The 121,525-nt window shown below is 38.3% G+C and overlaps 9 protein-coding genes and 2 long non-coding RNA genes across 14 annotated transcripts; 3 read left to right on the forward strand and 8 right to left on the reverse strand.

The window, feature by feature from the left end:
- Positions 1-933: 933 nt before the first annotated feature.
- Positions 934-22,635, reverse strand: rbm25a (RNA binding motif protein 25a). The gene is made up of 18 exons (XM_039671952.2): positions 22,463-22,635; positions 21,983-22,094; positions 21,842-21,891; positions 21,109-21,282; positions 20,382-20,439; positions 19,920-20,080; positions 17,541-17,729; positions 16,971-17,054; positions 12,126-12,373; positions 8,360-8,471; positions 7,962-8,051; positions 7,261-7,334; positions 6,909-7,059; positions 6,444-6,822; positions 2,550-2,857; positions 2,340-2,438; positions 2,212-2,259; positions 934-1,805 (listed from the first exon to the last, which is right to left on the reverse strand). The coding sequence occupies exons 2-18, from the start codon at positions 22,074-22,076 to the stop codon at positions 1,713-1,715; spliced, it is 2,412 nt and encodes an 803-aa protein (XP_039527886.2). The 5' UTR covers positions 22,077-22,094; positions 22,463-22,635; the 3' UTR covers positions 934-1,712.
- A 1,262-nt stretch (positions 22,636-23,897) lies between these two features.
- arg2 (arginase 2) lies at positions 23,898-30,819 on the forward strand. The gene is made up of 8 exons (XM_039672161.2): positions 23,898-24,332; positions 24,416-24,488; positions 27,670-27,844; positions 28,268-28,427; positions 28,608-28,702; positions 28,928-29,032; positions 29,630-29,766; positions 29,845-30,819. Exons 1-8 carry the CDS (start codon positions 24,222-24,224, stop codon positions 30,030-30,032), a joined length of 1,044 nt encoding a protein of 347 aa, XP_039528095.2. The 5' UTR covers positions 23,898-24,221; the 3' UTR covers positions 30,033-30,819.
- On the reverse strand, positions 30,412-37,819 carry LOC148977162 (uncharacterized). Of its 2 annotated transcripts, XR_016145543.1 has the most exons (3): positions 35,622-37,819; positions 35,302-35,471; positions 30,412-34,736 (listed from the first exon to the last, which is right to left on the reverse strand). It is a non-coding gene; the product is annotated as an uncharacterized LOC148977162 (long non-coding RNA). The 2 variants fall into 2 exon arrangements; XR_016145542.1 differs by having other exon boundaries at positions 30,412-35,471.
- A 310-nt stretch (positions 37,820-38,129) lies between these two features.
- Positions 38,130-42,732, reverse strand: vti1b (vesicle transport through interaction with t-SNAREs 1B). Its single transcript, XM_039671625.2, has 6 exons — positions 42,446-42,732; positions 42,126-42,184; positions 40,326-40,517; positions 38,712-38,885; positions 38,499-38,560; positions 38,130-38,392 (listed from the first exon to the last, which is right to left on the reverse strand). Exons 1-6 carry the CDS (start codon positions 42,540-42,542, stop codon positions 38,299-38,301), a joined length of 678 nt encoding a protein of 225 aa, XP_039527559.2. The 5' UTR covers positions 42,543-42,732; the 3' UTR covers positions 38,130-38,298.
- A 588-nt stretch (positions 42,733-43,320) lies between these two features.
- rdh12 (retinol dehydrogenase 12) lies at positions 43,321-47,213 on the forward strand. The gene is made up of 7 exons (XM_039671624.2): positions 43,321-43,479; positions 44,904-45,022; positions 45,149-45,304; positions 45,440-45,544; positions 45,774-45,983; positions 46,063-46,252; positions 46,717-47,213. The coding sequence occupies exons 1-7, from the start codon at positions 43,400-43,402 to the stop codon at positions 46,817-46,819; spliced, it is 963 nt and encodes a 320-aa protein (XP_039527558.2). The 5' UTR covers positions 43,321-43,399; the 3' UTR covers positions 46,820-47,213.
- Positions 47,214-47,512: 299 nt separating this feature from the next.
- zfyve26 (zinc finger, FYVE domain containing 26) lies at positions 47,513-74,904 on the reverse strand. 3 transcript variants are annotated; one of them, XM_089117139.1, is made up of 41 exons: positions 74,775-74,904; positions 74,025-74,297; positions 73,690-73,765; positions 73,496-73,576; positions 72,066-72,543; positions 71,115-71,239; positions 69,700-69,864; positions 68,983-69,071; positions 67,775-67,908; positions 67,499-67,690; positions 66,305-66,889; positions 65,866-66,030; positions 65,632-65,783; positions 64,879-65,122; positions 63,926-64,189; positions 63,681-63,791; positions 63,414-63,584; positions 62,948-63,184; positions 62,748-62,853; positions 61,818-62,659; positions 60,737-60,933; positions 60,347-60,451; positions 59,224-59,346; positions 58,384-58,557; positions 58,054-58,303; positions 57,813-57,905; positions 56,751-56,920; positions 56,500-56,633; positions 55,683-55,711; positions 55,403-55,536; positions 55,078-55,298; positions 53,363-53,510; positions 52,947-53,156; positions 52,634-52,849; positions 52,002-52,199; positions 51,682-51,878; positions 51,421-51,580; positions 50,040-50,099; positions 49,758-49,940; positions 49,206-49,256; positions 47,513-49,109 (listed from the first exon to the last, which is right to left on the reverse strand). In XM_089117139.1, exons 2-41 carry the CDS (start codon positions 74,213-74,215, stop codon positions 48,906-48,908), a joined length of 7,665 nt encoding a protein of 2,554 aa, XP_088973265.1. In that variant the 5' UTR covers positions 74,216-74,297; positions 74,775-74,904; the 3' UTR covers positions 47,513-48,905. The 3 variants fall into 3 exon arrangements, 2 of the variants coding, with proteins under 2 accessions (XP_088973265.1, XP_039527555.2); XM_039671621.2 differs by having other exon boundaries at positions 63,672-63,791; XR_016145541.1 differs by lacking the exons at positions 47,513-49,109; positions 49,206-49,256; positions 49,758-49,940 and having other exon boundaries at positions 51,421-51,596; positions 63,672-63,791.
- A 1,504-nt stretch (positions 74,905-76,408) lies between these two features.
- Positions 76,409-79,513, forward strand: LOC120479311 (galectin-related protein B). The gene is made up of 4 exons (XM_039671616.2): positions 76,409-76,560; positions 76,896-76,984; positions 78,032-78,221; positions 78,331-79,513. Exons 1-4 carry the CDS (start codon positions 76,534-76,536, stop codon positions 78,472-78,474), a joined length of 450 nt encoding a protein of 149 aa, XP_039527550.1. The 5' UTR covers positions 76,409-76,533; the 3' UTR covers positions 78,475-79,513.
- Positions 79,514-79,651: 138 nt separating this feature from the next.
- Positions 79,652-84,154, reverse strand: plek2 (pleckstrin 2). Its single transcript, XM_039671615.2, has 9 exons — positions 84,039-84,154; positions 83,784-83,948; positions 82,425-82,615; positions 82,255-82,346; positions 81,385-81,572; positions 81,187-81,288; positions 81,020-81,103; positions 80,817-80,895; positions 79,652-80,609 (listed from the first exon to the last, which is right to left on the reverse strand). Exons 1-9 carry the CDS (start codon positions 84,090-84,092, stop codon positions 80,482-80,484), a joined length of 1,083 nt encoding a protein of 360 aa, XP_039527549.2. The 5' UTR covers positions 84,093-84,154; the 3' UTR covers positions 79,652-80,481.
- Positions 84,155-92,869: 8,715 nt separating this feature from the next.
- Positions 92,870-107,566, reverse strand: tc2n (tandem C2 domains, nuclear). The gene is made up of 12 exons (XM_039671751.2): positions 107,515-107,566; positions 106,038-106,113; positions 105,655-105,852; positions 102,434-102,604; positions 101,915-101,988; positions 100,790-100,865; positions 98,807-98,913; positions 98,222-98,338; positions 97,162-97,353; positions 95,757-95,871; positions 95,314-95,513; positions 92,870-94,885 (listed from the first exon to the last, which is right to left on the reverse strand). The coding sequence occupies exons 2-12, from the start codon at positions 106,102-106,104 to the stop codon at positions 94,775-94,777; spliced, it is 1,428 nt and encodes a 475-aa protein (XP_039527685.2). The 5' UTR covers positions 106,105-106,113; positions 107,515-107,566; the 3' UTR covers positions 92,870-94,774.
- Positions 103,014-105,633, reverse strand: LOC148977163 (uncharacterized). Its single transcript, XR_016145544.1, has 2 exons — positions 104,888-105,633; positions 103,014-103,880 (listed from the first exon to the last, which is right to left on the reverse strand). It is a non-coding gene; the product is annotated as an uncharacterized LOC148977163 (long non-coding RNA).
- Positions 107,567-108,859: 1,293 nt separating the features above from the next.
- fbln5 (fibulin 5) lies at positions 108,860-121,022 on the reverse strand. The gene is made up of 11 exons (XM_039672600.2): positions 120,558-121,022; positions 119,596-119,650; positions 119,297-119,345; positions 118,874-119,194; positions 113,749-113,871; positions 112,182-112,298; positions 111,958-112,074; positions 111,673-111,795; positions 111,067-111,193; positions 110,747-110,942; positions 108,860-109,726 (listed from the first exon to the last, which is right to left on the reverse strand). Exons 1-11 carry the CDS (start codon positions 120,599-120,601, stop codon positions 109,565-109,567), a joined length of 1,434 nt encoding a protein of 477 aa, XP_039528534.1. The 5' UTR covers positions 120,602-121,022; the 3' UTR covers positions 108,860-109,564.
- Positions 121,023-121,525: the final 503 nt, after the last annotated feature.

Genomic DNA, 121,525 nt, shown 5'->3' on the forward strand with positions numbered 1-121,525 from the left:
GTTCAAGTTGATTCGTACATCACAGAAATAACGTATGTGCTAAATAAAACACAGAATAGAGCATTTCTGAATTTGTATTAGTCAATCAATTTAATTCTCGTTTCTCAGAGAGGCGACAACCTACATCCCGAGTAATTGCGCCACCCTTAGACATTTTAGTAGAATTACAATAACAGACAGTATAGATTTAGTCATATTTGTTTTGACCAAGAACGTAAAGCGACAGTTCTCCCAAAAATGAAAATGTTATTTACACACCTTAATGTTGTTCCAAACCAGTACGAATTTCTTTCTTCTGTTGAACACAAAATACATTTCAAAGAAAGTTGGTAACCAGACAGTTAACAGTAGCCATTGAATTTTATAGTATCGTTTTTTTCAATGGCTGCCATCAACTGTTGGTTGGTTACCAACATTCTTTAAAATATCTTAATTTGAAGATGACATTTCAGAAGAAAGAAACGCATAAAGGTTTGGAACAACTTAAGAGTAAATGATGTTTTTAAGTGAACTATCCCTTTAAATGCTTTTGAACACTTCCACCATTTCCACCCAGGGAATGAAGTTATTTGGACATGCTTTTATATGAATCAGTTGTCACAATGGGAGGCTACTATTAAATTCCATATTATGAATTTGCTAAATGTAAACTGTAAAAAAAAAAAAATTATGAAGGCCAAAACAATTGATAAAACTAATGACCAAAAAAGATGAACAATTAATGACATTAATACTATTAATTACAAATGCCATTTGTGAAAAATACTCTGTCTGAATAGAGAACACAATTAGAGAAAAAAAAAACTTATCTGTTGTCAACATTGCAGTGTGAAATCTCAAAACAACTTGTATCTGCATGATTTTAGATCTGAGAACTACAAACAAAAAGAGAGAGAGAGAATGAGATAAGTAGCAAAAAAGTACTGGTTCCAGTTTAGAAAATCAAACATTTTAATATTTCAAATTCAAAGCAATCACCATGGAAACAAACCTTCAAATGGGCTGGTATGTGCATAATACACCACATTCAAAACCAGTGCTGCAAAACCAGACAAACTTGGAGAAAATCCCATTTCTCCACATGTATGGCTTCATTCAGCACATTTACAATTAGATATTTAATCCCCATTTAAACATTATTTTTTGTTGATACAGCACACACACAAGATAAATCATCATACTTTTCTGTAATGAGGAAAGTAGACAGTAAACCAACTGAGTTCACGTAAATAAAAAAGGGGGGGGGGGGGGGGGGCGTAAGCTGATTGAACTTGGTTGTGCTAAATTTGAGACTTAAGAGAATTAAATAAAACCTACAACTAAGTCAATGGAAAACAGTCAGCCGAAATAAACTCCATTTAATCTGGGCATTAAAGAAAGTTTCAACTTTAAACAGTTTTGGCAATGCTTTCAGACCAACTGGCACATGCTATTATACACACACACATACACACACTCTCTCTCACACCAGTGTATACATACACACATTCGTGTACACTTACACACACACACACACACACACACACACTACCTCACACCAGTGTACACATGCACACAGGTCCACACATAACTGTCCTCTAGAGTATATAGGAAGAGTTGAAGTGCATCAGTCTGTGGCGTTCATCCACCATACTTTAATTTAAAGACTCTAAAAGCAGGAGAAGCCAGGCTTCCTTCACCCTCTCTCCTGCTCGTTTCTCTCTCAGTTTATGTTATTTTACAAGGCCGATTTTCTTGGCTTCTGTTTCGTAGATCAGAAGTCTCCACATTTTTACTATAAACACTTCCGCTTCTTCATCCAGTACCTGTAGAAAACACATCCCTGATTATCCACACAGTAAAACTATTACTATAAAAACTCTATTACTTTAAAAATCTGATTTCATTCAAAAAAATGTAAATACTTCATAGTTTTTGTGGTTACTTACTGGTACTGGTATGAGAATAATAATAATTTGATGGGATTCAATAAGATTTTTTGGCACTGTGATAATGATAAATGTGCTTAAGTGTCATAAATCATTTCACAATGCAAACAACCTTAATGGTTCTACTATAATAAAATAAAATATAATGCGACATAAGGAATTGGGAGAAATTTGATTACTGACTTTACAAGTTTTGAGTGATTTATTATAGTATATATTAGGTGTGTATTTATTAGGTGTGTGTGTGTGTGTGTGTGTAGACACTTTTCCGTGTGCTATTTACCATGGCAACATCATCCAGAATTCCCTCTGGTGTGCTGTGAGCCATGACCTGCAATAAGACAAAAAACAAAGTAATGCCAAGAAAGGAGAACACACAACATTATCACCCAGATAGAAACACAAACATACCTTGGAACAGACAAAGTCAACTAGTGTGGCCTCCTCCTCTCCAATGTATTCTATGATTTTCTTATTGATCCAGGGGCGGATCCTCCTATCCATCAATGTCTGAGTGAGAAAAAGTGTAATTGATACATAGCATCTACACACATCATTGTTCAATATCTTGGAGTAATTACAGGCCACATTGTAGGCTTATCTAATAGTGTTTTCTCTCACCGTGTCCACCATGTTCCAGTCCAGTGGATAATTAAACAGCTCTTGTTTGACTGTGGGAATTTTCTCAATCAGACTCTTGATATGTTTTCGTTTCTCTTCTGTGTTTACACCAGGTCGTGTCCCCGTGACCTCTGCTCCATCTAGGCTAAGACCTCCCCTCTCATCCTCACTGTAATCGAGAGGTACTAGCTTCCTCTTCTTGGGAGCTTCCTCTGTCTCCTCATCATCAAACTTGTTAAAGACGCTGTCCACCACAGCAAGAGCCTTTCGTCTTACTGCCTGTGGCATTTTAGGACTTCCTGCAGCACCTGAGAGAAAAAAGTTGAATGCGGAAAAGAAGAAAACATTTTGTGATATAAAGATGATGTGCACGTGGCCATAGATGGTTAAATAGAAACATGGAAGACAAGGCCAATTACAGCTCTGTATGTAAATGTAAAACAAAAGACCAAATGCAGTTCAGTATGGAAATACAATGATGTCACCTGTCAGTTAGATATTAAATGCTGAGCATCGTATCAATGCAAGCCAGAAGATAAAAAAAATAAAAATAACTTATCACATCTTTTTGAATCAAGTTGCTAAGTGGTTCAGGTTGAAGTAACTACTGAAGTTTTCACTAAATCTTAATTTTAATATAAAACACTGTCCGAAAGATTAGGGTCAATATTTATTTTAATAAATTAATACTTTTATTCAGCAAGGACACATTCAATTAATAATTATAAAGGTTTCTTGAGCAGCAAATCATCATATTCAAATGATTTTTCAAAGTGGTGGCGCACACAGGTCCACTGGCTAAGTGCTTTCCCAGTGGGTGCCTTGGCTGGTTAGGTATTTGTCTATTTTTTTGTTTATTTTATGTACATTATGTTGGGCAAATAACACCTATGCATGTCTTTCAGACATGAGCCCTTGAAAATTGGACTAGGCCACGGACGCAGCGTTACAACAGAGTTTCTGTATATACACAAGATTCCAGCTGAAGTAGCGAGGAGCACCGGCTCTCTATGGATTACCATCCTGGTGGGGAGGAGGCGAAGGCGGCGCAGAGAAAGGAGGCAAAAACGAGGCTGTAGGGACTGCGCTAGCTAGGCTATGGAGGCAACCATTCAAAACACCGCTCCCCTGTCTGTTCCTCACAAACGACAAATAAAATGGATGAATTGCGCCAACAGATTGCAGTGAGCACCACTGTGAAAAACAGTTGCATTCTGCTGATTACGGAGACCTGGCTTCGTTCATCCTATTGAGATAGCAGGCTATTCAACCCAGTGTCATGACAAAACAGCAGATTCCAGTAAGAGCAGAGGTGGAGGACTGTGTGTATAAGTGAAATAAGTGTGTATTTATTAACAGCTGGTGTACAAACACAGTAATTGTAGACAGCTATTGTTCCCCAGACTTGGAGTATGAGACTGTTAAATGCAGGCCCTTTTACCTCCCAAGAGAGTTCAGTGTGGTCATGATAACTGCTGTTTACATCTCACCGGATGCTAACGCTAAATCAGCTATCGGACTTCTTTATGAGAACATTAGCAGTCAACAGAGCACATTTACCGTCCGACGCTCTGCAGATCATAGCAGGGGACTTTAATCATACAGACCTAAAGGCAGTACACCCTAAATTGTATCAGCATGTAAAGTGTGACACCAGAGGAGCAAATAGACTGGTCCAACATCAAATCCCACATCAGGCTACAGGGCTAGACCATTACCACATCTGGGTTAGTCAGACCATTTGTTCCTACATATGCCCCATGCAGGAAAACAAGACCCCATTATCAATAAGACTGTTGCAACATGGCCTGAGGTAGCCTCTCAGCACCTGCAGGACTGCTTTGATACAACCAACTAGGGGGTCTTTGAACATAAGGACCTGGAGGTGTTCATGGACAGTGTATTACGCGACATTAGGAATTGCATAGACACTGTCGCAGTGGACAAACGGATCCGGTTCTAACCCAACCAGAAGCCATGGATGACCCGGGAGGTCCAGCAGCTGGTAAAGGAGAGGAACAGGTCACCTTCAGGTCCAGGGCTCGAGCGAACCTAAAGAGAGGCATCAGAGAGGCCAAATCGCACTACAGGAGGGCGATTTAGGAACTCCTGGGCAGTAATAACAGCAGGCATCTGTGGCAAGGAGTCCAGCATCTGACCAACTACAGGGCCAACCTCGGAGCTGCTGAAGGTGACATCTGGTTGGCAGAGGAGTTGAACCTATTTTTTGCCTGTTTTGAGGTGACATCACCAGAGACAGTCCACAGCAGGTTACGTTTCACAGTGGAGGAGCATGAGGTTAGGCGCACACTGCGGGCCATCAACCTGAGGAAGGCTACAGGGCCTGATGGCATTCCGGGACGAGTGCTGAGGGACTGCGCAGACCAGCTGGCTGGAGTCTTCACCAGGATTTTCAACCAGTCCCTGGCCCAATCCACTGTCCCACCCTGTTCGAAGTCCTCCACCATAGTCCCCCTACCCAAGAAACCCCATATTTCCAGCCCCAACGACTACCGGACAGTTGCACTCACACCTGTGGTGATGAAGTGCTTTGAAAAACTTGTCTGGAGGCACATCACAGCACTCCTGCCCCGAGGCCTTGACCCCCACCAGTTTGCCTACTGAGCGAACAGATCCACAGAGGATGCCGTAACCACAGCCCTAAATACTGTACTGTCCCATCTGGAGCAGCAGGGGAGCTATGTGCGGAAGCTCTTTGTGGATTACAGCTCAATATTTAATACCATCCTCCAACACAAAGTAGTGTCCAAATTAAGGGACCGGGGGCTGTACCTGCACATGGATCAACAGCTTCCTCTCTGGGCGTAGACAGAGGGTCAGAGTGGGCCATCACACATCTAAGGCCTTAAGACTCAGCACCAGCTCCCCCCAGGGCAGTGTGCTGAGCCCATTGCTCTATTCCCTTTATACATATGACTGTACCCCCACCCACCACGGCCGAGGTGGAGCGTCTGACAATGTGGTGCAGCGATAACAACCCGTTTCTGAACACCGCAAAGACCAAAAAGTTTATTATAGATTACATGAAAAAGAAAACAATCATTCAACCACTAATCATAAACGGAGACTGTGTGGAGCGGGTGGCAGACTTCCGCTTCATGGGAGTCCACATTGAGGAGAGTTTAACCTGGAGCAAGAACACCTCTGAGCTGTTAAAAAAGGCACAGCAGAGACTTTATTTCCTGAGAGTACTGAGGAAGAACAACATCACACAGAGGTTGCTGGTCTCCTACTACCAAGCCTCCATAGAGAGCGTGCTGACATACTGCATGTGTGTGTGGTGGACCAGCTGCACAGTGGCTCACAGGAAAGCCCTCCAGAGGGTCATCAACACCGCACAGAAGATCGTTGACTGTCCACTCTTCACACTGGAAGAACTACACAGTCCCCACTGCCTCAAAAAAATCCAGAACATTCTAAAAGGAAAATTTCTAATCCAGGCCACCTCCTGTACGAACTGTGACAAAAACAAATAAATAGACTCATAAACAGCTTTTACCCATCTGCAATAACTGTAATTAACGCTGCTAAAGTGAACTGAACTGATTGCAGGTCTGGACTGTATGTATATATGAATGCCTGTCTGTTTTTTTTTAGATGCTATTTCTTTTTTCTATTATCTATTTCTGAAGGATCATGTGACTGAAGTAATGATACTGAAAATTCAGCTTTGCCATCACAGGAATACATAAAAAATATATATTAAATCAGAAAACAATTCTTTTAAACTGTAAAATGTTCCCAAAATTACTGTTTTGACTATTTTTGAAAAAAAAAAAAAAAAAAAAAAAAATCTTGCTGACCCAAACTTTTCAGCAGCACTGTACATCAGCTCAAATGCTGTTGTGACTGTAATTTAAATAACACACAGACCTAGTTTGAGACTGAGGCCTATCTTCGGCCGTGGCTCTTCTGTGGGTGGGGCCTCATGTGAAGAGTTCTCATGTGGAGCGATGTTGTCCCGAGGTGATTCGCTGATGGGTGTGAGGGGTGAGGCGTTCCCACTGGCTGAAGAGACAGAGGGTGCCGTGGTAATAGGTCTAAGTGTGGGCTTCAGGCATGGCTTGGCCTCTCGGTCATCATCATCCTCCTCCTCTTCATCTTCCTCTTGGTCAGTGATGTTGTTGTCCGAGCACGCCTCCTTCTCCACACCTCCTTTTCTCTGATGCTCCACACGGGAGACTGGCAGCACCTCCTCACTCTGCTCTTGCTTCAGAGGAGGCTGCTGCTGCTTCTCGGCCTCCTGCTCTATCTTTAAAGCAAAAAAACACACACAGTTACACATACACACATACACACAGATAAATGCAGACATAAAACACTCACACAAATACGTACCCTCTGAAGTTCAGCATCAGGATCTGGGTGTCCTTCTGCTAGGAGTCTCTTTCTGATCTCCTCCAACTCATCTTTCTCTCTTTTTCGGTCTCTCTCATCTAATTCCAGCTCTTTCTCCCTATCTCTCAATCGCTTCTGCAATGCACTGCCCCTGAGAGAGACAAACAGAGAGCAAGACAAGTAAAAAAGACAGGGTGAAAGAAGTCATTTTGGTAGGTTTTCTTAAACTATGGTCAGCTAAGATATTAAATAACAAGTCAATAATATTTTCACACTTTTTGTGTATTCTTACAAAAAATTACCCTGACAAGTAAAAAAAAAAAAAAGTACAATAATTTATATAGGTTTGTACCTGTAGTATTTGGGATCATCTCTATCATCATCATAATCCTCCAGGAACTCTTTCAGGCGCTTGGCTTCTTTAGTCTGAAGAAAAATAATGGGCTTTACTTGGGCATCATTTTCTCTGCCCACTAGAGTGATATATTGAATACTCGCACAATATAAGATGATTTTATGTGGCCGTTAAGTTTCCTGTGTGTGCTAGACTAATTTACTCAGGCAAGATGTGGCAAACATTTTTTTTGTAAAAATATGAACACTACAGTTCAAAACTTTGCATACAGTAAATAATTTATTACTTTTATTTATAACATGATATATAAATGTAATATTACAAATAAATGCATCATTACAAATAAGCATGCATCACCATATGTTCAACATTGATAAGAAATGTTTCTTAAGCACCAAAGCAGCATATTATAAAGATTTCTGAAAGATCATGCGACACTGAAGACTGGCGTAATGATTCAGAAAATTCAGCTTTGCCAAAAACTCGTAATAAATTACATTTTTAAATATATAATTACTGTATTTTTGTATTTGTACTGTATTTTTGATCAAATAAATGCAGTCCTAGTAAGCAAGACATTGTAAAAAAAAAAAAAAAATCTTGGCAACCTCCGCCATGATGTTTTACTTGAATCATTATGTAAAATACAATAATAATAGTTATTGTATTTATAATAGTTTTCATCCATTTATTCTTACCATCTCTTTGTGTCTTTCCTCCTCTCGCTCGGTTTCTTTACTGTAGTCCCTTGCTTTTTTCCTCTCTCTGATCTCCCAGTTCTTCAGGCGCTGTGAAAGACAAACATTACAGTATTTTCTGTGTTCGGTTTCAAGCACAATTCTGTTTGTCCTGTTTGGCATTTGAGAATAAAGGAGGTCAGATGATTTAGAAGCAGGACACAACAGAGCTCCAGAGACAGAAGCAGTGCTCTGGAAACGGCACAGATATTCTCTCACCACTTTATGGAGCCAAAACCTAATTATTTAATTTCAACATATATTTAAAGTAGATAAAATTCTTAATTTACAAAGAGCAAGGAAATCATGTTATCTGTGATGTTTCTTTATGGTGTTCTAGAAAGATAAAGATTTCAAACCTCCTGATAGGCTGCCTCCTTTTCACGAAGCTTCCTCTCCAGCTTCCGTCGTTCGTACGCCTCCTCCTCATCTTCCTCTCGCTCCCTTTTCTTCTCTTCTCGACTCTTCTCCCTTCAAAACAAAATCGCGCCCACACACATTTATTCTGTACATTAGAAACTAGCAATTACATTACTTACAGAAGATAAACAACACTTACAAAGGATATAGAGACAAAGCTTTTACATGATGGAACCACTCTTCGAAAAAAAAAAGTACTCTAAAAACACCATTAAAATGGGTTTACAAATATAAGAAGGTATTTTATATTCTTTTTACTTTATTATTTATATTTGTTTTTTGATGGACTGTGTTTTTGTTTTATTTACCTATATTGTATGTTCTTTTTATATTTTAGTGAATTACTGCTTTTTCATTTGTCCTACTTTACTTATAAACTATAGTTGCTTATGTTGTCTATATTCTGTCATGTGAAGCACTACGAGAAAAACTGTTTGAAAGGTGCTTTACAAATAAAGTAATTAAGGTTTGTTTGCTTCAGTTTTCCCTGAAGATAAAAACTATACATTTTAATGTGTATCATCTGAACTTTTAGGAGAACATTGTCTGTTTTCTAATCTCTTTGACATTGATAGAGATGAAATAATCCACTACATTAGAAAGAAAATTTGGTAAATGAGCAGTTGAGATCATGTGTTACCCCATTACCTCTCCTATCTTACGGCGGGGGAACTAAACGATCTTTGTGTTATCTGTTTGGGAAATTGGGCTCCTACCCCCATCACCTTCTGTGTTTTGGGGCACAGCAGTTTCCTGCGAGCCCATTGCTCAGTGTCCACTCAAACACATTGTGCTACTGGAAGACTCACCATCTGCGAGGTAGGCTATAGTGTGTTTGGATGTTCCCTGCCAGTCTTATGCTTCAAGGCATCGGACTCAATACTAAGAATGCACCAGAGGCCAGTCACGCGAGACTGGTCCACTTGGCAGATTTTTTTGGCAGCATGGAAGTTTCTGCAAAACGTGTCTCAATGGGTCCTACAGATTATAGAGAAAGGGTACAGAATTCTCATCCACCTTGAGTCAAGGGAGTACTATCCCCGATAGTCAGCCCATAGCAGGATCAGGCTGCTTTGGGGTTCAAGGCGTACCAGTATTGTGTTCTTTATTTCGGCCTATATTATCAAACCACACCTCTACAAAGTGCATGGATGAAGCTCTGGCTCTGTAGCGACTCAAGGTTATCTGTATTCTCAACTACATAGTCGACTGGCTAATTCTAGCAGTTGGAGGAGATGGTGGTACGGCAAAGAGATGTTACCCTCACCCACATGCTTGGCCTTAAGACGGCGCTCCAAGAAGAGTGTGCTTTCTCCACTACAGAGGACCACTTTTCTATAAGTAGTTTAGGACTTGACTACCACGAAAGCATATCGAGTCAATCCTTTTAGCCATAGACAAAATCAAATGATGGCAAGCCATCACTGTGAAACCGTTTCAGACTGTTGGGTTTCATGGCAGCTGCGTCCAACGTAATTCTTTTTGGCCATTTGGACATGTAGAGGTCATAATCTCTTGTGTCAAATAAATTGCCTAGAGAGGATGTCTGTATTTCTGAGGTCCTTCCTCCCAGACCTTAGAGGCTATCGTGTTCTTGTTCGCTCAGACAACACATCGGTAGTCTCGTACATAAATCATCAGGGGGTCTGCGGTTGCACCCTCTTTGCAGACTGGCACACCAGATCCTCCCGTCATCCCAGGACAAGCAGCTCTCCTTGAGAGCAATATACATCCCTGGGCACCTGAATCAGAGAGCAGACATCCTGTTGAGGGAAGGGCTGAGGCCCGGGCATTGGAGACTGCACCCTGAGGGGGTGGAGTTGATTTGGAAGGAGTCTTGTTTCGTTCCCTTCTCAGGGAACCATGGTTACAGTCGTAACCTAAGGCAATTTCATGACGCCTTTTAAAACAAGATGGAATGGGATTTCGCCTCACGTTAAGTAATGTGATGTATTTCCAAGCGAAATGGAATATAGGAAATGTCAATATACAGTGCCCTCCACAATTATTGGCACCCCTGTTTAAGATGTGGTCGAGGACTTTTAAAAATTCTCCCTTTTTTTTAAACAACATAGAATCCAAATGCAAAAAAAGAGAAAAATCCAACCTTTTATTTAAGTACATTACTTTGGTGGTAAATTTTTTTTTTAAAATTTAAAAAAATAAAAACTTCAAATCATGTGTCCCACAATTATTGGCACCCCTGATGTTAATACTTTGTACAACCCCCTTTTGCCAACAAGACAGCACTTAATCTCCTCCTATAACATTTCACAAGATTGGAGAACACAGAGAGAGGGATCTTTGACCATTCTTCTTTGCAAAATCTTTCTAGATCATCCAGTATCCTGGGCCCTCTCTTGTGCACTCTCCTCTTTAGCTCACCCCACAGGTTTTCGATTGGATTGAGGTCTGGGGACTGAGATGGCCATGGGAGGACCTTGAGTTTGTGACTGAACCATTTTTGTGTAGATTTTGCCACACGTTTTGGATCATTATCCTGCTGAAAGACCCAATGACGACCCATCTTCAGCTTTCTGGCAGAGGCCATCAGGTTTTTATTTAAAATGTCCTGGTAGTTCAAAGCGTTCATAATGCCATGCACCCTAACAAGGTTCCCAGGGCCTTTGGAAGAGAAACAGGCCCACAGCATCACAGATCCTCCACCATACTTCACGGTGGGCATGAGGTACTTTTCGGCATACACATCTTTTGTTTTACACCAGATCCACTTAGAGTGTTTGTTGCCAAAAAGCTCAATCTTAGTCTCATCCGACCAAAGCACACGATCCCAGATGAAGTCCCAGTGCCGCTTGGCAAACTCCAGACGTTTACGTTTGTCAGTGTTAGTGAGAAAAGGCTTTTTCCTAGCATGCCTCCCAAACATCTTGTTGGCATGTAGAGAGCGTCTGATGGTTGTTTTGGAGATTTTGTGACCCCAAGATGCCACTATTTGATGCAATTCTGTGACAGTGAGCTTAGGACTTTTTTTTACTTTTCTTAGCATCCTCCTCACAGTGCGTTGTGGCAAGATAAACTTGGGACCTCTTTCAGCCTTGTTTGTCACTGTTCCTGTTGTTTTAAACTTCTTAATGATTCCTCTAACTTTAGATATGGGCAATATAAGGTGAGTGGCTATTTTCTTGTAGCCATTGCCTGACTTATAAAGGTCATCACACATCTGCCTTACTTGAATGGTGTGTTCTCTTGTCTTTGCCATGTTGACAAATGGGTAAGAGAATTAGGCCTCTGTGTCATGTCATATTTATACCCCAGGGAAATAGGAAGTCATGAATTACTAATTAAAAGTTCCTAGATATCCTGACCAACATTAGCAACTACAGAAAATATATATTTTTTTAAAAATCAATTACATTTTTCAGCGGAATTGTTAGGGGTGCCAATAATTGTGGGACACAGGATTAGAAGTTTTTATTTTTCTAAATTTTTACATTTTTTTTACCACCAAAGTAATGTACTTGAATAAAAGGTTGGATTTTTCTCTTTTTTTGCATTTGGGTTCTATGTTGTTTAAAAAAAAGGGAGAATTTTTAAAAGTCCTCAACCACATCTTAAACAGGGGTGCCAATAATTGTGGAGGGCACTGTATATATATATTAATGTGGCAAACTGCACACTTTTATTAAGTAACGTGTCAGTCAAATTTTAAATACAGATGTTTGTAAAGATTCTAGTAATACACACCTTGATCTGCTTCTGTCTTTACTGCGATCACGACTTCTCTCTTTCTCCCGCTCTTTCTCCTTTGTTCTTTCACGTTCGCGGTCTCGTTCTCTTTCTCGCTCCTTTTCTCTCTCCTTCTGTCGCTCTCTCTCCCGCTCCTTCTCTCTCTCTCGGTCACGTCGTTCTTTCTCTCGCTCTCTCTCTTTATCTCTTTCTCTCCTCTCTTTCTCAATTTGCTGTTTTTCTTTCTCCTTCTCCTCCTCTAGTTTCTGCAGTTTTCCAGTGGGGAAAGAGAGAAATTAGTTAATGTAAGTGTGAGAACGCATATATAGAAAAAGAGCAAAGTTCCAGAATCTCCCTGGAAACAGAATGAGGTTTAACATAATCAAGCCAGATGAAAATCTCATGATTTCAGCACTTACACTCAACAGATGCAAACACAGTATTCCTCTTCCATAAAAAGTTTCATATATAAAGTTTCATTGTACACATTTTATTGGATAATTCATTAAAAATATCATCCTACATGATTATGGACTATTTTCAATATTTGAAATATAGAGTAATATTTTTTTTTTTCATTTTCCACTAAAGATACGTTCTCTCTGATCAACCTAAAACGATTTCAGTTGTCTGTGGCAGACATTTCTCTCTGTGGTCAGAGATTGCTTCATTGCCAGAAATTACATTAAAACTATACCTTAAGGAGGAAAGGTGGGTTCGTTCACATACACACAAATATACAGTGCCTAGAATAAGTGAACACACCCATGCTAAGGTTGACTAAAAAGTGGAACAAAAAATATATTTTGGAAATTGATCTTAATGCCTCAATTTTAAAAAAATGAGGAAAACTGCAACCTTTAGGGACACCAATTTTCTTTGTGAATGAATAATGTATCAGAAAAAAAAAATGTTCTTCCTTAAAATACAAGGTGCATACGTCTGAACACCCCTATGTTAAATTCCCAAACAGGCAGACAGATTTTTATTTTTGAAGGCCAGTTATTTCATGGATCTAGGATAATATCCATCCTGACAAAGATCCCTTGGCCTATCATAAATAAATAAATGTTCTTACTTAAAATACAGGGTGCATAAGATTTTTATTGGAATTAAAATAGCCTCACATCATCACACACCCTTCACCACACCTAGAGATTGGCTTGGGGTACTTTCCATAAGATCTAAATGCAAATCAAACCAGCTATTAGGCTAAATGAAATAAAACCATGTCAATCTCTAGGTATGGTGAATGGTGTGTGATGATGTGAGGCTATTTTAATTCCAATAAAAATCTTATGCACCCTGTATTTTAAGTAAGAGCATTTATCTATTTATGATACATTATTCATTCACAAAGAAAATTGGTGTCCTTAAAGGTTGGAGTTTTCCTCATTTTTTTTAAATTAACGCAAGACATTATGGTCAATTTCCAAAAGCGGATTTTTAATGAATCTTTTTAGTATAACTAACGTAAACCCTTTATTAGTATAATTAACTTTAGCATGGGTGTGTTCACTTATTCTAGGCACTGTATTTAACCATTCTCCCTACCAGGGTTGCTGTAATAACATTTATGTAGTCTGTACCAATAAGAGTTGAATTCTCAATATTAATTTCATTACCACAGCAAAACAATTATGCTTAATAAATACACTAGATTCAAAAGTCTGGGGTCAGTAAGATTATATTTTATGCCCTCCAAGGATGCATTGATTTTATTTTTTTAAATGATAAGTGAAATATTATTCAGTTTCTGTTGTAAAATCCAGTTCATTCCTGTGATGCCAAAGTAGAATTTTAGCAGCCATTACTCCAGTCTCACACGATCCTTCAGAAATCATTCTAATATGCTGATCTTTCCATTTTTTTTCTGGAAACCATGACACCTTTTTTAAGATTATTTGATGAAAAGAACGTTTTTATTTATATTTACGGTCGCCTTTTTACCTTAATTCATTATTGCTGAATAAATTAATTTATTTCAAAACATAAATACAAATCTTGTTGACCCAAAACTTTTAAACGGTAGTGTATATGTACATACACATTTATATACAAACATAAATATAAACACATTTATTTAAACAGTGAAAATATTAATATGAATATAAAATTACAATAAAACAATGGAAAGCATTTTATCCCAATTATTGGAGTAATCATAAGTGTTTGATTAATAAAATAATACACAGCAACATGGCTTACACAAAGATGTTTTTGTCCATTACTATAAAACTGACCCTTTTAATGAATACCTCTCCAAAACGTCCATTTTGACCAAGAAGTGACTGTTCATTCATACGCACCTTTCAGTCAGACAGCCCTTGGGTACCAATTTGACTTGCATTATTACACTTTTTGATGTTTGTATCAACCTGGTACACACCCTGTGTATTTCTCTCAGTGCAACAGTGGATTTTAAAGCAGTGTTCATTATTTCCATTCACTGATTTATCTTTAAATCAGTTTTGAAAAGATCTGTAATACACTGTACCATCCAAATACATTCACTTTGGCAAAATGAATGAAATCAGAGAGGTGGAGTCTCACCCAAGGGTCGTCTTCTGTTGTCCTTCAGGCCTCAGTCGACCAACAAATATAAACAAACACGAAAACAGATGCTGACCATCCAGAGACAGAGAGGTTACAAAAAAACTAAACGTTTCAAATAGCTGTGACAATAGAAAAGATATTGAATTACTACTATGGAGAGTGACTCTCTGCTCTGAATGGTGAACGCTGAGCAAAGAGGAAAGGTAAGGAGAAACAAAGAGAGATGAAAAGATGTGCACTAAAGAAGTGGGATTGTATGGAACGGACTTTACTTTCGATGAATTTTAACGAGCCAAAAATTTATTTTGATTAACTTAATAAAATAAAAGGTATTGTCTCAACCCGTTATCATTTGTTTATTCAGTTATTTTTATATCTCTTAATCTAAGGTGGGTCATAGACCATACTTTTTATTAGTTGAATTAAGTTTTGTTCAACTTTTAAATGTAAAACACGTCTTTATGCTAAAAAAAATCTGTCCATGCTCACTTTCTATCCTCTCACTGACCCTTAGGCCGTGTGTCCACCAAAGCGATTTCTCACCCAGCTGGCGTATTTTTTTCCCCAATTGTTTTCAATGAGAGAGCCGCATTTTTAAAACACCATGAGCGACGAGGAACTGAGAGTTTTTTTCACACTGATGTTCTGAGCGTTCTGCGTTTTTTTACAGGTCGCCGAGAGTTGAAGAATGTTCAACTTTGGGTAAAACGCAGCGCTGATCACTGCCGTCCAATCACAGTAGAGGAGGGGCGGGACAAATACCACACCGACCAACTGTCACAACATGCTTTCTGTATAAATGACAACAATCAGTAGAGCTAAATGAACAAAACGGATGAAAAATACATTTAGTATGAAACAAATTATCTGCAAAATCAGTTACAAATAAACCCTGCTGCGGATATTTTGTATCATAACAACGAAGCGTCTCAATTGAAAAAACGCTGCGCTCCAAGGCGTTTTCATCAGAGAAGTGGATAAAAACGCTGGATAAAAACGCTTTGGTGAACACATGGCCTTAGGGCCTTTTTTCCCTCCTGTGACTTTAAGACTTGTATGTAAAGGCCCTCTTCATATGTTCTGCTTACCTTATTAAGTTATTTTCTTTAAAAAAATTCAGCATTACATCTGTTTCCATCCTACAATGAGCTTTTATCTCAAAGTTGAAGGAAAATTTGATTTATTGTGATATGATTGTCTTAAATATACAGATTTAGACAAATTCATATATGTATAACTGTATCAAATGTAATGTAACAACAGAAAACACACAAAAGCAAGACGGGAACGGAGAGAAAGAGGGAATGAAAAAAGGCAATCTTACCTGAGCAATCTTCAGCTTTGTGTGTGCTGTGAAATGGCGCCCCCCTCAGACTACAGTGAAAAATACTGCAGTGGTTATTCAGTACTGCATTTCTCACCAAAACCACTCTTTTACACAGAGGAATAACAAAAGTTCACTGAGCTCTGCCCACACAACAACTTCCAAAAATACGGTTTATCGAGCAACTTCCGCTGAACACACACACACACACACACTCAGGATTACTGTTTTGTCTTCTGAGGTCAAGATATGAAAGTGTGTTACATTCCAGCGGGTCATTTTAACATTACAGCATCCTCAGTGCAGCATCTGAGGCCCAGAGCCAGTTGCGCCTTTGTTTATCCTCCAGAAGGGGGCGCCCAAGATATGAAGAATAGAAGAGGAGGCTCATACTTACATCCTCTATTCCAGCAACTTTTTCCAAAGCTCTGAGTTTCATCTTGCTTTAGTCACCATATGACCTCTACCGTAATGGTGGGGTTTAATGAACAGATTAGCTTTAGAGGGAGGTAACAAGTCGTTCATGCACTTTTTTTGTGTGGTAAAACTAGCCTGAACTGGTCCTGCCCATCTGCAGCCACTGTGGGAACAATCTAAGAGGCTTCTGTTCTGCCCTATCTTTTCTATAACCATTCTAGAGAACAGCTTCTAATGCTGTCATCTAACATTTTAAGCAACGATTTTGTTAGAGCTTATGCTTATTAGATGCTGCTAGATGGAAAAAAAAACACAACAAAAGTGGCATTATTTGTAATAAATGTCAATAATGATGTTTCTCGGATTAGAAAATTGCCCAGGACAGCTGTCTAAAATGGGCAGGTTATATCATAGTGGCACTACGGATTTATTGGGTGAATTTACTCTATTCAGGTGTCGTTTCAGTTATAATGTGGGTTTAGAGTACTCTAGATGTGGCCGTCTTCAGTCCACAGATTAGGTTAAGAAAAGAACAGAGAGAAAGGAGGACAAAAGGATTGTGTTACCTTGTGTGTGTCTCTGAATTTGCTTATCTCTCTGGAAATCAGGTCTCGCTTGTCATCCTCCAGCTCCATGGCATTTATATCATCCTGGGGAAAAGTATTATAGTAAAACCTATTAGTCCATCTTAGCAGAAGCAGATAGATAAAACCTTTTAAAAACATGACCTTTAAGAGCAATTTCAAGACCTTTCTAAAGGTCTTTCTAGCTCTCATATTAAGACAGATACGACTTTCTTTCATCTGTGTAACACAAAATTAGAAATTTTTAATAATCTACCATTTGACCCTTCTCATACAATTATAATAAAGGGAGACTGGCGCTTTCAAGCTTCAAACACAATCATAAATGCAGTTCATATGATTTAAGTGCTATATTCCAAGTCTTCTGAAGTCACATCATAACTTTTGAGAAAGTAAGTAAGTGTTACAGGTTTGGGACAACATGTGAGTCAATAAATGATGTCAAAATATTTGAAGCGAAACCATCTGCCAAATGTCCTAGTATTTCAGTGATGTCATTATGACAGGCCTGCCAGGTCAGTATGGTTAAACACATAGTGAGAGGCTAAATACCTCCTTCTTCTCTCTCCGTTTCTTGCGTTGATGGGCATCAGCATCCTGTGAGGAAGCTGAGAGCTCGCTGGAGTATTCCCGGATAAGACCGTCAATGGCACCCTTCACCATCTGATCACGTCGCTTCGTCTCCTCGTCCAGAACCTCTTCCTCCTCTTCGTCTTTAGGCTCTTCTCCAGTCTGAGGAGTCTGTATAGGAGATATGCATTTCTGTTACATGTGATACTTATCACTTTTCACAACAAACTCCTCCTAAACAGGGAAATTCTCTGGACAACTTTAGACTGACATGATCCAAAAAAGCTCTTTCAATCAATGAACCAGGTGAGGAGCATTCATATCACTCTTTAATACCAGTAATTAATATCTTTACTAAAATATATAGATATGAAATGGTGGCCATAAAATATTTAAGAGATTTCAGTTGTTTTCCAAGAGGACAATGACCCTAAACATTCTACTAACTATTCCCGAAACTACTTGCAACGGATGGAAACTGCTGGAACATTGGAAATAATGGATTGACCCCATCAAAGTCTGGACCTCAACCCCATCGAACAAATTTGGGGCGAGTTGGAAAATAAACTGGACCGATCTATTGTACATTCAAAGGAAAGCCTTTGGCTTCAGTTGCACAAAGCATGGTATAACATTAGTGTTGAAGTTCTGAGGATATAGACACTATGTCAGAGATTTTTGCTGCTATGATTACTGCAAATGGTGGACACACCAAATATTAAAGTTAAAAGTGGATAAAACAGTACAACTCAATTCATCTGATATTTGTTATGCTCAGAGCAACCATATCCATTTTTTATGAACATTATAAAATGACATCATGTTTTGAATTTGGAAGCAAGAAAATTCAATAATAATTTTGGCCACCACTGTGTGTTTATGTCTGTGTGTGTGTTAGTCAAGGGGGTAATCCATCAGCCGGAAGTTAAAGCCTCGCGGGAGCCGCCATTGTAGCAGAACTTCACCTGCTGTTAGCATCCCATTGACTCCCATTCATTTTGGCATTACCTTGACAGCGAATAACTTTACATCTGAGGCGTCCAAAGACTCCATTTGTCCATTATTTATTTCTAAAGAAACACGATAATGTATAAAAGGCTCCATTACCTTGTATCTTACATTATGGCCCCATAGAAGCAGTTTTTGTAAAAATAGGCTAACAACTGCATCATAACAAATCGACTCTCCGTCGCACAATTAAGAAATTACGGTATAGACAGGAGGAGAAGCTTGCAGGCAATCAGGGGGAAGTCACATAATATGATAACGAAAACGGTTAGTGAACTAAACTGAACAGTTTCAGTGCATCAGTAAGATCGTAGGAAGTAACAATACTGTACTGAACGAGTGATGTACAGTAGTATTGTAGTAGTGGGATGAGTGACGTTAGTCAGTAGATCAAATAAGTTGCATCCTAAAGCACCGACTATTTGTTATCCTGGAACATTCTTTTGTATTCATGTCATGTTTCATGTAGTTTAACTTGCTATTTCACTAGAGTTTACTATGTTGATCCGCGTTTTCGTCCGGAGTCGATCAGATTCACGTTTTGCCTGACGAGCTTGGGCAGATAAAACTTTTTTGTTTTTTATATTTATGTGGAGTTTGTGTTTGAGTCTGTGTTGTGCTGGAGGCAGGACGATTTGGGCTGTTATCAGACTCCATGTCGTCAGCTGAAGTGCCGTTGGTCGCATGGTTGATTGTATAGACCATTTCACAAGATGTAAACAACACTGGTCCAGAAACACTTCCTGTTTCAGTTTGTAACTGTTTTCTTTATTTCACATGTAAAGAAAACATCTTAAAGATGTTTGTTTAACTTTTTGATTCAGTTTTAAATGTTCTGTTGGTTGTATTTTATCCCAGCTTTTATGTAGTGTTAAAAAACTGAAACAGGAAGTGCTTCTGGACCAGTGTTGTTTACATCTTGTGAAATGGTCTATAGAGACTGGATAGAGACATGGTTGACTGGATAGAGAGGCTCGGGAGCGCGCATGCATGTCACATCTGATGGATTTCGACTTATAAATATGAATATTGGCCTTCAGAGGTAATAGCAAAACCCGAAAAGTGGATCATTGCAATGTGTGATTACAACCCCTTCAAACACAGGCAATAAAAAAAAGGATTCATTTTATAAAAAAAGTTACATATAGAACCTTTAAATATATAATATATATAAAATATATAAAATGTATTCCTGATGGCAAAGCAGCCATTATGTCAGTCTTCAGTGTCACATGATTCTTCAGAAATCATTCTAATATGCTGATTTGGTATTTTAGAAACATTTCTTAGCATTATCGTATGAATTTAGCGTTATTGTATCAATTTAGCAGTTAGTCCAGGAGGACATCTCACCCCGTTTCGTCTTCTCTGACTGGCCTTCCAGGTTTCCAGTTGAGCTTTGGTCTTTGCATCCACCTTCACAAGTAATTTCTTATCACCCACTTGAAGCTCATGAAGCAGTCGGAGAGCTCTTAGCGTGGACTCTGGCTCTTTGTACTCACAGAAACCAAATGCTACAAACAAGTAAAAATTGAATAAGTTCACAACATCAGGTGATACAGATGACACAAATTTAGATTTGTGACCTAGCTAAAAGTGTGACCTAGCGTTAGCAATGTTGCTTTATAGGATAGAAATACAGATCAGAAGACTCTTCAGAAGAATTCTTCAGAAAATGTATTCAATACATTTAAAAATAACCAAGTCTGTAAAAAATGGCATGGCTAGAGCTCCCCAAAAAGATGTTTCTTGATAATGGTGGACTAAACTACTGACAGGCTATATGCTGAGGGTTATTATAGTATTACTTTATACCTTGCAGTTTTCCAGAAGCCCCCTGAACTCTTTTCCAGCTGAGGACCAAACCACATTTCTGCAGAAGAGAAGACAAAAAATATGTAGAGAAAAGCTGACTTATGAAAATATCCTCAGCTACATGAGGAAGACATTCCAAAGAACATCAGGTCAAGTAATGGATGTGTCAATCAAACTTAAAGGGATAGTTCACCCAAAAATGTAAAACTTTGTCATGATTAGCCTTCCCGTGTCATCCCTTTCCAAAGTTTTTCATTCATCTTCGAAACACAAATTAAGATTTTTTGATCAATGCACATACTATATACAGATCACATCAAATATTGTAAATCTCTACAGTACGTGCTTGATGCTTGCTTGCGCATCAAGCAAGCACGATTGAGCTTCCATTCACCATATTTGATGTGCTCTATTTATGTGCACTGATCAATGGTTACAGTATATATTAATAAAAGCATAAATTAAGTCTGTTCATGATATAAAGCTTGTTTCTTATGAACTGCTTTTATGTCTTCATGAATTATTGAAGCATCTAAGGTTTTGGGTGAATGGGCTTTAAATGGAGGGATATCTTCATTTGAGTTTCAAAGAGGAGTTTGGAATGGCATGAAGGTGACTAAATGATGACAGAATCTTCATTTCTCGGGAGAACTAACCATTTAAAGGGGTCTAAAATATTTAATATAACTGTGCAGACAAAGTTTGTGAATAAAGTCCCCACACTTACCGCCAACAACTGCCGCACCAACATATCTGAGGCCTTTTCTGAGATGTTTCCCACAAACACTGTAGTGGTCGGCCCTGTGCTGGTTCCCGTACCTTCCTCTGGGACCTTGTTACGGGTGGCAATGGCTTCCTGAGTCAGCTTCTGAACCACTGGCACTGCAGTTTGAATGAACACCTGAGAGACATTTAAGAAACAATTATTAGCGAGCAATTTATAGCACGTAATGATTATACCTCGCTCACAGATCCATGCATCTGAATTTGAAACCATTAGAAAATGTAAGCATACTGCACCATGAGATCCTATGGTCTCTCTGTAATTAGAGCCCATGAACTATATAGTCTCTATTATTAAGATAACATCCAAATTTCTTTTCTGTCTTTTTTAAAAAGATTCATTTATTGGGAATATACATTCAAGTGTGAAATATGCAAATGCACAAGAAATAACAGTACGTTCCTTTTTTAATCATAACAATTAACAAGAAAAGGAAGAGAAAAACAAATAAACAAAATAAAATTAACATGTAAATTAGTCATTAGGGTACCCCATTTCTTGAATATAAATTAACAGGATGTTACACAGTACAGCACAATATAACAGAATATAAGAAAAGGTTACACCAACGTGTTCTCTCATCCTGGTAACAGGGTTAATATTCAAAACAGATATTTTGACTAAATGTTCGTTCTCAGGAACCCAAAACAAACATTTCAGCAGTCTCGGTACATACCGCTGGAGATGGAGTCATCATTCCTACAGGGACTGGCATTATTGGACTTGCTGAGGGAATAAATAAATAAATAAAGATTGAGAAAGTCATAAGCACTCCATATGGCTATATGAATATACATATCTCAACTCCATGACGTACCTGTAGGCACAGTGGTGGAAAAGCCAGAAAACTGTGTGGGGGAAATGCCAGGGGGTAACTGGGATATTTGGTTCAGGTGAGGAGGGAATGACATCTCTGCTGATACACTGATCTGTCAGAGAAAAGAAGTGTTTGAACATCCAAAGTCATATATTAACTGGGATTTCACTCCAAAATAAATACAAACCAATACATGTAACGTAGTAAACATAGATGCAAAGCACATTCTATATCAAAACTGCCTGCTTGATAACTAATGCATGTTTTATCTCTGTCCTGCATGAAAGCCAATTGCCTTTCCACCCAAGAGATTGTGCGGAAGAAACACAATATTTGCATCAACAGCCATTGCATCCACATTTATTTTGAGAGCAAAATAAAATCACTATACTCCATTATATCATAATTAAACTAGGAGGCCGGCTGGAAATTAAATTTAAAAAAAGCTCTGTATTAACAATATTGTTGATTAAGACTCACCAAATTCGGTTTTAGTATCTACTCCGCTGGAAATAACGTGACCTCCTATCTGCCACAGGAATGGATGTACAACTCGTTCAAAAAAATAACTAATGTTTCTCTTTTGATTTGGTCATGCGTTCCTCTGATAATAACGAGCATCCATTGAAAACACAAAGAAATACTGTCAGCGTCAGGAAAGGCAATTTAGCATGAAACTGGTGTTACAGACGGGCGGGGCTTAGTGACCTGGTATAGTTAGTTAAAATGATTATAATCATGTTTTAAGTCTTCACTAGAAATTTTCAAATCAGTTGTTATTAAAGGTTGTGAGTGTAATTTTAATTATTCCAAGAATGCATCGGAAAGAGCAAGATGACTGCTTTGGCGTTGAATTATTCTACATTAAGGTCACGGTATTTATTATTTTTTCCGAGACAGATTATGTTTATTAGTAGACTATGTCAGATGTAAATCGTTGAAATTAATTAATTTATTTAAATATAATTTTTAGATGAATAATACGCTCAGTAGGATACAGCCATTCTGGGATACTTTTTGAGCCCACAAGCGCCTCTAGAGGAAAACAGCTTTTGTGTATTTGAATAAACTAATAACATTCCGCCCAATGAGAAAAATATCCCGGAACTGCTTTGACATGCAGCGCAAAATATCACATCAATGTTACAGCGCCATCAAACGTCCAGCGGACTTTCTTTTATGCAGAAATAGTCAACTATTATAATAAGAAGCAATAATATCTCACAAATGCATTCTGGCATTCTGATATAAACACAGTCGAATTCAACATGATATTAAATGCCACAGAACTCTGCAATATGATTTTAATAATAGGAGTGTAGTAGAGACATGTTTAAAACATACAGTATCTTAAAAAAAACACCAGATGGAGCCAAAGTGCAGAGAATGTGAACTACATCCACTGATCTCTATATTCCCTTTTACAGTATCAGTGACATGAGCTAACCAACTAACCAAACAATAAATCAACTATCTAAATGAACAGTATTTGTTCATGTATTTGAGTCAACATTGGTACATTTGCTCTTGGTTGATATCACACTGAAATTAGGCCAAATGGTCATGTATGTTGTCAACAACTTGGATTTCCCCTTAACACTGGTATTCCAGACGTTTCTATAGAACATAAATCTTCAGTCATGCAGTCATGCTATGGACACTGGATCTGTTTTTCAATGAGCAAGATGGGAATTTGTTGACGAGACAGTAGGCGAGAAAAAAAAAACATGCAGTTGATAGTGAGATGGAAATTTCCAACACCACAAAAAACGCACCCCATCTCTCACGCCACTCATTTGACCAAGCCACGCCCATCAAAACAAACCCACACTGGGGCGCTTTTCTGATTGGCTGGGATGAAGGTGTGTCATCGGGTGTGACGTAGGTTCGTTGGCCGCTCTATGAATAGAAAAACGTGGTTCGCGCCGCAACGAGCGGAATCAGCGGATGTGTAGCGAAGCTGTATTTTAAACAACTGGATGCTGGACGACTGTTGGATATTTGGGGGTGAGATTTCACTCTAAACTTAGCTTCAACTTTCGTTATTCATTAACTCATGAATATGAATTAAGTGGAAGACTTAAAGAAAAACGTCGTGGCAGTTATTAGAGACTCAACAGCCAATTCCGAGAGAGAGGATTAAAAAGCCACACGGGTCCACAGACTATTTGCTTGAGACAAACCTTCCGTTGCGTTTTGTTTTGTTTATTTAATTTCATAACTCTCCGGTTGAGTCAGTATGGCATCTAGAGGACCACTGACCAGATTATTGAGATCCACGTTGAGTTCCTGCCAGCAGAACCGATCGCATTCTGTTGCCATTTTGGGAGCTCCGTTTTCCAAAGGACAGGTAATATATAATTAATATATTTATTTAAGGACAACTCTCATAAACTCACTGATGTATAACATTAATGTGACTACATTCTCCAGAAAAGGAGAGGGGTGGAACATGGGCCCAAAGCCATCCGGGATGCGGGTTTGTTGGAGAGACTTTCAAATCTTGGTAAGTACCTTAACGTGACATCATTAGTAGCCTATTTGTTTAATCTATCTAGCTGTCTCCCTATTTAGATGAAAACTGGAATATATAAAATTCTCATGTATGTAGGTTACCCTTTGAATCTCCAGGCTAGGGACTGACATCTTAGTTACCATAATCTTTATTGCATCATCATTTTTTCTGTTCAATAAAAGTGAATGTATTATGATGGTCATTCTGCCTCATCAAATAATTAAAGACATTCAGCTTTGTTTGAAGTAACACAGGTTGACGTTTGTTGGTGAACTATCTCTTTAAATAAATTCGTCGCGAGCTCTGCCGAGAATCAGAAAGGCACTGGATTAGCGGTTACATCATCCAACCGGTTGATTAGTTACCATAAAAAACCTGAATGAATTTACAACGACGCGTCTGTTTGTAGCAATACTAGTTCAATTGTATGTGTTTAAAACTTGAAAACTTAAAATGAAAACGTTTTGGTCAATAAAGGAGTTTTGGATGTTATCTGGTCGCAGAGAAGGAGAGAGCGAGGGGTTAAGTTAGATTTACTGTAATTACGTGCGTCACTGCCGTTCAACACCGATGCCATGAGACAACCAGCTTCCGTATCACATAACAATAGGGTATTATGTCATAAACAAAAGCCTATGGATGGCTCAGTAGGGAGCTTTCATTTACATGCATTCATTCAGCAGAAGCAACTTTTTCAAACAGAACACGTTTTTGCATTCACAAAACAAAAAGAGGAACGTTACGTGCTTGTAAAGGGATGCAGGCCAGACCGCAGCAAGAGTTTTAAATATAGTTTAATGGCCTAATCAGTCTTTTTGCTATTAGGTTTGTTGTAAGGATAACGTTTCAGATGAGCTGACGCATGCTGCATGCAAAAACGATGCGGACCTGAATGTTTTTTTTTTTTTTTACGGAATGTGATGCAGGCTGATATAGTTTCAGTTCTTTCCCGGGAAAGTCAGAAATGAACCTGATGAGGTCATCTATCGTGAATTAACCAATGCCAGTAAAATATTAAAGCGGTTCCCGTCAGGACTCTGCACAAGAAGCTCTGGGACTGCTGGCTTCAGATTACAGGGGGATATTCGTGGTTTTTAATTTAAAGTTTCCATAATTAATTATTCCTTATAAGCTAAATAAACAATGAATGTCGCATTAAGTATTTCTCCATGTCTGGAAATAATGAGGTGGAAAGGGAAAAAAAGTGTCACTGTCTACCCTCCCATAAAATTCCCCTTTTTTTTTTTTATACCCAAGCAAAAACCAATAATTTTAAAGTAAATGTTAAAGCCGAGCAGAAAGTTTCTGCCCTTCTGCTTGCTACCAAAGTATTACTTTTGACGTGAATATCAGGTCCTACTCTGTACAGTCAATTGCTTCTGAGTCATCCTGAAATTCCAAAGTTGCTCATCGGAATGTACAAGTCACTTTTCGAGTCTCGCCTACTGTCAGTCAGCTGTTAATTACATAAACATTGTGCCAAGCTCAGGGCTGCTCTACGTGCATGTTCTCCATGTAATGTGATAGTTCCTGCTATCTTAAGCCAAGCTATCTTAAACCGTTTTTTCCATCGGGGGTTATGAACAAGCGGCATACTTATGAGACCGATTCAACGACCCTGTTTCACCTTAGCTGTGGAGGTTTTCCTCTTGTTAATGCTGTAAAATTTGTATATAATGCGCTGTACATATTTTTGTATGTACTGGCACACCAGCTCTAATAACAGATGGATTTTTCAACATCATATAAACAACCAATACCTTAATATCCTTAAAGTTATATACTCTTTAACGATAGGACCTCCGTTCCTATTTTTTGTTTTTTGTTATTATTTACCAAAAATATATGTATTATTAGAATTTTTAAGCATAATTTTATTTAATCATAAATATTTATTAAATAAATATATTTATAATCTATAGATGCAAAAAGGGCTTTGTTGCATCACTTTTAGTCTCATGGCATCACGTGTTTGGAGCTGTGGAAATAACCAAACACCCTATATGGCAAGCATTCTTGACTAAACTATATCAGCGCTTATCCAATGCAACAAATATAGATGCTCGCTCCAGTTAGTATCTGTTGGATGTGTTTGTCATATCCATATGGCAAGATGTTTTACTAATTACATATGAGAAGTAAGCTAACTGTTTGAAATACTACATGCTCCCTGCTTACAGAAACACAAAATATGATGGAGCAAGAACTGCAAATGAACCTGAAGTTTTCAAATGCAGTTACGAACTTAACGATCAACTCCCTAATTCCCTTGTAGATTTCTTATGCTGCGTTCACGTGCTATGGAAAATAGGATAGTTTCCACTTGTGTACTGGTATTTACCAGTGTGTTGCGTTCAAGTGCTTTTGTTGTCGTAATGTGGTACAAAGATAGAGATCCAGACCTGTTATTTAGCTAAAACTATTTTAGATTGCTTAAGTCATCTGCACCAGCAAAAAAAAAAAGATTTATCAAAACTCAAAAGGTAAATAATATGCTGTATATTTTCTAGATCATGAATAGTATATATTTTATTTACCATTCACGACTCTCGCGGTGCTCTCCGCCATTTTGAAATGGTCAAAGGTTATCTCATCTCGGCAACTCGTCCATCAAAATATTTTATGAGTTGCCCAGTGGTAAATACCACATGAGGGGGTGTTCATGTGCATTTTCCACGTCGGCTTTTGGTATTTACCATAATTACCATAGCACCTGAACGCAGCATTATTTTCAAGCAGAAAACACATCTTGTATTTTAGGTATACTTATTTAAACCTTAACTGGTAAATCTATTCCTGTTAAGAGGCCACTGGATGGTACACCTGTCCATCATTGGTCACTTTAAAATCTGACGAGTAATTCAACACTCTCATTGAGGCTGATCTGCTTATGTCATGCTGGGCCCCATCAGCTGTTTAGACCTTCACTACTGTCCTCCAATAGGAGTTTAAACCTAAATTTCTATATTTCCATACACTTCAAGCTTTGGGCAGATTCTTGCTGGGGTTGAGGAACATAACTGTCACCTGCCAGCTTCGACCTGCCAATCAAATAATGTTTGAGTGTTTCGTCAGAGTTGGCAGACACTGTGGAAGTTTTAATGCCTGTGTTAATAGTAATTGTCAAGTGACGCATCAGTTTATTTCTATGTCTTGTATTCTCTTGTTGAAGACTACCCTGTGCATGATTTTGGAGACCTGACCTTCAAGCATCTGGAAAAAGATGAACACTTTATGCGCGTGCCATTCCCACGCACAGTTGGCTGTGCCAATCAGCTGCTATCGGGAGCTGTAAGCGGTGCAGTTGGGGCGGGACATACCTGCATCATGCTGGGGGGAGACCACAGGTACACACCATTTTACTGTGTATTTTTCTCATTTATCGCTTTAAAAAAAATCTGTTTCATGTAGGATGGTCTTTGTGTTGGTATGTGTAGTTATGAGTCATTGCCAATGGAAAATTGCCTATTCCACAATTCTTTACAGTTTTTCCTTTTTGGCACTAGCACGAAGTAACGTTGTAACACTTTGGCTAAGCTGAAGCCCGTTTTCTCACTTCGCTTCTAAAAGGTCAAGGTTTTTCCTTATGTCGCGGGAAGCTGTTTGTATTTCCAGCTAGCTGAATCCCAAATTTTCCGATCAAAACTAGTCTGATAAATAAATAAATTCGATGTAATCTCAGACTGTGTTGAACTTGTTCTATAAAGGCCAAAATCATCAAAGAAAAGGCTGTGTTTGTGTTCACATTTGTAATGCTTTAATTCCCACAGCCTAGCGATTGGTTCAGTGGAAGGCCATGCCCAGCAGTGCCCTGACCTGTGTCTGATTTGGGTGGATGCTCATGCGGATATCAACACTCCTCTGACTTCACCTTCTGGAAACATCCACGGCCAGTCTGTAGCATTCTTACTTAAGGACCTGCAAAACAAGGTGATTAGCACAAAAGATATTTTGATGTTATGCTATCTCTGACATGACTTGAATTTCTGTATTTCAAAGAAGGTAACACTTGCAGCTGACTTTTCCAATTAAAATTAATTTGTCTCCAGAAAATATCTGATAATCTTTACTTAAGCTTAAAGCCGTTATATTCTGCTTTGTAAATTGCAGATGCCAGAGGTTCCTGGATTTTCCTGGGTAAAACCCTTCCTGTCTGCCAGAGATCTGGTCTACATCGGCCTCAGAGATGTGGATCCAGGCGAGCAGTAAGCACACTATGTTCTTTCCCAAAATGACATCCTGGATTTTACACCTGTAGCCTCTTCGAAAGCCTATGCTACTAAAAAAAAAAATATTGAAAAAAAAAAACTATAGACTTCAATCGTTTAAATGAGAGGGAGACAAAGCAAACATACACAATTCAAAAATGCATTGAATCGTGCATCAAATATGCATCAAATATGTTACTAATTTGATTTTAATCATCTCAGTATAATCCTGAAGACCCTGGGAATTCAGTACTTCTCTATGCGGGACATTGACAGAATGGGCATTCAGAGAGTAATGGAGGTCACGCTGGATCACCTCTTGGCAAGGTATAGTGATATTGTGAAAAACATACACGCTTATTTAACTAGGAGTGGTACTTCTGTAAACAACCTGTGTACTATAAAACTCTTTAAATGGGGGTGGAATAGTTTTCTGGGTGAACCAATGTCATTCAAGATCATAAGCTGCTTTATTTAACCTGAATTGGGCCGGATTCACATATAGCGCCTAAAAACGCGTAGAAAACGCTGGGCGCTCCGCATTCTCCATTTTGCAAAGCGCAAGGCGGTTGCGCTTCAGTTGGTTCTTGTCACATGACCTATTGTGTGGGTATGGTGCGCTTGTGGTATTCTGAAAAGTTGAGATGTTTTTATCTCGACGCGGTGCGGACGCGCATGGAAAAAACGAGCGCGTCGCACCGCGACCGCACCGCTTCCATTATGAGCGCGCATACCACGCGCCTACATTTGAAATAACGAACTTGAGCGCGCAAAAGACGCGATATGTGAACCGGCCCTTGTATGTCACCTTTGATACTATGTGGCACTGTATCTCTGTTGAATCTGAGACTGAGTCTACGCTATCTCTCACAATCAGAAAATGTAACCTATGTCATTTGTCACTTTTACTTGTTTTAATATCAGGAAACAAAGGCCGATCCACCTGAGTTTTGACATTGATGCTTTTGACCCATCCCTGGCTCCCGCCACTGGAACTCCTGTTAACGGAGGACTGACCTATAGGGAGGGCATCTATGTAACAGAGGAAATCCACAACACAGGTACAGATCTACAATTTACAATTGAAATCAAATATGTCCTAAAACTGCTGCTAATACTACCTTTTCCGGACTACGCAGGTTTACTCTCTGTGATGGACGTGGTTGAAGTGAACCCAACACTAGGAGCCACGCCTGAGGCTGTGGAGGCCACATCCAGCCTAGCCGTTGACGTCATTGCATCTGCTCTCGGTCAGACGCGCGAAGGTGCACATGTCGCCTTCCCGAAGATTCCAGAACCAAAAGAAGACACTGAATTGCGGATATAAAGCACCAGCTAATCAAGGACTTTGACAAACGAACCACTTCGCATTCCAAAGTCTAAAAGAAAAACATTGAAGTATTTGCCAAGACTGAGCACCAGACTTAAGACTTAGTTTGAAGCTTACTGTAGTCTCTTGGTCAGAAAAAATGGTTCAGTCACTGGTAAAGTGGTGACGCATGGGTGAGATTTATTATGTACCTGCCACTAATTTCAGCTTGGCTAAAAATGAAAACAAAAAAGGCTGAGATCTGGATTCTCTATATTTTAGGACTAATTTGTCTGAAAATTAAATGTTTTTAATGTGTGTCAGCTGTCATGGTATTTGTAGGTAACCCCTTATCACACTCTGGGATTTACTGCAGGAAAAAGGGACATTTTAGACCTTTTTAAGGCTGAGTTGACTTTACTGTGGTGGACTGATTGAATTTACTTTTAATTTGAAACCTGTTTGCACTTTTGGACCAGAACTGGTTTTGTTGTATTTCTATGTTTGTTTGTTTCTTTTGTATAGTAGAGGATTGGTTTTAATGGCAAATCTAACCCTACGGGTTTGGTTGGGTTGAGACTGAGTTGATTTTTTTTTTTAAATAGTGGATTTGAAATAAGTTATTTTAGTAATTTTCATACATATTTAATTAAACCTTTGAAAAGTCATTTATGAATGCATTTCGTACAACTTTTCAGATATGTGTTTGCCACTAGTACCAGTATCTTCAGGAGTGAAGGGTTAATTTGTTGCATTTCTCTGTTTCATCAAAAAAAAAAATGTTGCAATAAACTTGTGTACTGGAGACAGACTGTGACTTTTCCTTGACTGAGTGGTTTGAAACTCCTGATGACCATTAATAACTACATTAATTGAGATAATCTTCTTGTAGGGCTGGGCGGTATGATGGTATATCGTTGTCATCCGTTATGTATACCTGAACATTGTAAATAAGTGGGCGTAAACACATGTTACGTGAGTAAAACTGACATTTGTCAAAGAACCATGGAGAAAGACGAACGAGCAGGTCAGAAGAATCAACAGTGACACAGTAATTTTATTTTTATAAAGGATGTTAATAACGTGCTTTTTGTCGGAACAAAGGCGGCAGCAGTCAAGAGCAGTTCAGCACCCAGACAGTTAGAAGAGCTCACATGCTCGCAATGGGAAAATCAGTATAAACCGTTAATATGTCGATATCCATACGAATAGAAACTCTTAAATAATGTATTTCGTCATCTATCCGTCTTTTATCTGTACAATACTTTTTACACACAATTGGCATTTAGCATTATGCCTGGTTCAGATTACACAATTTTAGCCTGATTTTGGCACGATCCGTTTGACGTGGGGATTCGTAAACGACAACGGGCGTCGGGACACAAGATTCGATCTTGTCATCTCGTACAGTGTGTCATAGTGGGCGACAACCTACGTCGCGTCTGCGATGCTTCACGACAAAAAGACTAACGTTAGCATGTTTAATTTTTTTAACGGTCCTCCACGACGGTTCCGTCACATGTATGAGGTTGACCAATAGGAGCAAAGAAGCTTTTCTGTACATAACTTTCAAAAATGGCGAAACGAAAGAGAGACTATGGTGCTATAATGTTAAAACTAAAAGTAAAAATACACAAGAAAACAATATTTTACCTCAAGTTCTCGTTGGAGGATTGACAACCCATACTGTCCTTTTCGAGCAATCCAGGAACGTGTACATTGTCGGGTTTTCTTTCTTTTTTTACTTTTTTCTGAACACAGCCAATACAACACTCACCGCTTCATCCCTTGTTTGTTTACGTTCGTTTGCGGAAGTCACTCGCTACTAGTTTCGCCTTCTCGATGACATCATGCGTGCCGTTAAATACGACATGCGCTGACTGGTCAGGATGGAAGCAACGTGTAGTCTGACATGCGTTTTGTCCACGACAATCTGACACAGTGACTATCGTAACAGACAAAAAAAATTGTGTAATCTGAACCAAGCATTAGGGTTGCAATGCTAACTGCCCTGATTTAGCCGGGGCGTCCCGTATTTTGGGCCTACTTTATTTGTTCCGTTCGGCCCGAGACCTAACTTGTCCTAATTAAATAGATTGCTACGCTGATCTAACTGACTGATCCAATAACAACACGGCACTTGACAATGATCACGATACCGATCTTCTTTCAATCACACCCCACACTCAAGCGCATCAGACCATACGAACAACAAACTCTAAATTGAGAATTAATTATTCTCTTGGGACAAATCATTGTTTGATTTGCGAACAGAATCTTCTGGTCGCTACCGGTTCGATCCGGACTAGCGCTAACGGCAAAACCCTTTCACTTTCCAGCCGAGTTTTGATTTCGGCAAATCAGTTTTAGTGAATTCAAACTACGTGATTATTGTTCATGAGTCCAACATCCAGCTACGCAAGAAAACATGAAATCTTCCTGGGGGAATAATGCTGACGTGATTTGCCAAGAAATATTGCTGATTATTATGGGTTTTTTTTTTTTTTTTGTTTTTTTTTTTTTTTTTATAGGTTCAAAGTAAATTTATCCGAAATAAAGCTTTTGTAACATTATAAATGTCTGTCAATTTAGATTATTTTAATGCGTCTTGCTGAATAAAAGTAGGTTATTACTTATTTCTTTAATTTCTTTAAAATGTAGTGTATAATGTTACAAAGCTTTTTATTTAAGATCAATGCTATTATTTTGAACTATTAAAAATTGTTTTAGAATTAAATTGTACATAAATAGGTTAAGCAAAACAAATTTGTTTATGTCTGAGTACCTTTTAAACAGAGGCTACAGTACAGTGAAAATTACAGGTAGATGGACCACCAGCTAGGCATTGCTGCCGGTCGCACCTCCTCCGTTGCCCAGCTGCAGGGTCATCAGCCAAGAACCACCATTCACCAACGTTTCACTCCTTTAATCCTAGAGCATCTCCTGGTGGCAGAGCAGTGACAGGGACGTCTCCCTGTCACCCCCTGCAGCTGATAGATATTACACTCTGCGGCAGTCTGCGGGGTTAGTTGTTTTCTCTCCAGCTCTTGTCTTTCCTCCTCAGCCAAAGCCAAAAGCTCCCCTTCTCTGCATCCTCTGCTAGCTCTTTGGTTGCTTTCTTTAGGTTCCCTCCGGTCACTCCTATGTCCCTCAGAAGCCTCCCGGCACTCAGCAGTCAGCTCTGAGTACTTGGCCTTCTAACGTTCATAGGCAGCCTCCGTCCTCTCCTCCGCTGGTTTTGTGAGCTCAATGAGGAGCAAGGATTTTACCTTGGTAGACCACATCACTATGTTGGGGCAGAGAGATGTAGCAGTAATCTCGACCAGGAAACAGAGCAGCCTGTTGAGATCAACTCTCATACACCACTCCTGGTCAGGGGAAAACGGCCTAGCTGTTTCTCTTGGCCTGAGGTTTCTTCTTCCCTCATCTTCCGTGACAAATGTGATGTGGTTGTGGTTCTCTGCTGGTGGTACCCCTTTGCTGCCCTGTGAAAGCCTCTCTATCACCTCGGCTAGCTTTCTCAGGACCTGGTCGTGATGCCATCTATAGCTTCCTTAGGAAAGCACAATCTTACAGCCTGACAAGATGTGCTGGAGGCTTGCGTTAGTGGTATTGCAGAGTGTACAGCCTTCCTCCCTCCCAAACCACTGGTGAAGGTTCCGAGGACAGGGAAGGTTGCACGGATGAGGAAGCTGAGCCTTGCCTGCAGAATTTTCCACAGGTCTGCCCACCGGGCCTGCGACACCACCTTGATCTTGTAGCGCTCTTTCTCCATTCTTGTCACCTCCGCCACCACCATCTCCTTCCTTTCTTTGTGGTTGTCCTTGGACCAGAACCGTGTCGCTTCTCCCAACCCTAGCCCTGCTCTTCCCATCTGGACTCTGCCGACAATCTCTTGATGTTGCAGACGACTGACGGCTTGGTCAACCTCAGTTTGGGCGTTCCACTTTAGGCCTGTCCAAACCTTAGGGTTTGCATTCCTAACACCCTGGTCAGTGGACTCTCTCAACTCGACAAGCATCTACTTTCAACTACTTTCGGATGAATGTGTTGGCTTTTCCATCCATCTTGCTTGCGGTGGATGAGGGGATCTCACTCATTTTCAGTAGCCACATCACCCTCCTGTAGAGTGTAAATTGGTAGCACCAGACCATGTACTTTCCTGGGAGTTGGCTTTGATCGATCTTTGCCAGTCCTTCTCAGACCTGTTTCATCACGGTTCTCCCCATCTGTTTATCCGTAAGCTCTACCGTGTACTGCCTCCCCAGACTTTTAATGGTTTGCTCAGAGAGGAGTGGGATTTTCTCTCTCCCTACGACGAAACAGGTGCTGTCATTTTTGACTCCTCTTCTAAGAGACAGGCTCCGTGATTTTGATGGCTTGATCCTCATTCACGCCCACGACATCAACTCGTCCATCAGATTCTGCAATGCTGCTGATTGATGTGCATGCTGCTGTCTGAAGGAGGCTGGTGACGTCGTCCATGGGGGTAGTCTCTACCCAGATGGTAGTTTGATCCCCCCAACCATTTGTCTTGCTCCGATGAGGATTACCTCAAAGGCTGACATGAACAAGATGGAAGAGATGGCACAACCCATGGCGATTCCTACTTCCTTCCATGGTGAGAACTACTAAAATCGGAGGGCAAAGCACATCTGCAGGTCATTGAAGTAGGATGCAGCCATGTTCTTTATACAAATATTCTGAGTGTCCCTTATTTTCCTGTAAAGAATCACAATTGTCCCGCATTTTTCTTTTCTGAAGTTGGCGACCTCTGACATAGTTAGGGTTGGGTATCGAGAATCGAGTATCAATTGGAACCGAGACTAACTTTTCGTTTTTCCCGGAATCGTTCAAAAGTTAAAATTTCGATTCCTAGTTTCGATATTCACAGTCCGCCGAGCGGAAGAAGAAACCGCTGAACAACACCAACGAAGAAGCGTCTACCGGAAGTGTTGGCATAACCACGCGAGTCGAACATGAGTACCTTACGTCGGCGATCCAAAGTGTGGCTTCACTTTTCTAAAAATAACGAAATCTCGGCAAAATGCAAAATTGGTGACAAAAGGAGTATTTTTACAGAAGGAGTATTTCCTTCAGAAAGGCCGTTGGTTAGCAAGGTTAGCTAAACTTTTTTGACCCTGCCTCTTAAAAGAATCGGAATCAAGAATCGTTTGAAACCGGAATCGAAACAAGGAATCGGAATCAGAATCGTTCAAATTCAAACGATACCCAACCCTAGACATAGTGTCTATATATTTTCTCAGAACTTCAACACTAATATTACCATGCCTTCTGCAACTGAAGCCAAAGGCTTTCCTTTGAATGTACAATAGATCGGTCCAGTTTATTTTCCAACTCGCCCCAAATTTGTTCGATGGGGTTGAGGTCCAGACTTTGATGGGGTCAATCCATTATTTCCAATGTTCCAGCAGTTTCCATCCCTTGCAAGTAGTTCTGGAAATAGTTAGAAGAATGTTTAGGGTCATTGTCCTCTCGGAAAACAACTTAAACCTCTTAAATATTTTATGGCCACCATTTCATATCTATATATTTTAGTAAAGATATTAATTACTGGTATTAAAGAGTGATATGAATGCTCCTCACCTGGTTCATTGATTGAAAGAGCTTTTGTGGATCATGTCAGTCTAAAGTTGTCCAGAGAATTTCCCTGTTTAGGAGGAGTTTGTTGTGAAAAGTGATAAGTATCACATGTAACAGAAATACATATCTCCTATACAGGCTCCTCAGATTGGAGAAGAGCCTAAAGACGAAGAGGAGGAAGACGTGATAAAATCTTCCTTAGATTCGATAAGTCTCTCAACTCATCAAAATAATGACGTGGTTACAAGGTGTGTATAATTTAAATGAACATTACTAGTCAACACTAACAGTAGCTGCTATTCAGTTTGCATACTTCCTTCTGAACTCTTCCCTCTCTTGACTAAAGCTCCAGGTGAAGAGTTGCCAGTTATCACAAAAAGAGCAAAACCCCTTAAAAACGCATTACACATGGCAAAACATTTAATTAACCAATATAAATAGTTTTAGTAATATACTACAAAATTAAAAGGAAGTTACTGTAATTAATTATGAATAGAATAGTTTGATATAAAATATTTAGATATTATAAACTGATTGATGAATTAAACAATAAGATAATTCAGCAACACTTTATTTAAAGTTATATACGTTATAAAGTTATATACGGTAAAATACACTGTTACCGTGAAATAGAATTAGTCATTTATACCATGAAACAGAACTGTTGATCATACCGCCCACCCCTATTCTTAAGCATAACATGATATTGAATACTCTGCCTGTAATCCAGAATGCATCCAAAATAACAATAGGCCCAATATGCTCAGAACCCCCTGAACCTCAGCAAGAGAATAAAGAAACTGCAGCCTTTCTTAAAATAAGACAAAGGGTTAATTAAGGAAACACCTTAAATTTATAATAAACAGTTTTGCTTTGTTTTTCTTAGATGGATGCTGAATAATACCAAATAGTAGAACTAAATTTGGAAAATATGATCAGCAGGCTGTGCAATCAAACATAGTTCATCTAAATTTTTATTTACATTAAAACACAAAAGTATCTGGAACATAATCACACTCGCGACTTTTAATTTTAGCGTTTTTTTTTTTTTTTATTAATCAATTTTGTCACTCTATGACAAAACATGAGAGTTTCGATAAGGGATTAATCTTAATTTAATATTCATTTAACTGGAAGGCTATTCAAGTTAAGTTAGGTGTACTAATTTGATCAATATAACTAGAGTAATTTTTTTGGGTTTGTGATTGGTTTGAAGCTATAATCAGTTGATTCACAGGCACTGCCTCATTTATACAACACATAATAACATCTGCTTATGATTGAGGAATGTGATGGGGATTATAGATGCCGATCATAAACAACGTAAAAGTGTGAATGACCTGCTCACACCTCAAATCTCCACTGATACCTCTGCTGTTTTCCAACAGTCAGCTGGAAAAAAGTCAGTATGTCAAGGTGACCTGATAGCCATGGACACTGGTCTTTCTACTTTAACAGGTGTTCGTGTCACCTTATTTTCAGTCATGTTTACAGTAATGTCTACCCCCATATCTGAAAGGCTAAACACACCCCTTTCTCCACCAACCACAGCTTATGAAGGAAGTTACGTGCATGTTTATAGCTGTCATTCTCATTCCCTTGGCCTGGAGTACACTCAGCTTTGTTTTGAATGATTGGAGGAAAAACACAAGCTGTTACCTTTAATGCCACGTTAACATTTGTACACAATGTAATTCAGATCAGTTAAAAGTTCAGTAGTAGTTAGAGGTATAGTTCTCTCAAAAATAAAAATTCTGTCATAAGTTTTTTCAAACCTGTACGACTTTCTTTCTTCACTAAAATACAAAAGATATTTTGAAGAATATTCCAACCTTTTTTTGTCCATACAATGAAACTCAATTGGACCCAAGTCATATTTTTTAGGGACACAAAAATAAGGTTCGGAATAACACGAGGGTGATTAAATGATGACAGAATTTTTTTTTAATGTACTATCCCTGTAAAGTCATTGATAAATATAAGAATGTAGATTGCATATATATATATATATATATATATATATATATATATATATATATATATATATATACTGTATATATATATACTGTATATATATATATATATATATACACACACACACACTTTTTCCACTCTTCACTGGTTGCTTCATTTACACCATCCATCTGTCCATTCATCTTCTAGATCAGGGGTTCTCAACTCCAGTCCTCGCGACCCACTGCTCTGCATATTGTGTATGTCTCCCTTATTTAACACACCTGATTCAGATCCTCAGCTCGTTAGGATAGCCGTAGAGTCTATCTTAACGAGCTGAGGATCTGAATCAGGTGTGTTAAGTAAGGGAGACATACACAATATGCAGAGCAGTGGGTCGTGAGGACTGGAGTTGAGAACCCCTGTTCTAGATCACCTTGGCACCTTGATTAAGACAGCTAAGGAGGGAGTAAGGCCCTCTCTCCTCTTTATACATGTCCTGATCCTCCAGCAGTCTCAATGCACCATGGTCACCATCCTCTTTTTACCCTCAGAGCACTACTTATGCTAATACAGTTTAGCGCTTAAAATAACCACATATACATGTCAATGTGACACTCACAGTCACGAAAGCTTCCAGTACTTTGTCACCGGGACAAACACCAGTGAACGCCAGGAAGAAGAAAGGGGAGAGGTGGAGTCTCTATACAGTCTTATGTGCCTCTGCCTACTTGCGAAAGAACTTCAAGTAGACCACCGCCCCCAAGATGGCCATCTCCATGATGATAATGACTGATAGCAGCAGCTTGTTCGTCACCAGTCTGAAATGACAGGAAAGGAAGAGGCTCGATTGAGTATATTCTTAGAAAGACATTTGGAAATAATTCTAGTGATGTAAAATGTGTTTTGTAAGAGTGCAAGCCTCACCTTCTGGACATTGCGCGCAGGATTTTCCTGCTGCGGCTCAGGTTCTCTCCAGTGTGAACCAACTGATGTAGTAATATGATGTATAATAGATGTAGTAATAGAAGAGAAAGAGAGAAGAAGTGAATTCATTCTAGGCATTTGACTTGTGTAATTTATAATCGGCTTGTTCAACAGTAAAAATAATGGGGAATGGTTTAGATATCTCTTGCTCACTCTGTCTCTTGTGCGGTTCAGTTGATCTCTCTGTTCTCCAAGCTCCTCAATGATGTCTGTGCCAATCATGTCAGTCTCTGCTGCAATCTGCTGACTTCGCTCAATACTTTTTGACGCATTATTTAGAGACTCTGTCCCCTGGATGAGCAAAGCACGCTGGGACTGAAGATGAGTCTGCAAAAACAAACATAACAATTAGTAACTCTTTAACTGATCTGGTCAACAAATACAGATAATACATTTTTAAGACGCCGTATAATCAACATGGATCCTTCAGAAATCATTCTATGCCAATTTGATGCACAAAAAACATTCATAGTTTTTCCCGGATTCTCTGATGCATAGACAGTTCTATTTCATTTATTTAAAATAGAATCTTATATAATATTTTAAATGTCTTTAAGGATCATGTGACACGGTAAGACTAGAGTAATGATGCTAAAAATTCAGCTTTGCATCACAGAAATAAATTTCATTTTAAAATATATTCAAATAGAAAACATTTATTCTAAATTGTAATTAATATTTCACAATATTACCGTTTTTTTTTTATTAAATAAATGCAGCTTTGGTGAGCATAAGAGACTTCTTTAAAAACCCAAAACTCCCAAACTTTTGAACGGCAGCGTACGTGTTACTGGTTTAATTGCTTGATTCATGGGATGAGTTTAACTTTTTTAACTTAAATTTTGTAATGTTGTAATTGATCTCAGTGCTGGATGGTTTGGTTCTAGGCTAAGAACGACTGAAGCCAGAAAAAAAAATGAATGGGGAAAATATGTATGAAGCTGAAGACTGATAAAAAAGTGAGCAGTAACTGTTCCCTCACTGAATCAAAGTGCCTCATAAATCCCTACCATATGCTATTCTTTTCAGGTCTTTCAAATGACCTTCACTTCCTCAGTTTTAGAGAGTTCAGGAACAGGACTCTTGGGACATACTGCATGACCTTGCTCAAGGTAACTTCCTGTGTGCGCAATAGAAAAAAAAATGTCATTCCACTCCAGCGCAACAGGCATCTTTGTTTGTACAGTGGTAGGGAGTTAACCTGCATTTCATACTATTAACTAGTGTGAGTATGGAATGACGCATTGTTTTAATAACATGATAAATAAAATCAATAATTTTGAATGCATTATTAAGACTCGCCTCACTCACTCAATCAATCAAATGAATCAAACCGAGAACCTTTTTTTTTTTGTTAAAGAACACACTATGTCTTATACATTAGCTTACATAACACTTGTGGAATGCTGGCAAAGGGTATCATTAAAAAACACACAGGGAACATAGAGATCTCTGGTGTTCAAAATATTTATGTTCTATGAATTTCTTGGGTTACACATTTGTGGTGATGTGTTGTAACCAGTTCTATCCTGTTGAAAACCAGATCTGACTGGAGAGATGTAGAAATTCTCTATCATCAATTGTACCCTCGAGCAAGACTTGAATGTAAGCAAGGAAGAGTAGCTTGAACTTAAACAACATTAGCTAACTGTACCTTTCTAATCCAAAACCCTTCCATTTGCGATGTGAATGTGTGTAATTCATGATGACAGAATCTTCATTATTATGCAAACTACTCCTTACTAATGAAGGACTGGCAAGACTTACACTCTGGTCATTCTGTGCCGCATATATCCCTTGTCTGCTGTCTCCAAGGTGACTTGAAAACCCTGGTGTTGCTGAGAGGCGTATGTCTCTCTGCAGTTTGGCCAGATCTCGCCGGTACAGTCGAATCTTTGTTGACATGGGGGTTCGGAAGGATGATGGAGCACCAAACAGCTCCTGTTCCATGCCCTGAAGCTAGGAGAGACATCACACTTTCAGTTAGTTAGTGTTCATGTTACTGAGTATTTACATACATTATCATTCAAAAGTTTGGTGTCGGTAAGATTTTTTATTTTATTTGAGACTACGCCTCATGCTCACCAAGGCTGCATTTCATTTGATGAAAAATACAGTAAAAACACTGATTGTGAAATAATTTCTACAATTTAAAATAATTAATTTAACATAAAAATAACTTCTATTTTCATATATGGTAAAGTGTAATTTATTCATGTAATGGCAAAGCTGATCTTTTTAGAAATCATTCTAATATGACAATTTGGTGCTCAAGAAACATCTATTATTACTATCAATGTTGAAAACAGCAAACAAAACAAAAGCAGGATTATTTGATGAACAGAAAGAACAACATTTCATTGAAATAGAAATACTTTGTAACATTAGAATGGTGTCATGACAACCAAAGTTAAAACCAACCATAACATTTAACAGGGACAGGGTAATGTAATGTTAACACAAAGCTAAATAACTTCTTTAAGTTTGATAATTAGACCTGTTATGACATATTTGTGACAGGCTATGATTTCTTGGTTAATGTCAAGTTGTCATAACTAAGACATTTTTGTCTTGGTTAATGTCAAGTTGTCATAACAAAGACATTTTAAACAATGTCCACTTTGCATTTAAAGTGTCATAATTTACTGAATGACACTTAAGGACAACAGTCATAAACATTCATAAATACTTATTCATGTTCATGACAGGTGTTATGTCATGTTTATGACAGTGTCATGTCAGTCTTATGCACACCCCTTCAAATAAAGTGTTACCAATCTGTTTAAAGTGAACTTGATGAATAAAAGTATACATTTCTTTAAAAAATAAAATAAAAAAAATCTTACTGACCCCAAACTTCAACAGTTAAGTATTGGGTGGGTTAATAAGCTAGTGTACTGTGTATTGTTATTACTACAGCAGTAAATAATATTAATGTGTTAAAAGCAATAGTACCAACAATATAAGCTTGTCAACACATTATGTAATTGATTCAGAACACGTAACACTGGTTTGTATGGTCTAACTAAGGCAGATAATCACTGGTTGTCTGAAGCACTACTGCCACCTGGTGCCTCAAACTGTTTCAAACAAACTGAGCAACGCAAAACAAAGCTTTCATGATGACCCTCTCTAGTGGAATGAGCTTCCAACTTCCACCCTATCTGCTGACACCATTCTAAATTTCTAATAAACCTTGCATGGTTTGCATAGGGGTTCCTATATTTTATGCAACAGTAATGAGTGACAATGCCCAAAATTTTAAATATCAAAATATCATAAAACTTTCCCATCGTTAATTATTGTTTGAGGTCAATGACAGCTCCCAAATCAAATGTAATTTGTTTTTTAATGAGATTGATATTTTATAGAGATTGCACTCTAAAAAATAATTAATTTCTAGCCTATTATTTAATATTATAAATTGTAGAAGAGGTTTAGGATTCACTACAGAAACTCTTTAATGACTTTTCTAGGACTAGTAATCACAGTTTTAAAATAGTGGGCAAACTTTCATCTATAATGTCAAGCAAGAAGACTGACATCCAAGTTAGCATTGTAACATACCACTTCTTCAGCCTCTGAAACACGCTCATCAAAGTCCCTGACAATCCTCTTCCTTTCCTCTGGAAAACAAGAAGAGTGAAAAAGATGCAGGTTTAGGCCAGAAAGACACCTTAACAACACAAGGGGGACATCAGGGGATGACTGACATCTTACTGTTTCCATCTCCAGCCTCCTGAGTACTCAAACAATTTTGAGTAAAATAAGAATGAAAAGCAAAAACGTATGTTTACAAAATACCCAAACCAAATTTCTGTCCTGCACTAAACTGTCTGAATACTCTCTAGTCATGATTCAGTTGTAGATATAAAGAGTTTATTCACCTCCCTGGCACCTCTGCACCCGTTCAGGCATCAACTTCACTTCTTCATATAGAGATTTATACATCTCATCCAGCTTTTCAAACTCCTCAGAAGACATATTGCGAGCGATTTTAACGAAGCCTAAAGAAAATAAACTTTACTTTTCGAAAGCAATATGAATGTAATAAAATAACATATAATTTGGCATTTGCTGTGAACTGAAAACAAGAAAGAGAATAAAATCGGCTTGTCGGGCAATAACAAGATCCTCGGGACAGCAGCTGAGCTGATACTTCCGTGTCGGACCTCGTGATTATAGGTGGTTTTGATTTCGCCTGAAAACAAAAAGGGAGCGAAATACCCAAGCCGCTATTAAAAAAAAAAAAATCTTAACACCCAAAAAGCAGTGATTTACTAATATGTACGTGTATGACTTACACTTTAAGATGCGTTATATTGCAAAACCAAACAAAAATGTGCAACAGTTCAGCAGGGCAAACATATAGACAGCTTGTGTCAGAAATGCATTGTGGGATCTGTAGTTTACATTTTCCATAAAACACAAATAAACTGGTTTTGAAAATGTGATCGGCCAGTCGAAACACCAGCAGACTGAAAAAGCGCACACATATCCGTAATAAACTTGCATAAACGACTTATTAAGATTGTTAATAACCCTTTAAATAACCCTTTAAATAAACAAGAATCAGGTGTTCACATTCCTTTCTCTTACACACGCGCGCGAGAGAGGTATATCAAATAATTATATAGCCTAGTAATAAAAATTGAGGTACAAGTAAATAAAATAAAATTTTAAAATAAAACAGCAAGACATTAATGAATATTCAGAATAAATTGTCCATACAATGGAAACTACAATCCCATCATTCCCTGGGACCACAGCTGTAGATGTGAGTGGGAGGCTGAACACATTCACACCGACAGAGACAGACGCGAGTTAAAGCACACAGTGTCATGATGCTTATGCTCTTAGTTTTTGCGGCTGGTTTAGGGCTGGTAGCGTTGATTTTAAGGCTGCTGTCCCCTCGAATCAGGTAAGCCTCTCATTTTTTTTTCTTTTTCTTTTTTTCTTTTTTGGAGAGAAAGATTTGATAATGCTATTCAGTCTTATTTATTATAAAAGGACTATACATGGAAACATTCATTCTTTCTGTAAAACAACAGCACAATGTTCATAAGGGATGAGAACATTATGATGTGGGAGACTAAGACAGAAACAGTCTATGAATATAAAGAAAGCCTTGTAGCCACTGAAGCGTAGAGCCCAGTGTAAGATAGTCCAGTCTTAAAATTATATTAAATAGCATATCACAACTGTTCATCTAACCGAATTCGACCTTTTAATAGCGGATAACACATTGTACGTTACACGATTTTAGTAATCGATTATAAAATGAGCGCAGCAATCAGCACTGTTGATGAAGGTTCAGGTTGCCTCTTGGTGGACCCGCCTCCTCTTGACATGTTCTGCTCTGGAAACCAACCAATAGAATGATAGCATGGGCGGATCGCCCCGCCCCTTTACGTAACCGCGCTGCTTCATTGGTGGGACGGATAAATGCATATCATAGGACTGCCTCTTGTATGTAATATATAATTTATATTATAATTCTTATATAATTTATATTATTATACAAGTAATAGGCTAGAAATAGCTTTTGTGCAATCTATATAATTAAAAAAAATACATTTGATTTAGCAGCTCTCATTAACTTCAGGCAATAGTTAACAATAGGGAAGTTTTATGATATTCTGATATTTACATTTTGGGGAATTTTTTGGGGGGGAAAAACATAATAAATTAAAAGATCCATTTCCAATTATGAATCAAGATTTTCCCTTATTATGTGTGGATAGCTGTTATCAGACATAACGCACACATAAACACTCAACCGGCTACTGTATTATTCACACCTTGCTATAACCAGATTCGACTCCCTCTTTTGCCATTAAAACTGCCTTAATTCTTTGTGGAGTAGATTCAACAAGGTGCTGTTAACATTCCTCAGAGATGTTGGTCCATATTGACATGATGGCATCGCGCAGTTGCTGCTGATTTGTTGGCTTCACATTCATGATGCTATTCTCTCATTCCACCACATCCCAAATGAGCTCTAGTGGATCTGGTGACTGCGGAGCCCATTTGAGTTTTTGAACTCATTGTCATGTTCAAGAAACCAGTTTGAGATGATTTGAGCTTTGTGATGTGACGTTATCCTGCTAGAAGTAGCCATCAGAAGATAAAATGTGGTCATAAAGGGGATGGACATGGTCAGCAACAATACTCGGGTAGACGTGGCATTTAAACAATGTTCAATTGGTACTAATGGCCCAAATTGTGCCAAGAAAAACATCCATCACACCACCACAAGCCTAAAATGTTGATACAAGACAGGATAAATAATTGATTTAAATAGATAAATAAATCTATTTGTATTAACTTTCCATGTTTGTGCAGGAAATATGCAGCAGGAGGAATGTGTCGATCCACCGCACGGTTAGATGGAAAAGTTGCCTTGATCACAGGAGCAAACTCAGGAATTGGGAAGGAAACAGCTTTGGATTTAGCTTTCCGAGGTCCTTCCAACTCCCCAACACATTTACAAAATACCTTATATTTTATGAAATAATTTAATTAATTCAGTTTAAATAAACAGGCTTACTGTACAGCTGAAGTTACAGTTCAGACCTGTTTGCCAACAGGTGCACGTGTGATTCTGGCATGTCGTGATGTGGAGAAAGGTGAAGAGGCGGCGACAGAAATCCGTACACGAGTGGGTGGAGCTAAAGTGGAGGTGAGGGAACTGGACCTGGCCGACACCTGCTCCATCCGAGCCTTCGCTCAGAGATTCCTGCGAGGTACTGCCTTATCATGTCTGATGCAGTTCAACCACCTTCACTTCAAAGCAAATTAATACAGTGTATCAACAATCTCAGTCTTCCAAGCCCCAGATATTTAAGTTTACAGTTAATTTGTTTTGTCTCTTCATTTAGAGGTAAATCATCTGCACATCCTCATCAATAATGCTGGCGTCATGATGTGTCCTTATATGAAAACGGCCGACGGCTTTGAGATGCAGATTGGGGTCAATCATCTGGGTGAGTGTGAATAATACTTAGAAATATTACAAAATGTGACATTAAAAAGCGTATGATTCACTCATTTTTTTAAAAAAAAAGGAACATTGTCCAACAGCGACACTAGCAGGTCAAATTACAACGGGAGGTCTGTCTCTCTTGCCTCACCTGAGACCATTGAGTTTTACCAGACCCCTTAAGTATACGGTGGGTTTAGTGAGGGTACTCACGCCTGCACCTCTTCATTCAGGTCACTTCCTGCTGACATATCTCCTCATTGGTCTGCTGAAGCGTAGCGCGCCTTCACGAATAGTGGTTGTTTCTTCCCTGGCACATAATTTCGGCTGGATTCGTTTCCACGACCTGCACAGTCAGGGCAGCTACAACAGCGGGCTTGCCTACTGCCAGAGCAAGCTGGCTAACGTGCTTTTTACACGCGAGCTAGCGCGCAGACTCCACGGTGAGTGCTGTTGTGGATCAAACAAGGATCTAAGATGAAAAAAGAAATAGGAATCTCAGTTTGACTTGTATTTTATCAGGGTCAAATGTGACCGTGAACTCTCTGCACCCGGGGACGGTGAGGTCAGAGCTGGTGCGTCATTCTACTGCAATGTCGCTGCTGTTTGCCGTCTTCTCCATGTTCCTCAAGACCCCGAAGGAAGGAGCTCAAACGTCTGTCTATTGTGCCGTCGCTGAGGAGCTCCAGTCAATCTCAGGCAAACATTTCAGGTACAGCACACTTTAGAACGGTTGCTTGATGCTGGAGGTTCATTTTTCAAGATATCCTGAACATTGTTAAAGGGATCGTTCACCTTTAATAATTTATCATTATTCCCAAACCTGTGTGTCTTCTATGGAACACAAAAAAACTATATATTTTGAAGACTTTTTGTTCTCAAAGTATTATTTTTTGTTTTCTATGGAAAATCATACAGGATTGGAACGACACGAGAGTGAGTGAATGACAGAATTTTCATTTTTGGGTGAATTATCCTTTTTAAGGAGTCCATGCAATGCATTCACTATATTCCAACTCATCTGAAGTCATATAATAGCCTTTTATGTTTAATATTACAGAATAATATTTAAATTATTATTGACTAAAAAGCTCTTAAATCATGCAGTTAATTTGGTATTGGCATTTTATTAAACCTCTCTCTTTTTCTCTCCCTCTCCTTGTGTCTTTCACACAGTGATTGTGTCCCAGCTTTTGTGGCCCCTCAGGGAAGGAGTGAGGAGACGGCTCGGAAACTGTGGGATGTAAGCTGTGAATTGTTAGGCATAGAGTGGGACTGAAACGTTCATTTGACCCGCTTAATTTCTCTTCCATCCTTTATTCTTAGATATTTTCAGTGATCACTTCTTATGTTTTGCTTGGTTTTGTTTAAAACACGTGTGTACATTTTTTCTAATCTATGCTTTCAATAGCACAATCCATCTTATGCTTTTTTTTTTGCCAAATTTCTTTCATGCCCTTGTGACACGCAAGTATGAGTTTTTTTTCTACTCTAGAACAAATATGTGCAGAATTTTGATTCCACCGTTTGTATTTTGAACGCTGCTTTAATCACCATCTCAGTATTCTCACATGAAGCTGCATACTGAAGTCTTTTATACAGATGTGCTTTTAACTACTGTGGAACAATCATGACCAGAGACAAATATTTAAATATATACAGTGAAAAATGTGTCATTTTTGTATTTTCCTTTCTTTATTTACTAAAAGATACAACTAATGTTAGCAGACATTTGATACTATGATCAAGAGGTTCATTATTAAAACAAGTATTTAAAAAATTAACTCAAAATAAATAACTGAGATTTAGTATTTCATCTCTGTTTCACAGACAAGGCTTAAGCCTAGTCTCAGACTAAAATGCATGAGTTGTTTTAACCGAAAGCAACTTGCACTGGCATATCTTAAAATATGTCAATGTCATTGTTTTGTCTCAAGATGCACACCAGTAATGTTTTTATTTCTAAGGCACGTTAATAAATGTAAGCCCTGTCTGTGAAACCAGAAAATTCAGTATTGTTTATTTTATTATAAAACTAAATGCATATTTATTAACTCATTTTAAATTACTATCCCCCTTCAGGAGACATTCTTTGTCACTCTAATTGGATTCAGACAGAAGTACATCTGTCTCTTTGGCAACATCTCTGTAACAGTTTTATTCATTTTAATATGCGCATAGGTTCTGTAAAACAAATTTGTTCTGATTTTTTTTTTTCTTCTATTCTCTAAAGAAAAAAAACAGTCCCTTTAAAAGGATAGTTCACCAAAAAAGGAAATCTGTCATGATTCACTCACCCTCGTTTCATTCCAAACCTGTATGACGCATCCTTTCTTTTGTGGAATATAAAAATATATGATATTTTGAGAAATGTCAGTGTTTTATTTGTCCATAAAATTGAAATCAATGAGCTCCAGTGTTTTTTAGTTGCTAGTTTTCTTCAAAATACATATAGTCATGGTCATAGGTTCGGAATGACATGAAGTGAATGATGATGTTTTTCATTTTTGGGTAGACTTGAGTAACATAAAAAAAAGAGTTGGGTAACCTAAAAAGAGATTTACTTCACACAATAACATTTATACACATTATATAACAAATTACAGGAGGGTCAGTGATAGTTTAATCTGATTAACATACAGTATATACACACACTCTCTCTCACATTCATAAAGAGTGCACATTATTTATGGGTGTGAATTGTAGGGTAATTTGTATTATAGACAAACACGTAAGCAATGTTTTACTGATACAGTATATTTCAAATTGCCATGTTATACCCAGACTCCCTTATTTTCCCATTGCAACTGCAATATCAAAGATACTGCTTATGTTTGTTCACAGAGCTCACACATCATAATGTCTGTGAATCACCTTCCCTTTTAATAATGTGTTTTTGTAGTTCAACCACATCTGAGGACAATCTCTCAGTGAGGACCAGAATAAACAGCCTTTTGTTTTTAGACCTAAATTTATAGAGAAGCCATTGTAAACTTGCCATGAACTCAAATAAGAATTAATTTCATGCCAGATGCAGAGTAATTTCAGTACCACATGACCTTGTTCCATCAGGATGATATTTACACACAGTGATTAGTCTTTTTGACTTGAAAGAAAAGAAAAAAACTTGTCCTGAGGTAGGAGAATAAGCCCAGTCAAATACTGAAGTAGTAAACAGATGTGAATGTTGTTTTATCTCTAGAAGTTTATCTCTGGCCCTGTGAAAGATAACCTGGGATTTTCTTTCTAATAGAGACCAGCAAAAGTGGCACAGTGGTGATTCATTTCCTGGCAAAATTATTATTTCACTAACCAATCAAAGCAAAGCCGGATAACTTGTTCACAATGGGGATTGGTAGTGGTTATCAGTTGTTGCCGTGTCGTTGCCGTGATGATTGTTCCTGATGCTCCGAAAGCCATTGGCGGCAGATGTTGTGCATGACAGAGTCACCTGAGCTTTCAGCGGCCCGCATCACATCCTGTACTAAAGGAGTCGCCTTTACAAGCTCAAGCTTCACGGCCTGGAGATAAGCTGCCCGCAGCTTACTGCACTGGAGATATGCCTTTATCTACAGAGAGAGAGAGAGACAGAAAAGAATGTGAAAGAGAGTAAGGAAGTGTGTGAAAGGAAAACAAATATAGACTGAGAAAAAGAGAAACCTAACCTTGTTTTCTGAACTCTTACACTCCAGAATCAGGGTCTCTAGTTCTTTAGCCTGAGCCAAAAATAAATCACTAAATTATATAGGCTAATACTTTCATATTTAATTTTTTTTTTTTTTTTATAAAATCATTAGGGCTGTCAAACGATTAATCGCATCCAAAATAAAAGTTTGTGTTTACATAATATATGTGGGTGCACTGTGTGTATTTATTTTTTATATATAAAAATACACACGCTTGTATATATATATATAAGAAATATTTTCATGTATGTACTGTATATAGATTTATATATCATTTATATTTTCTATAAATATAAATATTTTATATATAAATAATATTTTTTCTTAAATATATACAAGCATGTGTGTATTTATATATATATAAAATAAATATACACAGTGCACCCACATATATTATGTAAACACAAACTTTTATTTTGGATGCGATTAATCACGATTAATCGTTTGACAGCCCTAAAAATGATATATGCAAATATATACAAAGCAGTAACACAATCTGAGTAGAACGAGATCGTTAGGTTGGGGACTCACATCTGCAGGACTCTTATCAGCCACAGAGACACAGCTGAGCACAATGGCGTCACAGTCGTGTTTAGAGGCCGTTCCAGACTCCCCTACACACTTCAGCAGCTGCCGCACAGACGGGTACTGGCGCTGCCGGACCAGGCGCTGACCGACCCTAATGTACACTGCCAGTGCTTCCAGCTGGAAGTCCTGCACCACGTGAAAGAAAACAAGAATGGTGTGTCCTTTTCTCAGTCAGATGTGAAGGAGAAAAGGACTCAAACCAGCAGAGGTGTCATAACTGCTTACCTGTATTACTCGATATGCGATGCCAAAACCTTCCTCAATGTTCTTGCCTCCCAGCATCACCTGTGTGAAATGCAGCCAGATTTGATTATACTGTAGTTTTTTTTTCAATCCGATTTCATCTACAGTCTGTTAGATTTATGCCAACCAGTTTCGATTATTGTATGTACACCACTTCAAAAGTTTGCGGTCAGTAAGATTTTTTTTCTGAAGGAAACTAATACTTTTCATTGACTAATTCAGACTTTTACGGTGTTCAAAAATCTCAATAAATGCTGTGAACTTTATATTCAGCAAAGAATCCTGTATTCAACATCTAATATTATTAAGAAATGTTTCTTGAGCATCAAATCGGAATGATATGGTCACTGAAGACTGGAGGTAATGATGCTGAAAATTCAGATTTGCATCACAGGAATCACAGAAAATGTCAAATATTTAACACAAAAGAAATCTAAAAATAAAAAAAAATCTAACCGACCAAAAACTTTTAAAAGGTAGTATAGATATTTGGCACAGACTGTATCTTTTTACATGCGTGTAAACAGCAAAAACATGAATTTTTGGAATCTGATTATCTGAAACATTATATCTCAGCCAAATCAGTCAAATCATGCCAATAGAAAATACAGCATTTTAAGCATGATGTGCATTTTATATGTTAGGAAATAGGATAATTCTCCAGTTAATGTATATAACACTGCTTCTAGTTCAACATTCTGTAAAGTTAATGCTGTTAACTACATGCATACAATATCTCTTTCCCTACAAAATGCATTACGCACACACTCTTAGTCTTGCATGATTTAAAACAAGCAATCATCTCAAACTGAAATGTGTGAAATCCATTCAGGGAAATACTTACAGTTAAACACTTACAAACAGAATATACACACACAATACAGACCAGAAAAGAACAAAAAAAATATTGATTTATTTTAATAAGCTTATTGAATCTTTTTTTTCTTTTGAATAGATATGCACCATTAATGCTTTCCACTCAGAATGATTCTACCTTATAAATTAAGATGTCAAAAACTCTCAAATGCAACCTACAAAATGAAGGTGTGCTTTACCACTGAACATTTACTGTTGTTCTGAGAATTTTCATGGGTGAAATCCAGTCATTTCAATTGGAAAGATTTTACCACACAGATTTCACAATGGGTTCCATTTGGTCACAAGGATTTGTCGTGTTGACAAGCAGAAAGAATCGTGTGAGCAGGATTCATACATCGCTACACTACTGATATTAGACAATGCCCCTTTCTTGCATTTACATTTTTTCCGAAATTTCACTCACGTAACCGCACCATTAGGAACAGAGATATGGAAGGGGATGCAACAAAAACTGTGTGTACAGAAGCATATTTTCCTAGCTCACCTTGAAGGCCACGTCCACCTTCATGGGGCTGTTTCCAAACAGAGTGGGTGGGCCACTGTTCCCTGTGGGGGCGGGGCCTACAGCTGTCTTGGATGGTGAACTTTCACAGCGGTGTAAGAAGCGTGTCACTTCCAACTGCAGCTCGATTGTGTGTACGTGTCTGCAACATACATGTTCTGTTACCACAGCCAAAATAATGAGGAACATCAGTATCTGACTATATAATATTTTGAATAACATGCATGTTATAACATGCATTACCTTGAGACATCAGTGGAGCTCATTTTCTTCCTGAAAGAGGAGCTGTGTGATTTCCTCCGGCTCTGTTGTTCCTGTAAGTAAGTTCTCAGGTGCTCTTTGGCTCGGATCAGCCAGCGCTGCTGTTCTCCCAGCTGCAGGTAGGACTGAGCACCGTGAGAAAAGAAGCGAATGCACGTCATAGCGGCACGAACGTGATCCTACAAAGAGACAGAAGTAGACATTTAATAACAGTATGCTGATGCAGACCTTACAGAGAGAGAGAGAGAGAGAGAGAGAGAGAGAGAGAGAGAGAGAGAGAGAGAATGTGTGCGTTTTGGTACCATCATGAACTGTTGGAGTTGGTACAGAGAGTGGTAGTGCCCCCTGCGCTGCAGCGACTGACAGGCTGAAAGCAGGTAACAGCCCCAGGTCTCCAGTGTGGGGTCCAGAGTTTCTAACAGACCCTGCAAAGTCCCCAACCGCCCACGTTCAAGACAGGGCTGAAAGATGCCCTCCAGAAACACATCCTCTGTACACTTCTAGAAACAAACAGACAGCGAGAGAGAGAAACTTTATAAACATAAACGTACATGTTTCTCTGTCATATTTAGTACCTGTAAAAAGGATTTGGTTCATTTGGAAACATAAAAAAAAAAGAAAAAAAAGTGAATTTTTCTTCACGAAAAGTGATCCTTCAGAAATCATTATAATAGGCTGATTTGGTGCTAAAAAACCCCATTTCTTATTATAATCAAAATTGAAAAAAAGTTTTTATATTTATAATTCTGTGGAAAATATGTGTGATGCATACATATATTTTTTTTGATTATTTGATAGAGAATTTTCAAATCTGTAATAAATGTCTTTATTGACAAACGCTTTCAAATGAATGCATCCCTGCTGAAAAAAAAAAAAAACATCTTACTAATTATAAATGTACAATTGTGTAAAGTGCTCTGTAACTTTCCAGAACCTTGTTGTTTATGTGGGTAAGTGCATCTCTCAGGCAGTCGTGGCGCATGTAAAAGCTGATGAGGCTCAAGTGTGTGCCGTAAGTGAGCAGGTAAAACAAACACTCCTGATAGTATCCAGACCGCTGTACTTTGCTCTCTGCGCCGTCTACAGGAGCAGAATCAGAGAGAGCCTCTTCCAATTCACGTAAAGAAGCCAAGATGTCCTCATCCACCACCTATATCAAACAAAAACACACAAGAAAGTGTTTAGAAACATCCTGTAAGGAAAGTCAAGATGCCCATCCAGTCTTAAGGGTCTGGGTGTAGCATTACCGTGCTTAGAGTAGGTTTGACAGTGGACTCCAGGTGCTGAACGATCTCCTGCAAAAGTCTCACTCCATTGTTGAGCTGGTTCCGATCTACTGGTGGTTTGAGACAACGGGCAAACTTCTCTCTGGCCCCGCTCAGATTTCCAGCCTTCAAAGACGCCATACCCCACGCCTGCCAAACTCCGTTCGGGTCCAGTCCACTCTTAGTCGACACCTGACAATTATAAACAATAACAGATTTCAGAAAAACAGCTGAACCCAAAATCATGACACGTGACTAGATTAGTACTTTCACTTGTTGGAAAAGACAGGCATGAAAAATTCTGCATTTGTGTTCCAATGAGGCAAAAAAAAAAAATCATGAGTGTGAGTTTGTCTTTGATTGAACTATTACTTTGAATCTTGAGTGAATAGTCTCACCTCCACCGCCAGCTGGTAGTACTCGGCCTCTAGAAGCTGGTTGCGCAGGCGCATCACTGCAGCCGTTTCCTGAATATCGTCCAGAGATGGAATGTATTTGTAGTTTGCACTGACAAGGATTTTCAACACATCCACCTTACTGATGTAGCTATGAATGAAGAGAGAAGAATGAATTAAAGTTAAGTGAAATAAAGTTACATAACCATTCAAAAGTTTAAGGTCAGTGAAATTTAAAACAAAATTCATACAAAATAAGGATGCATTAAACGGATAAAAAAAATTGAGTATTAAGAGTGCTGTTCATTTCAACTTCCCATTCATTAATGAAATCCTGAAAAAAAGTATGATCGTTTCTTTCCACAAAAAAATTAAAAAGCACATTTTAAATGCATGTTTTCAACATCTATCTATCTATCCATCTATCTATCAATAAATTACAGGAACATCTGCCTGTCTCTGTGACTTTTATTCGCATATCTCTCGAACTGTTAGTCCGATGGATTTTAAACTTGACGGGTGTCTTGCTACGGGCACGAGTAAGTACAGTGCCAAGATTGACGCTGATTGGATTAGAAATGCAAAAGATATTGTTAAATATATCAGTAAAAGAAGCACACTTTGAAGATATTTAGAAGGTTGTGGTTTAAAAATAAACTTTCTGACAAACACACAGTCAGCTAAACATTAAGTCTGCTACACCTTTTTACTTCTGAATATTATATTTTATTCACGGCCATCATTTGTAGTAGCCTATTCACAAAATGTTTGCTGCTTCGATCATGACGGCAAATCCCCATCTTTCCAGTGTAAGCCATCCTTACTTTTCATCATTGAAACAACCAAGTTAGCAGTTTGCTGTTTGTGTGTTCTCCTTTGTTGTGCTTAAAGTTGTTTTATCAGTTGTTAACTGTATAGTAGTAATAAACAAGACAAACATAGCCTAATCTCAATGCTAAAAATACTGGCTATTATGCCGACAATCTGTTCAATTAAAAAGTTGAGTTAAAAAACTTTAGCACATGTTGAATGCTGTATCTCCTAAAACATTGTGCTTATTCATTTGTGGATGTTAACTGAATCTGTTGATGTTACACCATACCACATCATTAACCTTATACTACCGTGACCGTCTACACGGTACTATGTCATATACTGTTTATACTGCACTACCAGTCTCTACTGTTAACATTGCACTTTTCTGCATTTTCGCACTTCTGGTTAGACGCTAACTGCCTTTCATTGTCTCTATAATTGTGTCTATAACTCATGTCAATCTAATCTAAATGCTACCTGTACTACACAGATGCCCAAATACATGTCACCTAATATCACCATTATAAATTGTTATGCAACCATGTAGTTCAATTTTCCATATTTAGTGTATGTCAGTTCCAGTATTTGCTTTCTACCATGCACAAATAAAAATGTCACTGAACTTTTGTTGTGTAATTGTACCAATATCAGCACTCAAACATATCAAACCAACAATTATTACACACACAAAAACTGATTTTGCACAGGCACTGCACTTGTTGATGATAATAATACTTTTTAAATATATTAAAATAGAAAATAGTTAATTTTTCCTGTATTTTAGATCAAATAAATGCAGCCTGGTTGAGCAAGAGACTTTTTTATCAATTCTATGCTTTATGCTTTTAAAATAAAACGGATATTACATTCGGATTACACAAGTAAAGGTGTAAGTATCTCACCTGTCGCAGAGTGCCGGCTCTTGGGTGCATCCTGCGTTTACAAACATCAGTTTGGCACTAAACAGCAGCTGCCGCATCACATCCGTCAGCAGGCGCGCATCCACCTCAGGATTGGTCAGTTTACGGGACAGTAAGCGGCAGTGGCTAATAAGCTGCTTCCCGCAGGCTGCGTGATCACTGTGTAACGTCAGTATAGCGACACACAGGGATGCGCTGGGTGCCTTCAACACATAGATTGACCATTGTTAAGAAATGTAAATGAAAATACAAAGATTACTTAAAAAACAACCAATTGTTCAGCTCCAGTATGAATAGAGAATCGCACCTGTTCATAGTAGAACTCGCTCTTCAGCTGCTGGTTCTCTGCTGGGTTTGGACTCAGGTGATACTGCTTTCGTGGAACCTCGGGCAGACTGAGAACCCCATTCAGGACTCCGTCAATGGATGCAGGGCTGCCAGCTACCAAGAAAAGTTTAGTTTAAAATCTTGTAATCGTCATCTAAATAAAGGCACCAACATTTTGCCATTCAACCAGAAGTAAATATATGTAAAACTCATTATTTGTGTGTGTGTGTGTGTGTGTGTGTGTGTGTGTGACAAGTTACCTTCCCCCTGATCAAGCTCCTCATCTGAGCTGCAATAAACACAACATAAGATAAAAGGTCAGTAAAAATCGTCTTCATGATTTCCTTTAAAAATTTGAATTTGCTGATTTGGTGCTCAAAAGAGCAGAAAAAGAACAGAATATATCTGAATTAGAAATGTACTGTGACTTTTAACTTTAAACATAAACAACTTTGCAACTACATGTCAATTAACTCTCATTAGAGTATTAGTACAGTAGACTGTCTGGTTAATATCTACTAACACTTTTGATGGTCCCACAACAGACACTAGTGGAACTTACTAGCGTAACTTTGCAACACTTAAACCTAGCTTATACTCTAATGAGAGTTAGTTATGTAGTTGCAAATGTAGTTCTAGTTGGTAAAGTGTCTAAAATGGAGCATCTAAATAAAGTGTAACCAACAATTTTGTAATGTATTTGTAAAAAATAGAAATGTAACTATTGTCAAATGATGAGCTCATTTAGATAATACATTTAAAACAATTCTTGTTTCCACTGACTTTATAATGACTTTTCAGTCCATTTAAAAGGTGACATAAATGCAATTGTATAATTGGAATACACATTCCTAAATACACATTGTCATATGCATGCACCAGACAGTAACTACACTGGTTTAAATAAATTGTAAAATGTATGTTTGAGTCACTAAAAAGCTCACTGAGTCATGCAATTGGGAATTGTCCTAGTCTTGAATAATTGGTTTTCAGTTGCCAACCCTACTAACATCTACAAGTTCTGTAGCCCTTGGGCACTTGTGAAATGTGCTATAGGCATGTGTCCATCTGTCTTACTCCATGTGGAAGAAACTGTAGCATTGGTCGCAGACTCTGACGGGCTCTTCAGAGCCCTCTATAGCCATCTTCCTGCTGGAGCAGGAATGACACACCAGCCTGCCACAGCGTCTGCAGTGGTGCCGTCTGTTAAACTGACACAGGATAAGGTTTGCGTTAAGACTCAAATTCTTATAGAGATGTCTAACTAACAGAACAAGCAATCACAGCAGGACCCTTAGTCACAACCCATCTCACACTGTCTCTCTCACCATGGTGAATCTCTCCCTCTGGCAGACCATACAGATGTGCTGTTTGTGGTCTGGGATCCAGTCCTTGCGGTCAGGCGTTTTCTCCGGAGGGGTGAAAGGTGTGGTCAGCTGCCGGATCCTCTTCTCACTGGGACGCCTCTCACTGGACGGTGTGTGTATGGGTGTGCTGCCTGAAAAATAAATGTGAGTAAACATGACTTCAAAACTAAACTATGGGGTCATCATAGAATAATGATAACAATAAACATCTCCAGGGTATTGAGTCAGTAATTAGCAAGAATATTATGGATTAAATATTCTTATAAATGTGCTTTCTATGTGAACGGCCGCTTAAAGGAATAGTTCACTTTAAAACAAAAATTCTGTCATCAACTACTCACCCTCAAGTTGTTTCAAACCTTTATGAATTTCTTTCCTTTGCTGAACACAAAAGATGATATTTTGAAGAATGTTGACCAAACACTTGATGGGCCCTATTGACTTACATAGTATTTTCTTCTCTACTATGGAAGTCAATGGGGTTGACCAACTTTTTGGTTTTCATGTTTCATTGGTTCATTTTGGGTTTCATTGGTTTTTCTGACATTCTTCAAAATATCTTCTTGTGTGTTCAGCAGAACATTCCAGATTCCATCCAGTCAGAGGATATCAAATGTGTTATATTGATATTTTGTGATAATTTGAGCCGATTTTAGAACACAAACTGCATCCAAAATAGAATACTTCCCTACTACATAGTGTGGAAAAAACAGTTCACTAACAGAGGGGAAATGGCGAAAATAGGCGAAAAATGATTACTTCCGCAGAACGTTTACGTTTGTTAGTGTGATGCTCAGTTGTTAAAGGGGTGGGAGAGGGGGTGGTTGGGGTTCCCAGTCTAAAATGGTGCCAACAATCTGTCACAATTTTAAATGGTGTGTGGTATTCCAGCCTTTAATGCCACATACTGAACTATTTTACTATTACCAGTAATTAAAAGCCAGATGTCCCTTCAGTGCTGTTACATGTTAAACGGGGTGTTGCAAAAAAAGGTGTGGTCAATCAAAGAGGTGTGGCTTATACCTGTTGATGAAGGAGGGGTGTGGCTTGGAGAAGATGGGCAGCTCTCCTGGGCTGGGCACTGCAGAAATGCATCCTGTAGACTAATGACAGAGTCTGAGACAAAAGAAGACAGGGAGAGAAATAGATTAGTGAAAACAGAGGTGCAATGCTTCATATAATGATCTCAAATCTCAAGTAACACAAAGAATGGACATAAATGTTTGTTTTCAGCTAGCAATATAGATCCATTGCTCCAACTCACCAGAACGCGACCACTCTCTGGGTGCATAAGGAAAATCAAGGGCCTTCCTGGCATAATCTGCCAGTAGGGTGTCAATGTGTTCGTTTGTGATGCCAGCGTCCTGAGCCGGAAGAAGGCTCCGTAGAGTGCTGATGGCAATGGTGGCCCAGTCTACCTTCAGATTCATCAGTAGCTGCTCCAGCATGAGGAGCGGATCAGACAGCAGGGAAAAATAATCCTGACGAGATGCTTGCGGCAGAGTCAGCAGAACCTGCGACAGGTACGTGTTATTGTGTCGAGAGTATTTCTTTTGGAAACTAAATCTTATTTGATTAGGTCAAATATTGTTACCTTTGAGCCAAGGTGCAGGGCATGGATGTGGCGTCTACGAGCAAGGGTCATCTGACTCTGGAAGTGTAGGGTGAGGTAATCTGACAGGAAATGACAGGCAGCCAATCCAGGTCTTCGATCGAGGGCTCGCTCACTGACTTCCAAACCCATCGAATCAGAAAGAGCTTCCAAAAGCTGGGTACAGAGAGTCTTTTTTTCACAATCTATTTTGTTTGGATAAAGCTTTACAAAGCAAATCACAGAGTCAAATTGCATTTAGCAGCAAAATATTCAACTTCACAGACAATTTTATACCTATTCATATGGAATATACACTACCGTTCAAAAGTTTGTGTCAGTACGTTTTTTTGATTTTTTTAAGAAATCTAAAGTGACTATTAACTACTAAAATATTTCCATTTCAGAGAGATGCAGTTCTTTTAGACGTTCTATTTGTCAAAGAATCCAAAAAAAGCATCACAGTTTCAACAAAAATTGTTTAAACACTGATAATAAGAAATGTTTATTGAGGACCAAATCATGTAACACTGTAAATTCAGCTTTGCCATCAAAGGAATAAATTACATTTAAAAAATACATTAAAATAGAAAACAGTTACAGTAATAATACATTTAATATATTCTTGTTTTACTGTATTTTTGATCAAATAAATGCAGCCTTGATGTGCATAAGAGACTGCTTTTGAAAACATTAAAAAAGCAAATAGACCCCAAATTCAAATTCAATGTGGGTGGTTTGAATGGTGGGTCCAAGTCACTGACAGAGTAAAAACAGTTTTGACACATTTTTTCAACTTAATACAGATATAGTTTATTCATATGTTTCTGATTTGAATCATACCTGAAAAGCATCTTCTGTGTAATTCTGTTCTAGGAGGAATAGCAGGTGTTCGGTCTGTAGCTGCATTCGAGACTGATCAGAAACTGAATACAGCAGCACCCACTGGCCACACAACTCAAACTCCTAAGAAAACAAATTGATCATTCACATTATAGGCATTTTTTTTTTTTACAAGAATCAGAAATTATGTCACTGCACAGGGTACAAGTTAGTTCCGCTCTGGGTCTGTACCTATTATTAGCATGCTATTTTCAAAATAACACTTTTGATTTGATGTAAAGAGTGGCATATATACAGCAGGGACATTGTATCTGACCAGTAAGCATAACAGGTTACTGAAATCTCACACAAATTACTGAAATTTCACACAAAATTACTTGATTATTACACAAATTCACTCTAATCTCCTCTGTTTTATATCCTGGAAAGCATTTTGGTCAGCAGGGTCACCAAAGCTAGATGTACGGAGCCCCCCTAGTCCCACTTAGGCAAAAAAATTAATTATAACTATCTCGTGGCCTCAAGATAGTATCTCGTGGCCTCAAGATAGTAACTCGTGTTATAATTATTATAATTTTTTGTTTTTGTTTTTGCCAAAGTGGGATTAGGGGGGCTCTGTATTTATGCTCCATTTGTTGAATTCATTGACCAGATTCGAGAAGTATTCACAAAGAGAACAAAAATGCAGTCGCCCCAAAAACACACATAGAATGACATCAATAAGTTAATATTAGAGCCACTATTTAGAATTAAACAAACTAGCATTTGTGATGGCCTGAAGCCGACTCAAAAAGTGAATATACTCCTGGGTCTATGTCACAGTAGGGGGATTTGGGATTTTCAGCAGTTCAAACATTTCAAAATATTTAATTCGAACAAAGATGCCCAAACTTATACTTGTTAGGCTTGGCCAATTGTTGTTATTTGAAAAAGGTTTACTCTGTGAGCACCAATCTTGAAGCCAGAAACACAAAACTGTGGAAAGGCTAATTAATGTCCACGTTTTGCTGATACAGTTGAGTCAATATACTACAATGTAAGCATACAACCAGGTATCTCATTCGTAGTTTTGAGTTATGCCCAAATCAAAGACTGTTTTATTTGAATGGTACAATAATCTCACCCTGGCCTCCAGCATTAAACTGAAGACAGATTCAGGATTGTTTGTAGACTTCTCCCTCAACTCCTGCCACGTCTCACATTGCAACGGTAGCTCCAAACTCAGCATCTAAACAACAAAACGATGTCATCAGCCAACTTCTAAAATATGATTGCAACCTGAAAATAAATCAGTAATTTACTGTAAGCTTCTGTCTGGAGCTTATAAACGCAGACAGATGATGATATGGTATAAAAGTTTTTTCTTGCTGACATCAAAGCGTCAAAGATTTTCTTTAGTAATGGCAACCTATTAACACCTAAAATATAAGCATAAGCAAACTGCAAAACCGGGAATTCCTTTTGCCACAAGAGTAAATAAGGTTTCAGTAGAGAATTGCTGTGTCAGACTGACCCGCTGGTACATGTCCAGCTCCTGCTTCCTCTGCTGAAGCTGCTCTCGGAGAGGATCCTGGGTGTCCTGGTCACTGAGACAGAATTGCAGCAACTCTAAACAGTGTTGTAAAGGCCATCGGTCCAAACCCTGCAGAACCACACGTCCACGCAGCTCCCAGTCCCTTACACGAAACAACTGCTCCACACTGTTGTTTTCTTTACAAAAAGACATAGTTACTAGTTAAACTTAATCTTTTATGGTCTTGTCAAAGACTGAACTTTTTTTAGTATTGTTTCTGGGACAATGCCCACCAGAAATATATTTTCAGGGGAATTTTGTACCTTAATGGAATATTTTTAACACAACATAATTGTCAAATACTGAATCAACTGATTTAAATGAATTCTCAATCTGAACAATTGCCTACAAAATAAAAGATGTTGCCAATAATGCCATTCATAACAATCAAGGTGTAATCACTGAGATGGTGTAAACACTTGAGAATTTTCTATTTGAGAATTTTCTATTTTTCCCCAATCAAAAAGACACTTTTTATTAGCTGCAAATTTAAAGTATATTTTCTAAACATATTTTATAGATCTTATTTTGAAAAATTAATGTGTGCAATTGCTTTTTTTTTTTACACCTCGTAGTATTTAATCAAAATCCCAAAACTGAAAAAAAGACTTCTCTCTGGTAATGTATGCAGGCCTTCTCCTATCATTTAGTCTAGGTAAACCCTCCCCCTTGCAAGCACGTCTCCATACGAGTGCCAGACCCACATCTCAACATCCAATCAACAACAAGTGCGTTATAGAACCAAGTCCTCGCTCTATAGATTTTCTTTTTTGAAAATCCATTTACATCCCAATATGGATGAAAAGATGTCCCTACTTCAGTTTTATAGCGGCTTTAACAACACCCAACCTAAAAGATATTGAATAAAGACAATGCAGACAAAAACAATAAAGATCCCTTGCACTTGCAGGTCACTAAAATGTCACAAAACCCAGAATAGAATAGACTAGGCATTTTTTGTCTGAGGTATTTTGTCACATTTAACCCAAGATTCTTACTGTAAATCTGAGAGGGATCTTACCTTGCAGAGCAGTGCATGCCAGTAGTTTGTCCCGGAGGGCCCCCTCCTGGCTGCAGGGTTGTGCATAAAGCTCTAGGAGCTCTAAGGCTCTGTTTAGATCGCCAACATTTAGGGATTGCTGGAATGCTTCAGCAGCCATTGCTTGCGCTACATTGCCCTGCAGGCCAGAAAACAGCATTCCTACCACAGGCTTCCCACAGAGAGCTAGCCCAAGACCCTCTTCTGCTTCCAATGAGACCCCCAGAACAGGCTCAGCCATGGACCGGAGGTACATTCTCAGGATAGGGAAGTTTTTAAGCAGGGCTTCCCCTTCTCTTGAGATCTGCTCTCCATCCAAAACTGCTTCTTTACGCCCAGATCCGCGAAAATATGAAGGCAAGCCTGACCAGCCAGAGGAAGTTGCCCGGATCACTCCACCCCGACTGGCGCTGAGGCAGGCCAGCGCAGCAACAAGGGGGGAACGGGACTTCAGAAAAGACAGCGCAGATGGAGTGAGGAGAAAAGAAGAAGGAGTACTTGATGGTGAGGGCGGAGAGGTGGAGAGGATTAAGGATGTAGCAGATGTGTCCTCCAGTGAGATCTCAGACTCAGAACTAGGGTCAGAGGATGTGGCAAGGTCAGAGAGGTCAAGGGAAGGGGCGCACTCCTGAGCGTGCTGCTGGAAGATTGAGGCAATGCTGGCTGGGCAGAACGCCCCACCGTTGAACCCTGCAATCTTCGGTTGCCCCTGAGAAAAGGTCATAGCCCTAGAATCCCAGAGAGGGAGAGATTCACAGCAGCGCTGAACTATAACCTGTTGCACACTCAAATGCAACTGCTCCTGCTGCAAGAGAGAAAGAACCCTGCAAAGAGAAAAGAATATGACTGATGATACATATTTGTACATCTGTAAAGTCCCGCAACTTTCAGAAAAGACAGATCCTTTCTTACCTGTCAGGTGACACCTGTCTGTCAAACAGAAGGAGAGAGAGGAGCTGGGTAGGCGACTGAAGCAATAGTAAAAGAGGATTTCCCAATTTCACCTCCATGGATTGATCTGAGATCAGATCCCAAATATCAGACTCAGAGCTCCTAATACTTTATAGACATTACATTTTATTAATTCTGTTTATTAGAATCATTGGTCTTACCCTCGGACCATAAACTGCGCACCAGTACTGAAGCCAACAGGTTGACGTAATCAAGGAAGTTGCGCATGTAATCTGGTCTGCCAGGGGCGCTGTCAGGCTCAAACGGGCAGAGCTGGTCCAGATATTGCAGGAGTTGTTTCATAGCAGTTCGTACCGGGTGGGAATCCAGTTCAGACTGCTTGAGACCAGCCTGTTCGGCCAGCGCTGTCAGGAGAGAGCTCCCCGCCAGAGCGTCTACTACATGGGAACAAAAGATGACAAAATAAATAAATTAAATTCAAAGGGGACATGCCATAGAAAACAAACAATTAAAAAGCCCCTCTCGTTTACTGAAAATAAATCTAATTTTTTGAGTCAATGTAAATCTGACAGATAAAAACATTTAGGAGAGTTTTCAGTGTGCTATAAAGTTTCAGGGTATGCTGAAACATGCACAAAATCAATAGCTAGCTCACTTTGCTAGTACCTGAGGTGTTGGTGGCAGAGGTCAGGGTTTGAAGTGTGACCTCTAAGCGCTGATTCAGGTTTAGATGAGAGGCGATACTCTCTTCCGTTAATGTTAAATGACAAGACAGCAGCACTTCCTGGGCACTACAGCCAAAGGGGCAGTAAACAGCATTCTCCTCTCCATTACAATCTAGAGAAAGAAAGACGTTAAAATAAAGATGTTACTTAAGGTATGACTAAAAATATACATGTTCGCATGAGTGTGAATACTTCAGACCTGTTTTACTTGTGCCTTTGCTGACGGAGGTTCTGTTAAGGACCTTGCTGATTTGTTGCAGTACTGAAAGGAAGCCTCTAATTCCGTTGGCATGAGGAACCTTTGCGTCTACGCGTACACCTGCAGTAGGAAACATGAATGTAAAATAAGTCAGGGCTCAGCAACAAGGATGGCCCAAATCAGCTGGAATTACAGATTCATCCGGAAAAATCACACCCCTGTATAATAAAGCTGATTGATACAATCAATCTCACCTCTAGTCTCCAGAAAGATGTTGAGTCTTCTCTCTGCAGCCTCAAGCAGCTGCCGTGAAGTTTTCCACAGTTGGCACTGACAGCAGGCGAGGTCAAAGGCCGCCATAGCTGCAGGGCTCAACTCTTCAACCAGGAGTTGTACGAGGTCAGGGGTGTCTATAGAGCACTGGGACAACCAGTAGCTGTCCTCTAGACAGGGTATCAGCCGGCTCGGGGTACTAAGTAAACGTTCAGCCACATCAGAAATGGAATAAAAAGCCATGCCTGAGGAAAGAAAAATAGCAAGGTCTACAGACATCCTTAATTCACAATAACATGGCACACTTTATTCTTGAAGGGGGTCGCACACCGGACGAGTCGCGCAGCGCCACATCTTTAAAATTCGAACACACTATTCTCAATGAGTGTACACACACCGGCGGCGCCAGCAACGGCTCAGGACCGTGTTCAAAATCCTGCTGTGCCACAGAGCGCCAGTTACATAGTTTAAAATAAAATTTTAATTATTTTTGTCTCAAATCATTGCTAATGTATCCTAAATTCACCCTATGCTGCAATATACCTTCAGTTTTGCATTCATTTACAGAAATCAGCTGCTTGAATGACAGTTGCTGATGTTATTGGATTTTTCAGCTGAGATTCTCAATTCATTCAGTTAACGGACGCTCTGAGGTAAAGTTTTCAGAATGCAGACTCAGCAACGATTGTATTTAATTGTACAGTACAATTATAACATTGAACAGACATTATCTTCATTTCATGTCATTAAACATAACAATATTGCTGGCCATACACTGATGAGAAAGTGCACGTCTGGTGTGCGATACCTGGAGTTGTCCTAGTCGTCCGGTGTGCGACCCCCTTAAGGGGTTAGTCTTAAGAAATGATAGCGTTTTAGCAAAATATAAGTATGTGGTATTTTCTCTTTAGATTCATAAATGTGTGTGTAATACCTGCAGCTGCTGCGCTCCCAATAGACTTAAGTGTGAATCTGCTGCTGCTGCCCATTCTGGTCCTGCCCACTGGAGCAACAACCACTGTGCTTATACCCTCTGAAGATGAGGATGATGAAGAAAGTGACTGGCTCTCTATCTTCTGTTCCACCTGAGCCAGCTCGTTCAGAACCTCCCGGTACCGGTCCATAAAGACCAGTTCACCAGCACACTCAGAGTTCTCCAAACCATACATCACAATCACCTAAAAAAACACAACACATACACACAGCATTTAAAAAGCCCTAAAACATGGAACAGAATAAGCTTGTGCTAAAAATGTATTTGGACTGTGTCAATAGACAGTGACTTCAACATAATTGGAATGACCTCATTACTGTAGTTAGTTACTTAGTTAGTTTATCATTTATTTTCTCCCTTAGGAGAATTTTCTCTTGGGCAATCGAGAGAGCAGGTCAACACACAATAATTCAGCATGCAGTCAAACTTCATCCATACAACCCAAAACATAAAATTTCCAAATTAAATTTCCAATTCTAATATTACACTATACCTACATCTAAGACATTATACAATAACCAACACATTCAACGTCATCATTCAACACATTCACCCACAAACACCAATAACTACTTTTTGTTCTAGAATTTAATTGATAATGGAATTAGAGAGAATTTCCTCCTTATAAAGAATATGGCTTTGATCACCAAAAATTTTAAGGCTCTGCTTCTTTAGACTTCTCAAAAATCTCACCTGCTGGGCCTCTATGTTGTTGCCTCTGCGTATGCATGCGATGAGGAGAGACTCAGGAGGGGAGAGCATCGCAGGAACCAGCCAGCTGTGGGGTCCACCACACGGACACACTTCACTCCCACCGCAAGTGGCTCCAACACACACACCACCGTCTGCAAGGCATCGTGACAACATGACAACATTCGCATTTAGCCATGATGTGGGAAGGAAGCTTTTGTAGGTGTGCGTGTTCACCTGAGGTGCTGGCCTCCCCGTTCTGTCGTTCAGATGAGACGGGACGTTCAGAGCGATGCCGGTGGTTTTTTCTCCTCCTCCGTACACCTGAACTGCTGCTGCCACTGCCCTCGCGTTTCAGAGGAAGTGCCGGACTGGGGAGTGGAGATGGGAGGTACAAGCCATCTATAGACAGAAACACACACAGACGCAAATACAAAGACAACTGCTCAAAAGGGTTTTTTTATGGTTTTGAAAGAAATCAGAAATCATTCTAATATGTTTATTTGGTGCTCAAGAAACATCATCAATGTTGAAAACACTTGTGCAGCTTAATACTGTGATGCATTAACCATTATTCATGTTTTCAAAAGATCAGCATTTATTTGAAACATATTAACATTATAAATGTCTTTACCGTCACTGTATGAATATTAAAATCCTACATAATATTGCTCACCATTCCCTTTGCCATGGTTACTAGTAACAATCTGCAGTCTCCATTGGGCCTCTGCTGTGTATTTAGACAATCTCTGTAACCGGGCGCTGAATGTTTCCGCAGTAACAGAACATCCCAGACTCTCTGCCAACTCCACATCGGCCGCAAGCGCCCTGCCATCCTCCTGCCCGACCCCACACACACCCTCCAAGCCCTCCCTCACCAGCCGTAGAATCCGCTCCATCACACTCAAATCCACCAGAAACCCCCGACACCCTGATGTCAGGTGGCCCAGTTCAGGGTTTATATGATCAGACTGTCCATCCCGGACCTCTTCCTTCAATCCCTCCATCTTTTCAACATTTTTTACTTTTAAGATGCTCTCAGCCATACTCACACCTTTGGTATTGTCTGATTTTATTCTCTCTGTGTCTGGTTGGGCTTCTGGGCCGGTGCTCACCAGATCTGCTTGTGGGCTGAAGTCAGTGTCAGACAAGAAGAGGAGGGAGAAAATGTTCTCCAAGAGCTCCAAACGGAATAATGCCGGAACAGCTTCTAGGTACAGCTGACATTCTGATAGGTAGTGTTGTAACAAATCAGAGCATCCTGGGAAGAAATTACAGGGAAGAGCAAGGATGATGAAACATCACGTTTGTCCATTTGTTTTGTTTTTTGTTTATATCCATCACATTTTGTTTGTCCAAAAAGTGGTACAATGACTGAAAAGTGGTACTGAATAATTACCAAATCCCTGCCTTATGGCATTTAGTAAAGCATTGAAACCATAATAAATAAATAAAAATAATGCCATGAAATGTTTTTGTTAACGTATTTAAAAAATAATTACAAAATTAATAACATAAAAATAAATAAAGCTATAAATAAAAAAATAAACACAATACCAGTCAAAGTTTGGACACACCTATTCAATCTTTCACTATTGCCCACATTTTAGAACAATAAATTCATCAAAACTATGAAATAACACAAATAAGAGTATGGGGAAGTATATGTAGTTAGCAAAATTTTGGTGATAAACAAAAAAATTTGCTCACTTAATGTGAAGGTTAAACGGAAAGATCATATTAAATTCACTCTAATGAATTAAATTTTTTAAACTGGTATAGTGTTTATTATGAAGAGCTTAATAAGGTTGATATAACAATGGGAAGAGTTTTGGTTTTTGTTTTACTATAGGAAAAAAGCAGTGTTCACCTCCATCTGGCTCCTCCACCTGCCCCGCCTCTGTGTGCTGCTGATGCCGAGGCACACAGTCCAGGCAGCCGGTATGCATGTGTGCATTCACACAGATGGCATACAAGGCATACTTCATGGCACAGAAGCCTTGAAACAGAGTGATGTTTCGCTGGACCGAGCAGTTGGGTGAGTCCACTAATGAAGGATCTCCTACAAATAAGAAACAAAGATTTTAATGTTCAGCAGATATGTGTAAATTTAAATGAACCCCCTGTTACAGCATGATTCTCATACCTGTTCTTTGCAGTAGTTCAAGCACCTTGTGCTCCTCATACTTGGCAAGGGGTGTCAGGCAGTGCAGAACATACAGGGCAGAGTGATGGTCCAGCATGTGTAAGTGACTCAGCAAGGATTCATGGGATATTCCTCTGTGTAAGTATGTATACCAGTGAACAAAAAAAGAATATACTCCACCATTCAAGTTTGGGGTCAGTAAGGATTTTATATTCCGCAAAGAAGCGTTTAAATTGATCAAAAGTGACAGTTAAAGGGTTAGTTCACCCAAAAATGAAAATTCTGTCAGTAATTACTCACCCTCAAGTTGTTCCAACCCCGCAAGACTTTCGGTAAGCCATTCATTTTAAGTTTTCTTGTTGATTTTTCACAATTCGGACATTCAGGAAATGCACACTTTAGAACCATTATAAAACGAGACCCATCTGCGTCATCTTCTCAATTGTAGCGCATGCATCTGACGCTCTTTTAAACTCACGAAATAGGCCCACACAGAAGAAAATTAATAGTTTAATAAAGTTGTTATTCTTGTTTGTTTTTGTGCACAAAAATTGTTCTCGTTGCTTAATAAACTTAAGGTTGAGCCACTGTAGTCACTCGGACTATTTTAACACTATCTTTACTAACTTTTCTTTGCAGGCAGATGCAGCAGCCAATGAAGGAGTAATACAGTTCTCAGATTTCATCAAAAATATCTTAATTTGTGTTCCAATGAAAGTCTTACGGGGTTGGAACAACATGAGGGCGAGTAATTTTCATTTTTGGGTGAACGAACCCTTTAAGGCAATTATAATGTTACAAAAGATTTCTGAAATAAATGCTCTTTTGAACATTCTATACCTAAAACAAAATCCTGAAAAAAAAAAAAATAGAAAATGTTTTCAACATTAATAACATCAATAAATTAAATCCTATCAGAATATTAAAATGATTTATTAGATAAATCATATTAAAATGATTCCTAAAGGATCAGGTGACACTTACCGGTATTTTGAATTGTAAGAATATTTCACAATATTTCTGTATTTTTGATCAACTAAATTTGACCTTGGTGAGCATAAGAGACTTCTTTAAAAACATTTAAAAAACTTACCGACCCCCAACTTTTAAACGGTAGTGAAGGTGAACAAATAGCTCTTTTAAATTAATCTATAAGGGGAAATTATTTATATGTGAAAAATAAATGTATAAACAGTGTTTTAACTCACGGATTGTTCTGATCACACCATTCCAGTACAGCAAGTTGAGATGACAGAGTGCAGGCTAACTCACTCAATACTGAATCAGTGGTCTGGGGCTACAAAGAGAAAGAAAGGCTTATTAACTCATTTACATACACGTTTACATAAACAAATGAGTCATCATTCACATATGACATAAATAAACAGATATAAGAAAAAAGAGAAAAAAATCCAATATCTCCAGGCCACAGCTTTGAAAACTAAAAACTAAATGCTCACAATCACGAGTGTTTCATGCGCAAACATGACATATTTTAGAAGTGCATGTCATGATCACACCTTAGCTGGAGGGGATTTTTGAAGTATATGTTCTTGTAACTTAAGGATTACTATATAAAACAATTACAGGAATTGAAAGCCTTTAAAGAGGGTTATTTTAAACAAAAACTGACTAAATCAAGCTGACATTGCCACTTTCAGGCAGTTTTTTTTAAATTATTATTTACAATGTTGTGTTACAAAGATAATGGGTTGCTGATATGAATGATTTTTTTAGTCTTTACTGTGTAGCTGGTCAGACGCCAACATTTCAACTATTTTTGCCACACCAGTCTATTATTGTTCTATCAACTCGTACAGTACTACATATCAATGAAATATCTGTCTTAGTGAGTAGATCTTGGCCAGAATGAGTAGCAGAATGGACCAGACTTTGTACTGACAGTCAAATATCTGGCAACTCACCTGTTGGTGATGCAGGACTCTAAGAAGGTTCTTGGCAGAATCCATGCTTTGACAATGCATCCATCCCAGCAACAACAAGAGACGGGACAAAGGCTGAAACTCAGTCTGCAACAGTGTTTCCAGTTTGGAGAATTCCTCCCTTTTTATGAGATCTAAACCAGTAAGCTGCAAACAACAGATGATGGATCATTGCAATTATACGACTAAAGGAAACTGAGTTGCTTTCACCTATACACTTTTATACATGTCTTTTTTTTTTTTTTAAGAAAGAAACTTTTTTCTTTGTTTTAAGTAAAGAAACTTGACTCTCGTTGACTAACTATAAGACAGTTGCTATGTTTCCATCCAAAGTTGCTAATTTAGCTTAGCGAAAAATTGGAATACCGCAAAAATCATTTGCAAATAAAGCACTATTTCAATCCAGTGAGTCGAAGAGAACAAATCATCACTTCCTGATAAACTGGCAATAAAAAAATCTTGATGCAGAAGCCACAGTATATAATATAGAGCTAAAATACACTCACCTAAAGGATTATTAGGAACACCATACTAATACTGTGTTTGACCCACTTTCACCTTCAGAACTGCCTTAATTCTATGTGGTATTGATTCAACAAGGTGCTGAAAGCATTCTTTAGAAATGTTGGCCCATATTGATAGGATAGCATCTTGCAGTTGATGGAGATTTGTGAGATGCACATTCAGGGCACGAAGCGCCCGTTCCGCCACATCTCAAAGATGCTCTATTGGGTTGAGATCTGGTGACTGTGGGGGCCATTTTAGTACAGTGAACTCATTGTCATGTTCAAGAAACTAATTTGAAATGATTCGACCTTTGTGACATGGTGCTTTATCCTGCTGGAAGTAGCCATCAGAGGATGGGTAAATGGTGGCCATAAAGGGATGGACATGGTCAGAAACAATGCTCAGGTAGGCCGTGGCATTTAAACGATGCCCAATTGGCACTAAGGGGCCTAAAGTGAGCCAAGAAAATCAATAATAAAAAACACACCAGCCTGCACCGTGGTAACAAGGCATGATGGATACATGTTCTCATTCTGTTTACGCCAAATTCTGACTCTACCATCTGAATGTCTCAATAGAAATTGAGACTCATCAGACCAGGCAACATTTTTCCAGTCCCAAAATGTCATGTTTTTTTTTTGTTTTTTTTATGAGCATGGTGGAATTTATTCGGTAAATGTGTTTCCATCGTAATTTATGTGCTATCGAAAAATTCTTTTTTCAAGTTTAATAAGTGATAACGCATAAGTGCGATATTCCAAAATGCATTTAAAAACAGGTGGATGGAAACATAGCTAGTGGTGATGGTGCAGAAAAAGAATGACAAATTGCATTTCAATGATATACACATTTATTTGCAGGCTACTGTTTGCCTGATTGTGTACACCTACCAAGACCTGCTCTAGAAAGTGTTTTCCACTGCTCAAACACTCAAAGTAAATGGCTTTCCACACCAAACGCTTGTCACCATGACAGCACAGGCCAAGCATGACCCTTTCCAGATCAGGCAAGTCAACTAGAAGGGAATAGAGATGAATTTCAGACATGCATCAAGAACACAAAAAATCATGTCTTTAAAAAAAACAAAAAACAATCACATGCAAATGGTGTGACAACTGAGAACATTTTAGGAAGGAACTAGGACTACATGAGCAGAAGTGTGAAGTCAACAGTTAAGGAGATGGCAAACACACCACATAAAGTCTGTTTCCTTCCCTTCACTTCCTTAAAACATGGCACGATGCTGAAACCAATACCAGAATTTTTGGTGGTTTAGAATTACCTTTTAATACTACTTTGCTTCCAGATAAAATGATGTTCAAAATGATGATAAAATGATGTTTATTTTTTAAGAAACAAATACTCAAATCAACACTTTTACACCTGGTATAAAAGATGAAGCATTTTGGTAGATCAGATCACAAGTGGACAACGCTAAATACAGGTGTAAAAGGGGTCTTTTGAGCTTATAAAAATAATTCGACCGGATTGCTTTCATAGTGTAGACGCTCATGTGGTCGAATGTGTTCGAATATCTACAAAAGATCGCCTACTCTCTGTCTACTGACCTAATGCATAAACATTATGGGAAGCGCGCTAGCCAGACGGGATTTAAAAATTTGTCGACTGAAGATCCAAGTTTGGTTTGAAGATTAAAAAAAAACTTACTAAACACAATGTTCTCTTTCATTCAGCATGGTCTTGTGGCTATCAGAGCAGAAACGAAAGCTGCTGCTCTCCCTATGTTTTTAATGTGTCTCCTTTTGAGACATTTTTAAGGCTACAAAATGTGATTCTTTACCTGGTTGTTTGCATGACTACAGTAAACTTATCTGACTCACCCTGTGTGTGTGGAGCCTCTCCCAGGAGTTTCTCTTTGAGCAATCTGAGTGCTGTGGAGCTATATGCAGTCAACAGAGCTTGGCCCTGTGGCCTCAGTAGACATCCCAGAATCCTCTCCTCCGTCAGGAGCCCTTCTCTGGCCGACCACAATCCCTTCCACAGGGTCTCTAGCTCAGCACCTGACCTTTCGGACCCCCATGGTGCTAAGGCCAGCACTGCACATACCTGCTCCACCCATTTCTCGTTCCTCTCTTCCACAGGCACATTCACTTTCATGGTGAGGTGCTGGATGAAGACGTCCTGTAAGGCATGGTCCGCGTGCTGAAGGAAGCTGATGAGAGAGTGGCAGAGCCGCGGCTGCTGGCGGGTTAAAAGAGATCGGAAGCAGGATAGGACAGCAGCACTCAGTGGAGGAGTAGAATGACCTGGAATCTTTCCTTTTACTTCCTCAGAGTACAGGAAGGCTTCATGCAGCTCCTATGGAAGATATAGGACAAAGTGGAAGAACAAAATGAAAGGCAGATTTCAATGGCAGTTTACGTTCAGTCTGAGAGACAGTGCACCAATAGCCAAACCCTCATCGGCTCTGGCCGCACCCTTTCGCCATGGCACATGAGCGAAAGAGAAGAGAGGTCGTTTCGAGAGGGGAGGAAAGGATAATGTATTTGATTAAAGATTATAAGGATACATGAATGTAAAAAAAATAATGAAGTACACAGATAAATCATTTATAATAAACACTACAATATTACATATAAAAAGAAGATTAGTCAAATTTGATTTCGTGCCGACTTTTTCAAGGTGTAGTCACATTTGTCATTGTTAAATTTACTAGGATTTCACACAGCCTGAAATTTCACTTGAGAGTGAAAGATTTTGTAACGGGTTCAAGTTGGTTATGCAGATTTGGAGTGCTGACCAATAGAAAGCTGCATGGTTTGAAACAGAACAAGATTTCTCTGTGATACGTGCTTCATACATCACTACACCATTAACAACAGCCAAAAAGTTTTACTTTAGAATTTTAGCCAAAAATAAGAATTTGTATGTTGTTTCATTTGCAATTTGGGAATTTTCCAATGAAAGTGAGATTAGTAGATTTTTGCCTCACAAAACTTTATTTTTATTTTATTTTTTTCATCTAATTATGATTTACATCTCAAATGTGGTTGGTTTGGGTCAAGGATTATAACTCTTTAACATGGAAATGGTATTCAATATTTGTTGGATTGGAAGAAGGAGAGCAAAAACAAAGCATTATTACATGTCTTGCTCAACTGTGCACACATGCACAACAGCAACTGATAAGAGTAGGACCTTATTAGAGTTCAAAGAAAATAATCAGTGCTTTGTCAATATAAAGCCATAAAGTTGTTACAACAGTGTCAGGGCTGTGAAAGCAACATACAGTAGTTGGAGATAGTCCTACCTTAAGTACAGACTGTGGGACATCTTCAAGTTCCTCTAAGAGCAACAGGAACTCCAGTTCTGTCTTCACAGACCCATCCACCTGCAGAGAAATGCCCATACTCTGAATTAGAAAAAGGAAGAACTGATAATAGTGATGAGTGCTTCCTGCTTGAAGCATCAATGGTAAAATTATATCCAGCAGAAAATACACACCTTTATTTTAGTCCGTTTCTCCAGGACTTGAAGCCAATACCAGGCCAATTTGTGGGGGCTGCCTACTGTTTCCCACCTGTGTATAAACAGAAAAATAACATATGTGTCTCTTAAAATCTCTCAACTTTAGCTTCTTGAACTCTCTCGATAATGAGGTTGAGTACCACTTATAAACATTTACCAATGCAACCACAGTTTCCGCCAAAATACCATAGATACTGTAAGCACCATGAAAGACAATGTATTTGTTTACATTGTTTTGACATAACGTGCTCACGTGGTTAATTACGACTTTAATACCCATTCCTGTAGATGTCTGTCAGGGTTTCACTGACCTAAGCAGATATGGGTGAGTAACGATGGCTTTGACGATGTCCTGCGGGCTTTGAGGATCATCTCCGCGCTCGTCGCCGAGCTGACGCACGCAGGCTGCCGCGAGCTCCCACTCTCCGCGCCGCAAACACCGCGTGAAGAAACCGAACAGCTCCCGCCTTGACGTCTCTTCTTCACGGCCAAACGGATGCATGATAGACAGATAGTTCAGCAGCTGTTGAGGTCCACGGAAAGATTACTGGACTCGGGTGTGTTATGGAGGATTCGACATCTGACTGAGGGGATAGAAAATGAAAGAAAATCATCAACGGTTTTGTAACCATCATAACTGAGATCAAATCAAAAGCAAAATACATGCACACTTTTTTAATAAGACGTTTCCCTTTGCTGCAACACATGTTGAAATGTTCATGTATTCAATAACATTCCAAAATCAACAAAATTGTATTGACTTAGCACTTGTGAAAAGAAGAGCAAAACATGTTTCTAAAGTTAAAGAAGACATGTCAGCATTTCGGCTTTTGACGACTTCCATAATGTGTTTACATTGCGATCAATGTGATTCAAACTTTCATTTATGTAACTGTTATACCAGCTGTTAAAAGTGAAATACTGACAACAAAACAACCGACACAGTGCCGACCTAATCAATGTAGTTTAGGAAAAGGGGGGAATCGATTACACTATCAAAATGTTGTACATCGTTTTACGCTGGAGTACAAAAATAAGTATTTAGTTAAATTAGCACTTACGATTTGGGTTTGTCCTTCTTTATCTCACACTAAAGACCAGCGCGTTCAAATGCGCTTCCTTCCCATCATCAGCTGTGTGTGGCCATGAGCGAGGCGAGTCATGTGACTCAATCAGCTGATCCAGGAGCTGTCAGTTCAAGGGTCAAAGCAATAGAAATTAAATATTGGGCGTAGATGAAATTGCATGTATCACAACAGGCTGGAGTTCTAATTAAATAATAATTCTCGTTACATTATATTCTGTACAAACAATTTGACAGATTATGCGCCTATTTTCTGATCCGCTCGAGCGACCTCTGGCGGAAGACATAGGATGGCTTTGTTTTAATATTTGAATCCCAGTGGCTCCCAAAGTTATCTCTCACTTTTTCTTTTTGTTTTGGTGGATAGTTGTTGTAAAACAATTATGGGTAAATACCATATTAATAAATGTAAATAGCAAAACAAAAATCCATCCATTAAAATTGAACTGAGGGGATACTTTCCTTCTTTGAAACTTCTGAAAGACTCCAGTGATAGCCTAACATTTACTCTCTAAGCGAAGACGTCTCAAAATATTTGTCATTATAATTTGTAAAGCTTCCATGTAACTTTAGAATATGAAGACTGAGGACAATATATTTGCTTCTATTTGCCTTTGCTTAATTTATTTTATTTTATATTTATTTGTAGGCTATTTATTTTCTTTATCGAATTTTGTTCTATTTAATTGTGTTCAATTCTGTTCTGCACATGAGTCTCCCATCAAGAGATTTTGTAAATTGTGCTTTGTAAATAAGTGTGTTTCATAAAAATAAAATAAAAACAGGTGCTTAAACATTACATTGTGATGGCCGCAGTAAGCAAAGTTTTTGATACATGTCTTTAGCTCATATATTTTTCTTGTTTCTGTCTTGCTGCCCTGGCAAGATGAATTTGGTATTAATTGAATTTGAATTTAGAAAGCAATGAGAAATAGTACTTACAGACAGAATTAACCTTGTGTAGCCTACTACAAAACAACCTAGACTGACACAGGGAAATGTGATCAGTAATACGGAGCTTATAAGCCCTGGAAACTCTCTCTAGGTGGTAAAAACATATTGCAGAAACAAAGTGCCAGACTGGTTAGATGGGAATGTGAAACAATAGTGACATCTCATTTGACGGAGTTAACTAGTGTGTTGTCCATGTTTGTGATTAGTTACACCATTAAATGAACTTATTCCCATGTTTATCTTGAGAGAAGTTCACTTTAATGTATGAGGTTAAGCATTGTAATTATTCAAATGCAGAATTCAAAATTAATTATTTTGTAATTAATAAACTAAATTAATATATACATTGTTGGTTTAACTTAACAAAGTAAGTTAGCCTAGTTGGTAAGTTAATGAGTTAATTCAATGAAGGAGATTGGTTTATTACATAGAAATTCAAAATAGGCATTTGTTATCTGAACCACATTAATTAGCCTGGCTTTAGTATATTTAATATATGTATGTATGTATGTATACAATATGTGTATATATATATATATATATTGTATGTATATGTATAAACAGAATTAGTAGACTATTACTGAAGTCACTGCTGTATTTTTGTCATCATCATCACTCCTTGTCTGTGATGGTTTCTATGGAAACGCGGTGGCGCGAGGCGGGGTTCGCGAATTCAACACCGGTCTCGCGCTCTGCCATGATCAATCTCGTGCATGACAGCTATTGTCCTCGCGCATGAAACGCAACACCTGCACGACTAAACTAAAGCGACAGAAGAAAGCATGACAGATAAGGGTAACATCCGAAACGTAAGTATGATGACGATTATTTTATAGTTTCTCAGCCACTAAGACTGTAAATTGTGTTGAAACAGTGACGTATAGGGTGAGCTGAAATATATTAGACCACGCTGATTACTGTGATATAATCGACTAAAACGATAAATGATGCGACTCTGTAATCTGCATAAATAAACTGTAAACTGAGAAAGGGTTGAAGAATGGTCTGAGAACCTTTTCTTTTCCTTGTCTCGCAGCACTGGTTTTAAGAAATCGTGTTGATTTTAAATCAGTACATTATTCTGATTTTGCCTGGCCTGAATAGCATCAAATGTTTGAATGACTGTAAAACACTATTCCTGCAGGAGGAGGACTATGTTGGAGAGATCAAAGGGGGTCTACGGCCGACCATGAGGCTGATAGTGATGGGTATTGTTCACAAGCAGCCAAAAAGGTTGGTATATCAGACACACCTGTCTGTCTGTCTGTCTGTCTGTCTCTCTCTCTCTCTCTCTCTCTCTGTGTGTGTGTGTGTGTGTGTGTGTGTGTGTGTGTGTGTGTGTGTGTTTCTTGTGTTTATTTATTAACTGTCACATCGCGCATCCCGAATGACTCGGTTCATTGAGAACGAGACGCGCCTTCAGTGCGTTTACACAATGAGCCAGTTGTATCGGGGATTCAACCAGAAGAAAACATGGGTGCCAACCGTGAATACACAAGGAATCAAGTGTTTTGTATTACATGGCTGTGTGTTATGTTGCATTTTATGCAATATATTATACTTTACTGTATAGAATATAATAATAATTATGTAGGCCTATATATATATATATATATATATATATATATATATAAAACATTTTAAATAAAACATGTCATGAGAAGGGAATTATGGCAGGAAAAAAATTTCTCCACAAATTAAGGTAATTTATACTTTTTACTTATACTTATCATCTATGATATGATGTTTAAGGAACCTTATAATGGTTAGAACCTTATAACGGTAATTACATATCAATTATAAAAAAAAAAATTCAATCTTAACTTTTTTATATATAGTGCAATACATGTGGTTTTACATATAGTGCAATACATGTGGTTTTCCAGCTGTTGTTGTCCACTTCTGTTTTGCCAGTGTGGGAAAGGTTCAATTCCCATGAAGGCTTAGCTGCCCAGATCTAGAAAAAAAAAAAAAAAAGATTTCTGAGAATTCTGGCCATATTTGGCAAGGGTTCTTTCTCTTCTTTTCTATTTACAAAAAAAAAAAAACTGCACTAAAATTAAACTGTGACGGCACTTACGTATTGTTGTCCTACTGTTAGTACTGCTTCTATTGTTCTGATTTGTAAGTTGCTTTGGATAAAAGCGTCTGCTAAATGAATAAATGTAAATGCAATTGACTCGGTCTGTTAAAATGATGTTTGTTCTTAAACCTGCAAAATCCAATGTTAAAAATCCCCAAATGTTTTTTTGTTTTGTTTTTTTTCAACTGTCTCTTTAGTATGATGGTGTTAGTGTCATGCCAGCCTAAAGGAGAGGGGGATGAGGAAATCGAGGGTGATGTGGGTCTGGAGTTAAAGGTGAACTTTTCAGAAAAGGCTGTGCATCGTAACGCTCGCCTCTCAGGACAGTGGGGCACTTCAGAGACGGCCCTGTCTTTCTTTCCCTTTGCTCCAGGAGAGCCTTTTAAGGTAGAGACTAGAGTGTGTGTTTGGAGGGTGTGATCACATCTGATGAAGCCTTTGGTAATGTCATACCTTTCTGTCACAATAATGTTATTTCCTTCTCTATCTCTCCCAGATGGAGATTGTGTGCGAGCACCAGCAGTTCCGTATTCTGGTGGATGGGCAACCGTTATGTGGTTTTTCTCACAGATTGACTCAGCTAGCATCTCTCACTGCTCTTAGAGTTCACGGAGACCTACAGCTCACCAAAGTGGCTTGAAAAAGAGAGGAATTGTCTGCCATTATGACAGACTAATCAATGAAGCAACTAAACTAAGGTTTTATAACCCAGAGCGTACTGTACACGATTGTTGTAAAGTTCCAGAACTCCATCAGATCATTTGAAATCTTTACAACTCATTTCAGTTGGATCTGTGTTTGTTTTGGTAAAGGCTAATTAGCGATTTTCTTTTTACATTTTCTCTAGTTATTTTTATTTGCAGTGGAAAATGAGCCTGTTCATTTTAAAAGATGATTGTGTGTTTGTTTGGACATATTTGTAGATGTGCAACCAGCTGTAGTCTACAAAACAGTGGCGTTCTAAATTAAAATTAAGAATTAAATAACTAGCTCAGAACGAAGATAGTTTTTAAAACACATAATGTACTACCTTTTTTGTTTGCTTTGTGATTAGATATATTAGTTAGCTTATTTGGCTCTTTGATACAGAAGCGAAAGTGCCTTCATTTGTTCCATTAGATGCACTTATACGTATAGAAGACTTTAGGTGTGCTGTAGCAGTTATTGGTGTTCAAATTAATTTGTATTTACATTTACACATTTGGAAGATGCTTGTATCCAAAGCAACTTGCATTGCATTCAAATTATACATTTGATCAGTTCATGCATTCCCTGGGAATTGAACTCTTTGAGCTGCAGGAATGTATCAACAACAACATGCTTTTGTTTGACTGTCTGAAAAATTAGTTAACAACAGAATAACTAAGATAATAGTTTTTCTGTTAATCTTTTCCTCATGTGAATGTACCGCATAACAGTTTAAAGCATTCATAACTGACACCTGAATGTTCACTTTAAAATGCAGTTCGCTGCAATTTAATTGGTTTGAGGAAAAAGGACTCAAAGTCCATCTGAAGCCTGTACTTGGTGCTGTCAATCTAAACACTTAATGCTGCAAATGAAGCATATATAAAAAACTTGAATGATTAGGTTCATAGCAAGGTTTACTTGAATATCTGTTAACACCTAATAATTGCAATATGTACTGTAAACACAGTAAACTTTTCTTAAAGAACTTTTAAGAACATCTGATTATTGGATTTATGTGTGTGTCCTTGTATGGTTTATGAGGACAGAAATGTGCATTATGACATGGGTATTACAATGTAAACGTGGTTTACGAGGATACTTTCTCAAACCAAATGGCTAATTAAAAAAACATGGAAAAAATGCTGAAAGTTTTCGGTGATGTGTAGACTTATTGTAGCCTGAGGGGATACAATATACAGTTTTTACTGTATAAAAATCATTATATCTATGGAATGCCCTCATAACACATGAAAACACGTGTTTTTCGGCATTTGAGAGAGAAACATTCACAGGCACAGTGTGTGTGTGTGTGTTTAAACCATAGCAACAAATCAACAGGCTTATGCAAGACATGAAGTCAGTTCTGTTAACTAACAACGTTTTAGACAAACGGAAGGCAGGTAAAAACATGTTAACGGTTCACAACAAAACTGCAGGCATGACAATTATTCAAATACATTTTTTTTGGACAAAATCTGACCTAAAAAACAAATTCACTTATCATCATTTACACTTTCATAGTACATTCACTGAATGTATAAGCTTTACCACATTCAAATATATCAAACATTAACTCATGCACGAAATGTAGACTTTATCAGGGGCACTGAAATCTTGGAAAATCTGAATTATATTAAAATATTCTATGCTAATTAGAATTAGGTCTCATGCTGTGCCCCAATTATATTATTAATTGTATAATTATTGATTAATAATTATTATAATAATTATTATATTATAATTATAATATAATAATTATTTGTATTATTCATATTTTTTATCAGCTGTATAACACTTGTATTTTATTTAGTTTGCACTTTGCACATACTCAACATTAAAATATATAATTAGCTAACAATACCAATACTAACACTGTTAACAATAGCAATGAAGATAATACCAAAAATGACCTATAAGTGTTACTGTGATGTAACACTTAGTGCGATGTGTAGCATAATTAAGTCACTTTTCTAATAGCTTGTATCCAGTCCATCCTCTCCTCGTGTGTTGGAGACTGGATGTAATAGTGTGTCTCCATCTGAGTGATGATTTTAAAGAGGTTCCCCTGGACTTTACCTTTAACACCTGCAGATTACAAGAAAGTGGCCATTAGTTTCTGTGTTTACAGTATTTATCTGTAAATATTGCTGCTACCAAGTCAACAAGACCTTACAGAGAGTCTTCCCTTAATTCTAATTAATATGTGTGATTATTTTGTAAATATTAATTTGTGGTATCAGGCAATCATCACACCTTAGAGACTTTCATAGAAGAGGCAAAAGTCTGACTCACCTGGCGGTGTGCCGTTATCATCGAGGGCAGACACCAGACAGCCACGCAAAGATATACTGCCAACCGGAGTGATGTCATCCTGAGAAAGGTGGCCATCAGGAAGTAAACAAGTCAGTACAAAAATAAACATCACATGATTTCTTTAGACTCTAGCATCTATGTACTTGTAAGTCTGTAAAACTGCACATCAGTGTTCTTCTCACCTTGCTGGGGTCATAGTAGTGCAGGAAACCAGGCTCCGCCCTCAGAATAAACAATCTTACTTTCCAGTTCTTCACCTTGTGCCCCTGACACACAGATAAACAGGTGAGTGAACACGCAGACCGCTAGCATCACAAATAAGTAGCCTAGTTCACTTCAAAACCTCCACCTGTTTGAGCAGGTAACCTCTCTTCACCACCTTTCCACTCAGCTCCACCGCAGACCGAGACTTTTCTGATTTCACACTGCCTCGCTTCTGGAAGCTTTGGGACTGTTTGAGAAATCAACTTATATTTATATCTAGTATCTAATATGATAACAAAAAAGTTGAGTAAGAATAAATCAAAAAGAAAGATTTGGAACTTACAAAGCAGTAGAGTGCAGTGGAGTCATCGAGGAACTGTTCTCCTAGAGCAGCGTTACGGAGAGCGTCCGCACTCCTGATCCCGACGGGCCGTAGGGAGGCTTCCTCAAGCAGCGCAGAGGCTAATGTTACTGACTCGACACGGGTCAAAGCCAGCCTATTAAACACAAGCCAATCCACCACTGCTGAGCCTGCACACACAAACATTCAAATATGAAACACTTCCGATCTTTGATATCAGAGCAACAGCACTGGATCGTGTTTGCATGTTCCAGGCAGACTGACAGTACTATGTGTTAGTGACAAATGACTTTTTCTGCAACGGTATCGCTGGTAGGTTGCGACAAGTGACTGTTTTCAAGAGAATCATTTACACAACGTATTTGTTCAAAGAGTGATTTTTTCAGGAACGGAAACAAAACAAAGAAACTGTCGATATTATGTCTAAAAGGTAGGTGAACCTGATTTCACCTAGTAAAATGTTCCTGGAACAACATTCCAATCATTCAATCAGATGTGAAAGATAGGTTTAGGGATAATGTCAAGTTTAGTCTTATAACCATATTTTAGAGGTTTCTACACATCATGTGACACTGAAGATTGGAGTAATGGCTTTAAAGATTGCCATCACAGCAATAAGTAACATTTTAAAAGATATTAAGATAAAAAAAAAAAAGTTATTCAGCTGAAAATATTGCTGTTTTACTGAATTTATGATCACACAAATGCAGGTGAGCATGAAAGTGTTCTTTCAAAAACATTCTTACCAACTCTTGAGCAGCAGTGTAAATAAACATTAACATTAGCGAGAGAGATTGTAATTATTTGAATAATGCACATTCATGCTTTAATGTGTGCTTTTGATTGCCTGACCTGAGAAACAGTTGGTGTAAGAGCTGGCCTGCTCAACATGACTGCTTAGCCGGATACCAGTGTGCACATCATACATGGAGTCCACCACCTGACTGATAAACAGATATACGTTTAGACATGGAGTTGCACACACATATTCACATATATTGACATAATGCACACATATTTACCTGAGGTTGACATTGTGAAGCTGGAGTGACGTAGATCCTTTAATATGTGATGGGGAGGGGGTCTGTGCATCACGTGGGTTAAGCTTCTGTACTGCTCCACCAATCGCTGATGCCCATTCGTCACGTTCCTCCCTCATGCAAGCCTCCAGAAAGTGCTCATCTGCAGTGTTGGTCAGCAGCTTCATCACCAACTACAGGGTGTAAAATGTGGTTAATATGACAACAGTTTTCAGTCACGCCCTAAACAAACATTTTAAATTGTTGGTGATAAATGCAGAACTTTTTGTATCAGAAGAATGTAAAGGAAATCGCCACAAACATGACAAACTCCATCACTCTGAAGCTGGCATTGACTGCAGCTCTTGAATATAAATCAAAGACATTGCAAAGATCTACTGGGGAAAATAAAATCTGTGTTCCTGACATGCCAGTGCTTGTGAGCAATGCAAAAAGAAATAATGAAAGGCTGTGAACATTTAAAGCACTGAGACACTCCCAGTGTTTGGTTTAGTGTTCAAGGTGTAATTTGAACTAGACCACTGATAAGCCAGGATAATTCCTGCATATTAGACTGCATATTACCAAATTAATGCTGAAATTAAATAATAATGTTAATAATGTCTGTAGAATAGTTGAGAGCAGAGTTGGGGGTAGCGCATTACAAGTAGTTCGGAGTATATCTGGAGTTATGTAATCGGAGTTATGTAATCCGATTAGTAAATGCAAACTCAAAATATTACGCAAACCAAAAATGTAAATGTGTTAAATAAACACAAATATACTTTATATATTTAATCTCACTTTATTAACCAATGTCTTTGCTGCTGACCTTCAATGATCCAATTCAACCATACTAATAAGCAAAAATAGTTCACATTTGTTTATTTATTATTATTATTATTATTTTATTTTATTTATTTATTTTTTGCTAAGAAAGCATGTTAAAATTTCTGCTGCTTCATATTCTTCTGCAATCCAGAATGGCAGCACAAAAAGCTTTATTTGAGCTGCGGCTGGTAGGCTATTCTGTAGTTAGGTGTGAATTTGAATTTCTTTCAGCCAGCTTTTGTTGTGTAACGGCCTTTACATTTTCCAAAAATATATCTTTTTTTTTGTTATTATTAACAGAAAAAAGCCCAGATAAGACTAACTAACTAACTTAGGCTAACTTTATTTTACAAGTTACTTTAAAAATTAACTTTCCCAAACACTGCTTGAGAGTAGCAGCTAGAATTCTGTGTGCAAACAATCTTTAAAACACAAAATATCGCTTTGTTGTAAAATTGAACTACAGTAGCCTACACACTACACACAAAATAAATAAAAACAAAGTCGAATACTTTAACTGTTCTCACTTACCGGTCTGTTTTCGTACTCCAGGCAAGGACAGGTGATTTTGCAGTTACTCAAATGTATCGTCCCTCGATGGCAGGAATCCCGTTTGCCGCCTTCATACTTATAATACATAAGTTTGTCCGATTTAAGAACAAACCAACGAACTTTCCAATTCTGAACCACGTGGCCCTAAAAACGAAAATCATTTGTTAATAATCCAGTAAAGTAGCCTAGCAATTAATTTGACATATGGATAAAAAGTCCAAAAGAGTCGCTCACCCTTTTCACCAAAAAACCTTCTTTAAGGATGCCGTTATCTGACTCAGTGCCCATGTTAACTCCACCAGAGTAGATTCACTAAGTCTAAGCAAGCGCTTCAGGTGTTTTATAGCTGCCGCAGAAATTCCTTGTGATGTGAGTCATTGGGCGCAATCCCATTCCCTATCGGCGCCCCCTGATCACTGAGCAAGGAAACTTTACCTGGGTGTGTTATTAGTGAGAATTAAATTCATTAAACATTAGATAGGCCTACATTATTAAATAATGCGGACTTGTAAAGTTTGATGAAAGCACTATAGAATCAAATCAGTATGATTATTTTAGATCATACAATTTACAGACAATTCTACACAAACAGGAAATTCATAGCCACAGGGCAGAGTTTCCACGACTGACGCAGTCAGACTGAGTCATTTCTCAGGTAAGATTCAATTCAGTGACCGGATGTTTGTTGCTATGGTAGTGCAATTTTGAGATGGAAATAACTGAAAATGTAATCTTAGCGTATTTATCTTATGGGGGCATATTGCATTACACGGACTGTAAAGAAAACTAGGCTATCACTGACTATTATACAGGGGCTACACTTAAAAGCAAACGTTCTTTATTTGGCATATGATAGCTTTAACGTTCATGGAACCTTAATTTCCATTTCACAAAAGGGCTCTTTAATTTGGAAAAATGTTGTTAGATTTTAAAATGTTCTTCAAAAACTGTTAATTTAAAGTTTTTTTGGGGAACCAAAAATGTAGACATCTCTTTCGATCTGTGATAGCCTACTTTTGGAACCTTTATTTTTGTGTATACAAAAATTGAGAGTGTATACAAAACAAACTAAACACATTCTTTATTTACAAAAATAAACTGTCAGGGCCTATTTCGACATGGCTAAAACTGGAATTTGCCAGCTGGCAGACTGAGCCGAGACAATCTTACACAATTATGTGTGTTGATCATATAAAAAATCACCGGCCATGTTCCTACATGAACTGTGGAAAGTTGGTAAACTAATGACGGGAACACGGCCAAACTTTTATGTTCACTCACTTCTACTGCAGAGCACTAGATGGTGATCTCGCACCGCAATTGTGTAGGACTAGTAGACTTGTGTGGTGCTGTGTATGGTTGTTTTCTGTTGTTTGTGGGAGAATGATCTGAAAATGAAATCGTCTCATGAAGTAGGCTAGCCTAAAATAAATTATATGGCAATTTCACTAAATTTTATTTTAGATGTCTCAGAACACATGGCTATACCAGAAAGTGGTGTATCTATCCCCTTACACTAACCGTATCCCTAGAAAACTTTCTGCATTTTTACATTTTCAAAAAACATGACAGTATATGATTTATAAGCTGTTTTCCACTTGGGGACCAAAATATTTCCACACAAGGACAAGGATTTCGGATATTGCCATCTGTGTGTGGTCATTTTGTCTCCATAATGTGGGTTTTACCACTGAGGCCACACACACACACAAACACACACAGACACACGTTGGGGTTCCATATTTTATGTGGACTTTCCATAGATATAATGCTTTTTATACTGTACAACTGTATTCTATCCCCATCATAGAAAACATTCTGCATCTTTACATTTAACAACAACAACAACAACAAAAGTAACATGTCAGAAAAGAGCTGTGGTGATGTCATCAATATCATGCACCCACATCACCTTTTTGAGCTCACGGGAGAAGTGGCATGTTACAGTGAGCAAAATTGTACATTTTATGTCCAATGAAAATTTTCTGAAAAGTAATTTTTAGAAGTAAAACCATTTTTATTAGGATAATTTTTTCCTAGCAATCATTGTATAGTACATACAGTTATTTGTCTTGCATAATATAAAGTACAAACCCAAAACAGTTAGCTAAGTTATGGCTGTTATCCCTGGGCTGGGGATAGTTGTAACAGTTCATTAAAAATGTTACAACCAACCCCTTATGATAATTCCAGTGATCAATCACCAGTTAAGACAAAATAGAGACTCGAGTTTTTGTGGCACATTGAGGGATTTATGTGGTATATGTTTCCATCATAGTTTATGCACATGTCTTCTTATCGGATAAACATTTTGTGCACATATGATTTTTTGGGGGCACATTTTAAGAATATGCGCATCTTGGTGTTTCCATACTGCATTTTTTTATGTGGTATCCCAAAATCCACATAAAATAGATGGATGGCAACATAGCCAAACTGTTATGTGACAGGTATACAGCATGCGTACACAAAAACACAATTGTTTTGGGCAAATTTTTAAGTCCTTAAAAAAATACAATAAAATGTTTTTTGTTACCTTTACTTACTCAGAACCGCAGAATTTAGATTGTGTGCACTGTGCATCCTATTTCCGAAAATTACCTCTCTCAGTGTTACATTATCCCCAAATAGTGTTACAACTCACTAGTGGGGTAGGTTGTAACAGCAGAGTAATATTTGTAGAAGACAAATGTGGCTACCATGTATCAAATTTTGAGAGATATAGCAAACAACCACTAAGTTTCCGATGCTCAAACAAAAGGTGTTTACTTTCATCCCAGGTCTCCCCCTATATGTTGATTAGGGTACTAATACTATGATTACTTCAGAAAATGTTGAACATATCAACCTATCAATTTATAATTTTTTTAATAAGCGCAGCTCATATTTTATTGTCATTGTTAAAGAGTTTGTTGGAGAGGTATTAATGCAGATGTGTACATTTGTAATTTGAAGAAGTTTGTGAGGATTTAAGATCCTAGAAACTGAACTAAAATCCCGGAGCTGCTGATCCAGTTTTAATTGAAACACACTGGACACTCATAGGCACACAGCTCTCGTGGTCACAGCTGTTTGCGTGTGAGTGCCAAAGAGAAGGAAATAACATTCCTGCCATATTGACTTTCTTCTATTGATTTTAATTTTATTTTTATTTATTTTGTTTGACTTTTGCAGCTAAGGGTGTTTTATGTTCTCTATTGCATGGACCATTTTTAGTAATTGATTGTATGGTTGCTATGATACGAAACTTAACATAAATACCTTCACACACAAAGATCAGCTGCAGGGTGCGGGGGGTGTGTCTTCAGAAATATCCATTAACACTGTTCAAACAGCCATCCCAAAAGTTATGACGTAAATGAAATCACACCCGGATGTAGAAGAACCTGTTAAAAACCTTTAAAAGAGCCGCACAATCAGAGAAGTAAAGGAGCGCAAACACTCAGACCCACACAAACATCCTTTTTCTGTTTATAGTGTTTCCTCTGGGTTTGGAGAACAATGCCAATAAATTACCATATACTGTAATCAAGTCATAGTACAGTTGTCAAATCATATAAAACATAAATGAAAGTGTCTTTTATGAACTACTCACACAAAGTCCCATGGCAATTTCATACAACGGATTCTTTACAAGCAATTTTATCTCTTTTTTTATTTCTGTAACATCAGGATGCCAGACTGCGATCAAACAATATTTGTGTATGCGGCTATGCGCACAAAATTACAGTCGAGAAAAACAAAACATATGCTTTTTAAAATATCTGCCTTACATAATATCACTTGTCCACTAAACTACAGCATTACTGTTACAGTGGAGGCTCCCGCTCCGCCTCCTCTCCGCCACCAGAGGGAGCCTTCACCGGAGTATTGATCATTGGACATAAACTCAAATTCCCATCATACCTCTTACCTGGGACTGATTGCGTCACACACCTGCACCGCATTAGCACACACACATAAAAGCCACCTTCATACACACACTGTTGCGAAGTCTTGATTTGCCCCGGTGATCATTTCTGAGCGTTATTCCCTGTTTCTGGTTTTCTGGTTTTGACTTTGGACTGTTGGATTATTCTACGAGTGTTATCTGCCTGGCCTGATCTTGGACTGTCTTTGGATTGTGATTCTTGCTGCCTGTCCCGAACTCTGCCTGTTATCTGGATTATCCCTTTGCTCTGCCTGTATTGCTCTGTCTGCCTCGTCTTGACCCTGCCTGTACGACTCTGTTTATAATAAAGCTGCAAATGGATTCTTCCGTGTCCCGTGAGTCCTTACAGAAGACTTCGCCACCAACTAATCCAGCAGCCGTCATGCAACTGACCTCCGAACTCACCTCTCAAGCTTCACGCCTAGATCTACACCATCAACAGCTCAGCCATCTGACTACTCTCACCGAGCAGCTCGTACAGGGAATGCAGGAGCTTCGTATCGCTGTGGGTACCGCGCCTCAAACGCCAACTACACCACCACCACCACCGAGTGCGCTTCCCACTACTGTGAGTACTACAGTCAATCCACGACTCGCTTTCCCTGACAAATTTGATGGTTCTCCAACCAAATGCAAAGGGTTCCTGTTACAGTGTACACTCTTTGTGGAGCAACAACCCGCATTATACTCCAGTCATGGGAGTCGCATCGCATTTGTTTGCTCTCTCCTTACCGGCAGAGCACTAGAATGGGCCACGGCTGTCTGGAAACCAGAGGGCAACACGTTTTCTTCATTCCAAGAGTTTATCAATCAGTTTCGTCAAGTATTTGAACATACCACGGAGAAGGGTGATGCAGGCGATCAACTTTTAAACCTCACTCAGGGAAAAGAAACTGCTGCGGATTACGCCCTCACTTTTCGCACGCTAGCTGCTCAAACGAACTGGGTGGAGGATACTTTGAAGACCCTTTTCAGGAGAGGACTTACCAATGAACTGCAATCTGAATTAGCCTGTCGAGATGAGGGGAGAACTTTGAATGAATATATCACTCTGGCCATTCAAGTCGATAATCTGATGCGATCCAGACGTAAGCCCCGGTTACCAGTTCAATCCTCACTCGTAGCCACTAACCATCCCGAACCCATGCAACTGGGACTCACTCACATCTCGCCAGAGGAACGCGAACGTCGAATTCAACATCGGCTTTGTATGTACTGCGGTCAATCTGGACACATGAAGCTCTCCTGTCCTGTTCGACCCTCCAATCATAACCAGTCGGTGAGTGCCCGAGATAAATCCCACAATCCTGTTACCAGTTTCACACTGCCAGTCCGTTTAACCATTTATGATCAATCCATTGACACTTCTGCTTTCATTGACTCTGGAGCTGCGGGAAATTTCATATCACAAACATTTGCTGAACAACACAACATCCAACTAAAACCGTGTCCTTCTTCATTGACAGTGGAGGCGCTAGATGGACATCCCATCGGAGAGGGGAAAATTCAGCGCGTCACGGAGAATGTTCAATTGCACATTGGATCTCTTCACTCTGAAAATATCCAGTTCTATGTCATTCACGCTCCACATCACTCCATCATTCTGGGTCATCCTTGGCTACAAACTCACAACCCTCACATTTCTTGGAAGGAAGGTCAAATCATTCGCTGGGGTGAAGCATGTAATAACCGCTGTCTATCCAAAGTCATTCGTGTCTGCAATCCCGAATCAGAATCTGACACTTCAACACCCGAGCCGAAAGATTTGCCTTCTGTTTATGTGGATTTGAAGGAAGCCTTCAGCAAGGAAAAAGCCGCACAACTCCCCGAACACAGATCAACGGATTGTGCCATAGAGTTAATTCCCGGTGCCACACCTCCCAGAGGAAGAATTTTCCCTTTGTCAAAACCAGAATCTGAGTCTATGAAACAGTATATAGAAGAGGAACTCGGAAAGGGCTTCATTCGACCCTCCACCTCACCAGCAGCCGCTGGGTTTTTCTTTGTAAAGAAAAAAGATGGGGGACTCAGACCCTGCATTGATTACAGAGGCTTGAATGAAATCACTGTCAAATATCGATATCCACTACCGCTGGTCCCTGCCGCCTTAGAACAACTCCGTCAGGCCAAATATTACACCAAACTCGATCTACGCAATGCCTACAACTTGATTCGCATACGAGAGGGTGATGAGTGGAAAACTGCCTTTTCCACCACTAGTGGGCACTATGAATATCTCGTCATGCCTTTCGGATTGTCCAACAGTCCTTCTGTCTTCCAGGCCTTCATGAATGATGTGTTCCGTGATATGCTGGACAAGTGGGTGATTGTATACATTGACGACATTCTGATCTACTCCAATTCACTAGAAGAGCATATTCAACATGTCCGGTCTGTACTTCAACGTCTGATTCAGTTTCACCTCTATGCTAAAATGGAAAAATGTGAATTCCACCAAACCAGCATCTCTTTCCTCGGATACGTCATCAGTCAAGAAGGGGTCGCCATGGATGAAAAGAAGGTGAGGGGTGTAGTAGACTGGCCATTACCACAAACCATAAAAGAACTACAAAGATTCCTGGGATTTGCAAATTTCTACCGGAGATTTATCAGAAACTTCAGCCTCATAGCCGCCCCTTTAACAGCCTTAACCAAACGTCACAACCATCGCATATCCTGGAACCCCGAAGCCCAACAAGCTTTTCACGACTTGAAGAGTCGTTTCACTACCGCACCTATCCTGCATCATCCGGATCCTGAACGACAATTCATTGTTGAAGTCGATGCTTCAAATACAGGGGTGGGGGCTATACTATCACAACGCCAGGGAGACCCAGCCAAGATGTACCCATGTGCGTTCTTCTCTCGCAAACTCTCTCCAGCTGAACGTAATTACGATGTGGGAAACCGGGAATTGTTGGCCATGAAGTTGGCCTTGGAAGAGTGGCGTCATTGGTTGGAGGGAGCAGCAGAACCGTTTGTCATTCTTACAGACCACAAAAATCTGGAATACCTCAGATCGGCTAAACGTCTCAACCCACGTCAGGCCAGATGGGCACTGTTCTTCACCAGATTCAATTTCACGGTTACCTACCGCCCAGGAACCAAAAACACCAAAGCCGACGCTCTCTCTCGACAATCTGAAGAAGCTGCCCAGAACCACAATCCCGAGAATATACTGGATGAGAAATTGTTAGTTGCTCCTGTCCAATGGGATATTATGACCGAGATCCAGCAGACCAATCGTCAAACTCCCATTCCTGCAGAATGTCCAGCCAACCTCCTCTATGTACCAGAAACCTTTCGAGCCCGTCTCCTAGATCAAGTTCATTCAAGTCCCAGCTCGGGTCATCCAGGTATCACTGCCACGGTTCAGCTTCTACAAAATCGTTTCTGGTGGCCCACACTTACCCCAGATACCATTAACCACATTCACAACTGTTCTCTCTGTCAGACCTCAAAATCACCACGAAAACTCCCTGCTGGTCTACTATGTCCTCTTCCAACCCCACAACGACCATGGTCCCACATCGCAGTAGATTTCATCACCGATCTTCCCAACTCACAAGGTTACACCACCATTCTCACCATAGTGGATCGATTTTCAAAAGCTTGTCGACTAGTTCCTCTCACCAAGCTCCCCACAGCCTTCGAAACTGCCGAACTCCTATGTAATCAAGTCTTCAGATTCTATGGGTTACCTGAAGACATCGTGTCCGATAGGGGACCGCAGTTCACGTCCCGAGTTTGGACCGCGTTCTTCAAGAATCTTAACGTGAACATTAGCCTCACCTCCGGGTACCATCCACAGTCCAACGGACAAACTGAACGTTTAAATCAAGATGTAATCCGCTTTCTACGAACCTACTGTCAACAGCATCAACAGGATTGGAGCAGATACCTGTTCTGGGCTGAATATGCTCAAAATTCTCTGGTAAAACCTGCAACTGGCATCACACCCTTCAAATGTATCCTCGGTTTCCAACCTCCTCTCTTCCCCTGGTCCGGCGAACCCACAGAACTACCATCTGTCACCGAATGGCTACACAAGAGCGAAGAGGTCTGGGATCAGGCACATACTCACCTAAGGCACGCCGTCAGACGTCAAGAACATCAGGCCAATCGTCACCGTCGCCCCGCTCCAGAATACCAGATCGGCCAATGGGTTTGGCTGTCCACCAGAGACCTAAGACTCAGACTTCCATGTCGCAAACTCAGTCCCAGGTATGTTGGTCCCTTCCAAATTATTAGACAGATTTCACCAGTTTCATTCCGATTAGACCTGCCCGCTAACTACCGTATTTCCCCTACTTTTCATGTTTCTCTGCTGAAACCTGCTGGTGGTCCGAGGGGAGAAGCGGAGGGAGGGACCGCTTCTCAGAGCCCTCCACCCATTCTGGTCGATGGCGAGGAGGCGTACCGGGTACATAAGTTACTGGACTCCAGGCGTCGGGGTAACAATCTTCAGTATCTGGTCGACTGGGAGGGGTACGGTCCGGAGGAGCAGTCCTGGGTCAGTTCAAGAGATATCCTGGACCCCACTCTCACGGAAGAGTTCCATAGGACTTACCCGGAGAAACCGGCCCCTCGACCCCGTGGTAGACCCCGACGACAATTGCCTCCTCGCGTCAGGAGCCGCTCGCAGGGGGGGGGCTCTGTTACAGTGGAGGCTCCCGCTCCGCCTCCTCTCCGCCACCAGAGGGAGCCTTCACCGGAGTATTGATCATTGGACATAAACTCAAATTCCCATCATACCTCTTACCTGGGACTGATTGCGTCACACACCTGCACCGCATTAGCACACACACATAAAAGCCACCTTCATACACACACTGTTGCGAAGTCTTGATTTGCCCCGGTGATCATTTCTGAGCGTTATTCCCTGTTTCTGGTTTTCTGGTTTTGACTTTGGACTGTTGGATTATTCTACGAGTGTTATCTGCCTGGCCTGATCTTGGACTGTCTTTGGATTGTGATTCTTGCTGCCTGTCCCGAACTCTGCCTGTTATCTGGATTATCCCTTTGCTCTGCCTGTATTGCTCTGTCTGCCTCGTCTTGACCCTGCCTGTACGACTCTGTTTATAATAAAGCTGCAAATGGATTCTTCCGTGTCCCGTGAGTCCTTACAATTACCAAACACAATATACTTAAACATGAATACAATGAACACTCTTAGACAAGCTATAGTGTCACCTGTGCAAAAATGAATTCATAGAAATGGCAAGGCCTAAGTTAGGTCACCTTGAATAAAAGAAAGCACAAAGGATGCAGGGAAGTAAAATGTGTTAACAAAAGTCTCTTTGTTGCACTCTTACGGCCTTTCCCTTTTTCTTGTGCTTGTGAAAGGAAATAGGGGAACAAATTGAAGGATTGAATTCCATTTGAATGGGGCATGTAATACAAACCGTTTTAAACATCCTAAAAATAAAAAGCTTTTTTCCCAAACAACAGTTTTTACTGCACTTTAAAACAAGTTTGTCTATTTCTGAGAGCTAGCGAAAGTAAAATAACCATCACCAAACTGCTCAGAAAATGCAAATATCTGTTTCTATACACAGAGAACAGATTGGCATTAACTCAGCAGTGCTGCAGTTTTATAGAGATGATGGAGAAGAATACTGAACATAATACTTGATTAATGAATTCTGTATTTAAAAAGTTGACCAAATAAAGGCTTCTCTTTATTTGGCCATGTTATACTGGAAAATGTATAACACGTTTTATTGCACATAATGGTATTTTGTATGTTTCCTGTTCCTGAATCTGTGCTACTTAAGTTGTACATAGACAATTGCATGTTCTCCAAGTTACACAATGAAGAACAGAGCATGTTAAATCTACAAACAGCTTTAATACATGATAAGCTACACTAGGATCTGCAGAGGGTGCGACTCATTTGGACTCACTTAGTTTAGACATTTAAAGGGTCACTCCACCTCTGGAAAGATGAATGTGTATTTATGTAGAAGAAATGTGAAATTATTTTTGAATTTGAAGCTTTCTAGACTGAGGAAATCCAGAAAATGTATTTGTGGCTTGTGTGGATGAAAGACAACAACTCCCAGAATGCACTTGCTTCGTTGCCCTCGGAGGCCACGCCTACTGATAACAGCGCAGTTAGTAGATAAACAACAAGTAGTGTACTAGTGAGTCTCCGTGATGTGTCTGCCCGAAAACGTGTTTCGAGATCGAGTTACTGGTCTCGTATCTCTCATGGAGGAGCGGGAATTTTCTTTGCAATGTTAAAACGCAAATCAATCGATCACTTTTTTAGCGTGCATGTAAACACTACATTCAGATTCACCAATCAGAATGAATTCAGTTAAATTTAAACAAAAGCTGTACATGTAAACAATGCATGGCGACTGCAGAAAGCAGAAAGCATCGATGGGCGGACTTGTCCGGGAAAAAGAGGACAGTAACCCCTAAAGTTACTACTCGGCTTTCTCCACAGAACAAGAGCCTGCTAGCTTAGCTTCCAAAAAAGATGTCTGACACTATGTGTAATCCCAATCCTCCATAATATATCCGTCTGCCTATTCAGTACCTTCACCCTTATTTTCAAAAAGTTTCTGCCGGTGAACTTAAACGCACTGGCACTGATCTGTGATAGGTCTGTTAGTGCATTAGGCCCAACCCCCCATGGGCGGGTTTGAAAGGGTGGGATCTAGTGCTTGTAGTCTTTTCAGAAATCCCCCCCCCCTCTTACACTTCCTTCTACAATGACGTAAAAAGACGATTTTTGCGTCATTGTAGGAGTAAGTGAAAAAGGTAAATAGCAGATTTCTCTCGTCTCAGGGGAAAATGAGAGTGTTGCACGACCATTCAATAGTATAACTGTGTTTCTAACAATGGAAAGCTTAATGCAAATGGGTGGAGTGTCCCTTTAAATTGGGGATTTCTTCCCCAGCATTTAAGATAAACTTTTTTTAACCTAAAATAAACATATTTATTTAATCAAAGATAAAAGAGGGGCTTTTTTTGGAAGTTGCGTTTTAAACCCATGAATCACAAATCTATTTTCTTCATCCTCTCTCTTTTAGAGTCGACTAACTCTGTGCCATGACGTCACCACTTTTTCAGGATTAGTCATGGAATCCCTCCATTGTTCCACTGCCTCAGGTGAACTGCCGTCAAATCCCAAAAGGACCTAAAAAGGAAGGAATACATTCTTATGGAATATACACTTCTGTTCAAACGATGGGGTTGATAAAATTGAGAAAATGAGTTAATACTTATATGTTCAGAAAAAGAAATTGTTAATATCTATGATTAAATGCTGTTATTTTGAACTAAAAATACAAAAATAATACTGTGATAAATGTTTCTTGTGCAACAAATCATCATTTTAGAATTATTAAATGATCATGTGACACTGAAGCTTTGCTATAATAGGAATAAATTACATTTTTACAATAGAAAAGTACCTTTTCAACAGTTTTCATTACTTTGTTTTCAATTATTTGTAATATATAATATATATTTCACAATATTAGTGTCTTTATTGTATTTTTAACAAATGTTGATATGCATACTAAACGTAGTGTGTTGTTGTAATGTATTCTGCTCCAAACTGACCTGTCCCAGCAGGTGTTTTCTCCGGACAGAGCTACGGCTGTAGAGTTTGACTGCCAGCTGCAGATTCTGGTCCTGATTGGTGATGGGCAAGTGAAGCACCTCTTCCCATTGAACATGCCTCCCTGATGACTTCATCACCTTCGTCTTCCTCTTCAGTAAGACCTTACCCTCACTCAGAAAGTCAACCTTCACAAAGAAACCTAAAGAGACCGTCCATCAACTTATTCATCTTATTCAGTTTTCCACAACAATTAACTGAGGAAAATTAATAAATGAATAAAAAAATGTGCGTATGCTTTGGGAAGGAATTATTTAAATGAGGAATATGGAGACGTGTACAGTATGTTCCCAGAAGAAAACTCAAGACTACAAATGGGAAAAGTGGACTTTGTAGCTCTTTTTTATGTTCAAATAGACAGGCAAAGAAGCATAATAGGACTCACTCTGTGTGAGCGGTGAGGAAGATGACGGAAGGTTCTGAGCACAATGGATCTGGAGTTGAATTCGACTGCTCACTGGCTGGAAGCACAAGGCCAGCTGAAGCTCCGCGTGACACACCTACAGAAACACGTCAATACACACACACACACACAATAATCCCTATTAGGTTTAGGTGCTGTGTATGGATGATTGTGTGGTGTATGTGTGTTTTAGGGCAGACTATACCTGCTGCGACTGATTCACTGCTTCATAAGTGAGATAAACCAATTCCTGACCCAGTAACACACAAACAGCTGTGACTGATTTGAAGAAAAAAAAAACATCCTCTATACCAGGTGCCACTGACCTTCATTCTGAAAAAAACCCAACTATTTTCCCTGATACATTTTGATTCCAGTCACATGCACACAAGCAAAACACAAATCAAACTGTGCCAAATCTGATACCTGTTTGTGTGTATGGCAGTGTTCTGTAGGCTGAACAATGTTTTACAGGGCCTAACCTACATACAATGACTATAAAGTACTGTGTGAAGTATAAGATGACAATGTGACACATTCTGTTATATCTGTTTATTCTGTTTTATATATATATATATTATTCATATATATATAAATTATTCAGGTATTTAGATTATACTAATACTAGATACTAATGATCAATTTATGAAATTTTACCTACCATATATATATATATATATATATATATATATATATGTGTGTGTGTGTGTATATATATATATATATATATATATGAAGTGTATGTGCATACTAATGTTCAAAAGTTTGGGGTCAATAACATTCATTTTTAATGTTTTTTTCTCACTCAGGCAGCATTTATTTGATCAAAAATACAGTAAAAAGCAATATTAGTAAATATTACAATTTAAAATAACTGTTTAATATTTTAATATATTTTAACTGTTTGGCAGCATTAATGTCTCTACTGTCACTCTTGATCAATCTGAATGCGTGCTTGCTTGCTTAAATCCTACTGTGTGTGTACACACACATTCTAAATCAAAGAAGGAATCTAAAAGGGGTTCTCAATTAAATTCTGAATTGCCCACAATACTTGAAAAATGATAGTAAACATTTTGTTTCTGTGTGTGTTAACAGGAAGCTTTGGAAATATCAGCTTTTTAAGGGTCTATAGATAATTCCTTCAAAAAGGGCTTTCAGCAGAATTGAAATAGCTGGTATATTGATTTCTTCCTCTCTGAGAGCTCTGTCTGTCTAACCCCCAGTGACCTAAATATCACAGAAGAGGCCTGGGCATAACTAGCAGTTTTTTAATGTGGTCATTGTAGGTAATTGCAGGTGGAAGTTTAAGATTTTTTCCAAAGAACCTTACAGACAAAACCAGGAAGAACCCGCAAGACATGAGAAGTAGCAGATGAAGACTCACATGTGTTTTCGAGTGAGGCTTAAAGTCCAGACAGTGCTTTGTTTCCTGCGGTCCGAGGGTTCGCAGAGATAACACACACTCCCCCAGCGTCCGCTTACGTGGTGTGTGAGCCTGCAGGCGCAGCACCAGTGCTGATCTGCGGATTTGCTCTAAGTTCAGAGTGAACACAAATGTCTCCATGAAGACAGTTTCCTAAAAGAGAAATAGACACTATACTGAGATATACTGAGGGATAACTAGTTACAAACTTAATCTGTGAAGCAAAGTAAAATAAAACAATACTGCACACACTCTACATATTTTTACTTATGTGACAAAATATGTTTTTTATTCATCTTGTGTGGGACTTTTTTAGTCTCGCTGTAATGTTCATTATTCGCCGAATAATTAATCACAGTTAATTTGAATGATGACATAACAGCAAATCTCAATAAACTTTTTTGTGTTATATCGATCAAAGAGGTCTGTGATTCAATGGGGGAAAAATATGGGGTTGGGTTCGAAAAGGTTTAAAAAAAAATGTTTGAAAGTAATATTGGGAAATATTTTTGCAATTTAAAATGACTTTTTTCGATTGTAATACATTTAAAAATGTAATCTATTTCTGTGAGTGCAAAGCAGAATTTCCAGCATCATTCATTCTCATATGCTGACATGCTGCTCAAGAAACATTTTTATTATTATCATATCAATGTTGAAAGCAGTTGTGCTTAATATTTTTGTGGAAACTGTGATACATTTTCTTATGGTTCTCTGATAGATAGAAAGTTCAAAAGAACAGCATATATTATACATTTACTCTCACTTTTGATCAATTTTCAATTCTTTAAAAAAAAACTTACTGATCCCAAACCTTTAAATGGTATTGTATATTGTTTGCCAAATAATTTATTTAGTCAGAATACATGGCTTATTTTGAATGGCTGTCAATGGAGAAAGGCACTTTATAGAAGCAGATGTTGTAGTTCCAGCATCTACCAGCAATGTTTAACTGAGCTCAGTATATACCAATTATATAATCTTAGGTTTTGTAGTTTTATGACTGCTGGATTTCACTCACTGCTGATGCTTCCTTGACTGTGCTCTTAAATCGCACTGGCTTCGTCATGGTAATGACCCCTTTGACCCCAATCTTCTGCACGTCCACCCCTTCAGTATACACACTCAAGTCCGTACACTAAGAGCAAGTACCAAAGAGGAAAGAGGAGGAAATTTGAGAAACAGTAAGTGAGGCTGAAAGCAACATAGGCCTATAGTTTATGAGCTTTTATAACCACTAAATAAATGTATGTCAACAAGGGGAATTTTCTCAGAGCAGGAAAGAGAGCCAGATGTTTAAAATAAACATTATGAAATATGAGATCAAACAGTGTGTTAACTAACTATATATGGTGCTTGATTTCAGTATTCAACTGCATACCCATAATATCAAATTATGTGTAAAATAAAGAGGCGAAGACAGGCATCTACAGACATGGTTATTTTTCAATTATTTGAAAACGAAAGAATAAAAATAGCTTGTTGGAAATGTGATCATTTGCTAAAGCTCTCTTACAGCGACACAGAGGCTCCATTCAGCTGGTCTCTGGATGGGACACAATGGTCTGTTGTAGACTAGCAAAGCCTCTCCTGGTTGAAATCATACCTTTACTATGGTGATCCACACCTGCTCCACCGCCTCCTCATACTTCAGGTGCACACACACTTTTCCCAGCTCACGATCCCGCTCATCACCAGACAGAGTGATGGACTCTATGCACACACACACCACGAGAAACAGAAATATTATCACTCCAAAATATTGTCCACATGTATATCAGTGTATATAATAATAATAATACATTTATTCAACAAAAATAGGAGTCACCTTACAACAAAAATAGAAGAAGAAAAAATAGTATTAGCTATTAAGAGAAAGAAATGTATAATTAAAAGTATAAAAGCATGAAAGTATAAAAGCATCCAACAGGCTACTGCTGATAGAGGGAGAGATGAGGTGGTTCAAGGTCCCTTAACATGGGGTTATTTTATTATTTTATAATGTTTTCTGGGGTGCTCTTATGATGTTAGTATGTTTTTTAGTTCAAAAATAGTTATAATCTAGAAACAAAAAGCATTTTTAGATTTTAATGCTTAAAGCATTTTAAGGACCACTTTGTAATGTAGACTTGATAGCTAGGACTGTAACTGTAGATAGTTAGGAATAAGTGACCACTGCAATGCAATCGAATACTCTCATGCTCTTCAGTGGATTTATTGGCAGCCAGCAGATTGTTTGTCTTCTTAAATGTACAGTATGTGTGTGTGTGGTTATGTCTCTGAGTCTGAACGCACACATGCACAGATAGTGACACAGACGACAACTATAAAATATCTCAAATATGCTTCACGGCTGCTCTAACTACTAACTCAAAACGAAACTTATCAGTCCACGCAAACAGGTGCCCTCTCTGTGACCCCAAACAACGGCGCTGATTGGCTGATCCCCGTTACCCCGAACACAAATAGCAAGTCTTTCTTTATACAGTAATTATAATAATCCAGTGAGATTTTTGTATGCACAAGGAGTCTGACAACAGCCAGTCTGCTCCACACGGAGATCTGATCTCACCATCATAAGAGTCTGTCTGGGATTACATGAAGAAACAGACAAAACTGAGATGGACTAAATCCAGAAGAACTGCGGCAACGTCTCCAAGACGCTACTACTGTGACAAGTTTTAGGCATTTGTGTAAAAATGCTCTAAAGTGGGGATGCTTTCAAAAATAATCCCAGAAACAGATTTTATCTATACATTAACTTCTACTAACTATATCAAATCATTATTTGGTGTGACCACTCTTTGCACTTAAAAAAGCTTTTGTCTTAGGTAGACTTGCACATAGTTTAATTTAAAACAAATAAATAATATTCTGTTAATTAATATTCAGCTTCAGTGCTGCTGTCAATAAAGAAATATAGGGACAAACCAAATATTTAGGATCAAGCTATTTATAATTGAATAATTAACTAAGTGTTAATTAAAACCACTTTCAACTACATTGTATGAGTCTGCAATGAGAAGTGCTTCTTCAAATTTAAGATGGTCAACTAGAATCTGATATTTAATCATAATGGTGAAATGTTACATGAAATGATACAGCCTGCTATATAAAAATATGTCAAGGTGGATAGTAAACGTTTGTTAAATTAAAATATATTTTCAGTTTATTTGTGTTTTGTGTTTGAGCGTGTAAAGATCCTCTCTACATTCTAAGAGTTACATGAGTACTTGTGTACTGGACCTCAGGGAAAACATTTGGAAGTAATTACTGAGTCTGCCCTTTACAATTTCACAATCTGCCGTGATCTTGTCTGTCTTGTGTGTGTGTGTGTGTTTGAGAGTCTGTGTGTGTATGTGTACATGGGGTGAGGAGTGAGGGAGTAAGATTGTTGAGACATAAAGGGTCCAAAAAGACCCTAACAAAAAAGACAAAAGGAAGACCAAACAAATTAAACTGTAGTGGAAATTGGTAACAGTGGAGTGGAACCCTTTCCAGAGAGTTCTATTGGAAGGGAACTTTGAGGGTTTGTTTGGAATGTGCTTGTCTGCGGTTACGACTTCAGTGTTCCATCATGAATGGTTACCTAGACTACGGCTGCTCCCAAAGGAATCCTGAAAGGAGGATGTGCTGCTCTGGACACTGGATACAGAATCATAACGCTTGGAGGAACAAGAGGAGGAAATGTTACTAAACAGCTCTACTAATCATTAAACAGCAAAGTATTACTGTACTGTATATACACAACACTTTATTCAAGAATGTAATCAGCTCTAATTGATGCAAATGCAAAAGGCCACAAATTGACACTTTATTTATCATGAACTATAATAAAAACTTCGCATGGCTCAAATAAAACTCCCGCTTAATAGTGCAGATGATTTGTAATTCATAGAGTTATCAATCTTATCTAACTAAAGTCATTAATTAATATTTTAACTATGTTAAATATATTAAATTATTAAAAAATATTCATTGTTAATTCCAGTAACAAAAGCAACAGAACAGTTTTGAATTAAATAATGATAAGTAATCTTTACTATTTGTAACAATTATTAAATTATTCCATGATATAAACTACTATTCAAAAGTGTTTGATTAGTAAGAGTTAAAAACAAAATTATAAAATGAATACAAAGAAACTAATATAACTTTTGAAATATCTATTCATCAAAGAATCCTGAAAAAAATGTGCTGCGGTTTCCACAAAATATTAAGCAGTGCAGCCATTGATAATAATAATAAGAAATGTTTCTTCAACACCATATCAGATTAGAGTGATTTCTGAAGGATCATGTGACACTTAAGACTTTATATACATCATATAATAATAGCTCATGTGTGAACAGGTGTATGGGATCTCAGCTGCTCGTGAAAGATACGGTTTAAATTATTATACAGTTTTATGGTGTGTGTGTGTGGTTCAGGTATTCCTTATTGTGGGGAAAAAATGTCCCCATAGGTATAGTAACACCAGAAATGTGTGATTTTGTTGAAACATTGTTTGGTCCCCATGAGGAAAACAACTTGTGTTTTTTGCATAAAGTTTTCTGTGATGGGTAGGTTTAGGGTTAGGGTATAGAATATGCAGTGTGAATAGTAAAGATAACAGTAAGTTAGAACAGTATGAAGAGTAAAAATCACTATGTCTATTTAATGTCTGCATAAAACATGAAAACCTAATGTGTGCGTGTGTGGGTGTACAACTCACCTGTACATGGTCCTGAGCGTTTGACAAATCGAACAGGGAGAAACTGAGTCTCTCTTTGCCACTGTGTTCTAAACCTGTAAAAAAAAAATTCAATTTTAATCTTAGGAAAAGTATTGTTGATTCAGATTATTTTATTATGTATAAAAAATGATTCCATTCAAAATGTCTTCATCAGTTTGATATTTTAATTGTGTCATGCTCAGCCACTGAAAACAAAGCATTAGAATCATCTGAATGTGGCTGTCAACAATGCAATCTGGGACATTGTCAGAGCAAATCTGCCATGAACAATAGGGAATTTAGGAGCAGGAATAAAACAGAAGGATTATGCAAAGGTGTGTAGGAACGTAAATATTTGAGTTTACATAATGAGACGTTACGTAGTGAATGATGCTACGAGGTAATGAAATGAGGCAGTAAATCCACTCTTTAAACATCATGCACAGATAATAAATAAAAGGAATATTGTTCCATGTAATGTCTGGCTTCGTGTTTTAGGCAGATTTAAAAGTATTTTACCTGTACCAGGGGTGTTGTTGGGTCTGTTTTTCAGATTGGGCCGTCTCAGTGAGCCTGGTGACACATAGCTGATCATATGACTGCTGTTTAAGTTCATATCAGAGTCAAACATCCTTTGACTGGCTCCTGCGAGCTCTGCCTTCCTTTCTGCATAAGTGCTCCTTGTGGCACCTGAAATCAATCATATAAAATTTGTAAACACAATTGTGATTTAATCAAATAAATAAAATAATGTGATAAACATATAAATCTCATCTGAGTACACTGTAAAAAATTTCTTGTCAAATTAACAGTAACTTACTGGCAACAATTATCCAGTACTTGCTGTATTTCATTTAACAGTAAAATTACCGTAACACTAACTACAGTACTGTTAAGCATACTGCAAATTAAATAACATTATTTTACTGTAATTTCTTACCATATTAAAGTACAGAATTACACTGTTAATTTTTAATAATACTGTATAGTATGAAATGTTATTGTATTTATTTTATAGTGCTACTGTGTAACCTGTAGAAAATCCATAGAAATATTATTTTAACTGTTAATGGGAAATAGAAAAAAGAACAATTGAAGCTTTAACTGCACAAGGTTTATTGTGTATTTTCAAACACATTAGTACATTTACATAATATACATTTAAATACATTAATACAATTAAATACATTAATAATAAAAATGTAATATAATACAATAAAAATCATGCATGACAATCATGAACAATTATGCATAAATTCATGCAAAAATTATCATGAACAGGTAAAATAGAAAAGATTAAAGGGGTGCTATCTGATCAATCTATTAGAAAGATAGTTCATAACAACTCATCCACCCACTCCCTGCTGGGGTAAAACAGCTTAAACTAGTCTAAGATTGTCTATTGGTTTGAGATAGACTGTCTAACTGGTCACAGTTGCTGATTTTAAAGGGTTTTTGGCTGCTTTCTATCTAAGGGACCAGATTTGCAGGGCTGGGAGACACATATAAACTTATAAACTATAAAAGCTTTGACGAGTAAACCACCAATCCAGATGAGTTTTACAAAATGACAAGTTATCCAGTGTCCTTTTAAAAAAAAAAACTAACACAAAACAACCTCATCATGCACATGTGCCATGAAAAACTTGCATTACGGTATCAATAATTATTTATATGCAGACTTATGTTCTAACTTTTGAAATAAGAAGTTTTCTATCCAAGCTTTTATGCAATTAAACCTTAAACTGTACAGTAACGTTTATTTTCACACAACAATTCTAAACAACTTGCAGATAGACAAAATTCACAGATGGATAAAAATCCGTTTAAAATGTTCTCAGTGGGTCAGTACTGGACCAAGGTAAACGTTAGTAGTTAGATAAATAGAATAATTAAATTAGATTAGATTTACAATTCATCGGTCGTCAAGATGGATAGGGGTCTTCTTAACAAGCACAGCTCACACCTGTGGAAAAGGAGAACAGACAAGACAGTTAAAATATAGTACGTTTTTGTTGTTGTTTTGGCTAAACAGCAAAAACAGACAAAATGATGTCTAAAGTGTAATTCACTTAATACTAAAATCTTGTTTGTTGGACTGTTGTTTAAAATCAATTCATTTACGATCACGTGAAAACGTAGGCTAAATCTTGCTTGTGTGATACTAAGTTACATGACTTAAAAAAAGCTTGACAAGGCCGTTCCTTTCAAATGAGTACATGTCAGTTTACACATAGTAAAAAAAAAAACAATGATATTATAGCCGACAATACTGTAGTATATGCAGTGAATGGTTCCTACCGGAACACCCCCAGGCAGTTTGTGTAGTTGGTATGACCCTGGTTTTTTTTGTTGTTGTTGATTCTAAGTTCGCTAGTAAGTGTTCAACACCAGGCTAACTCCCTCGTGTATGTGTCGTTAATGATAACCAAAGATTAACAAAGACCACAAGAAATACTGTAAATGTCACACATAGCTTTGTATTTTGGACAAAAATACACCTTGGGCGCTTTCCGCGGTCCAACTTTATCACTGAGGTAACGTTAAGTTAACGTTGAACGCCAGGTCAGGATTTACACGAAAATAAGCGTGAAAAAATCAATAAGAGGAATCGGCACTTTAATTTTATAACAATAAATCCGAATCCTAACCTTGGATGTCCGATTTCAGGATACATTATCGATTGGCAATTCCTAACCCCTGTAAGTCATAAAATAATGAACGTGCAGGCGCTTCCACCGACTTAACGTGGTAAATAACAAAATGATTAGACCATTTTGACCGTAAGAGGTTACATATGAAATATATGTTAATAAAATCACATTTAATCAAGTAAGGCTATCAACATAAAAGAAATCCGCGTCTGACTTATACATACAGACGTTATAGAACATTCCGCGGCCACTTCTTTCTAACGTTAATCTGTTAACGTAAGTAACTCATATGGTTTGCATAAAAATATGAATTACTAACCAGATGTATGGCGAAAACGTTGCCGACCGACAGCGACGCGATGCACGGCCTGCGTGTTCTTACAGAGGGAGAACTGAAGAGTCGAGTTCTTCATAAAATGGCAGCTTGTTGTGGTTATATTTTTCGCGTCATTTCGTACTAATGTATTTGAATTTACAGTAACATCCTGACTACATTGAAGAGTAGCCTATTAAAATGTCTAGAATATATTAAATTGAATATAGAAATCGTGGTCAGCTATTCTAAATAACTTTAAAGTTATTAGCTAGAATCCGTATGCATACACATTATAAGAATTATTACTTACCAGATGAAGAAGTTGCAGGTCGGCAGAAAAGACAGCAGCACCACTGACACGACAGAGAAACTCTTCCAAAGTCAAATATGCTCGCATGCACACCCCACTGACATAAATTATGACTGTTAATGGTCAACCAGTGCTACATTTTTATTTTAAATGTAAGAATAACATTAGTAGGCTAGCAATTTTACCCCTGGAACTGTGTGTGGTGTTTTTCGCGGTCAATGCACTGCTGTATTTAGATTAACAGTAACTGATAATTTCCCAGAATGCATTGCAATTCTACAGTAACATACTGTCAACTGTGTGCACAGTACATAACTGTTGAAAAAACAATTTAATACTGTGAAAACAACTAAATCTACTGTAACTTACTGTACATAGATTATACAGTAAGAAACTGTTGAGAAAAACAGTATAATCCTGTGAAAACAACAGAAATCATTTACAGTGTAATGTTGCTTACTCTGTTGCCCGATGTTGTAGCCAGAGTACTGCGCCCCTCTCGGCTGGATGTAGGAGGGTTTGAAGTTTGGGATGATGAATGGAACCTCCCGGCCGTCCGGAGGCAGTTTAGACAGGAGATAATCCTCTGATAAACCAATGTCATTCCTCTTTACAGTAGACTCAGCAGTTAATTTAACAGGAGGTCGAACCTTAATCACTAAAAAATATACAAATATATATCTTTCATAATTCATGTATGTATTAGTATTGATGTATATATAGTTTGAATGCATAATTTAATCTTCAATCGTGAGAAAGTGATGCGGAGAGAGAGAGAGAGAGAGAGAGAGAGAGAGAGAGAGAGAGAGAGAGAGAGAGACAGAGACAGAGAGAGAGACTCACTCTGAATTTCTGGTTCTTTCTCCTTGGACATAAACGTCCTGCAGCAGTTTTTGAGACACTGTGTCATGTTGAGGATCTACACACAGCAATCACATGAATGGTCCACTTTAGACATTCTACTAAATATAAGTAACTTTGCAACTAAATGTCAACTACGACGAGTCATATGATTGTTAGTAGACTGTCTGCTTAATCTGCTAACACATTATTTTGATGGTCCCACAACAGACAGATAAACAACTTTGCAAGTGTAACGGGCATAGGCCAGTGAGAGCTGGGTGTGTAAACCTCACTACCCTGATCTCAAGAGGTGCTCTAGCAACTGATGCTAGCGGCTGCGGTCTTTAGTCTCCTTTTAAAAGATCCTGCCTCCAACACCAGAGACCCCGCTCAGAGTGGGTCGAGTAGGACTGGTTACATTTGGTGCCGTGACCCGGATGAGAGTGAGGTTTAGGAGAGTGAATCTAAAGGACATACTGTAGGCCAGTGTGTGTAAACCTCACTCCCCAAGCCTCAAGAGGTGTGCTAGTGGCTGTGGTCTTCAGTGTCCCACGCCAGTGACCCCGGATCGAGTCGAGTAGGACCGATTACATGTCAACTTACATGTCAACTTACTCTACTAACCCTAACGTGTCTGCTAATACTGAGTTAGTTGAAATGTAGGGCCAAGAAACCAAATAATTATATAACAATGTCAAACAGTCAACAACAGAAATCTGAATTCACAACATTTGCAACAAAATGTCATTTCCATTACTTGTTCTGTGTTTAATACAATTTTGTGGTGGAAAAGATTAGGCTATGATAGAAATTGTTTTAGAATAAAACATCCGACTCCTGTATTGCCAAGGATTAAAGCATAAATGGAAGTGACACAATAAAAAATATTTTGTTCAAATTCATTCAGTCACTTGTGATGCTGATGACCTTGGTTTTTCGCATTTCAGATTTTTTTTAAACCTTGATGTCTTCACCTCATAAGCGTATTTTTCACAGGCACTGTTATTTAAATAAAGTTCGAGCAAAGCTTATTAATGGCAAAATTGGTTGTTGTGGTGGAAATGACCCCACAACTAAGGCACATTCATAATGAAATCGTTTGCATCATACATTAAATATTTCACTAACAATTTATTTCAGTTTAGATTATCGACGTTGTAGCCTACTCCAATTTTTATTATGAATTCTCATAGTAAGATAAGGGACAAAAGTAAACATTACAACATAAAATACTGGTACTTTCCTATACTTTTTGGGAAATTAGCAAAAATAAATGAGCAAGGAAGGGCAAAAAGTTCCCACATAGTTTTAATTTAATTTCTTTAATTTAACAACAGGGCACTACGAAAAAAGAAATACACAACATAAGCAATTTAATAAAAGTAAAATTATTTCAACAATTAACATTAAAGAAATGTTCCTTTATAACCAAGAAAACCATGTTTGTGTTAAATGAATCAAGCTTTTGCCCACATACCTGTGCTGCTGTCCGCGAGGAGCTGAAATCTCTGAGCTCGCGAGTGCAGCAGAGCAGGTGCATCTGTCTGAGAAGCCTCCACTGAGCGACAACACTTCTGCCAAAGGTTGGGTCCTAGTGCCCGCCGGGGCGGGTTTATGCAGTATTGGGACACTTTTTTGACATAGAGACAGTACAATTTTGGTGACTCGCCCCTCACTCTCTCTCTCTCTTTAATGTTTTTGTTATAATAGCCTAATTGTCTAATTTTATTAAACACCTTGCTATTAAGTTTAATCACAGGTTAATTCACTGAAAAATGTCAGTAATTACTCACACTTCCAAAGCCATAAGTCTTTTGTTAATCTTTGGAACACAAATGAATGATGATCTTTTTTGATGAAATCTGAAGATTTCTGTCCCCCCAGACAGCTACGCAACTAGCCTACCACTTTGACGCTTCAAAAAGTTCACAAAAAGATCGTAAAACTAATCCAGCATGAATTGTGCAGTTTAGACTTAATTTTCTGAAGAGACTCAATCGCTTAATGTGACGAACAGATTGAATTTAGGCTTTTGTTCACATATAAACATTGATCAATGGACACAACAGTTGAGGTAAACAGAAGCTCAAGAATGTTCGCTTGACATGAACCAATGTGGTTCATTCTTGTGTTACGCAGCACGTTTGAGCTTCAGCAAGAACCAGATGAGGTTCATTCTCATTTCAGGTTTGAACTTCAGCAAGAACCAATGTGGTTCATTCTTGTGTGTTACACAGCACGTTTGAGCTTCAGCAAGAGGTTTGGGGTGGTGATGGCACAGTGGATAAGACACATGCCTTTGGTGTGAGAGAATCCACTGTGAGACACCAATGTGTCCCTGAGCAAGACACTTAACCCCAGATGCTCCAGAGGCATGTAACCTCTGACATATATAGCAATTGTAAGTCGCTTTGGATAAAAGCGTCAGCTAATTGAATAAATTTTTAGTTTGTTCTCGCGCGCCAAGCAGGTTTGGTTGAGCCTCTGTTTATTTCCACAAACCAGTGTTTAAATTTGAATAAAAGCTTATATTAAATATGTTTATAAACTCTCTTCAGAAAATTTGGACTAAATCACTCAGTTCATAGTTTTACGTTTTCTTTATAAACTTTTTGAAGTGTCAAAGTGGTAGTTGTGTCTGACAGAAAATTTCAGATTTCATCAAAAAGATCTTCATTTGTGTTCTGAAGATGAACGAAAGTCTTACGGGTTTTAAACAGCATTAGGGTGAGTTTTCATTTTTGGGTGAACTAACCCTTTAATGGCATAATGTTTCTATGCATCAGTCTAAATTTGTTAAAAGTGAACACAAACAAACAAAATTTCAGGTCATCAAATTTTTGTTTATTGATTGACCAGGCTCTCTTTACCTGTCATATAAAAAAACAGATACACGGAGGAAATTCTGCACAGATGCAATGATAATTTTCAAACAAATGATTTTTTTTAAAAACTTTCCTGGGTCACAGGTGCTGAAGATGCACTGCAGACTCCTGTCAGAGTTATTTAAAAATTGTGAAAATGTGAAAGCCAAGCAGCTCTCTCATTGCTTGGGGTATTCAAAGGTTAAGAAATAATGAAAGCGGCGCTCAAAAACTCACATTCACAGTGAGACAATGTGACACAAGTGTCACTAAAAGTATCGACAAACAAATCCAGCTTTACAAAAAAGGAGAAAAAAAATGAAATTGGGGGAAGAAAAAGCACATTGGGAAATACAAACAAATGAGACAAAAGAAACACAACATAAATATTCTTCTGTTTACGGTTACATGTGTGTGACTGCGACAGCCAGGCAGCCTAATTAAAAACCTGCATCATGAAATATCAAAGATCAACACAAGCTCCGCCCACTAGAGAGCAGACAGAAAGAGTGATGACCACATGAGAGTCCAGAACCACAGAACAAAACAAAAAAAAAAATGAAGAAATGCAGCTGCCAGTGTAGTGCAGTAACAGGAAGTCCATGATGGAGGTATGGGGCCATGAAGAGGTGAGAGGTCAGAGGTTCATTCATTTGTAAAGCCTCAGAATGGATGTTCGGAGACAAATATTGTGAGGCGGATGATTGAACTGCCTCGGAAGTTGATGACGTTATTAACGGTAACCATCTCTAGGTCTAGAACGATGGTCTTTGGTCCTTTAATGGGCCGGGACAGAACCAAAGTTGCACTGATATTACTGGTTTGCTGTGGTGGAGAGAAAGAAAAGTTAATAAGAAAAGTATGTTTGGTCACACTATTGAGGCTCCAATTCTCACTATGAATTACTATTAACAATGAATTAACAATTACTGCTTATTAATAGTTAGTAAGGTAGTTGTTTAGGTATTGGGTAGAATTAAGGGATGTAGAATATGGTCATGCAGAATGAGGCATTAAATATGTGCTTTATACAAACTAATAAACAGCCAACATCCTAGAAACATGCATGCTAATAAGCTTCTCGTTAATAGTAAGAATTGGTCCCTAAACTAAAGGGTTACAGTATTTTTATTTCATTTCACAGCACAGTTGTTGAAATGACAATAAATACTTAATGTTTTATAAATTAATTCTGATTTTGACAAGATTTCCTCATCTTATTCATTAAGGGACACACATAAAGACTTCGTGGTTTGGCTCCAGAGTAATTTTGACTGAAATCCTACAGCTCCCTCTAGTGGTCACCTTTATATATATATATATATATATATATATACACACAGGTATATATGCTACTCTTCAAAAGTTTGGGGTTGATAATTTTTTTTTTTTTAAAGGTTTTTGACAGAAAAATGGTCTCTTATGCTCACCAAGGCTACGTTCATTTGATAAGAAACACAGTAAAAACACAGTAATATTGTGAAATATTCTTACAATTTAAAAAAATCTGAATTTTAAGCACAAGTCTTCAGTCACATGATCCTTCAGAAATCATTCTAATGTGCTGATTTGCTACGCACGAAACATTTTGTATAACCAGTGGTGAAAACAGTTGTCCTTCTTAATATTTAACCCAGATATATTTTATTTCAGGATTTAATGAACAGAAAGTAAAAAAAAAAGCTTTTTTTTTTTTGAATGGTGGGAACATTTTGTAACATCATAAATGTCTTTAATGCATGGCGAATATATATTTTTTTTTTTAATTGACCCCAAAATTTTGAATGGTAGAGTAAGTGTTTTACAACAGGCATCAGATATACAGACAGAAGCCCACTCACTTACCCGCATGTAAAACTCTCGCCCCTCATTGCCAGACTTGATCTGAAAGATGTAAAATGCTCCAGGGTAACGTGTGGTGGCCTGCATCTGAAATATATCAGCAGGAACACTGCGGCCAGAAGACAAATCCATATGCCTGTACAGGATAGTAAAGGGTCTTTCCCGACATGCAGGATTCTCTGCAGAACACATGCACTGACTACGAGAGAAAGAGGAACGTAACATGTTGCATCTGTTCAACAATAAACCGACAAGTCAAATGACTGACTTCATGTTTTGATTACAGCAAACAAGTAGTCTATCATCAGCATTCATAAACTCACTTGTCACTGAGCTCTATGTAAGGTCGGTCACATCTAAGAGGGTCCAGACATGTGTAACCTCCCTGGAAATTGAAACACACTTGTGCTGTTGTACAGGTGTTGTTACCAGACTCACATTCATTGAGATCTTCAAAATCAAACACACAACAGAGTCAGGTTATCATCATTTTCAGCAGCAGCAACAATAACAACAAAACCATCAATGTAAAGGAAGTTCAAATGTGCAGTAGATACAAAATACTCTTGTGTGCATTGTCCAATAGCAACTTGCTAATACCAAACACACATACTATATATTGAGGTCTAAATTGAGGTCCTCATGAGGAAAACAGCTTAAAGATTATACTATGTAATATTTTTTATTTATTCAAAATAGGTAGATAGATAAAATATACAGTTTGTAGAGTATAAAAACCAATACGCCTATGCAAAGTCCCCTCAAAGATAGTGAACCAGACGTGTTTGTGTGTGTGTGTGTGTATGACATATTTTAATTTTCTTTGGTTTAATGTGAGAAATATTTCCCCAAGTGAATCTAGAAGGCGAAAGAAACATTTATACAAATATGCACAAGAGAATAAGCACATAATATAAAAATGTAGTTACCTTCACAGCTCCTTCCATCCTCATACACATAATATCCAGAAGGACACACACAGGAGAATGATCCTGGCGTGTTCACACACATGTGCTGACAAAGAAAGTCTGAGAAACTGCACTCGTCCAGATCTGAGAACAATGTATTGATGAAGATAAACACATTACACACTCTCAAAGCACAAACTCACACATACAAATACAGGCAACATGCATCTTAAAAAACCTGTAAACCGGACAGTCCTGTTTTCTATATTCCTTCTTTCCAATCATCTCTTCTCCTCCCCTGTTTACCGTTGCAGGTGGTCCCATCAGAGGCGAGCTCGAAGCCCTCGTCACAGGTGCACATGAATGAGCCGTATGTGTTCAAACAGCCGTGAGCGCATGGGGTTGTCTCACACTCGTCCACATCTGGCGAGAGAGAAAAAAGAAGAAGGAAGAATGAAGAAAGGATGGAAGTGAAAAACAACTTTAAGCTAAACTGTAATGATTGAGTATGTTAATGTGTATGTGTGCACCTTGGCATGTCCTGCTATCTGTATTAAGGAGGAATCCCGGACTACAGGAGCAGGAATATGAGCCAGGGATGTTAGCGCACAGCTGCTGGCAGTAACCATAGCGACACTCATCAATGTCTAAAGAAAGGTGAGTTAGAGAGCACTAAATACACCAAACAATTGTTACAACTGAATTCAACTGTTATGATGTCATGTCATTGAACTGTTAAACAAGTAATTCGATTTTAATATACACTCTTGTTCAAAAGTTTAAGGCTGGTAAGATATTGTCATGTTTTTGAAAGAAGTATTTTATGATCACCAAGGCTGATCAAATATTATAGTGATATTGTGAAATATTATTAATATTATCAATTTTAAAAAATACTGTATTTTTCATTTTAATATATGTTAAAATGTAATTTATTTCTGTGATGCAAAGCTGAATTTTCAGGATCATTACTCCAGTCTTCAGTGTCACATGATCCTTCAGAAATAATTCTAATATGCTGATTTGATGCTCAAGAAACATTTCTTATTAACATTGTTTTAACATTGAGCTCATTTTTTTGTACATTTGGAGTGCTGTCAGTACAGACAAAAACAACAAAAATCGGTGTTGACTACACCGTGTTATCTTTTTAATATTCACACCCTGTTGACTTCAATGGGGCATGTTCTAAACCTGCTTTTTTAAGCCTCTTAACATCCTTGATTTGTCATTACGAGTGCACAGCCATGACAGTGGTGTTATTAAGAGTGACCACGGTCAATCTGACTGCAATAGATGTGAAAGATATGAATAAAAATGATGTTAATTCAGCCAGCTCACATCCCTCTATTTGCTTCCTGTTTTCGGTCGAAGCCCACAGTAGTCGATTGTCGAGTTCACGCGCGCGATCATTGGTGTATATCTTCTCAAACCTCCTCCGTGTGTTCAACATCTGATTCGGATGAACTATCCATTTGAGCTTATATTCTCAGAACACCACACAGTGGTAGGTTTGAGATGATATTCACCAATGATTGCGCACATGTCGTGAACTCGACAATCGACTACTGTGGGCTTCGACCGAAAACAGGAAGCAAATAGAGGTATGTGAGCTGGCTGAATTAACATCATTTTTATTCATATCTTTCACATCTATTGCAGTCAGATTGACCGTGGTCACTCTTAATAACATGGCTGTGCACACATAAAGACAAATCAAGAACGTTAAAAGGCTAAAAGCAGGTTTATAACATGCCCCATTGAAGTCAACAGGGTGCAAATTTTAAAAAGACGATAACACGATGTACGCAACACTGAGTTTTGACAGCACTCCAAATGTACAAAAAATTAGCTCAATGTTAGAATTGACCTGAGTTCTCCATTAAAAGCAATGTTAGAAAAGTTTTGCTGGCTAATATCTTTACTTTCAATCGATTTAATGTGTCCATGCTAAAAAAAAAGTATTTGTTTATTTAAAAAAAAATGGATTATTACAGGACTAACTGTGTAATGTAATGCTGTGTCGCTTGGCATTCTGAGTTCACTAATTAAAGCATGTAACATCAAAATAGGGCCAATAGGCATGCGTAATCTTACCTTGGCACTGTCCACCCACCAGCCAATAGCCCTCAGTACATGAGCAGGTATATCCACCGGCTGTATTTATACACACCTGAGTCGGGTTACACTGATGAGAACCTGTCTCGCATTCATCAACATCTAAAAAAAAAGAAAAGAAAAGAAAGCCACTGTCAGTTCAAGTCACACGACACGTGCTTTTCCCACCGCCGTCCAATTTAGAAACTCGCCTGAAACAATCCATCTGTTTTAACTAACAATGAGCTCTCTGATTTATGAGGTTGCATTAATCTGTCCCACTGATAGCTTGCTCTATGTGGACCGATGTTCTTTACTTCACACTTAGCAGGTCTGTTCTCCAACTCCATCCCTGACCTCATAAATCTAACCTTACTATCACATCTTACACAAATAACTATAGTCTTACACAACACATTTCCAAAACTGGAATTCATACAGTATCTCCCCTTTCCACTCTCGCTCGCTCATTATCAGCACAATTCCTTATGAGGGCATTATATGCCTTAAATACCCGAACTAGCACTCTTGGTTCTCAGACCATGAAGTCACATGTTTTAAAAGAAAGCAATTGTTACTATAAAAGCGATGAGGGCATGATGAAGTCGGGGGTTGGGGACCGTGTGAAAGCCAGATAATTACAGTTTCTTTGGTCAAAGCTGCCAACAGTCCCGCTGTTACTATATAGGTAGAGTGATGCAATGGGTCCTGGCAAACCGAGCAGAAATTCCATAATAAGTTGCTTCACGAAGCCTGAAAAGTCCAAAAAGTCTAGGTGCGCCGTAAGCCACAATAATCCAAACAGGTAAAAAGTTGTCAAAAAGGCCTACAACAAAAAAGCAAATGCAAGACAAGAACACAGCTCTACTGAAGAACTGTCTGCACATGTTTAAATGAGTTTTAAATGACCCATTCACACTTGCTTTTGACATTTCAATGAAAGTCCCTTACACAACAGTAATCCCAAAGACAGTCACATGTTTTGCATTACCTGGAATTGAAACAATGTGTTGGCAGCTCAAATCTTTCACAATTACACAGCTTGTTGGTAACTGATATCACTAAGCATTATTATGAGGTGGAATCATTACAGCCAGGTCAGATAGCAGAGATGCAGGCCACATGAGACACAAAACCACCTCAGGCCCAGCAGGACCCCAGAGAGTGAAGGAGAGCATCTGGATTACATGTGTATCATCATCACACACGTCTGATCTGAGGGATTCTAGGAATGCCAGCATTTTTGGGATTAGATCTGATCCAGGACTTGCAAAAAGAGACTTAAATAAGGTTCAGAGGAAAGACATAGTTGTAAACGAAAGAGAGATAAACATGTCTGCATGTAAAAGAGAAAAAGAGATCACTGATATCATTCAAGTGGTCGGAGTCAAGACTTTAACTGCACCTTTAACAAGTTTACTATAATACAATTCATTAAACTTAACAAGTGGTCCAAATACCAGATGTTGTTGAGGTCTTTAAATCTAAGCTTCATATCAGAGATATTCAATCCCTTAAAAGTAAGCCCAGATGGAATCTGAAGACTTTATCGTGTTTGGAAAATCTGTGCAATTCTATGAAATGGATTTACACATGCCAAAATAGTTAAACAGAGTTCATTACACTCTAATTTGTAGGTGAAAGTAAAATCAATAAGGGCGGGGAATTTGTAGAATCATTTGACTGACAGGTGTTAGAATTCATACTCATAAGTCAAGGCATGCTTGTCAATGTCATATTCAAAGCAAAACAATAAAAAAAAACACACACACACACACACACACACACACACACACACACACACACACACGCATGTCTAAACGTTTCAGGCATGCAGTTGTAGATGATTAATATGAACAAACATGTTGAGGTCAATCCAGGACCCAAGAATCTGGCACCAACTCAAAGCTCTTGCTTCTATACGCACATCTTCATTCCAGAGATCTAATACCCGTGATCTGTTGCCACACACTGGTTGTTTAAATTATATCAAAGGCATTTACAATCCACCACTGCAATAGTTCAAGCAGCCCGGTCAAGCAACACTTCCCACAGCGTATGTGAATTAGCTGGAATCATTGTACTAATGTGAGGTGTACAGCAAGCCAGAGTAGTAATTACGTTTAGTGTGGAATGTCTAGTGCAAGCGGTCAGCCACAACTTAGGAGAGGTTTTTTTTGGAGAGAAAAATACAGTAAAACAATGGCAAAAAGTACCATTAACATGTGAACATTTGAAAATAACCAACCTGGCACACATTAAGTACAAAATAAATGGTTGATACGTGTAAATGAATGAAATCTTAACAGTACCATTTCGAAGTTTGGGGTCAGTAAGAAAATTATACATTTAATAATAATAATAATAAATTATATATATATATATATATATATATATATATATATTATTTTTTTTCAGGATGCATTAAACCGATCAAAACTGACAATAAAGTCATTTATAATTACAAAAGATTTCAAATCGATGCATTCATCATAGAATCCTGGAAAAAAGTATCCCGGTTTCTTAAAATATTAACCAGCGCAAGAATAATGTTTTCCACACTGATTAAAATAAGAAGCGTTTCTTGCGAGATTTCTGATGTATCATGTGACACTAAAGACATAATTCAGCTTTGCCATAAAAGGAATACATTTTAAAATACCTTAAATAAGAAAAAAGCTTTCAAATGTATAATAATATTTCACAATATTGTTCTTACGTTTTTTTGTTTGTTTGTTTTTTATCAAATAAATGCAGCTTTGGTGAGAAAAAGTCTTACGAACCCCAAACATTAGAACGGTACATTAAAAGAAAAAAGCATTACAGTTAGTTAGTTAGTACAGTTAAGTTCAGTGACTCTGAGCTAATAATGACATCATACTACAATTTCCAGATGTCCCACTAAGCTAAACCACATTAATTAGTCTGCGGTACTGCACCTACTCCCCATTTGCTGACATACACCAGTTACAGTCCCACAGTAGACAAGTTTCAACATTTTGAAACCGTTTCAAGTTCCCACCTAGAATAAGATAATTTAAGCTCTTTAATTTTGATGCAAAGCATCCAAATTCCAGAATCATAAGTGAGCTTTAGATCTTATTTTAGAGGCTAAACACAGGATTGATGGGACTTATGATGGACACATTTCAGGCACTGACTGTGTTGGCTGTTTTGGTCCATCACATCTTAGCGCCACTGGCAAGAAGTGGGCATTCCCTAGTTTTACAAACACACACACTCGCTAACATCACAGCAATAGCTGTAAGATGAATGATGGAATGGTTTAACACACACTTCCTGTACAGTTTCTCTTCCATAACAGCATCCCTTAACATACATAAATACTGAACACACACTGTACAAAGGAAGCTCACAAGTTGCACAGCTGGCCAATGACAGATTTCATCCAACAACCAATGACCTCACGTTTGGCGCGAGCGACCACAGATGCTGAGAAACCGCAATGGTGTGTCCTCAGGATTTTTAACGATTTATCCAAGCTTAAAATGCTTACTATTTCAATGGCTCTACAAGACCTCACTCTCATACTCTGTGTCCAAAATCTAGCACAGAAAACAACATTCCTCTTTATTACTCAATTCAAGTATTTCCCAGGTCAGGATATGAGCAAAAGCGCATTAATGAGCGCATCTGTGCATCTATCTTCTTTATAACACGACCGCCTTGAGCTAAAAAGGTAACAAATCTATCACTGTGCTTCTTCAGAGGAGTAAGGGAAGACTGGAGAACGCATTAACTGCAAAGACTGGCACCAACTCGAGACAAATCCGCAGACCATATCGAAAAATAGAGCGCACGGTTATTTGTACTACCATTTATCAAATGGCACGTGAAATAGGTCAACATGCTGACACACATAAAGACTCCGATAACACAATACATAACACCCATCTAGATGGAAGCAATAAAACACAGGAGATATCACTGACACCACATTCAGCTCAACAACTTCAACAGAAGCAGACCACATAGAGCCAGTTACAAACTGATGATTTATGACAGCCAATGAGGAATTCACAAACCGTCTCTTGTATTTGTAAAGTTGGAACAGTGAGCAGGGCTGAATGCCAGGTCCTGTGTGTCTTCCTGCCCCATCACAAGATGTAGTTTGTTCTGAGGTTCCAGAGTATTTTGTGGTTCCACACTAATGACTGATCCAGTTCAAATTATGAGATTCATTCTGCTGAAGTCTTTAAGATGCCACTCAGCCCACCACAGCCGTTACTAAATTACAGTCCAGCACAGAACTGAGTCTTTGCTTCATTTCAAAGCGAGAAGACCCATGGCCCATTGCAGAAAATGAAGTAAACATAAGGCCACAACTTGATGTACCAGAGTGAGTATTGACCACGTTTCAAAGATTTCTTCTTAGCTTGTGTTATGCATTATAAAAGAACTGGCTTTATATATGCCAGAATAAAAGTTCTTCTTGGGAACTAAACTTGAATTTGGTACTTTGTCATGTGCAAATAATTGGTACACCTATTCTTCGAAAGCACAATGCAATGCATGATAACATTTAAAACTAACTATCTGTTTTGTTCTTATTTTCTAGTAAATAATCCAATAGTGACTAATATATACTCCATTTGCCACTAGTAGGGCCTTATTGGTCATTCGATTCGATTCGATTCGACACAAGATGCTATTAGATACAATATTACTTTTCTAGTCTAGTCACCATCCCAATTCACAAAACTTGAATTAGGTACTTAGAACCTTAAAATCTCAGTCTGGCATACATTATATGCACATTTAAAACATTGCTACAACTAAAGCTAATCTAATAAACAAATCTGTCATTAGTTGACATATTACATTGGCTTCATTTCTGGAGTGAGATCATATCATATATGATAATTCACACTACAAGATAGTAAATGTCCATGCATATATATTTCTGTACAAAACTAAAAACTTTTCTTTCTTTTTTTAAATAGTTAAATCAGACTAAGACTTCCTAACAATCCAGGCATGTGTACAAACTTACAACTTGTGTGTTTGAATTTACAACCTTTTCTGGTAGCATCTTTAACCAACACCTCCAAGAACAATGTTGTGCAAGATGCTGAAATATATAGAACCAAAAGGCAAAACTTACCAACACAAGCACCATCATCACCAGGTGTATATCCGAGAAGGCAGGGAGTGGACCGGCTCACTATTGGGTAGCTCGGACCAGGGCCTGGACCAGGACCTGCTCCCACAGGAGGACCATTAGGGATGAATGGTTCAGGATATCCAAGCGATCTGTCAGGGTAGGACTCTTCAGGATAGGAAGGCTCAGGATAGGAGCGTGGGCTGCTGCGGGAATAAGATTGGGAGTAGAGTCCACGGGGGATGCACAAGTATCCACCGTTCTGATTTACGCACAGCATGTCACCCCGGCACGGGTCTGGCAGTGTTCGGCATTCATCAACGTCTGAAAATATATTTGTGAGAAATCCCATTAACAGCTGTATTTGAAATACAAGTTCTTGATGAATATAATAATTAATATAATGACAGCTGATATGCCACTAACCGATACACTGTCTGGCACGACGGTCATAAGTAAATCCATCTGTGCATGACTGGAGAAAAATAAGGATTTCATAATCAATCCAGTAGATAAACAACATTTTGTTCATTATGTGCAGCAAGAAGGCTTTTTGTAGTAGTTTGGCATTGCTATCATATGATTTATGTGAACTTAAGATGTACAACAGTGTCGGAAAAGCAAAGAAATAGTAATATATACTCTTATATACTCTTATGACACACATCAAACAACATTGGTGAGCTTGAATGACTCAAGGACAAACAAAACAAAAAATCACTTACCTGACTTTTCCCAGAGTGAATGCAGCATATGATACATATTAAAATTGACAACATTCTACAAATAAAATAAAAAACAAAAATATGTCAGTAAATCATTTTGAAAACAAAAAACATTGAAATTCGTCAAGGGTTTATTCACTGATACAACCACTAAAAATGCTCACAAATGCTATTGACAAAAAAAAGACTTATTATCATGGTTCACATAATCTTTAGTACTATGAAAATGCACATTAACATTTAATCTTTAAAAATATCTAGTGTCTGTTTTGTTACCAGCTCTTATTTTCTATTTAAAATACAATAGTGGCTATCTATTCAATTTGTCACTATAGAGTCTTGTTTATTAGATTCTAGTTCTTATTCCAACAGTTATACATATTTATTACTTACACTTATTTATTTCCAACTAGTTACCATCCCAATAGTGACAATGTTAATAGTAATATTACTAGTAATGCAAAACGCAGTTGATGTTACTATAGTAACAATTCACTGTAAAAAAATGAAATGATCACTAAGTTATGACAACATAAGTTTTTACATTGCTTTAACTCAATTTATCTATTTTTTAAGTTACACAAGTTTATTGTACTTAATTTAAGTCAGCAACTTTATTTTAAGTGTTGGCATATACTAATCTATAATAAATAAACTAGATTATATTAACTACTCGAATAGATACAAGAACTAAGAAATGAACTACAAATACCCAATGGCAATTAGCAACTTGTCACCATAACAATTAAATATTTACTAGTCACTACTGGCATGGAGACATAGCAAATGAATTAGTATTGACTAATTGAAAGACACACTACAAAAGTCGAGATACTAGGCTAGTCAATATAGGATTACTCAGGAAATAATAAATAAGTGGCATAAGTAAGATGCAAGTAATGTAGGCTATGCTAAAACGGCTTGCCATACATCACCAGCTGACTACCGGTAATTAAACTCACCTTTTGTTGGTCGACCAACTCAAGCCACGTAGTTCAAATAACATGTTTATGTGGATCCTTGTGGTTCCCCTGGAGAGAACGTCACACCACCAGCCCGTTAACTCCTCGCAATAGGAAAAGAGTTGATCTTTGTGGTTTCACTACCTTTTCGGGCTCGCTGGACCCAAAGCGCAAAATGAAGTGCCCAAAGCGCCCCCTCCGTGTACGCGCGTTCACTTGACTGTCGAGACACTTGGCTTTGGTCACCCGCTGCGGCCGCCCTGTCGACCGAAGGCAAGAACGTGTGAGATCATTGACCAATAGTAAAAGGAGGGTCCTACTATAATATAAAAAAATGAAATCTTGCTGTATTTCTCCGTACTCGGCCCACTCCACGGATTGTTTAGCAATGCAAATAAACGGGCCCCCAGAGCACTTGGTCAACAGCTGGATCCCATCAAAGATAGACAGCCCCCTTTGGAACGAAAGCGCGCACAGGGAGCTGCCACAGACTCAAAACGAGAAGGAAGACGGCAACGAGGAAAACCGAGTAAAGAATTTGTAAAACGACGCTTAATTAACTTAAAATTTAGAAGGAACTACTGCTACGTACTGAGTCATTAGCTCCGGCGTACCCCATTAACCATATCCACAAACCATATTACTTTACGAAACAAAACTATTATGGTCTTAAAATTTAACTAGGTGTGTAAAACAATGTCAGGGCAGCATATTTTGGACCAAAGGAAGTCAAAACTAAGGCTGAGGCCCTGTAAAAAAAAAAAAAAAAAAAAATTAAATAATAAAAAAAAAAACAGCGTGTAGATAATTAATTTTCACTTGTAGCCTGCCCTAAACATTCAAAATATAGTACATCACAAAAGCATTTATTACAAAAATAGCATATATCACAAAATCTTTTTAATTAACAAACATAACGGTGTTAGTGAAATGAATATAGAAATCAATATAAAAAGTTCACTGCAGCC

The sequence above is a fragment of the Pimephales promelas genome, chromosome 11 (assembly GCF_988280905.1).
Source record: "Pimephales promelas chromosome 11, fPimPro1.hap1.1, whole genome shotgun sequence".
NCBI lineage: Eukaryota > Metazoa > Chordata > Actinopteri > Cypriniformes > Leuciscidae > Pimephales > Pimephales promelas.

What these genes read in the sequence shown, in the direction of transcription:
- rbm25a (XM_039671952.2), bottom strand. Translation starts at nt 22,076, where the DNA reads ATGTCATTCCCTCCTCACCTGAACCAAATATCCCAGTTACCCCCTGGC. An exon ending in GATGATCCCAAATACTACAG is followed by an intron (nt 7,060 to 7,260) that starts GTACAAACCTAT and finishes TGTCTCTCTCAG; the next exon opens with GGGCAGTGCATTGCAGAAGC. An exon ending in CTGATGCTGAACTTCAGAGG is followed by an intron (nt 6,823 to 6,908) that starts GTACGTATTTGT and finishes TTTGCTTTAAAG; the next exon opens with ATAGAGCAGGAGGCCGAGAA.
- arg2 (XM_039672161.2), top strand. Translation starts at nt 24,222, where the DNA reads ATGGCATCTAGAGGACCACTGACCAGATTATTGAGATCCACGTTGAGT. An exon ending in CTCCGTTTTCCAAAGGACAG is followed by an intron (nt 24,333 to 24,415) that starts GTAATATATAAT and finishes TACATTCTCCAG; the next exon opens with AAAAGGAGAGGGGTGGAACA. An exon ending in AGAGGAAATCCACAACACAG is followed by an intron (nt 29,767 to 29,844) that starts GTACAGATCTAC and finishes CGGACTACGCAG; the next exon opens with GTTTACTCTCTGTGATGGAC.
- vti1b (XM_039671625.2), bottom strand. Translation starts at nt 42,542, where the DNA reads ATGTCTTCTGAGGAGTTTGAAAAGCTGGATGAGATGTATAAATCTCTA. An exon ending in GGTGCAGAGGTGCCAGGGAG is followed by an intron (nt 42,185 to 42,445) that starts GTGAATAAACTC and finishes CTTGTTTTCCAG; the next exon opens with AGGAAAGGAAGAGGATTGTC. An exon ending in CTGCGCGCAATGTCCAGAAG is followed by an intron (nt 38,393 to 38,498) that starts GTGAGGCTTGCA and finishes CTGTCATTTCAG; the next exon opens with ACTGGTGACGAACAAGCTGC.
- rdh12 (XM_039671624.2), top strand. Translation starts at nt 43,400, where the DNA reads ATGATGCTTATGCTCTTAGTTTTTGCGGCTGGTTTAGGGCTGGTAGCG. An exon ending in TTTGGATTTAGCTTTCCGAG is followed by an intron (nt 45,023 to 45,148) that starts GTCCTTCCAACT and finishes GTTTGCCAACAG; the next exon opens with GTGCACGTGTGATTCTGGCA. An exon ending in GCTAGCGCGCAGACTCCACG is followed by an intron (nt 45,984 to 46,062) that starts GTGAGTGCTGTT and finishes GTATTTTATCAG; the next exon opens with GGTCAAATGTGACCGTGAAC.
- zfyve26 (XM_039671621.2), bottom strand. Translation starts at nt 74,215, where the DNA reads ATGCATCCGTTTGGCCGTGAAGAAGAGACGTCAAGGCGGGAGCTGTTC. An exon ending in TGGGAGCGCAGCAGCTGCAG is followed by an intron (nt 64,190 to 64,878) that starts GTATTACACACA and finishes TTCTTTCCTCAG; the next exon opens with GCATGGCTTTTTATTCCATT. An exon ending in AGCTCCACTGATGTCTCAAG is followed by an intron (nt 51,581 to 51,681) that starts GTAATGCATGTT and finishes TGTATGTTGCAG; the next exon opens with ACACGTACACACAATCGAGC.
- LOC120479311 (XM_039671616.2), top strand. Translation starts at nt 76,534, where the DNA reads ATGACAGATAAGGGTAACATCCGAAAC. An exon ending in ATAAGGGTAACATCCGAAAC is followed by an intron (nt 76,561 to 76,895) that starts GTAAGTATGATG and finishes CTATTCCTGCAG; the next exon opens with GAGGAGGACTATGTTGGAGA. An exon ending in GTTCACAAGCAGCCAAAAAG is followed by an intron (nt 76,985 to 78,031) that starts GTTGGTATATCA and finishes CTGTCTCTTTAG; the next exon opens with TATGATGGTGTTAGTGTCAT.
- plek2 (XM_039671615.2), bottom strand. Translation starts at nt 84,092, where the DNA reads ATGGGCACTGAGTCAGATAACGGCATCCTTAAAGAAGGTTTTTTGGTG. An exon ending in CTTCACAATGTCAACCTCAG is followed by an intron (nt 82,347 to 82,424) that starts GTAAATATGTGT and finishes TCTGTTTATCAG; the next exon opens with TCAGGTGGTGGACTCCATGT. An exon ending in CCACTGCACTCTACTGCTTT is followed by an intron (nt 81,289 to 81,384) that starts GTAAGTTCCAAA and finishes TTTCTCAAACAG; the next exon opens with TCCCAAAGCTTCCAGAAGCG.
- tc2n (XM_039671751.2), bottom strand. Translation starts at nt 106,104, where the DNA reads ATGACACAGTGTCTCAAAAACTGCTGCAGGACGTTTATGTCCAAGGAG. An exon ending in TGTGGATCACCATAGTAAAG is followed by an intron (nt 98,339 to 98,806) that starts GTATGATTTCAA and finishes ACTTGCTCTTAG; the next exon opens with TGTACGGACTTGAGTGTGTA. An exon ending in AGCCTCACTCGAAAACACAT is followed by an intron (nt 95,872 to 97,161) that starts GTGAGTCTTCAT and finishes GTGTTTCTGTAG; the next exon opens with GTGTGTCACGCGGAGCTTCA.
- fbln5 (XM_039672600.2), bottom strand. Translation starts at nt 120,601, where the DNA reads ATGTTATTTGAACTACGTGGCTTGAGTTGGTCGACCAACAAAAG. An exon ending in AGATAGCAGGACATGCCAAG is followed by an intron (nt 112,075 to 112,181) that starts GTGCACACATAC and finishes CTCTCTCGCCAG; the next exon opens with ATGTGGACGAGTGTGAGACA. An exon ending in GGATGGAAGGAGCTGTGAAG is followed by an intron (nt 111,194 to 111,672) that starts GTAACTACATTT and finishes TTGATTTTGAAG; the next exon opens with ATCTCAATGAATGTGAGTCT.